At 41.2% G+C, this 144,179-nt stretch overlaps 1 protein-coding gene across 3 annotated transcripts; it reads right to left on the bottom strand.

Annotated features, from left to right (window-relative positions):
• Positions 1–63,041: 63,041 nt before the first annotated feature.
• On the bottom strand, positions 63,042–67,206 carry LOC147447831 (peroxisomal membrane protein 11-5-like). Of its 3 annotated transcripts, none has more exons than XM_086523586.1 (8): positions 67,112–67,206; positions 66,239–66,446; positions 65,480–65,554; positions 65,246–65,320; positions 64,839–64,919; positions 64,708–64,758; positions 63,421–63,579; positions 63,042–63,300 (listed from the first exon to the last, which is right to left on the bottom strand). In XM_086523586.1, the coding sequence occupies exons 2-8, from the start codon at positions 66,428–66,430 to the stop codon at positions 63,259–63,261; spliced, it is 675 nt and encodes a 224-aa protein (XP_086379712.1). In that variant the 5' UTR covers positions 66,431–66,446; positions 67,112–67,206; the 3' UTR covers positions 63,042–63,258. The 3 variants fall into 3 exon arrangements, with proteins under 3 accessions (XP_086379712.1, XP_086379713.1, XP_086379711.1); XM_086523587.1 differs by lacking the exon at positions 67,112–67,206 and adding an exon at positions 66,949–67,092; XM_086523585.1 differs by lacking the exon at positions 67,112–67,206 and adding an exon at positions 66,586–66,874.
• Between the last annotated feature and the right edge of the window lie 76,973 nt (positions 67,207–144,179).

The following is a 144,179-nucleotide window of genomic DNA, read 5'->3' as shown; positions in this document are numbered from 1 at the left end:
TACTACCTGTAGTGGGACGGAGGCCTAAATGAGCCCGAATAAAAAATCTGAGCAGAGTAAGCTCTACGAGCTCACCCAAAATTTTTGTTGACCTTCGAATGCTCGCCAAAGCTCATTGAAATCGAAGAAAATGAGAAGGCATACGTTGGAGCTTCTCACGACTAAGCCTGGGAGGACGCAACCTGCTCTGATACCAATTGTTGGAATTACGGTTGTAGAGAAACGCACACAGCTTGGAGAAGACGAAGGAAGCTCAAGGCACACAATAGAGAGTATATTACTTAGTGTGCAATGGAAAGATAGGTAGCCCTAGAGTGATGGGCGTATATACAATGCACGGGGGGAAAAACCTCCTAAAGAGGGAAAAATGCCCCTGGCAGTATATGGTAATAGCAACGTGGGAAGGCAAAACATCTCTCCTTGAAGATCATCCGAACTTACCTTTGAGATGAGGCTGGGCGTATATACAATGCATGGGGGAAAAAAACCTCCTAAAGAGGGAAAAATGCCCCGACAGTATATGGTAACAGCAACGTGGGAAGACAAAACATCTCTCCTTGAAGATCATCCGAACTTACCTTTGAGATGAGGATATCTCAATTGTTTAAGCTGGGGAGAATGTAAGGTCTCTGCCACCTTCTGAGAGGAGATTCTCATGTAAAGGAACAATATCAAGCCATTTTGGTCATGAATAGAAAGTTTCTAATTTTGGCAGTTTTTCATCTCTGATGAGCTGATGATAAATATATTGATGTAAGCTTTTTAAAAATAATTTTTTTATTTTTTTGTCACTTTTGTCCAAATATAGTAAGTTTTGAGGTGCTTGCACCCACCTTCGTCTTGACTAAGTTTACCCTGACATGAATTTCCATAAAAATAATGGTATGCTCCAAATATTGCTAAATATAGTAGGTGTGTGCATCTCACACCTTAGCTTGTCATCCTCAAGCTCGTCTTTTAATAGCAACTTTTAGAATTTAATTCTTATAACCTCTGCCCACCTAGCACAATTAAATATCCTAATGTTATTAGAATTAATTTATAATCTTAAGGTATATATGTGTATGCATATGCATGTGTATGTATGTCCATGATGACCCATATCCATGGACCCATCTCTTATGGAATATTTGACTATGAGCATGGGGAGATTACATGAGGTGTATCACCCAAAAGGGTGAATTGGGACACCTCTAATGGCTAAGTGGGAGCTTGTGACACCTCTACTCATCCTTTCAGCAAGGAGGGGCAAGCAAGGGAGGTATGGGGCTGATTTGGGCAACAAGGCACCTCCAACTCTCTATATAAAGGGCATTCCCACTCATTTTTACACACACTTGAACACACATTGGAAAAGGAAGCTTTGCTGTTGTGGCAAACAACTTGGTGACTATCATATCAAATCTTTAAGAGATCAAGAACTCCAAAGCACATTTGGGGAGGAAGGCTTAGCGGAGTGAAAGCTAAAGCAGTGCATATGGGTGCACACCTCTTGTGGGTTTGTGCGCAGATTGCAAGTTAGTCACTGCGGGTTTGTACCCAGATTGCAGGAGAATTTAGTTGTATGGGCAACTAAAGACACCGGGAGCAATAAACACTCGTCAAGAGGAGAGAACTCTTGGGGTTTGGAAAGTTTAATGAAGAAGAGTCGTATGTTGTTTTTATTTCAGGAAAGATTTTTTTTGGTGCCGCTTTGATAGTTCTTGAAGGGCTTTTTTAAAAACTTGTGATGGGAACCTTAGAAAGGATTTTTGTGCATGAAAAATCATGTGGTAGTAATTAGAAAACAAGCAAAAAGTGTGAGTGTGGTATGGAAAGTGGGATTGGCTCAGGTTGCCAGTCAAGGATGGGTGGTCTCAAATAGTCGAGAAACTCTCCACTCCCTCTATTAGGAGAAGCAAAAGCAAAGACTCATTGTGCCAAGAGTCGAGAAGTCCCAAATATACGTGCCCCTAAAAGCGATGGGGAAAAAGGTATTTCGATGTTTTCTCTTTTGGAAGGTGAGAATTAGGAACGTTAGATTATTGTGTTAGTTCATTCTTTCCCTGCAAGATAGGGCTAGAAAACCTTTTCAATGGCTTGGAGTCAAGTTACTTGGTGACAACAGATTGTCCATTAGAAATCTTGTCTATCCTGACTATGTTTTTCTCAATCGATTAGGGCCTAACGAACTGTCGGGTACCCTCTAGTTTCCAAAAGGTTATGGTGGTAGAGTGGGGATCTCACATACATTTTGAAGAAACATCTGCAATGGCTGCATTTTCCTCTTCCTCACAAACTTCTTTAGCTTCAATCTTAGGACATTGCGTAATAAGATCGTTATTTGCCTTCTACGGATGACATTTCAGAGTCTTCTTTCCATTGTCACCGGAATTCTCATGCCCATTGATGTTTGAAGAAGCAACAACTGTGGGGCTACTACATGAAGATGCATTGGAGGTGGTAATAGTGGTATGCTTCTTTTGTTTTACAGACAAGTTGTGGCTAGTGCCTATATACAAATCATAGACTATACTAGACAAGAACACATATAATTTTGTCTAGAAGGTTTCCAGATAAGAAATTTGTATTGATAACTTTTTTACTATCTTGTTTTTTTACCTATAAATTTTCTTTAGGTCATAATTTTGCATTGGGTGTGTGCATGACCACCTACCAATGTTGGAAATAGGGTTACAGGGAAACACACATATCTTGGGGAAGATGAAGAAGCTCAAGGCACACAACAAAGAGTAGTATTATTTAGTGTGCAATGGAAAGATATGTTAGCCCTAAAGTGATGGACCACATGTATATGGTAACAAATCCCCCCTGGGAGTGATGCGGTGAAAAAGAGCTGGAACATAAAGTAAAGGGAAGTTGCATGCCTTGAGTGCATGATCAATCCACAAAGGGGAGTAAGTCCAAAGCTTTGCAAATAGCTTTGAACTTCTCACTAGGCAATGAATCTATGAACACATCTGCAAGGTTGTCCAGTGTTGGGGCATAAGCCAAGTTGATCTCTCTTTACGAGATTCTCTCCCTAACATAGTGGTAATACACCTCAATGTGCCATGTGCAACCATGAAAAAATGGGTTCCTTGCAACTTTATGCGCTTTGACTGTCAGTGTAGATGATGTTGGTAGTGTCCTTTCCAACACCCAAATCAGCCATAAGGCGTATGAGTCATACACACTCAATCGTAGCTGTGAAGATTTCTTGGAAGTGGACATAGTAGGTTGCTTCTTGCTCAACCAAGATATGCATGAACTATCAAGGATGACACAAAAACCACTTGTAGACACTCGCGTGTCATAAAAACTAGCCCAATCTGAGTCTAAAAAATCATGTAAATATGGAAGTAATGATTCCACCTTCTTTTGATAAAACAAGCCAAGATGCATTAAAGTGCCACTCAAGTATTGAAAAATCCTCTTGACAGCCTGCCAATGCTTAGACCCTGGGCTATGCATAAATGTGCTGATCTGAGAGTTCAACCTTGTATTACATACATAAATAAGGCATCCAACAACATTTTGGTAAAGAGTGACATCAATAGGATCACCAACATCATGAAGACTCAATCTCAAACGTGTTTTCATGAGAGTAGCAATAGGTTTGCAATCCTCAAGTCCAAACTTACATAGCAATCTCTCTATGTAGCTTGTTTGACACAAGGCAATACCACCATCATGCTGCTTAAGCTGTATGCCAAACTAATGATGCAACAACCCCAAATCTTTCATCTTGAAAGTAGCATTCAAATCAGCCTTAAATTCAACAATATGTGTCTCATTTGGTCTAGTGATCAACACATCATAAACATAAAGAACAACAATGAGAAGTACATCACCCTCATGTTTACATACAAGTAATTTATGCATGTTGGACAATTACAAAGCCTTGTAAAACCAAATGAGTGTCATCTTTCTCATACCAGGCACAAAGAAATTTCTTCAACCCATACATAAATTTCTTACATTTGCACACTTTATCTTCCTGCACTTTAATGACAAAACCGCAAGGCTACGTTACATAAACTTCCTCAAATATACCACCATTCAAGAAAGTAGTAACAATATCTAATTGTTGTACATCCCATGCAATATGAGGCGTCAATGCAATAGAAAATGCAAAGTAGTCATACAACAATGGGGAGCAAAAGTCTCTTTATAATCTATGCCAATTTGTTGTGCATAACCTTTTGCAACAAATTGAGCCTTATAGCAATCAATCTCACCATCCAGCTTACATTTCAACTTCTAAACCGACTTCATACCAATGGCCATTTTTCCAAGAGGCAAATCACATAAAGTCCATGTGTCATTTTCTATAAATCCATCATATTCTAATTTAATGGCAGCCAATCAATTTTTAGAATTCTATGCTTCATCAAAAGACAAGGTTCCTCTACATCACATAAGCTAGAAACAGCCAAAGCATAGCAATCCGAAGCATAAGATGCATGGTGAGAACGTGAACAAGTACGATTGTACAAAGGTGCATCTAATTTACTATATCACGCAAGTATGCACCATCCATATTGACATACCTCTAGCTTGCTCATTCTCAGCCCTTTCCACATCTAGTTCATCAGGCACACATGCATAAACAATAGGCTGATTCGTAGCATTTTTAAAAATCCCCAAAGGTTGTATATTTTCCTCATTGGAATTTACATTTAAGTTTCCACCACTAAAAAGAGGCAACAAACTGTGATAAATGTCCTGTGAGCTTACATTATTATCTCTAGTACATGCCAACAAAGACTGAACAGAATCTTCCACAAACATAACATCAGGTGAAACCAAGATAATATTTTTTTGCGGATGGTATAAACTATAATCTTTTCTTTCAATACTATAACCAACAAAAATGCATTGAACAACCTTATCATCCATTTTTTATGTTGTGTTTGAGGCACCAAAGCATAAGTTAAACAACCAAAAATGCGCATGTGATCAATAGAAGGCTTTCTACCATGCCCTACTTCATATGGAGTCAAAGACTGCAAAGATCTTGTAAAAAACCTATCAAGTATATAAGTAGCACACATGATGGCCTCTAAGCCAAAAAAAATGTGATAAAGCTTGACTCTTGACCATACATTGTGCCATCTATGTAAGCGACCTATTTTTTCTTTCAGTAACATCATTTTGCTGAGGTGTATATGACATTGTACATTGGTGTTTTATCCCACAACTATCCAAACACGCATGAAACTCATGAGACATATACTCCCCCCCCCCCTAAACGGAGGGTGCTCATAGTACATTTTGAGACATTTTCAACCATAGCTAAAATTGCTTGAAGCACATAAAACTTTAGCCTTAGCTTTAAGTGGATACACCCATGAATGCCTAGATTAATCATCAATGAAAATCACAAAGTACAGATAATTGCCTAATGATGGAGTTTGTATAGGTACACAAACATCACTATGAACAAGCTGCAACCTGCATGTAGTCTTTACTGAACCATCCTTTGGAAAACTTCGAACCCGCGTCTTACCCAAAATACAACCTTCACAAACATGCTTCAGAGGTGCTTCAAGAGGTGGCAAAGAAGCAACCATATCATATTTCTGTAAACGCAACAAAAATGCCTTGACGATCGTAAGTGTCTTCACACATGCCACTACCACATGTATATGGTAACAAAAACTGAGGGAAAAAATGCCATGACGGTCCTAAGTCTATTTAGACACATCACTACCACATGTATATGGTAAGAAATTCCCCTTGGGAGTGATGCAGTGAACAAGATCTGGAACATAATGTAAAGGGAAGTGCCATGCCCTAAGTGCATGATAAATCCACAAAGGGGAGTAAGCCCAAATCTTTGCATAAAGATTTGAACTTCTCACTAGGAAATGCCTTCATGAACAAATCTACAAGGTTGTCCACTATTGGCACATAAGCCAAGTTGATCTCTCCTGATGAGAGTTTCTCCTTGACATAGTGATGATGCACCTCAATGTGCTTTGTGAGAGCATGAAAAATTGGATTCCAAGCAACTGCCAATGTGCTTTGACTATTAGTGTAGATGATGTTGAATGTCATAAAATTAATATATAGATTACCCAAATGATTTTCTCATACTAAATTAATCATTTAATGTGGGAGAATAAACGGGAACAAGAGTTAGAATAAAGACATGTGCTTCTAGACCTATCTCAGCAGGGGACCAAAAGGAGATATGGTTTCTCAATACGGGTCCAAAAGGAGAGGTCTACCAAAGAGCAATGTGGAATAAGTGCTTCTAGACTTATTTCAGTAGGGGACCAAGAGGAGAGATGTTTACATCTCAATACGGGTCCAAAATGTTGGGGTGGTAAAGCCCAATGTGCCGCGCCTGAGTGTTGGGCGGCCGGAGACAACCGGGAACTAACATTGAACATTCATTCTACATAAAAGAATAAGGACTCATAACCCTAACACTATTGTGTTTTGGAGTCCACCCAAACTTGTGTCTCCTCTCTTCTTCTCTCTTCTCCATTGCTGCACACGCACACGCACACGCACACGCACACGCACACGCACACGCACACGCACACACACACACACACACACACACACACACACACACACACACACACACACACACACACACACACACACACACACACACACACACACACACACGCTCTCGCATGCGCACTTCAATTGGTATCAGAGCTCAGTGATTGGGAGCACCATTGGAACTCAGTGGGGAGGAAGGCAGAGAAGCAACAAAAACTACAGCACGTTTTTGCAGATCTATTTTGTCCTACAAAAATGTCTTCATTCAAGCTTCAACTTTGCAAAATAAAGTTTTCTCAAAATCTTCACTAATGTAGGTCATGAAGTAGAAGCTGCAGATTTTTATAGATCTGTTTTGACCTGTAAAAACAGCTTATTTCATGTCCATTCCCGCATACCCTACCATTTTTGCGTGGTCTACAATTTTGTAGAAGGAAGTTTCTGCAAATTTTGCACAGTTTGAGAAATATTCAGTTCAGAAAGCAGGCTGGTCTATATCATCGGTTCTTCTGCATACAGGTTTTTGTTGCAAACTCTTTCTGCAATCTCTGTCACATGCATATTTGATGTAAGGTCTTGAGGGTTTGTTAAATTAGACAAACCGCCTCAACGGTTACAGAAAAGGCTTTCTATGGTTGATGTAAGATCTTATGCGGTTTATGTATTGTGATGGAAATATGCAAAGCCTATTGTTGAGGGTTGTGGTAAGATTTTATTGAGTTGGGGGATTCTCAAATGTGGAGATCCTTTCCGTGATACAGGTTTTGGAGCTAGCCCCCGACATCCCGATAGTTTTGGCATTAACATAGGATGTATGTTTATGCACTTAGTGCAGTATTGGTGTGCATCTGCTGACCCGCCATTGTTGGCATTGCTGTCATCTTTATGCGTATGTGTTTGACAGTGTTCAATTGGTCAGAGACACTCTTCTAGAGTTGGAGACATTGATAGTGACATTTCTTTGAGATTCTATCTTGCCGGTTTAGCCACTTTGATCAGCGTTTCAGTCATTGTACACGTTTGTTTTGGGTTCAGAAGTTAGTTTTACAGAGGAGACTCTGCCAAAAATTTTCAGGTTTTCTATCATCTTCTTTAGTGCAGCGGATCGATTACTTTTGTTCCTTGTCGAGTGATGGCTTCATCATTGGAGAACTCTTTGTTCAACATTGAGAAGTTAGATGGCACTAACTTCCCATTTTGGAAGGAAAAAATTTACAATGTCTTAGTACAGAAGAGGCAGATCCGGCCGATAAAGATGAAAGGGATAAAGCCTGAGGATATGGATGAGTATGATTGACAGGAGTTGGATGAGCTTGCCAGGTCCACCGTCATGCTGACTTTGTCAAAGAATGTGTACTTCAATGTGAACATGGAAAAGACTAGTTATGAGCTGTGGAAGAAGTTATGTGACTTGTATGAAAAGCAAAGAGTATCATCATAGGTTTATTGGCTAAAAAAGTTAGTTGATTTGAAGATGGATGAGGGCACACCCATGTGCAACCATCTCAATGAGTTCAACACAATTTTCAGTCAGCTTTTTGTGCAGGGAGTCAATTTTGACAATTCGGTGGAAGAAATGTTCTTGCTAGTTACGTTGCCAGAAATTTGGGATACTTTTTGCACAACCATAAGTAACTCAGAACCTCCTCATGGTTTACCATGTGCTGATGTTGAGGACAGTTTGCTTACTGAAGAGGTTAGCAGGAAGAATCTTGATACTTCTCGTGGTACTAGCAATGCTCTCATTGTTTGTGGTTGATCACAAGAAAAGGGCAAGCAGAATCAGAGAGGAAAATCTCGTAGCAAATCACGTGGCCGAAAAGACATTGAGTGCTATCATTTTCACAAAAAGGGTCATATGAAGAATAACTGTCAAAAGTGGAAACAAGAGAAAGGTGAATACAAGAAGTCGGAAGAAGGCAAGACTCAGAAAAGTAGTATAAAGATTGAAGAGATCAACAATGTTTTTGTTGAAGATCCTGATGGAGACATTTATCTCACATCTGCTATGGATTCAACATTTTTGGTTGCCACTGATGACTATGCTTTACAGGATTGGGTTATTGACTCAGGTGCATCGTTTCATGTGACTCCTCACAGAGAATGGTTCAGTACATATGATAAAGCCCGTAAAGGTCGGTTTCGTCTTGGCAATGATTTTGCTTGCGACATAGTTGGTGTCAACGATGTGCAGCTGAAATTTCAGAATGGTTCTTCATTCATGCTCAAGAATGAGAGACATGTGCCAAAGCTTACCAAAATCTTAATTAGTACAGGACAATTGGATGACGAAGGATATTACTGCACATTTGGAGATAGTTCGTGGAAGATCACCAAAGGTTCTTTAGTGGTAACACATGGTTCAAAGGCTGGGACTTTGTACATGCTACATGTATCCAATGTTAAAAAACATGTAATTTGTGTAACCGAGCAGCCAAGTGTTTCTTTGTGGCATCGCCAGTTAGGACATATGTCTCAAAAGGGAATGAAAATCTTATCTCGTTTTGGTTATGTGCCTGGCTTCAATTTCTTAGACTTTTCAGTTTGTAGCATTGTCTTTATGGTAAACAAACACAGTCACCACACAAAAGAGGAAGCACTCGGAAAAGTGAGCCATTAGATTTAGTGCATAGTAATGTGTGTGGACCTATGCCTAACGTATCCATGGGAGGTTCATTGTACTTTGTTACATTCATTGATGACTTTTCAAGAAAATTGTGGGTATATCCTCTCAGGAAGAAGGATGAAGTTCTTTCAAAATTTCGGAATTTTGTGGCATTAGTGGAGAATCAGTCTGGCAAGAAAGTCAAGTGCTTAAGGTCAAACAATGGTGGTGAGTATCTCACTAAAGCCTTTTAGAATTTTTGTGATTCCAAAGGCATCAAAAGAGAGTTGACTGCTCCATATAACCCTCCATAAAATGGTGTTGCTGAGACGATGAACCGTACCATACAAGAAAAGTTACGTAGCATGTTGTCTAATGTAGAGTTGCCTAATGGATTTTGGGTGGAAGCGTTAGCAGCTGATGTCCATCGTATTTAATAGATCTCCTAACAAGGCTTTGGATGAGAAGGTACCTGAAGAGCTTTGGTCTGGGAATCCACCTTCTTACAAGCATCTTAGAGTCTTTGGCTGTGAAGCGTATTGCCATGTTCCAAAGGAGTTTCGAAGCAAGTTGGCTCCTAAGTCAAAGAAATGCATATTTCTTGGTTATGGCAATCCTGGCGAGATGGGATTTTGGCTATGGGATCGTGAAGCTAAAAGGATAGTTTGCAGTAATTACGTATACTTCAATGAAGAAAAGATGCATAAGAAGCATGTGCATAGAATGGAGGTCAGGAGAGTTATCTTCCAAGAAGATGGAATTGTCCACAATAGGGCTGAAGTCCCTAATGTCAGACAACAAGTACAAAATCCTCCTACAGTACAAGATGTTGTTGAGGGACAACTGGCTCAAGTAGTTATTAGAAGGTCTACAAGAGTTTCAAGGCCTCCTGATATATTTACTCCCTCACTGGACTACATTATGTTGACAGATTGCGGAGAGCCTTCCTGCTATAAGGAAGCCATGTCGATGGAGTGGGAGAAAGCTATGCAATCAGAAATGGACTCATTGCATAAGAATCAAACTTGGAAGTTGGTTCAGTTGCCTAAAGGTAAAAATGAATTACCATGCAAATGGGTGTATAAGCAAAAAATTACACCTCATGATAATAAACCCAAGTACAAGGCACAACTTGTTGCTAAAGGATTTAAGCAGCAAAGCAGGGTATTGACTTTGATGAGACCTTTTCTCCTGTTGTCAAGATGACTACTCTGCGGTGCCAGTGTACTTGCATTGGTTGCTAAAGACGACATGGAACTTGACTAGATGGATGTCAAGACGGCGTTCTTGCATGGTGATCTTCAAGAAGAATTTTATTTGCAGCAGCCAGAAGGTTTTGTTGAGAAGGGCAATTAAGACTTGGTGTGCCAGTTAGGAAAGACTCTTTACGGTCTAAAACAGTCATCAAGGGAGTGGTATCGTAAATTCTACTCGTTCATGCTCTCTCAAGGCTATAAATGTAGCAATATGGACCATTTCCTCTACACTAAGCGAGCTAAAGATGGTAGTTTGCTGATTTTGGTCCTTTATGTGGATGATATGTTAATTGCTGGGAAATGCAGGGATGAGATTTCAGCCTTGAAGTCAAAGTTACACGCAAACTTTGAAATGAAAGACATGGGTGAAGCAAGCCATATCCTTGGCATGCGCATTAAGCGAGATAGATGCAAGAAATTTGTCTATTTGTCTCAATCTGAGTACATTGCTAAAGTGCTCAAGCATTTCAATATGGAGAAGGGGAAGGCATTGATTACTCCATTGCCTCCATATGTGAAACTTTCTAAAAATGATGACCCTAAGTCTGAAGAGAAAAAGGTTGAAATGGCACAAGTGCCTTATTCATATGCAGTTGGGAGTTTGATGTATGCTATGATTGCTACACGTCCTGATATTGCTTTTGTAGTGGGAGTTGTTAGCAGATATATGTAAAATCCAGGCAAGAAAAATTGGGGGGCAATGAAAGGGGTTATGCGATATTTGAATGGTACAAAAGACATGTGCATTTGCTTTGGAAGAAAGGAAGCATGTGTAATGGGTTACATGGATGCAGATTATGTAGGAGACTTGGACAAGAGAAGGTCCACTTCAAACTATATTTTTGAATTCACTGGAGGTGCAGTTTCATGGGGATCTCGTTTGCAAGATTGTGTTACCTTGTCTACTATAGAGGCTGAATATGTTGCAGCTTCAGAAGCTTGCAAGGAAGCTATATGGCTTGGTCGGCTAGTGGGAGACTTGGGAATCGATGTTGAAATGCCTGTGTTACATTGTGATAGCCAAATTTCTATACAATTGGCAAATAATCCAGTGTTTCATGCAAAGACAAAGCATGTGGATATGAAGTATCAATTCATTCGTGAGGCACTTGAGGACAAGCGATTGCAGTTTTCCAAGATTCACACTTGTGAGAATCTTGATGATTTGCTCACAAAGGGCTTACCTTCAGAGAGGTTTGCACATCATCGCACACTCATGGGCATTGGGTAGATCATCATGGTCATTGTCTACCTGTATTGTATGTATATATGTATTGTCACCCCAACTTAAAGGCACATTGTCCTTTAAGTGGGAGGTTGTTGGGGTGGTAAAGCCCAATGTGCCGCGTCTGAGTGTTGGGTAGCGAGAGACTATTGGAAACTAACACTGACCATTCATTCTACATAAAAGAATAAGGACTCATAACCCTAACACTATTGTGTTTTGGAGTCCACCCAAACCTGTGTCTCCTCTCTTCTTCTCTCTTCTCCATTGTTGCACACACACACACACGCGCGCGCGCGCGTGCACGCGCTCTCGCACGCGCACTTCACAAAAGGAGGTAGTCTATCAAAGAACAACGTGCAATCTAATGGAGCTTCAAAGACCTTAGGGTTAGCTTCATTAAAGACCTCCAATAGTTAGTGTTAAAAGTCCTTTGACCTTAGGAAAGCTAGGGCTGAGCTTGAGGTGGGAACCTGACCTAAGCTTGAGGTGCTTCTCGTGCTTGATGGCTAAGGTGCTTGAGGTGCTTGTCGTGCTTGATGACTAAGGTGCTTGAGGTGCTTGTCATGCTTGATGACTAAGGTGCTTGTCATGCTTAATGAGGAAGGTGCTTGAGAAGCTTCCCATGCATGGGGGGTAAGGTGCTTGAGTCAAAAAGAGACGCTACAAAGGAGGGGGAAAGCCACAAAGTTAGGGGAATCTTTGACTTAACCTCCCACTCACCCAAAGGGGCACATGGGACACATGTGAGACTCTTCCTATGCTTAGTCACATGGTGTGCTTGAATGCTAATTGGTTGGGCTAAAGAGGGATCCAATGAGCTTCTAGTTCTATCCAACAAATATCTAGATATTTTCAAGCTCTCTCTCTCTCTAAGGGGTAAGGAGGACACTTGTCCAAATACTACTACCCATGTACTTGAAATGCATGCTGCATGTGATTGGCTAGGGGGAGAGGGGTCCAATGGGCTCGAGGCATGAGAAAAAGGTAGAACTCACCCCAAGCAAGCAAGGGTGTGTTGGGGGGGTATACACCACACACACACACTCATTTTGTTGATGCATTCTCACTTGGTTAAAGTAGAGAAACTCCACCTCCTTCTCCAAGTGAGAGCCTAACACCAACACTCTTGGCTATGGAATGCAAATCCAACCAAGAGCCATGCTTCAATGCTTAAGCTTGCCATCTTCTCCATCTTCATTACTATGCTATTATGTATGCTAGCAAGAAGAGTGATGATAAGTGAGGAACTATTTCTTTCTCCTATGAAATGTTTCTTCTTCCTCTTCCCTACCCTCATTCCCCGTTAGCTCTCTCCACCTTCGAAGATGTTTGAGGTCTTGGGATTGAGGCTTGGGATAGTTAATGCTTTCTACAAAAATTATGTTATGTTTGTGATGCACAAGCTTTTCATCTTCATTACATCACCTAGGTCACAAGGAACACAAGGATTGTATTGTACCAAGTCTCTCTTGATGGGAGAAACTATAATACAAATGCCTATTGGAGGGGGGACTGGCTCCGGTCCTCAACTATTGCCATGTTCTCTAAACTCTCTCTCTTGCAAAAATATTGTTCATGCCAAGTTAACTAAGTACCATGTTTATGTTTCTACCATCAATTAAGTTCACCTGCTATGCTCACAAAGTAATCTCTCAAAAGTGCTTTATCTAATTTCCTAATTCCGCTACTCTCAAAGTACATAGTCCATTTCCATTACATTGGTATCAAAGCATTTGGTTTCTCTTTTCTTGCTTAAGAAGAGGAGAGATCCTTAAGTAGCCTATTAATTGTTGATTTGGTTAATTATATTAGGGTAAGTGGGACTAGGATCTATTATCGATTTTGTTGAGCCCACTATGTGGTATATGGTGCAGACCTTGGGAGCTTTGGTCTTAATAATGGAGTCTTCTTAGACTTGCCTACGGCTTTACCATTATTGAACCATAAGAAGTTCGAAAGGAGCTATCCCTCGGCAACTTTGCTATGCTAGACCCACTACACTACTCTCTATAATTAACCAATTTGAGCCATGGGTGTAAATACTTAAGTGCCTATTTTCAAAGGCTAAGAGGAGTAGCAACTAAGGTTTTGAATTGCCAAAGCATACACTAAGTAAACACATAAGTTAAATTAACATGGTTGACAATAACCAAGAGAGTAGAATGAACATTGATAAGTTTGATTTTGCACATGAAGGTGCTAATGATGATGCCCCCATGTTTGTTAATTATCTTGTTACTAGGTTGCAACAAGCTATGGGCAACCCCCATTTGCAAGCCAAAGTTACTCAACAACTTCGTGCTTATGGGATTTCCTTTCCTCTCCAAGAGGAGAGAGAGCTTAAGAGGCCTCTTGATGAGACCCCCAAAAGAAGACTCTCTCCCATACGAGAGGATGAATCCAAAGAACAAGAAAGTTATGAATCCCTAAGTTCCTCCAAAGATGTGGCTCCACAAAGACGACGGACTAAACGATCGCCAACTTCTTCCAAGAGGAAATGGTTAACCCATACTCCTCCTCATCACTTCAAAAAGGGAAGAGAGGAAACAAAGGAATAAAAGGACAAGAAAGAGGTCAACGTCTTCTCCTTCTTATTCACCTTCCTCATCTTCCGACGAAAGCAATAGTTATTCTCCTAGAGAATACAAGAGGGGAGGACATCGCAAATCTTACCGTGCATAGAGAAGGTCACAAAAGTTACAAGAAGTTCAAAGAGGGAGGAAAGAGTATCTCTTTTCTCACCTATGATGGCACCTTTGGTGCTACCGACAAAGTATTGGCCTTCATCCAACAATTTGATGCGGCCTTTGGAGACGAGGGCTTGAGTCCTCCAAGCTACGCCATGTAGCTATGCACTTCCAAAAATGGGCTCGTCAATGGTGGGCCAGCCTTCATGGCAACGACGAAGCCCCAAAGACATGGAAAACTCTACGAGTTTCCATCATGAAGCGATTCCTTGCAAGCGATGCAAAGGACAAAGTGCTCACCGAATGGTGGATTTTGAGGCTTCTTTCTCATGAGTATATCCACAAATATATGGACAAGTTTTGGGATTTATATCTCAAGGATATTGTCTTTCAAAAGATATACTTTGCCAAGCAAAAGAAACAATTCTGTGTGGGATTACCCAAAGAGATGGCCGAGTATGTCAACTCTCAACGGCCTGGTTCTATCACCGAAGTAATCCACCACACCATGGTTGCTTCACGCATCAATTTCCAACAAGGGGCTAGATGGAATGTCAAGCCCATGGAAAATAAAGACAAAAGTGATGCCAAGAGAAAAACCAATGCCCAAAATTCTTACCAAGGCCATTCCAACAACAATAATAGCAACAACAATAGGTCCAAGGAGAAGGGAGTTTACAAAGGTAAATATAAAGTCTATCCTAAAGAGCTAGAAGCTTTTCATAAGGACCACAATGCTTTAAGTGTGGGGAGCAAAGACATGGCTATCATTCTTGCCCCCCCAAAAAAAAAACCCCTCAATGAGACTCCTAGAGCTTCCACGATCGAAGCTCCAAAAGAGGATGCTCATTGCAAAGGATCACCTCTCTCCTATGCTTGGGGAAAGGTAAGGAAGCATGATGCCTTCATCTTGTTTAACCCTAGATCTTCACCTTGGCTCTACTTAAATTTCCATATCAACGGAGTTGGCCACCAAGTTAAGCATTCAAGCTCATGAGATGGAAGATGTGGTTGTAGCCGATGGAGCCTTCAAGGGGCAAGAAACCGTAGTTACTCCCTTGATTGGAAAATTGAAGCTTCATGTCCAAAGCTATGTGGACAAAGAGGATTTCTTTATCTCCCCTCTCAAACATGAGGATGTTACTTTTCAGGCACCATGGTTTAACCACATGGCTTCCAACATGAAGCTCCTTGAAAGGAGAATCTACTTCACCTATAGGGAAAACGACATGTACATAGATGCTAATGAGTTGAGGAACACCCAATAAAGGGAATCAAGAGGAATTAGAGTTGTCTAATTTCCTAAATGAATTCCAAGATGTTTTCATTGATGACATCCCTAGTGAGCTACCTCCAAAACTAGGGATGATGACCATGCAATTAAGCTCCTACCATGAAGCTCATCGCCTAACAAGCCTCCTTATCAAGTTTGACAAGCTCAACAAGAGGAGATCATGAGGCAAGTGCATGAATTGGTGGAAAAAGGTATGGTGAGGTCTAGCTCCTCTCCATTTTGTTCACTATTGCTTTTAGTGCAAAAGAAAGACGACAAATAGCACATGTGTGCCACCGCGGGTAGAAGACCTATTTGATAAGATACAAGTTTTGTCTTGGCAAATGCTCCAAATGCATTCAAACTCATGATGGACAAAAATCTTTAGGCCATTCAAATTCTCTTGAGGAGTACAAGCGACACCTCTAGGTAATCTTTCAAGTTGTGAGAGAGAATAAGCTTTTCATTAATCAAAAGAAAAGTGAATTTTTCCTATAAGAGATTCAATATTTAGGTCACATTATCTCTAAATATGGCACCCGTATGGATGCAACAAAGTTAGAGGTAATAAAATGATGGCCTAATCCAAGGAATCTACAAGAGGTATGAAGCTTCATAGGTATGTGTGCATACTATAGATGCTTCATATAATTTTTTTTTGTTAAGAGCACGCCCATTACATGACTTAACAAAAAGAACGTTAAGTATTCAAGGACTGCAAAAGTGAAAGAAGCTTTTGAGAAGCTTATCTCCCAACATGTGCTCACACTATTAGATCTCTCAAAGACATTTGAGGTCCAATATGATGCTTGTGGTGATCACCTTGGAGCTATTTTGCTTCAAGAAGGGCATGCCATAGCATATGAGAGTCAAAAGCCTCAACTCTGATAAGTGAGTATTGGGCAATTATGAAAAAGACTTGCTAGCTATTCTATATGTCCTGGACATGTGGAAACGCTATCTCTCGGGGACTCCATTCATCCTACGAATGGATCACAAAGCCTCAAAAACTTCATGACGCAAACCAAGCTCTCCAACAAACAAATGAGGTGGGGAAATTTTCTTTTGCAATTTAAATTTCATATTTCTCACATTGTTGGCAAGCACAATCAAGTGGTTGATGTACTTTCACAATGGCCAAGGGTAAATATGGTGTCTATAGTAACTCACAATGATCTATCTTTTATGATAGAGAGTATGCTACTGACCGATACTTTAAGTATGTAATTATATCCTTTGCAATAGGGAAGAAAAAAGAACCACCATTCACCTTGGATGGTTATCTTCCAAACAGCAATAGGCTATGTGTTACTCACCCATACAATAAGAAAGTCATCTATGAATCCCATGCTTCTCCTTATGCGGGGCAAAGAGGAATTCCATAATCTAATATTCGAGGAGTAGAAATGTATCTATGTTGGTCTACCATGAAAAGTAAACGTACAAGAGTATGTTTCAAAATGCGTGGTATACCAAAAGTTGAAATTTGACTGAGGGAAGCAACTTGGATTGTTTCAGTTGATACGCTTAGCAAGAAAACACACTCTATGTCTGTCAAAAAGACTATTAAGGCACATCAAATGGAAACCCTCTTTAAATATCATATTTTCAAGTACATGGCTTGCCAACATCCATAGTGTCGGACAAAGATCCTAGAATGACTAGAAATTTCTAGAAGGGTCTCTTTGAGAATCTAGCAAGTAGAATAAATTTCTCTTTTGGCCTATCATCCACAAACGGATGACCAAAGTGAAATAACTAACCTAACAATTCTTGATCTACTAAAAGCCTATGTCATGGAACTAGATCAACGTTCTCAATGAGAGAAAAAACTACCTCTTATAGAGTATGCGTACAATGACATTGTACATACTTCTATGGGGAAATCACCTTTCGAAGTTAAAGAGGGAAGATCCAAAAGTACCTTACTACTTAAAGTACATGGGAAGATCTTTGTTACTAATGAATATAGCCGATACTCACAAGAACATTTTCCAAAGATTAAAGAGGTTATATCCATCTCAAAGCAAAGGCAAAAAGGGCTTCTGCACTATTAGCGGGTTGGCGCGACGGACGTTTGCAGCATAGCTCTTTTGTACTAACATAATGTCAATATGCAAGGAAGTGACTCGGGATGGGGCACGGAGACTTAATGAGAGTGTCAATCTCACCAAAGTGAACTCAAGGGCTACTCGTTCTACGACAAAAGCAAATCAACCACTTCCTAATCAGACTATCAGTATGCATTCAATCTCACCACTTAACGTCATCACGTCTTTTTGGTATCCAAACGAATCCAGAATGCCACAAAACTTAAGGAGAGGTATCATAACACTTATGGGCTCAATACTACCAAGTTCTGTCACCATATGGGAAGGTACATAAATCCTGATCCATAACAAAAAATGTGCAAAAAATTGGAACAGAAGTACTTGGAAAGATCTTGCTTAAGCATAGAAACACTTATCCATGGTCAAAACATCAAAAAACAACCATTTTAACCCCCTAATCAATGCATTTAGCTCACAAACAATACATCGTGAACCACAACAGAATTGGAAATGATTACACTTAGATTGTAGAGCAAGAGACAAGGAACACAATGTGCTATTCGGAATAGAATTCTGATTACCAGCTCTGGAGAAAAGAAGATTACAAGTTGTAGTCACAAGAAGCCTCCACAGTGCACGTTTCTTAATTCCTTCAGCTAATGATACTTTTTCCTTCAAAACTAAGGTTTTTGACTTTAAAAGATAGGGGGCTTTCCCATGGCCATCCGGCCTCTTACAAGGGTGTAGTCTCAGAGAAATAAAAGGGTATGGTCTAATCTCATCATGATTACAACTCATCTTAGGCTGAATTACAGGGTTTTTTTTTTTACAATAGAGTGTCCACAGGGTTTGGGTGTGCATATGCATGTATGCACCTGTATCCACCAAACATTCACCCATTCCTATTCATTGCACGTCCTTGTGCAAGCTGTCTCTGCGTGAGTTTACGTTACTGTCTTCTTTCGAGCGTTGCAATGAGATTTCTGAATTTTTGAGCTCTTGCTTCAATCTTGAATTTGGTTGCTAGCTCTCTGAAGGGATTATTGCTGATGGTACTTTGGTAGGCGATGTGACGGGCTGGCAGATCTTTCATCATTGGATTAAATATGGAAGAGTCCACTTCAAAGAAACATGTCCATGAAAGCTTCTTCGAAGGTCTGCATGTAATGAGAGGGCAAAAACATGATTCTTGCATATAATCCCATGATAACATTTCTGCCGAGGATTCCTGTCTCCATATTCCAGTAAATATCCCACGTACCCCTGACAAAAACTTGCCATGGATTCTCTGCTGCTTCAATGTCTTTGAAAGCTGTAATGCACGTGATGAGCATTTTGGCAATCTTTACAAGCATTTGACAAGCGAGATCTAGGATCTCTTTCATCATATTGATTAGTCCTTTTAGATTTTGCACCATGTAATGCTCTGATGGGGGGTTGTTATTAAGAGGTTTTGTGATTATTGGGTAGCTCAGCACTGCCAGTCTTTTGCTTTGTCAACTATAAAAGCTGTCCCATGATCGCCGTCTGTTGATGGGACAGTAAGTGGGGTCGATCTTGAGATGCTGGGGGGCGTTCCTGTAATATGTTTCATGTGTTGGTCGCTAATCGAACCATTTTTTCTGCCAGATTGGTTGATTGTCAAGGATGGCTTCAATCTGAAGGGTCATAATCGGAACCTCTCTATAGTCCCCTCTGTTGTTTGGTTCAAGTTCAAGGAGCATCTTTTGCTTCCATAATCAAACTTCTTGCCGCATTAATGGTAGTGCGATCATCTCATGCCCATGATTTTTTGCTACCTCATCTGGAATGATCATGAGGAGGGCAGCCGATTCCAACACTTTTAGCTCATATTGCATATACGCCTTGTGTGAAGGGTCCTTTACTTCTAAGATCCAGCACTGAATTTCATCTTTTACCGAATCCGAGGTGGATGTCGTGGCTGCATCTGCAGATTCCTTCGTGCCTTTTCCAGTGTTCGTAGTGGGCATCTCTGTTTGATGAGTTTCGAACACTGATTGTTCGAATCCTTCTCCCTGCTCAAATTCCCCTGGGTCCTATTGATACTTTGTTTGATTGGCTTTCTGAGCCGCTACTTCCCCTCTTGCCTCAGCCAACTGCTTCTTTAAGTCGTCGATTTCCTCATCCTTGGCCTGTTGTAGGGCTCTATGACCTGCCGTCATGATCTATCTATCATATTTCTCTTGTTTCAGGGCCTCTTTCAACTCTTTGATTTCCTGGCTCAAGGAAGTAGATCCTGCAGTCATCGTTGAAGAGGAGGTGGTCTCTTGTATGGCGAGGAGCTGAGTTAGAGACCTGCTAACCACTACATACGAGCCTTGTAGCTTCTCATTTTGTTCCTTTTCTCTGGTTATCTCCTCCTCGAGGCGTTGCTGTTCAATCTGCAATGCGGAGTTCACCTCGTTAAATTGTTGCACTTCTTTGTAATAGTATGTTTCATTCTCTCATTCTCTCTGCAACTCTGATTGTGCCTGGACTTGTGCGTTCTTTAGTGCTTCGATTTGTTGCTTTAACTACAAGGATTCTGCTGCTGCTCTAGATGCTTCTTTTTTGTTGTCTTCTAACTCCAGCTCCTTTAGGTTGTAAAGATCTCTTTGACATTGGAACTGCAATTTGATCTGCTCTAAATGATTGTCAATATCAAATGACTTAATTATCTCTGCTCCTTCTTTTATGGCCACTTGTGTGCGTGGCGATCTTGGCCCATGCTGGTCCTTTCGGATCTGATCCGATTGCTCAGCCACCTCAGCTTGCTTTTCCTTTTGTTTCAAATCTTTTAAGGCATCAGAGGTTGTGGCAAGCTTTGTTTGTGACTCTGTTTTTTGATCCATCTGCTTTCCTTCGACCTCTTGCTCCGACCGTCCTGCACTTTCTCCTTTCCCTTTTTCTGACATGTCTGAAAGTGTCTCAGCATCCTTGGGAGAACCAAGGTCTTGACCTTGTTGGTCCTGTGTGTTGTGTTGTTCCTCTCCTTGTGAGTGACTTTCCTCTTTTTTACTCTTACCAGATTCGTCATATGATTCTAGATCATTGACACATGGCTTCTTTGATTCTTCTTGCTGCCTCTACTCCATCTTTTGCTTGAGCTCATTGTAAATGCGCTGCCGCATGGCGCTGGCAATTTCCCATTTTTCTTCAGCTTCCTTCCTCCTTTTTTGCTTGATCCTTTCCAAAGCCTCTATTTGCATGTGTATCAGTGGATCATTCTCGACTTCATCATTTTCTTTCTCATCATCCGCTTCTGCTTCTTGGGTTTGATGTTGATCTTTCTTTTGTTGGCGGAGCTTTTCCCTCAATGCCTGAGCCTCTTCCACTGTGAAGTCGCGGAGCGGAGTGTAGATCGACTCACACACAGACACAGAGATACATAGAGAGCTTACACAGTACGCAGAGAATTGTTTGAAGGGGTTATCTCCCAAAACCTTATTATCCACAAAAGTATAAGTGAGTATATACAAAGAGTTAGTGATAAGTGAGTTAGGCGCGCGGGTGGCCATATCCGTATAAGAGGCCACTTGGGCTTTAATCCCAACAACCTCCCACTTAAAGTCCAATGTGGCACTTTAAGTAACTGTAAATCTATGAACATAAATGTACAAAGATTTACATGGCTACCATCTATCCAATGCCCCATAACTCACGACAATGCACAAAGCCCTCTCCTACAATTCCCTTTGTGAGTAGATCACCAAGATTGTCCTTGGTGTGGATCTTCAGAAGTTGTATCTGCTTGTCTTCAAGTACTTCCCTAATGAAGTGATATTTCACATCAATATTCTTAGTCTTCGAATGGAACACTGGATTCTTTGCCAATTGTATAGCACTTTGACTATCACAATATAACTCTGGCATATCTACTTTGATTTCCAATTCTGCTACCACTCTACCAAGACAAATAGCTTCTTTGCATGCCTCATTTACTGCAACATACTCAGCTTCTGTAATAGACTGCGTAATACAATCTTGTAATCGAGATCACCATGATATGGAACCTCCAACCAATGTAAAGACATAGCTTGATGTAGATCTCCTCTTATCCAAGTCTTCTGCATAATCTGAGTCAGTGTATCCTCTGACACTCAAATCCTGACTACCATAGCATATGCGCATACTCTTTGTATGTTTTAAGTATCTCATGATACCTTTCACTGCCTCCCAATGTTTCTTGTTGGGATTTGACATATATCTGCTAACCACTCCCACTGCAAATGCAATATCCGGACGTGCAGCAATCATTGCATACATCAAACTACCCACTGCAGAAGCATATGGAATCTTATCCATTTCAGCCTGTTCTTCCTCAGACACAGGACAATCTTGTTTGCTAAGTTTCACATATGGTGGCAATGGAACACTCAATGCCTTTCCCTTCTCCATATTGAAACGTTGCAAAACCTTGTCAATATACTCTGTTTGAGATAACCAAATCAACTTCTTTGATCTATCTCTCTCAATGCGCATACCAAGTATATGACTTGCCTCACCCATGTCTTTCATGTCAAACGATTTTGCCATCTTTGACTTCAAAGCTGAAATTTCTTCCAAGTGCTTGCCAGCAATCAACATGTCATCCACATACAAAATAAGGATTAGCCAACTGCCATCCTTAGCCTTATTTGTATATAGACAGTGATCAAACTCACTACGTTTGTAGCCTTGAGAAAGCATAAACTTGTGGAACTTATGGTACCATGCCCTCGGTGATTGTTTTAAGCCATAAAGACTCTTTAACAATTGGCATACCAAATCTTCCTTGCCTTTCTCAACAAACCCTTCTGGCTACTGCATGTAAATTTCCACATCTAAATCACCATGCAAGAACGTTGTCTTGACATCCATTTGGTGCAACACCAAATCTAATATGGCAACCAATGCAAGAAAGCATCTCAATGTAGTCATCTTGACCACCGGAGAGAAGACTTCATCAAAGTCAATGCCTTGTTCTTGCTTAAAGCCCTTGGCAACAAGCCTTGCTTTGTACTTTGGCTGACTATCATGAGCGGTGATCTTATACCTGTAAACCCATTTACAAGGTAGAGCCTTTTTGCCCTGTGGTAATTTAACTAGCTTCCATGTCTGGTTTTTATGCAGAGCTGTCATCTCTGACTACATGGCCAACTGCCATTTTTTCGAGTCAACCACTTGTAATGCTTCCTTGTAACAAGATGGTGTCCTTGTAACAAGATGGTTTTCCGCAATCTGTGAGCATGAAATAATTTAGAGATTGCACATAACGATTAGGTGGTTTGGAGACACGCTCAGAACATCTCACCACAACTGATTCTGCCTCTCTAGCCACTATACTAAGCCTGACCATGCTATCTTGGTGTGCTAGCACTAGGTCCATCTTCCCTGAAGACAACTCTTCTGATCTCCTCTGTCTTCTCTGGCTTAGCATGAAACTTGGCTTCATTGAAATGCACATCATTGCTACAAATAACTTTTCTGGACTCAGGATCCCAAAGCCGGTATCCCATCTTGCCCAATTCTCTGTAGCCAAGAAATATACACTTCTTGCTCTTTAGTTCTAACTTATTCCTGAACTCCTTAGGAATATGGCTATAAGCTTCACAACCAAAGACTCTAAGATGCTTATACGAAGGTGCCTTGCCTGTCCATAGCATCTCAGCCACTTCACTCTTATCCAGAACCCTACTAGGAGACCTATTGATCAAATGGACTGCTGTAGCCACTGCTTCCGCCCAAAATCCATCAGGCAACTCAGCATTTGACAACATGCTTCTGACCTTCTCTTGTATGGTCCTATTCATACGTTCTGCAACCCCATTCTGTGAAGGATTATATGGTGTAGTAAGTTCCCGCTTAATCCCTTTGGCTTCACAAAAGTCTTGAAAAGCTTTGGAAATGAACTCTCCATCGTTGTCAGTTCTCAAGCACTTCAGCTTCTCGCCACTCTTATTCTCCACACGCTGCAAGAATGTCTTAAAGACCTTGAGCACCTCATCCTTGTGCTTCAAGAAATAAACCCATACTTTGCGAGAATAGTCATCTATGAATGCACAAAAGTACGCTGCTCCCCCTAGTGATGAAGTAGGCATTGGTCCGCATAGATCACTGTGTACAAGAGCTAATCGTTCATCCCTACGATTCCTCTTTGATCTGTGCGGTTCCTGTGTTTGCTTACCATAAACACAATGCTCACAAAACTCAAAATCTTGAAATGAAAATCCAGGAAAATAACCATAATGATAAAGTATTTCCATTCCTCTTTTTGACATATGTCCCAACCTACGATGCCACAGTGACACACTTGGCTGCTCAATCACATTAATTACATGGTTTTTAACCTCTGAAACATGTAAAGTGTACAGAGTTCCTGACTTGCTGCCATGTGCCATAGTCATTGAACCTTTGGAGATCTTCCAAGCGTTGTTCCCAAAAACTGTCACATAACCGGCATCATCCAACTTCCCTGTACTGATCAAGCTCTTTTGGATTGTTGGAACATGTCTGACATTCTTGAGCCATAAAGAAGAGCCATTCTGAAACTTCAACTGCACATCTCCCACTCCAAGTATGTCACAAACCTGCTCATTGCCAAGTCTGACATAATCTTTAGTAGTCACATATGATGTAAACCACTCTTTGTGCGGAGAAACATGTAAAGATGCCCCTAAGTGGATAATCCAATCACTCATAGCATGTCCATCCTCTGCAGTCAATAAAACAGAATCAAGATTGCTTGTGAGAAAGATGTCACCAGCTGCTATACCAGAATCACTGTCTGAACCTGATCTTGTGACATTCACCTTTTCAATCTTCACTGAACTCTTCTTTTCATCTTGCTCTTTGTTTTGTCTTTTTCTTGTTTCCACTTCGTACAATCTCTCTTCATGTGACCCTTCTTTCCACAATGGTAACATTCTATGTCATCCTTTGACTTTGAGTCACCAGACTTACTTCGGTTTTGTGCCTCCTTACCCTTCTTCTCTTTAGACTGTTGTCTCCCTCAAACGACCAAAGCACTATTCCCTTTACCTTTGTCAATGTTCTTCCTGTGCACTTCCTCTGTGAGCAAGCTGCCTTCTACATTGGCACTTGCAAGACCTTCTGGCGCAGTAGAATTACTTAACGCTATATGAAAATTATCCCAACTGTCTGGCAAAGTGATTAAGAGAAACATAGCCTTCACTGAATCTGGAAAGACTATCTCCTGTGCTGTTAACTGGCTGAAAATTGTGTGAAATTCATTGAGATGATTTGACATGGCTGTCCCTTCCTTCATCTTCAAATCCACCAATTTCTTGAGCTAGTAAATCTGAGAAGCAGCACTTTGTTTCTCGTACATACCACATAGCTTTTGCCATACGCCATATGCTGTAGCCTCTTCTGCTACGTTGAAGTAAACATTTTCTACTAGTGTTAGCATGATTGTGGAACAAGCTAACTTGTCAAGCTCTTCCCACTCATCTTCAACCATACCTTCTGGTCTCTCCCCTTTGAGCTTCAGTGGCTTTACTTATTTTTCTTGCACCAAAACTTGCCAAATCTGCTTCTTCCAGAATGGAAAGTTTGTGCCATCCAGCTTCTTTATGTTGTAAAGAGTCTCACTTTGAGAAGATGCCATATCTGCCAAACTGTTTACTTCTGGGAAAAATCCGGTAGAGTTTCCCCTGTAAACTGGTCTTTGTACACAATAAACAAGCTGAACACCTCTCCTCAAGGACTGTCAGTATTTTGAAAAATTTTGACAGAGTCTCCCCTGTAAACTGAGCTCTAGAAACCAAAAGATAGCTCAAAAACAACCATAAATAGTTGACCAGTGACAAATCTAAAAATCTCTGTAATATGCTATCTTGTAAGCATACAGTGTCTCCTGTTTGGGCGATCACAGAACCTGTATCTGTCTCAAAACTGAACCCTGAACAATGCCTCAATGGCCTGATGCATAAGATGCAATCCAATGTTTACACAAAGTCATACATCCTATGGGATAAAAGTCGCCGAAGAGGATGCGTGTAGAGGGGAACTCCAGCAACCTAATCCACCTCACACTGTGTAACCGAGCCCCCAGTGCTTGGCTTCAGAAAACCTCACACACGACCCTCTCAGATGGCTCAACAAACTGCCCAGAACTAGCATACATCCTACAATAGACCAATCACTATCCTATGACCGTTACGGCGGTCTGTCTGCTAGCGTGACTCACAACTAGCAGACCCACAATCACAGTACATCAATCTGCAATACATGCCAGTGGTGTCAAGCCGTCGTATGGACACACCTCCCCTGGAACCTGGCAAGCACAAGAAGTAACAATGCAGACTGCAATATATAGATCTGATGATATGTATGTGTACCTGGTCTATAGATGATTCTTTGAAGACTAATGAGTGATGTCTGTCGATGCCGATATTGATGCCGACCACCTCCTGCTTGCCAATCTACTCAAGACAGGTTTCTTTGCGGCGGCTGAAACCTATCTTCTGATGTAGTGCTCATAACGAAATTCTGAGGGCATAAACAACTTCAAAAGGGGGGTAAAACTATAGGTCACCTGTAAAACTCCTGGTCACCTGATGGAAATACTTTCGGAACGCCGAGTGTGAATTTCCAAGCTCTGGATCCAGAATCTGCCTAAAAAGTGCGCGCACGTGCGATTACGCAAAACCGCACTGAACCAAGCTCTGATACCAATTGAAGTCGTGGAGCGGAGCATAGATCGACTCACACACACACACACACACACACACACACACACACACACACACACACACACACACACACACACACACACACACACACACACACACACACACACACACACAGATACACAGAGAGCTTACACAGTACGCAGAGAATCGTTTGAAGGGGTTATCTCCCAAAACCTTTTTATCCACAAAAGTATAAGTGAGTATATACAAAGAGTTAGTGATAAGTGAGTTAGGCGGGCAGCCGGCCATATCCGTATAAGAGGCCACTTGGGCTTTAATCCCAACACATTGTCCTCCTTGCATGAGTAATGGGGATAGCTTCTGCCAAATGTGCAGCCTTTTTCTTCAACCGGGTATATCCCAAGGTGTATGGGCTATCCTACTCCTCCTCCGAAGATTGGTACTTAGGAGGAGTATCTCTTGGGTGGGACCCCTCTTCCTGGCTACTTCGAGCATATGAATCGGTTTTCTCACTGTCAGAATCCCTTAGAGGTGCACTTTTCCTTGTTTATTTGACTCCTGGGTTCGGCCTTGTAGAAGGTCCTGCCACTGGTCTTACAGCGCTTTTGGATCTGTGGATTAGATCTATCTGCGCTTTGGCAGGCGGTAGATTGTCGGTCATTCCCAATGCTTGATAGGCTATCCGTGTGAGCATTGGTCCCCTGTTCATGTAAGCTTTACTTCTTTGACTGCCCTTCAAGTTTGCTTCCACAATTGTGTCAAGTAGATAGTTGCCAAAGTTGCAATTGACCACCCTGCCTTCAGCCAACAAGCCCATCGCCATTACCACTACCATATGCAACAAAGGCTCGGTATATCTAGGCGGCTTTTGCACCTTGAAATGTTGTGATATAAGACGCAATGGTAGTTCCCTTTCTGAGTAGATCAGGTCTTGATATGTCAGCTTGTGGCCTCGTTGCTTCAAAAAGGCTTTATCATTGTCTATTGCCTTCGTTTTTTGCAATAGATTGTGCGTCCCTTGCGGCGGCAGGTGGAGGGCTTCATTGATAATTTCCGTTGTAATTTTTACCTTAACAACTTCCCCATCCTTGTATGTCAGAGTTGCTTCCCCATTGTATTGAATTGAGCTTATGAGCTCATGAGCTCGTCTGAAATCTGTTCCCCAAGGAGGCAATCGTAAGAAGTTGTCGACGAGCTGTAGGCACCTGACCCCTGCTTGCACTTCTGGTTTCTGGTGCAAAGTCCACATTTCCTGTGGAAAGATGGTGGTCTTTACAATTTCTCTGTTTGCTGCTTGAAACCTTTCGATGAAGATGTTTGCCGGAATTGCTTCAAGTACTTGTTCGGTGAGGTGAGCTTTCTCATTTGATCAGATATCGGTTATCTCATAGGGTGCCACATTCCACTCCCTCTGTGCTTTCCTTCGAGGCATCCTGTTGCCAATTTTTGCAAGTGAAATCAAGTTTTAGCCATTGATTAAAATTGTCGGAAAGTGTAAACTTGACCATAAAATGAAAAAATAAGCTTAACTTTGTCAAAAATACTCCAAATTTGACCAAAGTTCACCAGTGCACCTAGGATTACTATAGGCACAAGACTGTAATGTAACAGATGGATTTTGGCAAAAACAAACATGGATCGCGATCCATGTTGGTAAGCATTTGAAAATTCTAACTTTGGGACGTTTCTCCTGGGCATAAGGGGATGCTATTGAGCAATTTCCTCTGGATTTAGGGCTAAAGGTACATGGATCGCGATCCATGTTGGGCAATATATTGGAAATCTGATGATACCATCTCGTAGGGTTCATCTTGATTATGACTTGGTCCAAAAAATTTGGGATTTGGATCAATGGTTTGACACTTGGGCTGAATTTTGGAAATCATGTACAGATTTAGAGATTTTGGCTTTTTGAAGTGGAATTTGGGATTCAAATGGCTTGAAACTCCATGGCTTGGCTTTCTTGATCATACTGAATTAGATGGCATGGGTTTTACTTATATTGGCCAAAAAGGTACATGGATCGCGATCCATGTTGGAAAGAATTTTGGTACAGTTCTTGTGCACATTTGTTCATATAGGTTTTCCTAGTACACTGGTGAAATTTTTTCAACTTTGGGACATGTTTTTTCATAGTTTACCCCATTTTTTAGTTTATGGCCATATTTTTTTCGTTTTGACCAAATCTATTTCTGGCAACCACTTTTGGAGTCATGTTTTGCTTGAGATCTCTCCTTGCTTTAATTTTTGATGATTTAGGTCTGTAGTTCATCGCTTTGCTTGGTTCCTTGGCAATTTCCCCATACATTGAATTCTTTTGAGAAGGCAAACTGAATCCTGCAAGTTTCACTTGTTGGAAGTAAACTTTTGCTTAGTTTTGATCCCATCACCATTATTAGGTTACATTTGCTTGTTCATAGGCTTAGAGGAGAGTGTGAAGTTTCCTAAATTAATTTAGTAGTAATTTTGACCAAAAGACCATTTACAAACTGAAAGTAGCAATCCAGGTGGGTTTGATGATCTTTAGAGCACTTTTTGTGATCATTTTGCAACACCAGTACTATTTGTACATTGTCCAGCTAGTGAGCCTCTTTTATCCTGATTTTTTGCAAAAAGGAACATGAATCGCGATCCATGTTGGGATGATTTTTGAAAAACCAGTCATAGGGGTTTGTTCCTGACCCTTATTGTTGCTCCTGTAGAAGTTTCCATGATTTTAGGGTTTTGGGAACATGGATCGCGATCCATGTTCCAGCACCTTTTTCTACTGATGAACTTTTTCTTGTTTTTGATGGGTTTTGGACTTCCTCATTGGCCCTGTTAGTTTGCCGATTTGTGACCTTATACTGCTTCGATTTGTTGTTTTGGTACTGTTGATGGAGTATGGGTCACACACACATGCTCTTGCAAGGTTAATGATCATACCTGTCAAATCTGATGTAGTGAGATCCACTGAGGTGGTCGCAGCAAGCAAAAGCAACTCCGAAAACTCTATGCTCCTCTCTCTCTCTCTCTCTCTCTCTCTCTCTCTCTCTCTCTCTCTCTCTCTCTCTCTCTCTCTCTGAATGCAAATGAGCTTCTGTTGCCCCTTTCGACTATAAGATCCCAGTCTACCCGGAGCGCCCCATTTATACTTACATTCATTGCTTATATCTTGTTGTTCATATCACCTACGGTTCGAACCCTTCATCATTCTGACACTCGGTTTACAAAGGGCATTCGATATGTAGTTTTGATCCTTCACAAGTTGGCTCAAAATTCATCTTGTGTTGAATTTTCCCATATTTTCCATGTTTGAAGTCCTCGCTTTGACGTTTCGGCGTTTGCTTTCAAAAGTCGATTATGACTTTTCTAGCTCGACTTATCAAATTTTTGTTGATTATCTGTCTTTTTTGCTTTTTTTGTAAAAGAAAATTATTTACAATGATTATTAGTCGGCCAAAAATTAGCCAAAATTAGTGTCACATCCCTTATATACATACTCTTATTCTAGTATTAGATGGTGACGGTATGGCTCATGATTATGCCAACTAAGAGTCTGTCAGGCTCTAAAAAACTTGTGTTTTTTAAAGAAAAGGAAAGGAAAGGAAACAAAAAGAAAATAAAATAAGTAAGATGATAATAATGGTATATACAAATGATAATCTAGCCACATTTTCCCCCTTTCGCGACGAACATGTGTTAGAGTGCGTGGGAATAAAGAGCGTGTCTGTGCATAGCCATATAGTGTGGCTCTATGATGCTGATGGAGGATATGCATGGGAAAACAAAATGTTGTGTAAGAGATAGGTGCTGAAAAATATGTTCAATGGTTGTTGGTAGCGAGGTTCCTTGGAAGCTGCGTGCTCCGAACAATAGTAATTGTAGAAGGCGCGCTCTGTGTTTGACTGTGACCTACAAAAGTGTTGATGTTGCCGGTGGGGTTGGTTTTTGGCATTTTTTGGGTTGCCATCGAAATTGCTTAGGTATGGATCCACTAGAAGAGGCATCGTGAAGGCAAGGTTGTTTTGGTTGCCATACCCATTTGAGTGTGATTGGATGTCGAAGAGAGTGGTCCATTGGGTTAGGCCGTTTGACAACAACGGTGGGAAAATTGTGGTAGTTTAATTTCTGTGTAGGCAATGTAGGTTTACGTGTATTGGTTTGTCATTTAGCTATCCACAATTGCCTTGGCTTGGTTTCCATGATTGATTTATTAACCCATATTTTTGTGACCATGGTGGTGGATGATCGCTGAGCTGCTGCGTGTGGCGATGGTAGAGGTTCCCATTCATGGTCCGTTTGTACGAATGGCATGGCTAAAGATTGGCCCTTTGTTTTCAATGAGTAAAGTGTTGTCCTACCAGTTTGGTGTGGCTTGATAAGTGCGCATCCATGGCACTCCCAAAAAATTGCTTCGTTAAGATGTTGATCTTCGACCACATGAAATTGATGTGGATAAATTGTCCCATCAATGTTGATTGGAAAATTTATGTGGCCTAGACTGTCCATAGTACCTTTGTTTGCGACCTTGAACCCCATAGTGTTGCGCATTAGAGGTTCCTGTGTGATTTTTTTGAAAGTGGAGTAGTTAACCATATTAGCTCCGGCCCCTGTGTCCACTAACGCTCTTTCAATGGTGCCATCGGCAAGTTGTAATTGAATGCATAGATCCATTTCTCCTAACCATGTAGCCACCGTTTGTATGGATGCTATCCGAGCATTCTTAATAGCCACGTCTTGTTTTTCTTTCCTCTGGAAGTTTGCTTGTTCCCTACATTTTAATATTCTGAGTTTGGCTTCATGTTGTGCTTATTCCCAAATATCCCGTGCTTGACGTCTGCACTGAGCTGCTGCATAGAGTGTTGCGAGTTCTTCTGGTGTTAGCAGAAGAAGATATTTCTTTAACCTGCAACCACTCGTCCAATTAGGCATCTCCTCTCCTGCGAATGTTGTAAGTTTGATGGCGCCACTTTGCGATATATCATGGATCACAAAAGGCCCCATTCCTTGCTTTTTGAGTTTTTTGGAGTGCTGTTTTAGGATATACATGAGAACGTAATCCCCTTTTTGGAACTCCTTACCAATCATGTGTTGATCATGGAAAGCTTTCATTTGCTTTTTCTAAGCATATATCCAAGCTATCGCTTTAAGTCTAGTTTCATCTAATTGTTCTAGGGTGTCTAGTCTCTCCGATAGCTCATGGACTGTCCATCCTAATTGTGTTGCCACTCTGAGAGATTTGACTAGGAATTCCAATGGTAGTATCACATTAATCCCGAATACCAGGTTAAAGGGAGTTGTTCCAATGGAAGTTTTAAAAGCTACATGGTAAGCCCATAAGGTGGTGTGTAGCTTTTGATCCCAATCATTTCTTGAGTCACTGACTATCTTGGTGAGCATTGTGCATAGGATTTTTTTGGTACTCTCTGCCTGTTCGTTGGCTTGCGGATGATAGGGTGCTGACTTGTGATGGACTACCATAAACTTGTCAAGGAGGCTCTCAATGACGTCGTTCACAAAGTGTGTTCCTCTATCGCTCACTATTTTGATTGGTAATCCATACCGCGTAAAAACGTTTTCGAAAAGGAACTGAGCTGTAGTCCTTGCATCATTTTTTTGGGTTGCTTTTGCTTCCGCCCATTTCGTCATGTAGTCTATTGCTACGATGATGTATTGTGTGTGTGTCCTGTATCCTGGAGGGATGATGGGACCAATCAAGTCGCTGCCCCATTTGGAAAAAGCACGTATACCCATCATTGGCCTCAGTGGCATTTCATCTCTCCTTTGGGGTGGTTTTGTGTGTTCACATTCATCACATCGTTTGACATATGTTGTTGCATCCATGAACAGGGTTGGCCACCATATGCCTGAGTGTAGCACTAGCTTTGCCGTTTTATCAGCATAGAAGTGTCCCCCGGGTTGTCCTGAGTGTGTTTGATCTAGGATGATGTAATATTCGCTTTCTATAGCACACAGCCGTAATTGTTTGTCCTTTCCCCGCCTATACAGTTGGTTGGCAATGAGCAGATAGTGTTTGGCCTCTTCTTTGACAGTTTTCATTATTGTTTTTGCCCATTCCACTGGAAAGGTTTTGTTTTTTAAGTACTCAACTATGTGAGCACTCTATTTAGGTGCTTGTACTACACAAAACATGGTGGCATGTTCCACTGGGGGCTGTATTATACAACTATCACAGGATTTTACATATTTATGGACACTGTATTCCATGTTTGGCCAGTAGACGCCCAGTCTTTGTAACCGTTGGCCTGTCTTTGTTTCACCAGTGTGGAATCTTGTATTTTGTATATGAGCTTGTTTGAGGTAGTAGGTGGTATCTTCAGGCTGTACACATAGTCTCAGTATCCCATCCTTACCATGTTTGTACAACCATCCTACTAAAAGTTGCAGATTCCATGTTTGATGGTTGTCTTTCTATCTGCAATGAGCCGATTGTGAGTAGAGGAATGACCTCTTTGCTCCATCTCGGCACCATTTCTATGTTAAACAGACATGAATCAGAAAGGTCATCATCAACACCCTCAGGTGCTTCCCCATGAAATAGTCGTGAAAGATGATCTGCTCTTTGGTGTGTGGTCCCCTTTTTTACAACCACCGTGAAGTCAAACTCAAGCAACAGTATAAACCAGCGAACAATTCTTCCAGTGTTTCAAGGTTTGTTTACGAGATACAGCAGTGCTTGATGATCCACGAAGAAGACAAACTTGTTTGCTAGAAGGTAGTGTCTAAATTTCTTGACAGCATAGATCATTCCCAAACCTTCTCTTTCCGTAGTGGTATAATTTCTCTCTACGTTGTTTAGTTGCCAACTAGACTAGCAAATGGGAAAATCCATTTTCTTCTCTCCTGAGTCGGCTAATATGCACCCGATTGCATAGGCTGATGCATCCACATGGACATGAAAGATTTTGCTCCAGTCAAGGGCTTGCAAAATTGGAGCTGAAATTAAATGTTGCTTCAATTTTTGGAAAGCCTGCTCACATTCCTCCGTCCATTCGAACTTAGTTATGAGGGCGTAGAATGGCTTAGCTATTACAACATACATATGTATGAAATGCTTGTAGTATCCGCAATGCCCCATAAATGCTTGCACTTCTTTTATCTTTCTTGGTCTCGGTAGTGCAGCAATTGTCTGCACCTTTTCTTGATAAGTTGAAATGCCATTTTTGGACACAATGTGGCCCAAAATTCTACCGTGTCTTACCTTAAAGATGCATTCTTTTGGGTTTAAGCAAATACGATACGTTCTGCATTTTTCAAAGAAATTTTCCAGATGAGTGATATGGTCACTTCGTCGATGGGAATGAACACAAAGATCATCCATGTAGATCTCGAGAAATTGTCTGAGATATTCTTTGAATGCGTGGTTCATTAGTCTTTGAAATGTGACCAGGGCATTGGTCAAGCCAAAAGGCATTACCCTGTATGCAAATATACCCCAGTCTGTTGCAAAATCTGTCTTATGCTGATCTTCCGCTTTAATCGTCAACTGGTTGTAGCTTGAGAACCCATCCAAGAAACTATAGGCGTCTTTCCCTGCTACCCTCTTAATAACATGATCGGTTATTGGTAGTGGGTAGTTATCCCTGATGGTGACTGCACTTACTTGTTTGAGGTTTACACAGACACACAATTTTCCATTCTTTTTGAGTACCACCACAATCGGGGACACCCACTCGGTGTGCTCAATCTCGTAGATAAACTCAACGTCCTTCAGTTTTTCTATTTCCTCCTTGATTTTCTTTGCAAAAGTTTCGTTGTATGTGTAAGGACGTTGTCTACGTAGTCTGGAATCACTCTTAAGGGGAATCGTGTGCTGACATATCTCAGGATCTATCCCCTTTAGATCTTTCTATGACCATGCAAAGACATCTTTATATTGCTTGAGCGTATCGACTAGAAGTTGCTCTTCCTCTTCAGTAAGGTCTATGGCAATATATGCCGGTTTAGGCTCCTCACCTGGTTTTGCTAAGTTAATGCTTTTCGTGTTTTCAGACCCATCATATGAAATTCCTGGTTCTTTGGGATCTCGTTTGGGCTTTTGCACCACTATCTTCCTATCCTGAATGGTATACTTCTTATAGTGGGAAGGTGCATCGAATTTATCATCATTTGATTCCTTGTCAGTTTTCATTTTTGTTGTCCAAACTTCCTTCAAAGCTCGTTTCAAATCATTGTATTTGACTTTGCGCTCCATCTTGGACAACTTAAATAATTTCTCAGTATTTTTCTCTTTTTTTGGTTTTTGTTTTGATGATGTTTTGGTTGAGTTGGGCTTCATATATCGCTTTGATATCCTGTCCTTGAGGCAGTCGATCGCTTCGACTAATCTCAAGTACTGCATTTTGTCAGTTAATAGAGGTATTGAGTCCTCGTTGTGCTTGTTGTGGTTGTTTCTGTGTTTATCTCGATACCTGTGTTGTCTTCGAGGGTTTTGGTTTGGGAAATCATAGTAGATCACTCGTCGATCCTTCTGTTTGTTGCTCTGACTTGAGCTACTAGACAGCTCATCGTTCACGTTATGCTCTAGAATCTTATCAATCGAGTCTTGAAAATCTTCTTCTTCATTCGTTTGGACAAGGTCTCTTACAGAGATTTTGTCCACTATGCGTCGGCACTCGGCCACCCCTTCCTTGTCAGGTATGTCTTCCTCTGTCTTCGTTCGCATTATCCTCTAGCATCTTATCAGTCGAGTCTTGAAAATCTTCTTCTTCATTTGTTTGGACAAGGTCTCTTACAGAGATTTTGTCCACTATGCGTCGGCACTCGGCCACCCCTCCCTTGTCAGGTACGTCTTCCTTTGTCTTCAGAGTTAGGCGGACACTCATCATCTAGAATGGAATGATATTATACCCTTCCTCATCACAGAATTTGGTGAGGGTCACCTCGTTTACACAAAAATCAAGAGTAGCTAGTATTTGTTGCCATCCAAATGGTTCAAACAACCCTTCTAGAAAAGGCTCTGGTATGTATGTTTCATCTTGTGCAATCCTATCAAGAATGCAGTCTTCCTTTCTTAGACTTCCACAATCCAAAGCTTCTCTTGTCCATTGATGAGCTTTATTCTGGAGCCAAGTCGGTATTCCTCCTTCCTAGTCAGTTGTGGAATGCAAGTCTTCTCATGGGGCTCTTTTTACGTCTCTATAGCTATGATCTGTGACACTAATTTTCGTAGTGATATCCTTGTTCCTGATATAGATATATTCGTAGACCCAATCTTGCACCATTTTGAGCTGACGCATGAATGGTCTGCCCAGTATGATGTCGAAATTGCTGCTCTCATTGAAATTCATAATAGCGAAGGTGTGTTCATATGCAATTCCACAAGAGGTTACTACAATCTACTCCAAGATGCCAATAGGTCTCTCCAGGTACCCATCAGCTAGTTGAAGTTTCATTCTAGTTTTCCTTAGAGCAGGTTTTCCCCATTTTTTCCACATTGCTTTGGTGGCTATGGCAATTCTGGCTCCACTATCCAATATTGCTACCGGTTTTACATCCTTGTACTCTACCGGTAGGGTAGTATTTTCTTCTTCACCTTCACAATAGTCCCCTACCTTGTTTATTGGGATCGGCTCATGTTTAGTTTGCTTCGAGGGTTGTGTCTTTAGCGTGTTTTGAGAAGCCTCGGGTGAATGAATTACAAGCCCTATTTTTTCCAAAATTTTTGCGACCTCGTCCCAAAGATGTGGTCTAATATTCAGTAACTCTGACAGAGTCAGTGTACAACGGATAGGGGATGACATCAACTTGTGAAGAGTTTTAGTAGCCATCATCTTAGGATTAGATTTCCATTGAGATTGAACTAATCTTACCTCAGATCGAGTTTCAGGGTTACCAATAAATGAAGGTAAAGTCTTCAACGACTGTGGTCTACTGTCTTCCGATATCAATGTGCCTGCATCACCATACAATGATCGGATGTCATTTGGGTAGAGCTCATGCTCCAAGTGGATTTCTGGGATAGGAGCTGACACAAGTGTGGCACTTCGATCTTTTCTATTCCTAATATGTTCCCATAGCTCTTGAGGCTATTGTTCTTCTACCTCCGGAATTGGCAGTGATACTTGAAAATGCGTTCCATCTGTTGTATTGGCTACCACCCTCGTATCCAAAGGTGTTTTGTCTACAAGATTAGGTAGGTTATTCTCTTCAATTCCCCTCTCCTCTAACTCTTGAATCTTTGTATTGAGAATGCATTCCATCTGTTGTATTGGCTACCACCCTTGTATCCAAAGGTGTTTCGTGTACAAGATTGGGTAGGTTATTCTCTTCAATTCCCCTCTCCTCTAACTCCGGAATCTTTTCTTGTATAAGTACCCCGGTTTTTGGAGTCGTAGGAACTGATGGTTCCATAAGCACTTGAGTGGCTTGAATGAGCTCTTTGCACATCTTTAGCCTCTCTTTCTCATAACTTGGATGAGGGTATGTTAACCACCTATCCTCTTGGGTTTGGTTAGGCTTTAGCATTGCCTCGTAAGCTTTTAGAATTGAGTCCAATGGTTCGAACACCTTGTCTACTAAGACTGACCCTCCTGATGGCAGTTCCGACGGTTCTTGTATGTTGTTGTTTCCCTTAAGGTCTCTTTCCCTTTGAAGTTGTTCCTCTATTTTCCGCAATTTGGTTTCCAATGCCGTTTTTTTCTTTTCTCTTTTGGCTATTATCTTGTTTCATTTTGCCTTCCAGGATTTTTCATGTAACTTGTTTGACACAAGGCAATACCACCATCACATTGCTTAAACTGTATGCCCAAGTAATGATGCAACAGCCCCAAATCTTTCATCTTCAAAGTAGCATTCAAATCAGCCTTAAATTCAACAATATGTGTTTCATTGGGTCCAGTGATCAGCAAATCATCAACATGAAGAACAATGATGAGAAGTACATCACCCTTACACTTTACATACAAATTGCTTTTTGTTTGATTTTTACGAAAGCCTTGTTTAACCGAATGAGTTTCAGCTTTCTCATACCAAGCACGAGGAGATTGCTTTAACCCATACAAAACTTTCTTACATTTGCACACTTTATCTTCTTGCCCTTTAATGAAAAAACCGTGAGGCTGTGTTATATAAACTTCCTAGAATATACCACCATTCAAGAAAGCAATAACAATACCTAATTGGCGTACATCCCATCCAAAGTGAGCTACCAATGCACATAGAAAATGCACAATAGTCATACAACAAGTGGGAGAAAAACTCTCTTCATAATCATCGAGCCTTAGAGCGATCAATCTCACCAACTAGTTTACGTTTCAACTTGTAAACCAATGGCCTTTTTTCCACAAGGCATGTGTCATTTTATATTAGTCATCATATTCTAATTTCATGGCAGCCATCCAATTTTTAGAATTTTATGCTTTATCTCTACATCACATAAGCTAAAAGCAACCAAAGCATAGCAATCCAATGCATAAGATGCATGGCGAGAACGTGAACGAGTATGACCGCACAAAAATGCATCTAATTTACTATCAGGCAAAGTATGCACCCACCATTTTGACATACCTATAGCTTGCCCATTCTCAGCCCTTTCCACATCTAGTACATCAGGTACACATGCATCAAAAATAGGCTGATCCGTAGCATTTTTAAAAACCCCCATAGGTTGTACATTTTCCTCATTGGAATTTACATTTAAGTTTCCACAAGCTGCAACCTGCATGTAGTCTTTATTGAACCATCCTTTGGAAACTCCAAACCTGCATCTTACCCAAAATACAGTCTTCACAAACATGCTTCACAGGTGATTCAAGAGGTGCCAAAGAAGCAACCATATCAAATTTCTACAAATGTAGCAAACTCACAAAATTCAGATGCTCAAAACGTGCATGCCAAAGTTTTTCATTTGAAACAACTGTGCACGTTTGTCGCACGTGTCAAATCAAGGGACTTGTTGTACACTGTGTGCGAGCCACAAATGGCTACAAGGACACAACCAGACTAATCTAGCAAGCTCAAGAGAGCAAGGGTGTGTCACTCACCACCCTACGCTCGCCTTCGTGGAGGATTCCTCGCCGCGAAGAAGAAGGAGCTATCGTTGTGCCGCGCTCAACCGCCTCGCCGTCGTCGTGCCATCATTGCAATGCTCGATTGCACTCTCTCTCTCTCTCTCTCTCTCTCTCTCTCTCTCTCTCTCTCTCTCTGTCTCACTCACTCTCTCTCTCTCTCTGTCTCACTCACTCTCTCTCTCTCTCTCTCTCGCATACACACACACACAAGGAGATGAAGAAGAAGAAGATGGAGATGGAGCAAGAGCACTCTTCAATTGCACAAATGAGAGTGAATGATTTTTAGGTTTAGTTGACTTTTGTATGAGCTCACCCATTCACACTTGGGCGCCCATGCTTAGCCAACTAACCCTTGAATGTTCCAGTTAGAGTGCACCTCTCATCGGTGACGATCACTCTTACCCTTTTCCTATTGGACCAACAAGCCCGGTACTTGACTCTGCCAAATAAATAATACGGTGTCTGTTGTAGGTGACAAGAATGTGCGTGAGGGTTAACATGACCCCTTCTTGATGTAGATTCTATCCTCGGAAGCTATTGAGTTGAAGCTCGTTCATCGAGGTGGAAGAGAAATTGAGATGAATGTCCTTAGCCTTCTTCAGTCACTGCAAAATCAAACAACATTGGCACGGTAACTTCATTCTCATAAACAATTAAAAAGCATATGCAATTGTAAACAAAAAAATTGATTGGTAAAAAAATTTTAAACCATTTGTCAGCAATAAACATCAAATTGTAAAATAATCAAACGCATAAACAGTTGTAAAGGTCAAAAACTAAACAAGTCTGGGGTGCTAATTTAATGGTTGAAAGACACTAGAGGTCAACTATTAATACCATGGGCAAGCTTCTCAATTTTCTCCGGTCAATTAAGTTGTTTAATCACGAGAGCCAAGTATTTCATGTTTGAGGGCTGACTAGAGGCTATACCTAGAAGACCTTGTAGTAGTTAAGCTACGATAAAAGAAATTTCTCATGAAATCATCACCTGACTTATTTCTTTTTCTTTGACTCCCAAAGTCTTTTCACATTGATTCAATTTTGATGTGTGTGCTTATTTTGTATGCCTTGGGTTTTTTGCTTTTGAAGGAAAAGCGCCCACACTGGGAACCTCTAGAGCTCTAGTACCATAGGTGATACATGTGAGTGAAGTACCAAATCAAGCTGAGATTTCTCTTCCTGCTTATGATTTTACATTGTGGCACTTTGATTTTTTTTGTTTGTTTGTTTTTCGCATTTTAATTTTGTAACTTTGGGGGTCATATAACACTATTACCCTCCTCAGGCTCATCACACTAGTAAGCTCCCTTATAATACTTAAGCTAAAGGTCAATAGGGACTAAGCCCACTATAAAGCCCTAGTACATTGCACATAATGCTGCCTAAATCGGATTAAGAACCTAAGTAACCATTGATTATTAGGAAGGCATTCCCCATGGTTAAGAGAAGATCTCTAACGCCTAGCTTGGTCAAACTAGTTTAGTCAGATTGCTTGATTTTTAAACTTAGACAAGTGATTATGACAGAAAATTACATTGAATTTAATGTTTGATACTAAGCAAATGCGCTGAATATTATGCTACCAATCACAATTAAAGCAGACAAACATGGATGCAAAAAAGATAAGGGGCAATGCTAATGGACAAGAAACACCTTTTTGTGTTGATGATCACGCTTGACTTGAAGGGTGAACGAGAGAAAGATTCCATGAAGTTCTAAATCCTAACAACAACAACACGTTCCTGTACACACTAGGAAACACAAGGAATACCTCTAGGAGGCACATCAGTGGGAAAAAAGAACTTTGCTAATCACTAAACTCTAAAACCAAAACACTCCTATCATACTAATCCTACCTACCCGCCATCACTCGAGTGATGAGGATCAAAGGTGGTTGATGACATAGGTTTCTGTTTCTGTGTACCGGATGTGACATGTGTAGGTCTGGGTCAATGATCTTGACTAGTACTGTGCACACTTGTTTGCTAATTGCTCTTGCTCTTTACTATTTTTTTATTTTTTATTTTTGTGAGTATAAGGCTTTATATATACATCCCCTAAGATTGGAGATTGAGAGGTCAGGGAGGAAGGTTGAGAGAGAAGCAAGTGAATGATGGATATCAGCAAACACTCCCCCCTTTCTTGGGTAGATTATACCTTTTGGAATGATGTCGTCACCTTTTGAAACTGATTGTTCCAAGTTGTTATGGGTGAAGGCTTTAACCAATAGTTTTTGACCGCCCTATGCGTTTCATCTAATTGCAAGGGTGGTAAGGTACTCTCCCATGATTTTATTTGCAACGTTGTTGTAGGTGGTGAACTTACAATGGGAGGTGCAAACTCTTCGTTGTTTGTATGGATATGTACAATGGTAGGTGGAGGTTGCATCGAAGCTTCTATTTTGTATAGGAACTACATGAAGAGCAAGAAGCTTCATTTGACTTCCCTGTTCCAGAGCTAGGTGAAACAAATCGTTCTTTCTTCAGTACCCAAACTAACTCTGGAGGGGGTGTGTAGCATTTTGTGATTTTTTTCCTTTCCACGATCTTCAATTTGTTTTGGAGCTACAAGATTGGGCTCACATGGGTCAGGTGACAAGTAAGAGCACAACTTACGTTTTGGCACCGAGATTTGATCATTTCCTTGATAGTACTGCCTTGGGCTTCCAATAGTTTTTTGGGAATCCAACACAACATTTGTTTACATTTCGTGGGGCGAGGTTGACGTCTCTTACCAGGCTCCTGTCTTTTAGCACTAGCTATGGTCGCTAAAGAAGCTTTAGGGACCCACTTGTATGTTTTCTTTGTTATATTGGGATGAGTCTTGTCAAAATCTATATGCATTGCTTCTAGCATATTTAAGGGTATGAGTGGTAGCATTTCATCCCCCTCAGGTGTTACCCAGGTTGTCCCCCTGTTTCCCCAAGTATCTATGGTTGCTGCTAGTGGACCCAATCCACATTGTCCGACTCATTCATCCCAGGTAGTACATCCATATAAGGAGAATCTTCCCCAATATTAGTGTCCGCTTTATAGGTGTAACAATATTGCAATGGGGCCGAGTGAACTGTGTTGTCAGATCTATGATCAATTATAAACTTGTTTCCTAGAGGATGTGTTCGACCAGTTACAAGATCCACTCGAATGACGGAATCTTGGAACTGCAAGTAGACATGGTTTTTAGACAAGTCATGCACCATTTTTGCTTCCCTCATGAAAGGACGTCCTAAGATCATCTCAAATGCCATAGTGTGTTTGGAGAAATCCATAACATGAAGGTAATTCTTATTTTATGTCCAAAGACCTTGATCTTGAGATCTTCTAGCATCCCAATAGGTTTAACAATAGACCATTGGCCATATTTAGTACTATGTTGTGGTCGCAAGGTGAGGTCTTATCATAGTTTCCCAACAATTTTTAGTCACGATGCTAACCCCAGTGCCACCATCAAGGATTCCCTTCACAATTAATCCCTTGGTAGTGATTGGTATAGTTGCATTTGATTCATCACCCTCAAAGTATTGTCCCAACTTGTTAACGGGTATTTCTACAACAAGGTTCTCATCTAGGTTGGGTTGTGAATCTAAGTGTTTCTCATCTATTGGCATCTCCCTAGCTCCATCCAATAGTGCAAATTGTGGTAGCCCGAACTTCAGTTCTCCATTGAGGAAAGCTTGAAGAGCTAAGAATAGCTCAGGGTCTCCATATAGTTTGGACATGATGGTGGTTCTAAACTCTGAAGCCATGAAATCCATCAATTTGGCAATATTTAACGGCACCTTTTGGGGTTCAGTCCCTTGACATGGGGTGTCATAATAATCAATATCTAATTCTCCTAAATGATTTTCTCATGATAAACTAATCATTTAATATGGGGAAGTGCCAGGGGAGAAAAAGCTAGAATATTGGTTAAGTTAGCAGACCGGCCACAATAGGGATCCAAAGGGGGGGCCATCTGCAAAAGAGCTATGTGCAACAATGGGCTTAAAAGACCTTAAGGTTCAGCCCATTAAGACTTCCAAAATGCTAGTTACAAAATTCAAAGGTTGTGTCTAAAGGTCAACTTTAGGGAAAATTGGATGCTTTGTGTGTGTCCCAAAAGTCTTTGTCAAGCCCTACATAGGAGGGGGCGAGCCCAAGAAGTAGGGGATGAGAGAAAAACATACACGCACACACAAGCTCCCTTTGTACACAAGGGGAAAGAGGGACACAGGTCAGCTCCCTAGCCTAGATGCCCACAAGGTGTACTCAAATCCTATTGGATGGCCTTGGAGGTGGACCAATGAGAATTAGGCTAGAGTAAATCTAGTTTAATTAATTTAAAAACACTTAATAAAAGAAACAATAAGAATTAATCTCTCTAGAAGACTATTGGACAGTCTCCCAAGGGGACCAATGAGCATTCAGCAGCCCAATGGCTTGCCTTCTCACAAAAGGGGAAAGCGGGACACATGTCAGAAGGCTATCACTTATGCTGCTTAATTGTCATTGGCTAAGCCTGGGGAGGTCCAATAGGATTCTAGCATGAGTAATTAGCAAGGGGGGTCGACCAAGAGAGAGAGGGGGCTGATTTTTGCAAGGCATTATTGACACACACACTCACACAATCAATGTGTGGATCAAGAAGAGTCTCTCTCTCCTTCTCAAGCTTTAATGGAAAGCTTATCTTCTACTCCAAGCTTGTGAGAAGGGAGGCCTACACCAACAACTCTTGGCTTTGTGATGAAAATCCAACCAAGATCCAAGCTTCAATGCATGCTCATCTCCTCTACCATGCTAATTACTAAGCTAAGCTATGCTAATATGAGTGATTATGTGAAGAGATGTACATCTTTCTCGTAAGAATACTCCTTCTTCCTCTCAATCTACTCTCATACCCCGCTAGCTCTCACCATCTTCGATATGTGTGTGAGGTCTTTGGTCTGCGACCGTGAGGGAATTGATGTTGTGTTTGATAAGTGTTTTGCTTAGTGCATGAAGTTTCCATCTTCATTGCACTAGCTAGTATTGAAGGAACACAAAGAATTGTATTGTAAAATGTCTCTCTTGATGGGAGAAACCATAATACAAAGCCTTTTGGAGGGGGACCGGCTCCTTGCAAATCCAGTCCTCAACTATTGTCAATTGCTTACCTTCTCTCTCTTTTGAAGTATTGTTCATGCTATCTAACTAGGTGTTATGCTTTTTGTTGCTTTCTCCACCCAAACACTCTTGTTAATCTCATTAGGAATCTATTCTAATGAAATGCTCACTATGTTCATGCTATTTTCTGCTACACACAAGTTACTAGGCCATTAAATGTTACATGGGGAAGATGGGATCTCCATTTCTTCGATAGGGTGAGGTAGTCCCTCTGTAACCATTCTTTCCAACAAGAAGTGAGTACGCCCACTTTTCCATGACTTTAAGTCACTTTCTTCTTGGATGACACTAGGTATGGCTAAGGGTCTATGGACTTGGTGAGTTTGGTTTTGCGTAGGGAATACTGTGTCTGTGATCTTGATCTACCTAGGTGCTGGCTCTAGATCCCTTTGTGTATCTTCTGTTGGGGTATAAAGCCCAATGTGGTCGCCCAGGTAAGTGGGCGGGCCGCCAGGTATGTACACATATTCTTTTGTAAAAACCTAATAAGAACTCACTATGCTCTACACATTACAATAGAGAGAGTTCACCGTATCGTCGTGCTCTTCTTCTCACACTCTCTCTCTCTCTCTCTCGTCGCACTTCCGCTCTTACTCCTTCAACTGGTATCAGAGCTCAGATCGAGGCTCGGGGCAGCACTGCAGGAGGCTAGAGTCATCAACTCAGATTGGAGTGAAATTAGATAGGCGAAGACACGGCCCCAAATCCTGTGGGTAAGCCCGAAGACCTTGGTGTTGTCAGAATTTCATTCTGAGGTCATCTCGGCCATCGTTCGACTTCGACAAAGGTCTGCGCAGGCCATTTTCGACTACGTGGTCTCGGCGGGTGCAGATCCGACTCTGCAAATTTGGGGTTTTCGGCCTACGAATGCAGGTGTTGAGGATATCAACACTCCCAGAGTGTTGATTTGTGGCTGTCTACACATTGAAGGACGGCTCACAGTTCTTGGAGGCGTGTCACATACGACACGGGCGCATCTACACACAGACTGTAGGCGACATCCACTAGTTCATCAGGTAGCTTGTGTTTGCTACTTGATATTCCAGATTTCATCCTGACATTGTAGGTACTTCCACATGGGATGTATTGTCAGAGATGATGTATGTTTGTTGAGGGTTTGCTGGCTGTGAGTCACGCAGCAAACAACCGCCGCAGCGGTTACAGCATATAGTGGGAAATTTGTGGATGTATGACTTTGTGGGAAGTCTATGTACTGTCAGATTTACTGCAGCCTTTGTTGAGGGTCGAGTGAGGTTTTATTGAGCTGGGGGATTCTCGAATGTTGAGATCCTTTTGGTGATACAGGTCTTGGAGCGATCCCTCGAGCACCCTTAGATAGGCAGCTAGGATGTATTGACTGTGAGTTAGAAAGTTGGGATTGTATCTTTGCTTTACTACCGTTGAGGCATTGTTGCAGTCTATGCTTACAGGACAGTGACAGGACAGTCAGAGACAGTGCAGGTGCAGGACAGGTTTACCCACAGCTTACAATGTCAGAGAGACAGTGTTTTTTGAGCTGTTTTTTGGTCTGTTTTTGAGTACACCAGAGCCATTTTACAAAGGAGACTCTGCCGAAATTTATGCAGAATCTGAAGCTTTCTTGGTTCATTTGACAGGTTGATATTGGTTCAGAGGTCAGTTTACAGGGGAAACTTTGCCGAATTTTTCCCAGGAAAGTAAACCATTGTGAAGCGTAGCTATGGCTGGATCATAGGACACTGCTCTTTACAATATCAAGAAGCTGGATGGAACCAATTTCCCATTGTGGAAGCAGAAGATTTGGCACGTGTTGGTACAAAAGAAGCAGAAAAAACCTATAAAGCTCAAGGGGATAAAACCAGAAGATATGGACGAAGATGAATGGCGCGAAATGGATGAATTGGCACTTTCTACCATTATGCTGACTTTGGCAGAAAGCGTTTACTTCAATGTAGCAGACGAGATGTCGGCTTATCAAGCATGGTTAAAGCTGAGTGATCTTTATGAGAAGTAGAGTGCAGCTTCACAGGTATACTGGCTTAAGAAACTTGTTGACTTGAAGATGAAACAAGGGACACCTATGTCCAATCATCTAAATGAACTCAACACAATCTATAGTCAGTTGTCAACTCAAGGTGTCAAGTTTGATGAACCTGTTAGAGCTATGTTCTTGTTGATCACATTACCGGAAAGTTGGGACACTTTTCACACAGCTTTGAGTAATTCTGCACCTCCAGATGGTTTGAACATAGCAGGTGTAGAAGGAAGTCTGCTTACTGAAGAAACCAATAGAAAGACAATGGACAAAGGCAAAGGAACAACCTTAGTTGTCAGGGGAAGGACCAAAGAAAAGTACAAAGGTGGAAAGAGGAATCAGTCTCGTAGCAAGTCCCGCAGTGCTAAAGGCAAGAGTGACATAGAATGCTACCATTGTGGCAAGAAGGGTCACATGAAAAGAGACTGCAGAGAATGGAAAGCAGAAAAAGGCAAAGAGAAAGCTGAAGACCATGGTGAGAAGAACAAGTCCTCAGTGAAGATTCAAGAAATAAATGTGACAAACACTGTTGCAGAGGATGACAGTCTAGTGTCAGGAGACATCTACTTCTTGAAGAATACAATGGACTCAGCTCTTCTTACAACATCTGATGGAAATGCACTGAGTGACTGGATTATAGACTCAGGGGCATCACTTCATGTGTCTCCAAACAAGGAGTGGTTTACCTCTTATGTGACCACTAAAGATCATGTTCGGCTAGGCAATGGGCAGACATGTGAGATCTTAGGTGTTGGAGATGTTCAATTGAAGTTTCAGAATGGCTCTTCTTTCACACTGAAGAATGTGAGACATGTTCCCGCAATTACAAAGAGCTTGATTAGCACAGGTTTACTTGATAATGCTGGCTACGTCACCACTTTTGGACAGAACATGTGGAAGATATCCAAGGGTTCTATGACAGTAGCACATGGAGTAAAGTCTGGAGGACTTTACATGATTTATGTATCAAATGTCCCTAAAAATGTAATCAATGTAACCGAGCAGCCGAACGTTTCTTTGTGGCATAGCCGGTTAGGACATATGTCCAAGAAGGGAATGGAAATCTTGTCTCGTTATGGTTATTTGCCTGGCTTTTCATTTAATGATTTTGAATTTTGTGAACATTGTCTGTATGGTAAGCAAACACAGCAGCCACATAAGCATAGAAGCAGTAGAAGAGATACACAGTTGGCACTTGTTCATAGTGATTTGTGTGGACCTATGCGTAACCTATCTCTAGGGGGAGCTTCTTACTTTATGACATTTATAGATGATTACTCGAGGAAAGTACGGGCTTACTTTCTCAAGCACAAGGATGAAGCGTTTAGTGCTTTCAAAACGTTTGTGACACTTGTGGAGAATCAGAGTGGCAAGAAGCTTAAATGCTTACGCACTGACAATGGTGGAGAGTATGTTTCAAAGGCCTTTCAGGACTTTTGTGAGTCAAAAGGTATAAAACGTGGACTTAGTGCTCCTTACAGTCCTCCTCAAAATGGTGTTGTTGAGAGGATGAATAGGACCATACAAGAGAAGGTTAGAAGTATGTTGTCTAATGCACAGCTGCCTAATGGGTTTTGGGCTGAAGCTTTATCAACAGCTGTTCATCTTGTAAATAGATCTCCTAGCAAGGTTTTTCAGAAGGATTCAGTGCCAGAGATGGTATGGTCAGGCAAAATGCCCTCATACAAGCATCTTAGAGTCTTTGGCTGTGAGGAATATACTCACGTTCCAAAGGAATTTAGGAACAAACTTGATCCAAAGAGTAGAAAGTGCATCTTTCTAGGCTATGGTAATTCTGGTGAGATGGGGTACAGACTTTGGGATCCCGAATCCAGAAAGGTTGTCCGCAGCAATGATGTTCACTTTAATGAATCCAAATATCATTCTAAACCAGAGAGGGTTGAGGAGATTAGAAGAGTTGTCTTCCAAGAAGATGGACCTGCACGTGCAAGACAAAATGTCAGAGCTCAAGAGGAGCAAGGACAGGATAGAGTGGAACCACAGGTTGTGGCTGAGCCTGAGCCACCTATTGTGCATAGATCTGGACGTGTCACGCGACCTCCTGATAGGTTTGTTCCATCTATGAACTATGTCATGTTGACTGATTGCAATGAGCCTTCATGTTACAAGGAAGCAATGCAAATGAAGGACTCCGGGAATTGGCAATTGGCCATGCAGTCAAAGATGACAGCTCTGCATAAAAACAAGACATGGAAGCTAGTTAAATTACCACAGGGCAAAAAGGCTCTACCTTGTAAATGGGTTTACAGTCTCATGATAGTCAGCCAAAGTACAAAGCAAGGCTTGTTGCCAAGGGCTTTAAGCAAGAACAAGGCATTGACTTTGATGAATTCTTCTCTCCGGTGGTCAAGATGACTACATTGAGATGCTTTCTTGCATTGGTTGCTATATTAGATTTGGTGTTGCACCAAATGGATGTCAAGATAGCGTTCTTGCATGGTGATTTAGATGTGGAAATTTACATGCAGCAGCCAGAAGGGTTTGTTGAGAAAGGCAAGGAAGATTGGGTATGCCAGTTGTTAAAGAGTCTTTATGGCTTTAAAAAATCACCGAGGGCATGGTACCATAAATTCCACAAGTTTATGCTTTCTCAAGGCTACAAACGTAGTGAGTTCGATCACTGTCTATATACAAAGAAGGCTAAGGATGGTAGTTGGCTAATCCTTATTTTGTATGTGGATGACATGTTGATTGTTGGCAAACACTTGGAAGAAATTTCAGCTTTGAAGTCAAAGATGGCAAAATCGTTTGACATGAAAGACATGGGTGAGGCAAGTCATATACTTGGTATGCGCATTGAGAGAGACAGATCAAAGAAGTTGATTTGGTTATCTCAAACAGAGTATATTGAGAAGGTTTGCAACGTTTCAATATGGAGAAGGGAAAGGCATTGAGTGTTCCATTGCCACCATATGTGAAACTTAGCAAACAAGATTGTCCTGTGTCTGAGGAGGAAGAACAGGCTGAAATGGATAAGATTCCATATGCTTCTGCAGTGGGTAGTTTGATGTATGCAATGATTGCTACTCGCCCAGACATTGCATTTGCAGTGGGAGTAGTAAGTCGATACATGTCAAACCCAGGCAAGAAACATTTGGAGGCAGTGAAAGGAATATTGAGATACCTGAAAGCTACAAAGAGTATGTGTATATGCTATGGGAGTCAGGAGCTAAGTGTAAAGGGTTTTACAGAATCAGATTATGCAGGTGACTTAGACAACCGAAGGTCTACGTCAGGGTATGTCTTTACATTGGCTGGTGGAGCAGTATCATGGCGTTCTAGATTACAAGATTATGTTACTCAGTCTACTACAGAGGCTGAATATGTTGCAGCATCAGAGGCATGCAAAGAATCAATTTGGCTTAATCGACTAGTAACAGATTTGGGAATCAAAGAAGAGATGCCTGTGTTATATTGTGATAGTCAAAGTGCTATACAATTGGCTCGCAATCCAGTTTATCACTCAAAGACAAAGCATGTGGATGTGAAGTATCATTTCATCAGGGAAATGCTCGAGGATAAGCAACTTCAGCTTGTCAAAGTTCACACCACAAAAAATCCTGCTGATCTACTTACAAAAGGACTTCCCTCAGAGAGCTTTGCGCATTTTCGCAAGCAGTTAGGTGTAGGGTAGTACATCACTTCTCTACATCTCTTGTATATTAGCTTGTATAGTAGCTTCTCTCATGCTTAAAGTACCACATTGGACTTTAAGTGGGAGGTTGTTGGGGTATAAAGCCCAATGTGGTCGCCCAGGTAAGTGGGCGGGCCGCCAGGTATGTACACATATTCTTTTGTAAAAACCTAATAAGAACTCACTATGCTCTACGCATTACAGTAGAGAGAGTTCACCATATCATCGTGCTCTTCTTCTTGCACTCTCTCTCGCGTCGCACTTTCGCTCTTACTCCTTCATCTTCTATCAAACTCGTTAATTACTTGACTTGCCCGATCTGCTATGTAGGGTTTGGATAAGTTCGTATCTTTTTCTTGGATCTTGGCCATTGTACTCATGACAATCTTCGTTGTTGGTTTCATTCCTAGTGGTTGTTTTAGTCTCCATGGTTTCACCTGAATCAAAATCCTCTTCAGCGTCGTTCATATATATGGGGTCGTCACCAGTCCCTATGTTGGTCTTTGAACTAGGGTCTGACTTTGCTACTTTTTGCGATCTCTTCCTTCGTGTTTTCTTCTTCTTTTGAGATTGGGCAATTGACGTCGTGTCTCTTTCTTCAAGAATATAATTTTGTTTTTGGAGCATCGATCGCGTGAGTACGTTTACTGGTACCATAGGTGTACTTTGTGATGGATCCTCGGTAACCTCAATCAAGTTTAATGGCATGATCTTCAATGCATTTGGATTATTTGGACATTGGGCAATCAAATGATCTATGCCACATCAATTACACATGAGTATCGGCATCGTAGATGTGCTTGCTTGATTGGTTTGCATTAGTGTGGCGTTCTTTTGTAGCCTAATAGAACACTCGGCCACACGATGTGGACCTCCACACTCATAGCATTGAAGAGGTGGTCTCTTAGCAGTGTAATTGATATTTTGGCCTCTTGCAGCAAGAGCAGCTACTTGATAGACAGGTTTGACTTGTCCCTAATTGTCCTCCATGTAGTATTGTGGACTTTCTTCAAGCGCATCAATCCCATAGGCAATATTAGGGTCTATATCTTCCTTGCAGCCTTCCAAACAAGCAACAAATGACTCACAACCCACTTGATTCACAGAAGTGATTCTCGGATGTGGTGGTTGTGGTCCTAGCACTGGAGGCGGTAAGGGTGTTGTTTGAACAACATTTTGGGCCCTAGGGACCATGTGTTGTGATGTTTGTTTAAGAGGTGCGGCCGGCATCAATGCAGGCACTCAAGGTGTGTTTGTCCATGCTAAGGTTGGTCTATTGGCCATCGCACGCTTAAATACTATGAAATCCTTAACTTGATGACCATACCTCCCATAGGATTGCAATTCCCATTGAATTTCACTCTAAAAGTAGGGCATTCACTCGTACTATGCGGTCCATAGCATACTAAGCACCATTGTTGCTTTCTTCTTGGATACATATGATTGTTTTGCCGAGCACGATTGTCTCTAAGACTCTCTTGAATGGCCTTGGTGAGATATGCTAAAGTTATCTCAGATATCTTTGGCTCCTTAGCAATAGGCTTTAGGGTCATTGGATGATGCCCCGATGCTTGCAATCTAGTAGATTTAGGCTCAACATACACTCTTTCTCCTTGAATCATTAAATTATCCTCCAATTGGATCGCATTGATGGTGACTGCTTCCCAAGTGGTTATACCTCTAATGACTAGGCCATTGTAGATATCCTCATGTCGTAATCACCTAATGAATCTATCAAGAAATTGATTATTATTGAAGCGCTCCTTTGGATTACAACGAGAATTAAAATGCTTCAAGCAACTAATAAAGTCTCTCACGGACTCTCCTTCCTCTGGTTGGGCTTTCAGGAGCTGAGAGGCTACATCCCAAAGCACTCCCTCTTGTATGTATTCTTTCAAGAACAGTCTCCTAAGAGTAGGGTAAATTGTTTTTTCTTCGACCCTTAGGGTTCTATACCAATCCCCAGTCTTTTCACTTAAGGTTAGGCTTAAAGGATTACTCTTATGCAGGTCATTGTGTTCTCCTAGAGAATCACATATTTGTTCAAACACTTCGATATGCTTTCTCACATCCCCGTCTCGACTAATTTTTTTTGTGAGCTTGGCTATTTGTACTGCCTTACTTCTAGGCTCTCTATCCGACGTGTTACACATATTCTCAACAATAGATCGATCGATAGCTTGAGCAAAGGTTGCTAGGTCACCTAAGTGAGCAGGCACCGTGGGTGAAGGCGCTCTAGAGACTACATGTGGACTAGGTATTGGCATTGGGTTTGGCGCATAGGAAGCCCTTGGGTTCCAAGTTTGGTACGGTGTTGTGCCATGTGGTGGCCTAAAGTTCATATGTGTGGCCTTAGGCATAGCAAGCGTCGGATGTGACATGCTAATGCTAGCTGGTATGGTCCCATGGAAATAAGAGCTTGGGTGTTGTGGTTGTGGATCATAGTTTGTTGAAACAATGGGAGGGGTAGGGGCTACATGAGTACGAGGACCTATAGGTGTATACGACTGGTACACACTTGTAGGAACTGTTGCAAGCATTGAGCTACCATGTAGTGGTGCTTTACTAACAAATGAGGTCCATGGCGTGTTTCTTGGCATGCCCATCATTGGGGTAGTCATGGTAGCCATGGTTTCATCAAGTGAAAGATGAGATAGACTTGGAAAAGTAAAGCTATCACTTGTGGGCTCAGATTGCACTGAGAACCCTGGCAAAACAACATATGGAGGATCCATCGGACTTACCGAGGGAGTCTCCATTTGCGATAAGGTGGGTGGTTTAGCCTTCCCTGTATCCAAGAATTTCATGAGACCTGTTGAAGGCATGTGGATCCCCTTGTTCTGTCTCTCTAGCTCAATAACCCTATGGATGATCTCACAAACTCTTTGTTGTTGATCCTCCACACTAGTAGCACCCGTTGTGGATTATAGGACATCTAACCAACCCACGTGATAGGTGTGACCTGTTAATAGGTCGGTTAGAGTTTCCGTTTGTAGTTCGTACTCCCAGTTCTCATTTAGGAACGCTCCATCTAGGATTGAGGTGCTAGGGGTGTCTTTTGAACTAGATGCAATGTGGCTCTCTATGGGTTGACCCTTAGTGGTCGCTAATTCAGGAGCACTCCATTGCTCTCCTAGCAAAGATATTGACATAGGGGCTTTCGCTTTTAACTCTCTTTGTTGCTCTGCCTTACGTAAGCTCTCAATTTCCTTTTCCTAGCCGCAATGATATACCGCTCAACTTCTTGTACTTCGGCAAGGCTTCTACCATCAGGTAATATAACCTCGAAGGGGAATAGCTCTGAAGAATCAAGGGTTGCATTGAATGGAGTATTCACGTACACACTCTCTAAGGGCATAGGGTCTACGTTGGTGATGAATGGAGAATTTACTTCCCCACCCCCCTCATTTACATCGTTAGCTCCATGTTCGGAGTGAGTGGCTCTACTAAAGGTTTCCTTCAAGCGGCTAAGCACGCTTGGTCCAGATCGTGGGCCCATGTCATGCATGTCTTGGCTTGAGCTATCAGGATTAGGCATTGGGTAACCCTCCATGATGTTGTAGTCAGAGGAAGAGTCACTAGACGCTATATGCAGGTCCTGAGTGGTACTACCTTGGGTTCCCGCCGAGGGCCTGGAACCTAAAGTAGGTGGGTTTTGAGAACTCCCGTAAGTCAAAATGCTCGCTAGTTGCTCGGTCTCTAGCACACGACCAGAGCACAGATGCATGTGCCTTTGGCACCCTAAAAACGTCGGCGTATAAGGTTAACTGCTTGATTTTTTAGGCATTTTGCACCCTGTTTTCACTTGATTTTTGATGTTTTTAATATTTTTTAATGGTTGGTTTTTATATTAAAGTGTGTGATATCTTGAAATGAGCATATCACTCAGGGGATCATGGTGTGCTTTACAGCACAGCGTTCGGTTACCCGAAGCTCCGTTGGTCCTCAAAAGCGTCGATTTTTACTTGGGCATGAGGCTAAAATAAGTAATTCTAAAGGGCGACTGAGGCATGAGCCTGAGCGTGGGCTTGGGGAATATTCTCGATCCCGATCCTACCTTTAATTTTTTTTAATTTTTTTGGATAAGATCACCGCGACCGCGTTGCGCGCGTGAGCACACATACACACCTAACCTACCTACTTACAACTAATAGAGCTACTGTTACACACTAACACAGTACTACAAAAACTCATTAACTAAATAGATCTACTACCTTAATTCTAACACCTTATCATAGAGAAAACACAGTACCTTTCAACACCTTATTAATAAAAATAATACACTCCAACAAAACAAACACCTTCTCAACACACACATCTTTCTTCTCTATCTTTCCAACATTTGAAATTGCACCACAAAGCAGCATAGAGTTCTACTCGAGCTTGGTGTAGGGCATTTCCCCGGCAGTGGTGCCAAAAATGTACGCGTCTGTCGTACGTGTCAATGCAAGGGACTTGTCGTACACTGTGTGCGAGCCACAAATGGCTACAAAGCACACAACCAAACTAATCTAGCAAGCTCAAGAGAGCAAGGGTGTGTCACTCACCGCCCTACACTCGCCTTCGTGGAGGATTCCTCGCCGTGAAGAAGAAGGAGCTACCATCGTGCCACGCTAAACCGCCTCGCCGCCGCCGCCTTGCCGTTGTTGCAATGCTTGATCCCACTCTCTCTCTCTCTCTCTCTCTCTCTCTCTCTCTCTCTCTCTCTCTCTCTCTCTCTCTCTCTCTCTCTCTCTCTCTCACGCATACAACACTCTTCAATTGCACAAATAAGAGAATGAATGATTTTTAGGTTTAGTTGACTTTCATATGAGCTCGCCCATTGACACTTGGGCGCCCATGCTTGGCCAACTAACCCTTCAATGTTCCAGTTAGAGTGCGGCTCTCATCGGCAATCACTCTTACTCTTTTCCTATTGGACCGACAAGCCTTGTACCTAACTCTACCAAATAAATAATACAGCATCTGTCTCACAGGTGACAGGAATGTGCGTGAGGGTTAACAACAACCTTTGAATCAATAACTACATTTGCAAAATTCTTCCCACACTTGTCATACAAAGTGATCTTATACAACCCACGGCATAAAATTCCAGATGAATTTCATCACCAAAACTAAGATCATGAATTGTACATCTGTGGTCCACAAATTTCACAACAAGTGCAGATACAAAAAAAAAAGTTTCTTCTTTAGCGCAGGCACATAAAGTGCATAAACAAGTGTGGTAGAACCTCCATTTGCAGCAATCAGCACAATCTTTCCAATTCCCTTGACCGGATAAGAGGCATTGTTGGCACAAGTGACTGTATTCCCATGAGGGACATCCTTTGAGAGAGTTAAGCAAATCACGATGAGAGGTAATGTGCTTTGTAGCACCACTATCAAAGTATCACACATGAGAATCTATAGCAGCTGACATACATGCATAATGGATAGAAGAATCATAAGTGCACTCTGCACTAAATTTCCACTCTGCATCTACATCAGCATCACAATCTCATTTTATAGAAGACTCTACAATAGCTGTACTTGCAGTGGAACCAACCTCTTTCTTCTTGACCTCCTTTGTCTTCAATTTAAGACACTGCTTAATCAAGTGATCATTAGCCTTGCAATAATGGAAACACATCTAATTTTTCCCCTTTTCACCAGAATTTCCATACGAAGCGTTGCCAGTAGAACCATTAGGAACAGGTGATCTTCCACTCGCGGAAGAACCATGAGAACTGGTTACATTGGTGTTACCACCTTTTCTTTGAGCAGCAATAAAAGCATGTTCAATTGCATGTTGTTTATTCTTGTTTTTCTTGAAAGTGACTCCTGCAATAGCAATGTACATAATGCATCAAATTTGACAACATCAAGATTTCCTTGGTTCATAAGTTTCCAAGCACTAGCAAAAGTCTGATAGGAATCTGGCAATGCATCAAGAACAACCTGCACAAGAAAACTGTCTGAATGACTTCACCTGCAAAAATGAGTTTCTCATTAATATCCTTGATACCAACAAGGAAAGTATCCATTTCGTTTTCCTCATGCATAATCTTCGATTCCAACTCTTTAGGCAGCAATGCAATTTTAGCCTCATTGCGATTTGCATATAGACCAATTAGAATATCCCAAGCCTGTTTAGCTGATTTAGTTGAGCGAATCTGAGGAGTAATAGTGCGCTTCACAAATAATTCAATCAATGCATGAGCTTGTGTATCTCTAGCATCCCAACAAGCTTGCTTGGCCGTAGGCAAAAAAGCTCTAGCAGCAACAACCCTACCACCAAAACGTGCAACATCCTCAACATTGTCTGTATCCACAGAACCAAGACATACATCAATGCCATGCACAACATTCCAAACGCCCTTTGACACAAGAACGTGTTGCATCATGTAAGCCCACATTGGTTAATTGTCTCTATCCAATTTATCCTCAGCAGAGCAAACATCTTGCACACATCTGTGTTGTTGTCAACTATGGCGAGTGCTTGATGTAAAAACTACCTAAAAAGAAGAGAGACAAAGCAATACCAACACGTGTTATGTAGCACAACCCATAGAAGACTGTAAGGGACCTATTATGCAAAAAACGACATTAACAAAAACTCTACACAAAAGGACGAAATTGCATGTGTAGTACTGCATGTAGTGGAAACGGAGGCTGAAATGAGCTCGAATCAAAATTCTTAGCAGACCTAGCTCTACAAGCCTTCCCAAAGTATTTGTCGACCTGTTGACGCTCACTAAAGCTCACCGAAATTTATGAAGTGAGCAGGTGTGTGCTGGTGATGCTGGCGACTGAGCCCGAGAGGACACAACCTACTTTGATACTAATTGTTGGAAATAGGGTTGCAAGGAAACACATATAGCTTGGAGAAGATGAAGAAGCTCAAGGCACACAAAAGAGAGTAGTATTACTTAGTGTGCAATGGAAAGATAAGTTAGCCCTAGAGTGCTGGGTGTAGATACAATGCATAGGGGAAAAAACCTTCTAGTGAGGGAAAAAATGGCCGATGGTCCTAAGTGTGTTCACACATATCACTACCACATGTACATATGGTAACAACCACTAGTAGCAATTATGTAGCTCACAGATATTTGAAAACAGTTTTTTTATATAAATCTTGTTGTACTCATTGTGATTAGTTAGCAATTGGTAATTACACAAAACAGACAATTGTGAACGCATTGGAAAGTCCTTATTGTCAACCGATCTCACTAAAAAGCACTTTTTGTATAAACACTAATGATGCTACAAGTTGTCGCAACATTGTGACTCTGATGAAGAATTGGATGTAACTTCCTTGTTCGTTGTTCCAAAAGCCATTTTGCACATCGATCATGCACATGCAAAGCAACTTAATTTGATTTATTAATATTTCTTGTCTACTTGTGGCATTTTATTTGAATCTCTTCCTTAAAATATCCCATAATCATTCGATAGTTTCAGTGTTTATTTGGTGGATACGATTAGAAGGAATGTGCTCATGCCAAAAAAAGGAAACCTTAGCTGCTCAATTATGTTGGATCCCTTGTAGAATATGGTTGTAGCCTGCTAAAAGGCCTTTAGGTCGAGTGGGGCGAATCTGACGAGATGCCTTCGGAGATAAAGAGAAAACAATAGTGAGAGAAAAATATCTCGCAACGTGGCAGCGCAGTGGGAATTGGCAGAGGTGCGAACACCTGTCATGGTGGGACCTGGTACTGGCTTTTATGTTTTGAGTCTCTGCTGGGCATTTTTTACAGAGTCGCTGGCTGGTTTTTTTTATCTGCGGTGGTCCCGAGAAAACTGGAGACACGCTTCTTGTAAGTCCAAATACTGTTTGGCTTTTGTTCTCGTTATTTGTGCGTGCTTTCTAGATGTTCCCTGTGTCGTGGCAGGATAAAGAGTGCCAAGATAAAGACAACATAAACTGTTTATTATGTTGGGAGTGGTTGTTTCTATCTGTGCATAATGGTCCGGCTAAAGTCCGAAGCTCGTGCTATAGCAAACAGCCAGCCATCTAATGTTCCAAAGAAATGGAAGTCTGTTGATGTGGACCGTGGTAAGGGCACACTGTCAAAGGCAAGTAGCAAAGTAATGGAGGTTAGCATTACTATTTCGATAGGGGGTTGGGATATAGATGTAGGTTTGCTGCACAAGATGCAACGGTTTCTTCAAAATGAAAGTTTGGCAGGGCTATGTGCGGTTGAGAGGGGAGGAGCACTTTTCCACTTGCACTTGCAAATGGTCGTCAGGCTATGGGCAACATCGCTTATTGCTGTCAATAGAAAAGTCAAAGCATATTTGGGATGGGATAAGTGTTTGCCTGCCGGTGGGATGGTGTTGTGTCGTGGATTGAAACAACGAAAGATGCACACCTTTGAAGGCATGATAGGGTACTACCTGAAGGAAATCAATGAGCCACATTTCCGAAAAGCGATGCATAATGTTAGTGTCGACGATGTGAACAGAGGCATAGAGTTATATAGTCTATATGGTGCTGATGAGGTGAAGAACAAAGTTTGCCTAACACCAGGGAACATTTTCGATAGGGCAATGATGTTTTGGAAGTATAGGTTGCGTCACCCTGCAGGTCATGATTTTTTGTCGACGCTACATCAGATGATCAAGAGTGGCAAATATTACCCATCTTCATCATGGATAACTCCACACCAAGGCCGAGGCATGGAGCTGGGTAAAATGAAGGCACTTTGGAGATGCATGATTCATCCGACGACTACTTCTTACCAAGACATCGTTAACATTTTTGTCAACTATGAAACATATAGACAACACATCCTCAGTCAAACTGGTTTTTGTCTCACTGGAAAGATAGGGAAAGGTAAGACGATGACATTCTTGACATAATAGTGAGGAACCAAAACTTTTTTTGATCGCAAGTATGTCTAGCAGCCCGACTGTTCGTGTTGTTGATGACGCTGAGATGGATGTATACGTCAAAGATTCACAAGTAGGCAACGAATACATTCCACTTGTTCATGAAATTGGCTTCACAAAGGTTGCTCAATCCGATGATTCTGGTTGTTTATGTTCTCTTGTCTATCTGTTTTTTGTTGTAAGAAGCAATGCAATGCTAATATCTTGATGTTTGTAGAGACACAATGGATGACCAAGAGCATGATCAGTTGTGCTGGCATCAGAGGACACACAACCAGATGACTCGTTTACACAAGTTGAAGATGCACGAGTCGATAGGATTGAGGATGTTTTGGTGCACATTTTGAAGGAGTTCCTCGGTGACCAAACAACAGCTCAGCCGTCACTATGTTCGCAACTCCTTGAAGCAATCCATGGCATTAATAACACAGTCGAGAATTATAATGTAAATGTTGCTGACATACAGGTTACGAAACTCGAAGAACAAATTTTGTCACTGAGGAGGGAGGTCACAATATTGAAAGGACAATTGAATCGTTTGAATGCCATAGCGTGCAGGCTTTCGAATGTACTGACTAGGATTAGTATGTAACAAATACGTCAATATTCTGGTGCTTGTATTTAGAACCATGTATATACTACACTTTTTGTGTTGTTCGTCTTGTACTACTGTAAGTAATTAATCAATCAAGTCTCTTTAAGATATGGCTTGGTCATTCTCTTGCTTTGCACTGTCTTGTAATCACAAGCAAGTCTTTCAATGACTTTTTTGGACTCCAGTAACACAATCATCAATGCTCTGTATTCCATGAGCACTGTGTACTTTACTGTATCAGATTTTTGTGATCTGTGTATCAGTGTCTATTTTCGTCAACCTGATTGGCCGTCTGTGTGCGCCTCACCTGCCTTGCAGCCATGCGCGACTGAGACAGCCAAAAGTTGTGCCCACGTGCTGCAACTTTCTTCAATTCAATCAATTTTATTTCTCTTCTTTACTTTTGCCGTTAGGGTGGAAATCTATCAAGACTAAGATTTTTGACACTTTTCTATCAACCAAAGCTTGGTCCTAGCTTCTCAATCCTAATTGGCCATGCCACCTCATAAAGTAGAGACATCATAGAACCAAATCTCTAGTGTCACCATGTCATCTCACCGACTATGCCACCTTGTATGATTTCCCCATGACATGCCACATCATCCACCACCTCATGTGCCACCTTGTATACAAATCATCAACAATTGCCATGTCATATGCCACTTTGTATGGGTTTCCACTTAATAGGCCACCTCATCTATCACTCTATGTGTCAACTTTCAAGCTCCTTGATCCAATCCACCATGTCATCCTCCAGCCTCATCCACCAGAATGCATTCCATGTCACCACTTTGACAACTCATCATCCCACTTGGCAAGTAAAATCTTTGTAATGCCACATCGACATGCCACCTATGCATGTCCACATTACCCCTCTACATGGCTAGTCACCTCATACATACATGTCTACACCAATTTTAAATGTCGCCATAGAAATACATACAGAAAAATGAAATGAAAATAAAACTTAAGTAGTACTCTTTAATTCTTGCATCAAATATATATAAAAAGATCAAACTCTCAAAAAAGTGTTCTTTGCTATAACAAGGGATTAAATTTTTTTAATTATTACATCACCATTTCTAAAATAAAATGCACTCATAAAACATTGCATGGATTTTTTAATGAAAAAATTCTTAATATTTTGGGTGCAATGGGATCGCAAGACAAACACAAATGTCAATTGGTAGCCAATGTGAATAGCTGCTTAAATGCACTCTTTTCTATGGCATGAGAAAATGAGCACTATGCCAAGACTCGGGACTAAATACTATGCAGTAGTGAATGAAGTCTAGGTGGTGGATCAAGGGCGCTAAAATGGGGCACATTTCTCGTGAAGCTTTGACATTGTGTGATTTGTCCATGCTTATTTTCTTTGTCTGAGTTTAACACACAACCCTCCCCCTCCCCCGCCCTCCCCCCCTCGCCTCGTTGATAAGGTACACGGGGTCGATTCGAGGGATCAACGACCCAAGTGCATCCGACCGTTGATCCCTACTAGCTGAAATAAAAAATTTAAGCGCCTTCCAGCGCGCTCTCTGCTCGAGCCCACGACCTCCTCCCACAGATGCCTACGCTAACCCGCCTATCACGTATCTGTGCCAGCCTTACGAGCCCTGCGCGTAATAAATCGTGCCCCCTCTGGTCGCATGGATCAGATGGCCTAAGGCCGCTCGCCCTACCCAGAGGTTTCCCTGCCGTAGATCCCTTGAGTGACACCCCGTGCCACTTATAAATGAGCCCCCCCCCCCCCCCAAGGGCGGGTCTCGCTACACGGGGGAGGAGTAAGGGGATCAACACCTGGCAGTCGATCTGCAAGACGGGAGCCATCTAAGATGTCAGATCTCCACAGTAGGTTGGAAGAGGGGTTATGTGCATGGCATCGCTTCCTCTTGGGGTTTGGCGTTCACTACACATCCGCGACGCGAAGGGACCCTATATTGTTTTGGTTAAGCTAATCTGATCAACGACGGATCCAACCTCCGCCGCCGTTCCCTTCACTTTTGGTCGAGGCAAGGTGGGGTTTTCTCCTATTGAAGTTTACTTTATTGCAAAATGGACTGGTAGTAAGTACATGGAATACCACACAGGGACGTGGTCAGAGCAGTGGCTAAGCATGAGGTTGTGAGTTCAAAACCTGGCTGTAAGGGGGATGGTCAACCCACAAGTATTTATGCGTACTCGCAATAGGAAAGCATGGAGATAGTGTTGAATAATGTATAAGCTTAGAGCTATGTAAGGATAATTATTGGATAATGTAGAAGCTTGGAGCTATGTAAGGATAATTATTGGATAATGATAGGAGTTGAGAGTAGGGTAATGTTGCCTAGAGCTATGTAAGGATAATTATTGGATGTAAAATGCAACAAAAGAAGATCACAACAAGAGAAGCAATATAAACGCTAGATTCAAGGGATGAATGTCCAAGAATTCAAGCTATGGACAAAGGAATTGAGGCATAGCCTAGAGATGCAATTGCAATGTCTTGGACATTTAATGGCAAGCTTAAACGGCAACGAATCAATTTCTCCAAAATTGCATTGAGCCTTCTTTGCAACTTGAGAAGGAAAGTTCAAAAATTATACAAAATCAAGGCATGTTGTGTTTTTCAAAGGGGATTGGCAGAGTCTAAAGACAACCATTAATTAGCATGCCTTTTACAATTTGTAAGGAATTGGTACTGAGGAAGGAAACAAGTATGAGCATGCCATAATTGAAGGAGTTGTATACTTCTAAGACGGATGCAAAATTGTTATATCAAATCCAATTAGCATGCCTTTTACAATTTGTAAGGAACTGGTACTGCGGATGGAAACAAGTATGAGCATGCCATAAGAGACACCGAAGGATTTGTATACTTCTAAGATGGATGCAGAATATTATATCAAATCCAATTAGCATGCCTTTTCCAATCTGTAAGGAATTGGTACTACAGATGGAAACAAGTATGAGCATGCCACAAGAGACACTGAAGGATTTGTATACTTCTAAGACGGATGTGGAATTATATATCAAAACCAAAAATTAAAGAGGAGAATGCGGACTCAAAACATAAGTTGTTGCAAAGGAGTTTAGAGGTGGATAAGACGTACTTAGCCCAAAAGGGAATGGTCATGCTGGACAGGAACTGTAGAATGACCAGAAATTTGGCCACTATTAGTGGAACAAAAGAATCAAGAGACAAAGAAAGAAAATCAAGTGTAGAGCAACAATAATGAAATGTCATATGAAATGCCAAGTGTCAATGTGCCTTTACTTGTGCATGATCGAAGAATGGTTTTAACCACTAACCCTATAGTAACGTTAGTTGAAGCAGGAAGGCAAGAGTGCAACTTTTCCAAGTTTCCACTTTGAAATGGTAAGAGAAAAGATTCAAAGTATGCTGAAAATAGGGTCCTCGCTTCTAGATTCATAGCTTTAGTATATATACCACCTTATCCTAAAGCCACCAGACTGTGCCAAGTGTTATACATAAAGTAGTGCTTTGTCAAGGGCAAACTCTTAATGTCAATTGAAAGGTCCTACATTTGATGTATCCGAAGGGGTGTCTTTTGATAGTAGTTGAAACTGTTTTGATTGCCTACAAAAGGTAAAGCACTATAAGCATTTGGTGTGCCATCTACATACATGTTTGCTGGCATCCATGCACCATCCTTGTCAACTAGGTCATCAACATTTTAACTATTCAAAAGTAGGCTTCATTGTTGGTTTGGAAGTATACCCATTTGAAAGCTTCCATTCCATTCATATCTTGTGCACCAAGAGTTTCAATTGAGGTCCAAGACCCTTTTTTGCACCACAAATCTCATTGACAGACCATCATGCTCACTACACCAAAGTACGACGAAATATGGTTGGTGCGGTGAGTTTCAAATTGTGCTATGCCTGGTAGATTGTGCAATGTTAAGGTTGTTGCCCTCAATGTTGGATGCATGATTAGACTACCTAGCAATAAATGTTTTGGATATCTAAATAGAGGTACATTAGAATGTAATCATGAGATGACACTCAAGTTAAACGGAAGCGGAACTGGTGTACAATAACGAATCTGATTGTTTACATGCTCTAGTTGATTGATTTGGTGTATGTGATGGATTCCTAAACAAGAATAACATCTATGTCGTGGAGATGATGTTCAACAAAAGCTTGATAAGATCGGGAAGCATGATCCTCACACACTACAGTCGAAGTATATATCACATTTAACCTCCCCACCCCCATATCCAAGACCTTGTGAGTTTCTCACCTTGCTTTTGGTAGCTATCATAATAACAGTAACTACAATCAAATCTACTCACTTGCTTAAGACTCTGGAATAGTTCTTAAGTGACCTATGTATGAACACTATTAGAAAAACTAAACAACCTTTCTTGGCCACTTTATGACAAGCAATGTGTGTGTGTGTGTGTGTGTGTGTGTGTGTGTGTGTGTGTGTGTGTGTGTGTGAGAGAGAGAGAGAGAGAGAGAGAGAGAGAGAGAGAGAGAGAGCATCATCCCACAAACCAGCAACAAATTATGTAAGGCTTTACATGTACTTTCTGCACCACCAGGTGCAATGTAATCCTTAGGAACTTGAGGCCCCTTTCATTACAAGAACTTGAGCTACCATAGTAACAGCAATTAGGGGCTACCATAGAAGCAACAATTAGGTTAGGACCATTTCCCAGAAAGTTGAAAGATTCGAAACATTTGTCTGGTATATTCCTCCAATTAAAGCATCTTGGATTTTGTTGATGATGTTTCCTTGAACACCTGACCCAAAAACAAAAGTAGCAATTTGATGTTTGCATTTTTCCCTCCCTTGCGACAACGCAAGATCATGAAAGAGCTCTCTCTCTCTCTCTCTCTCTCTCTCTCTCTCTCTCTTTTTACCTCATAGCACGCAATCAACGATGTCACAGTCCCACAAGCGCCGGTTATTCTAGGGGTCACACTTTTAGGAGCTAACTGTAAGAGCCCAATAGTCACCACAACATCCAATGAAGACTTTATGAACCCCAAAAAATGAGCATATGGGTGTTCCTTTTCCTCCTGCACATATAGAAAAGCTTATTAAAGACCAAAGTACCTGTTGCACATTGTCTCTACCCTACCTTTCAATCGACACAGTAGTTGAATTTTTACATATTTACAAATCTCCGTTTTGTTTGCATACATTGTGTGTCATATGAATGTTTGTATCTGTGTTTTTTTTGTGTGTGTGTGTGTGTGAGTGTGTGTGTGTGTGTGTGAGAGAGAGAGAGAGAGAGATGCATTGATGCACAATTGATGAACAGATAGCCTGAGTACGAGCTCTATCTCAAGTCCCCTTGCCATGCACGTGCGAAAGGAAAAACAAGGTTTCACTCGGCTCTAGCAAATACAAGGTTTGAACCAGGTAACCCTCGTCTATAATCAATGATCTTTTCGCCCCATATATGGCCAAAACTACAAGAGTTTGGATATTTTGGGCTAATATTTTGACAAGCAATTTTTGCAAAATAGCAGAATGATCTTAAAGACGGCGAAGATTCGCCAAAAAGACACTATATAGTGTCATTTTTGTTGAAAACTTTATCTTCTAATGGATAAGATATAGCAGCTAATCTCGGGGCTTGCCTTTTCCTAACCGAAGAAAATAAGGGGCACACTTTAAATTTTTAGGTCAAAATTTGAAGCATTTGCCAGTATTAAAACTGAAACTTGTAAGAGTCCGTCGGTTTTCTTGAAGGCAAGCCCGGAATCTAGCCAGGATTTTGCAATTTTAGCTGGTTAAACAAGTGAAAGAATCACGGTGGCTTTCTAAAATAATTAGAATGTGATAAAGTCATTAGGTTGAGTTTAAGTAGAATAAGTGTTCAAGAAAGGATTGCCTCAGCTTAGCCTTGATCCAATTGAAAATGGAGACTACCTAGTTGAAAACCATGGTAAAGGGAAGAAAAACTGGTGAAATATGTGAGAAAATAGTTCAAAAATCTTGCAAATTTTAAATTTATGCTAGTATTTCCGGTTCGTTTCTTTGTGGGAAGGAAACTCAGTCGACGGCCGCCTAATAAAAGAGACTTTCTTGAATATTGCTTGCACAAAAACTTCTGTAAGGGATCACAAAATTCGCATTGAAGTAGTAATGGCAGCATCATCAGTTGAGATCTACTCGAGCATTAAAATACCATTCCATACCTGGTTCCCCTCTTTGGACTCCCGTGTTTTCTTCAGCACTATATGACCAAACTGCAAGTATAAAGAACATTCATCACCCACTTGCCAAGAGACAATCACAAACATGAATGCACTGATCAAAATGCAATTACCTCAGCTAATGAGCTGCAAGCATAGGATCCCAGCAGAAAGTACAAAGAGATGTTCGATACAAAGTCTGTGTGTCGCTTGTTCTGCACCCCAAAAACTTCCATCATGAATGAACAAGAGAAAAGCGCACACAGTGATCTTGCTTAGCAATTAATCATATTCTGCCCTAAAATGGTTGGCACTAATTCTGCCCGAAGGTTATGTCCGCAACAAACGCTCACCAAAAATCACCTCAATCGGAGAACATGAGCCAAAAGATTGCAGAGGGAGCTGCCCTGGATGTCAAAGCCCAAGTGCACAATCGCATGTGCTATGTTTGTGCATGGTTTTTTTATTTTTGTTGAAGGGGCAAGGGTTATTTTTTGTGGAAAAAAAGAGAGCAGGGGACCGGTACGAAAAGGGAAATTACCTTGTAGATACCTGCCCTTCCCGCCCATACCAAATTATCCAATGCAAGAAAGGTAGCCATCAGAGAGTGCTTAGACTATGGAATCAAAGCACACCACATAAACATTCACAAGGTCAGTGTCAGGAGTTAAACATTGCAGATAAAATTGATGTATAACAAACAAAAAGAAAATTTTCTCAGGTAGAAAAACACTATTTGCAAAGCTCAACAGAGTCCGACCATGTTCATTCTTACCTTGCTCAGAAGAACAAATGGCAGCTTTTCAGTTTTGATGGATGGAGATCCTAGAGCTTTCAGCTCGTTTACAGACTGCCAACATAATAGTATCATCATTGTAAGATTACAACCAAAAGCTAAGGCTCGTGAGGCCAAAAATTTAAATTTTGTACTACGTATTGTACAAACAAGCAATCAAAAGGCCCATGTGTACACTTTTCTGGTCTCCAATAGACGTAACGTGTACATTTTATATAGAAGAGACAGAAGATCATAACTAGACTATCGGAACCTGCCGTCCACACTTTCTAAGACCCCTGAAACCAAAAGATGGAAATGCTTGAAGCCCTTCTGGTCTTACACTTACAAATAGTAGTGCATGTACAGGAGAAGGATAAAAGTAAACTGCCCAACCCACCCTCCCCTCCACTCATTCTTGCTATTCACGAATGTTAACTACCCCCAACAAAACTACAATTTCAATGCCCTTTTCATGGCCCGCGGGAGAAGGAGACAGGCCCCAATCCACCTCTTAATGAGAGGGCAAGCCCTGTCCTGACAGACTTCCCAATACAATCAAAGTCAAAAACATGAATAACAAATGTGGAAAATGACATATGTGCAAAGACTCCTCAATCTTGAGCTCAAAAAATTACAAACTAAGCAATCAAAATCAACAGGAAACAAGCTGAGGTTGAAAGACAAAATGTCCTCCTGAACGTGACCGCTTCCACCCACCAAAGAAAAGGAAAACCATGTATTACATAGGGAGCCAACCTTTAGAAGACGGAAGACCTTCCGAGCTAATCCAGTTGACGAATCAACCTGATTAGCCACCCCCTCTGCTCCACCACTAACAAATTTGGAGCCATATTGGATGGCTCTGCAGATTTTATCTCTAGCCTCTGCTTGATCGAGGTAATCCGCTAAAACGGACAATTGCCGCAATGTCAACTCAAGTGATTCCATCAATGTGACCTCACTCCTGCAAAACAAAGTCCACTTTAATTCGAGCTGCAGGGAAATGCATCAATCTCTCCATACAACAACCAAAAACTCTGTCCTTTGGGTAAGACATTCATTACAAGTGCATCTATACTAATCTTTCTTGTGCATTCAGTGACCTTCTGGAATTTTCTGAGCGGTTACTTTCGGATGTTCCAGGTGTAGTCATGGCACTTTTGACAGTAACAGGAGAGAGGGCGACCAAAAGAACAGGAGAGAGGGCGATCAAAAGAACAAAAATGAAAGCTCTATCTTCAGCAAAGTGTGGCCCTTCTCTCTATAAGAAAGCACAGCGAATGGAGGTTTAAGCAGAGTTACTGCTTTGTAAAGTCTCGTAGATACTTGTCATGGGATGGCTTGCACAATTACACAGAATCAAAATGCTAAAACCGTTCGAGTACGACACGAATGCGCTTGGAAATCCATTTTTCTTCGCATGAAAGCAGGCAGAGTGAGAAAATAATCACAGAGAAAGAGGAAACCTAAAATGCAGGCGATGCCTAGCACTTGAACCGAAGGGAAGGAAGGCCTCCCCCAGAAACCTTTCTTGTAAGGTCTGCGTGGCTTGAGATGATGGGAAAGAATTGCACAAAGAGAAAGAGACGCTCAAAGGCGTGCGAGAGGGAGAAAGGGTACGCTACTAACGTGAGAGAGAAGCACCATCGCTCCAGCGCAGCTCAGCAGCTCCTGCTCCATCATCACTTGTGTTCTTTTTGCTCGAGGCAATTACGTATAATTATTACTGGTAGTTCATTTAGTTAAAAGATCCAACACTTTCCTAACCTTTAGGGGGCCAGCGAACCTTTAGGGGGCCGTCGGCCCGGTGGGGGGGGGTCGGTACATAACCTGTTGCCCTTGGCACACTGTTCGGGAAAAATGTGTCTCAGCGTAATATCGAGCCGTTTTCAATTTCCAAAGGCCGGCTGAGCGCAAGGGGAAAGGAGAAATTCCGCCCAAAATAGAGAAAATTAGTGTAAAAACCTAAAAAAGTAACCTAATTTTCTAAATTTTCCTCTTGGCAAATTCAAGGAAAGGCATTTTGTATGTTTAGGACAATGATTTTTCCGAACACTGCCTTGGCAACAAAAGAACACTATCTCTCTTGCAAGACCCAGTTGCTTTTAGAGTTGGAGTCGCACCTTAGGTTAGTATGGATCACACATGTGTATAGCCTGCAATTTTTGCACTATAGTAGTAGTTTTCGCTTTTAAATTTATCTCTTCCACATCTAAAAATGTAAAAGAGCTTATATGTGAATAGTAAATTGCTCCAACCTCCCACTCACTACTTCCCAATGGGCTAATAAGGGCTACATGCAGCCAGAATGCCATCAACTTGTGACAGCTTTGCATGGCCTAGTTTAAGGTTGACAATTAGTCCCCCAAATTATGCACAACCCTTGTGTTGGGTCCGTTTCCTATTGTGACCTTCCTATGTATGAGGTGCAACGTCACTAATTGGTATAATCGCCAAGCCCCAAGCTCCTACCTATCACCGTTCTTTCATTGCATGTATAGTATCAATCTAATAGAATCTAATACTATGATAGCCCATACCTTGTAATCGGCCTTAGTGCCATCTTCCCGTGTCATTTGGTGGTGTGCATTGTTATTTTGCAGGCAGCTTTGATCTCAATATCACTGTGAACCTACCCCTCATATTCATCTTCCACATTGCACCCATGATATGTTGCGAGCAGCCCATCCTCTGAATCTAGTGCAAGGTGTTTCATGTTGTTGGTATGATGGTATGTTTCATTCGCGAAACATGACATAACATGCATATATAGATGAGAGAGAGAGGAGGGGAGAAGGAGAGAGCGTCGTTGCCCTTGAATTAGTGCCCCCGAGATTCAACTTCCACATTGCACCCATGATATGCTGCGAGCAAATCATTATTTGAATAAAGTAGGGTGTTTCATGATGTTCGTATGTTAATATGTTTCATTCGCCAAACATGGCACAAAATAAATGAGAGGAGAGAGGAAGAAAGAGAGAGAGCAAGTAGGCGTCATTGAATTGGTGGCCATATCAGCTTCATCACAACAATGTATATTACAACATACAGGCTACAAAAGTGAGAGAAAACAACTACCTTCTTTTGGATTTGGCAACAGAAATTAGGTGATTGGCCTAAAGAGAGAGAGAGAGACTGGGGAGAAATTACTTGACAATTGCAGTATTGTTGATTCACTTGATCATGAACCTCATCTAGCCTCTTCCAATGGTTTGTACGACATTTAAAATGTAATGTAAATGGCCTTTAACTTTGAGAGTAGCGAAATTAGGAAACTTAGAGAAAGCATTTTTGTGAGATTACTTTGTGAGCATAGAGGTGAACTTAATTGATGGTCGCAACATAAACATTGTAATGGAATTGGCCTATTAACTTGAGAGTAGCGGAAATTAATGAAAATAATTTCAAGGAATTACTTTGTGAGCATAGCGGGTGAACATATTCGAAGATAACAACATAAACATAGCAATTAGTTAACTTGGCATGAACAATACTTTTGCAAGAGAAAGAATTTAGAGAACATGACAATAGTTGAGGACCGGATTTATGTGGAGCCGGTCCCCCCTCCAATAGGCATTTGTATTATGATTTCTCCCATTAAGAGAGACTTGTTACAATACAATCTTTGTGTTCCTTGTAACCTAGGTGATGCAATGAAGATAGAAAGCTTCATGCATCACAAGCATAACATAAACTTTGAAGAAAGCTCTAACCATCCCAAGACCTCAAACACCTTCGAAGGTGGAGAGAGCTAGCAGGGAATGAGGGTAGGGAAGAGGAAGAAGAAGCATTTCATAGGAGAAAGAATTAGTTCCTCACCTCTTCTTACTAGCATACATAATAGCATAGTAATGAAGATGGAGAAGATGACAAGCTTAAGCATTGAAGCATGGCTCTTGGTTGGATTTGGACTCCATAGCCAAAAGTGTTGGTGTAGGCTCTCAACCTCTACTTGCTTGGAGAAGAAGAGGGAGCTCTTGCACTTTTCACAATGCATAATGAGAGTGTGTGTGGGAGAGTATACCCCCTAAGCAACCCCTTAGCTTGCTTTGGTCGACCCCCCCTTGTAGCTCATGCTTGAAGCTCATTGGACCCCTCCAGGCCTAGCCAATCAAAAATAGGAGGCATTACAAGCAACAAGGGTAGCCTTGGGACAAGTGTCCCCCTTTCCCCTTTGAGAAATAGGACTTGATAAATGCAAAGACAATTTATTAAATCTCCTAAATTATCATTGGAACCCTTGGGTGGCCAACCAATAGACTTCAGGCATACCATGAGGGCAACATGAGGAGGAACTTGACAAGTGTCCCTTATGCTTTCTTTGTACCAAGCATGCCTTGTGTGAGTGTGTGGGTGTTCTCTCTCATCCTCCCTCATGCAGGGCTCGCCCCCTCCTTGTAGGGATTGGATCTTTGACTTTTGACACCTCAAGCCCCTCAAGCTTAGGCCCAGTTCTCACTACAAGCTTGGCCCTTAAGCACTTTAAGCTTGTCCTGGGTTCTCACCTCAAGTACAGCCCTAGCATCTCAAGCATGTCAAGCACCTCAAGCATCTCAATCATCAAGCACCTCAAACACCTTAAGCTTGGGCAGGGTTCCCACTACAAGGTCAACCCTAGCTTACCTAAGGTCAAAGGACTTTTACACTAACTATTGGAGGTCTTCAATGAAGCTAACCCTAAAGTCTTATGCTCCATTGGTTAGCCTTGCTCTTAATAGACCATCTCTCATTTGGGCCCCTTTACCATTGGTCCCGTGTTGAGATAGATCTATAAGCACATGTCTATATTTTAACCCTTGTTCCCATTTATTCTCCCACATTATATGATCAGTTTAATATGAGAAAATCATTTAGGTTGGTTAGATATTAGATTTTATGACATTACCTCTCTCCTGAAATCATAGTCGTCCTCGACTATGAGGTAGAAGAGATAAAGCCTTAGTCATTAGTCAATCTTACTTAGCGGAGGTAGAGGATCCCTTTTTACCCCAAAACATCTTTCCAAGATGGACAACTAATCCATTTGGTGCTTGGGAGACATAGCTGCCGCAAGCATGTCTGTTCTTTAGTCCATTCTATTCTCCCAAAGTAGAGTGACAAATTCTACTTGGTGTTTGAGAGACGTCGTCATCACAAACATGATTCTAAGCATGCATACGATTTAAATTTGTGCACAATTAAAAAGAGAACTAGTTTTATAAGACAAAAACATGGGTCTTTTAAAAGAAATTTGTACGTTTGCTTACTCTAATGTAGCATTGTAAGCATTGACAAGGTTCATACTATCCGATTAAGCTGTATTCCTTGCATCCATCTAGCATCTTCAAAAGGATAATTTTTGAACTTAATAAGATACCGTCGGATAATCTTACCATGTCGTAGTACCTTGTCTTCATGCCGAAGGATAGCTTCGGGTTGACGTACCTCTTCTTGGTCTTCAACTTCGGGAGGGTCTTCGATAATTGGTTCACTTGGTGGCTCTCCTTTGTAGGGCTTAAGTAGGCTCACATGAAAGGCATTGTGTATGAGCCAATGGTTGGGCAACTTGAGTTAGTAAGCCGTCTCATTTTGATGGGCTTCAATATTTGGAAAGGACCATAATATCTTTTTGCTAGCTTAGCATAATACTTTTGATGGCCCGTAGGATTTTTGCCACATCCCCCCTTATGTAGGGCTCACCCCCTCCTTGTAGGGATTGGAACTTTGACTTTTGACACCTCAAGCCCCTCAAGTTTAGGCCCAATTCCCACTACAAGCTTGGCCCTTAAGCACTTTAAAGCTTGGCCTGGGTTCTCACCTCAAGTACAGCCCTAGCATCTCAAGCATGTCAAGCACCTCAAGCATCTCAATCATCAAGCACCTCAAGCATCTCAAGCACCTCAGTCATCAAGCACCTCAAGCACCTTAAGCTTGGGCAGGGTTCCCACCTCAAGCACCTCAAGCTTGGGTCGGGTTCCCACTACAAGCTTAGCTTTAGCTTACCTAATGTTAAAGGAATTTTACACTAACTATTGGAGGACTTCAATGAAGTTAACCCTAAAGTCTTATGCTCCATTGGTTAGCCTTGCTCTTTGATAGACCATCTCTCATTTGGGCCCCTTTACCATTGGCCCCGTGTTGAGATAGATCTATAAGCACATGTCTATATCTTAACCCTTGTTCTCGTTTATTCTCCCACATTAAATGATCAGTTTAATATGAGAAAATCATTTGGGTTGCTTAGATATTAGATTTTATGACAAACATAGTACTGAATTAACTTTTTCATGAACAATACTTTTGCAAAAGCGAGAATTTAGAAAACATGACAATAGTTGAGGACCGGATTTATGTGGAGCCGGTCCCCCCTCCAATATGCATTTTTATTATAGATTCTCCCATTAAGAGAGACTTGGTACAATACAATCTTTGTGTTCCTTGTGACCTAGGTGATGCAATGAAGATGGAAAGCTTCATGCATCATGAGCATAACATAAACTTTGTCAAAAGAATTAAGTATCCCAAGGGGAAGAAACATTCCATAGGAGAAATAATTAGTTCCTAACTTATCATCACTCTTCTTGCTAGCATACATAATAACATAGTAATGAATATGGAGAATATGGTAAGCTTAAGCATTGAAGCATGGCTCTTGGTTGGATTTTCATTCCATAGCCAAGAGTGTTGGTGTAGGCTCTCAACTTCTCTACAAGCTTGGAGAAGGAGATGGACCTCTTGCTTTTTGCACTTCACACCATGAGAGTGTGTATGAGTGTGAGTGTGAGTGTGAGTGTGTGGGAGAGTATACCCCCCAAGCTAGCCCCCTTCTTGCTTTGGTGAACCCCCCCTTGTAGCTCAAGCTTGAAGCTCATTGGACCCCTACAAGACTGACCAATCACATGCTGGATACACTATAAGCAACAAGGGTAGTATTGGGACAAGTGTCCCCCTTTCCCCTTTGAGTGAGAGGACTTAATAAATGCAAAAAATTTAATTAAATCTACTACTATAGCATTGGACCCTTTGGGAGTGTTGATAGGTGGGCTATGGTGGATGATGATCTGCAAAACTCATGGCAAGCAAGCTTGGTGCAGAACGAGAGAGAGAGAGAGAGAGAGAGAGAGAGAGAGAGAGAGAGAGAGAGAGAGAGAATTTGATACAACAAGCAATAAAAAAACACACGCTACATATTGATTGATAGTTTGTAAAATAACTTTACATATAAAGCAATGCTTCTTTCCATGCAAACTCAAAGGTAACTAAAGGTTTTATCTGCATGATGTAAGAGGTATTCCCAACGGGCTTGGAAACCTAACTGGAAACCTAACAATCTTCCCCAAGCCCGAACTAGACAGACCCTCTCATGATACCTCAAGTTTTTAGTGTACTCGTCAACCGTGAGTTTTAGGTTCTCTCACAACCAAGGATTTTTGGTGTATCCATAACCTGGTGCAATGATAATAACCCCCCTTGAATAGATCGGGTGTAGGTCAAAAATTAGCTACCAAAAATGGAGTTTTTGGTTCACTTCCAAACCTTGGGTTTAAGGTGTACCCAGTAACCTCATGAGAAGCGAGAACAAAATGGGACTTGAGAACAAAAAACTCATAATTTGGAAGGTCTTATCACTCATGTGTGGCAATGTCTAGAGCCCGTAAAATTTATTTTGACTAAATACATGAAAAGAGTTTAACTAAAGAACGTCATTGTCAACGGAATATATTGCAGGTTCGGTGTCTCTCCCTTAGTTATATGAATTTGATTTTTACCCTTTTGAAAGCATCTGTTTGACGGATGATTTGTTTTACCGTAGTGAACACAAGGATTCTTCTTGAAATAGTCTTTTGTCTGATGATTGTTGCACCCACAAATGGCACAAGATCTGGTTCCACCGAATGGTTGAGATGAGGCTGAGGTAGCAGCACAATTAGTGATTGCATAGGCACTGGAAGTATCAAAAGAATTAATGGGGAATACTGCATTTGAGACTGTATATGCACTGGGAAAAATAGTAGAATTGGTACTAGGTACCCTTCGTTCTTCTTCCTGCAGTGAATTGATGATACCATCCAAGGAGGGCAGTGGATCTTTCTCCTTTAAAACAGTAACAATCTGATGAAATTTGTCAGGCAAACTTTTTAACAAAACGGCTATGAGATCTTCTTCTGGTACTGGGGCTTCAACATAAACAAGTTGAGTTTTAATACTCTTCAGCCGGTTAACTAAAGATGTAATATTCTCATCAACATGCATAGTAAGAGAATACAACTCCATCTTTAGACTCATCATTGAATATTTAGCTTTAGCACCAAAACCCCTCTCTAGTTGTATCCAGGCAGCGCTAACAGATTACATGTCATCCAGATAATGAATAAAATCATCTTCGAGAGATGTCAGAATTATACCTAATGCTTGCTCCTCCTTGCGTTGTTGCTTGGCAAATAATGCTCTGGCAATTGCAGCGGATGTACCTGATTCATCGGTTGATATCGGTTTGACGACGTTCCACAAATTTTTCCACATCAGATATCCTTTTACTTTAATTTGCCAGGTTTGGAAGCCGGATCCATTAAATTTATCCACCTTTGATGTCGTGATAAATTGGCAAAAGAGTTTGATATTGAAGGCCACTATCGAATGCAATTGGATTGTCCACACCATCGGTAGTAAAAAAAAATGCGAGTCGTTTTAAAGGTATCGATTGATTTAACGTCGTTCAAATTAAGGCTTGTAAACTCTCAGTAAAAGCTTGCCAGTATGCCGCCAATCTGGAAGTGGGGCTTGAAAGACAGCTTCCAAGATCATTTGCTAATCAACCATGAGTATTGACGAGCATCGAGGGTGTGAATACTCAGTTGCTTAGGGGCTCAAGACCAAAGTTGGGTGGTCACTTGTATTCAGTGTAAACTATTCAACAAAAAGTGACAAGCACTTTTAGTTGCAGAGATGGCGCAAGACCAATAGGACGCCGCCGAGTGATGCTCAAGGCGGGATGTAGCGGGTGTATTAGCAGACTCGCCAGTGTCAAAAAGCACTCAGCATGCCAACGTGACCATATTGATGGTGTTTGTGCTGGGTGTGCTGTAGGTCGACGAACCAGCTTTCCCTTCTGCAGACAGCGGTTTCTGTGCATCGAGTTGAGCCAAGGCCAACACCTTGCTCTGATACCAGTGGTTGATAGGTGGGCTATGGTGGATGATGATCTGCAGGACTCATGGCGAGCAAGCTTGGTGCAGAACTAGAGAGAGAGAGAGAGAGAGAGAGAGAGAGAGAGAGAGAGAGAGAGAGAGAGAGAGAGAGAGAGAGAATTCGATACAACAGCAATAAAAAAACCACATGCTACATATTGATTGATAGTTTGTAAAAATAACTTTACATATAAAGCAATGATTCGTGCCATGCAAACTCAAAGGTAATTGAAGGTTTTATTTGCATGTTGTAAGAGATATTCCCATGGGCTTGGAAACCTAACAGGGAGATCCACCAATAGTCTTTAGGCACACCATGAGGGCAACATGAGGAGGAGCTTGACAAGTGTACTTTTTGCTTTCTTTGTACCAAGATTTCCTTGTGTGAGGGTGTGTGTGTTCTCTCTCTAACCCCCTCTTGTAGGGCTCATCCCCTCCTTGTAGGGATCTTTTTAACTTTGTGGAACATCTCACCTTCAAGCACCTTAGTCATCAAGCATGACAAAGCACCTCAAGCTTGGGTAGTGTTCCCACAAGCACCTCAAGCTCCCTAACGGCAAGCACCTCAAGCTTGGGTAGTGTTCCCACAAGCACCTCAAGCTCACTAACGGCAAGCACCTCAAGCACCTTAGTCTCATCAAGCATGACAAGCACCTCAAGCTTGGGCCAGGTTCGCACGTCAAGCGCAGTCCTAGCTTACCTAAGGTCAAAGGACTTTTAACACTAACCTTTGGAGGTCTTTAATGAAGCTAACCCTAAGGTCTTTAAGATCCATTAGCATTGCTCTTTGATAGACCATCTCCAATTTGGACACATTACCTTTGGTCTCGTGTTGAGATGCATCTAAAGCCATACCTATATTCTAACCCTTGTTCCCGTTTATTCTCCCACATTAAATAATCAATTTAATATGAGAAAATCATTTGGGTTGGTTAGATATTAGATTTAATGACATTATCTCTCTCTTGAAATCATAGTCATCCTCGACTATAGGTAGAAGAGATAAAGCCTTAGTCGTTTAGTCAATCTTTCTTAGCGGGTAGAGGATCCCTTTTTATCCTATGACATCTTTCCAAGATGGATGACTAATCCATTTGGTGCTTGGGAGACATAGATGCCAAAAGCATGTCTACTCTTTAGTCCATTTCATCCTCCCAAGGTAGAATGACAAATTCTACTTGGTGTTTGAGAGACAATGTCATCACAATCATGATTCTAAGCATGCATACTATTTAAATTTGTGCACAATAAAAAGCAAATTAGTCTTATAAGACAAAAACATTGGTCATTTAAAATAAATTTGTACATTTTCTTACTCTAATGTAACATTGTAAGCATTGACAAGGTTCATACTATCCTTAAGTTGTATTCCTTGCATCCATATAGCATCTTCAAAAGGATAATTTTTGGACTTAATAAGATACCTTCAGATAATCTTACCATGTCGTAGTACCTTGTCTTCATGCCGAAGGATACCTTCGGGTTGTAGCACCTCTTCTTGGTCTTTGATTTTGGGAGGGTCTTCAATAATTGGTTCACTTGGTGACTCTCCTTTGTAGGGCTTAAGTAGGCTCACATGAAAGGCATTGTGTATGAGCCAATGGTTGGGCAGCTTGAGTTGATAAGCCATCTCATTGATTGGCTTCAAGATTTGAAAAGGACCATGGTATCTTTTTGCTAGTTTATCATAATACTTTTGATGGCCCGTAGGATTTTTGCCCGTTGTTTGCCTCAATGAGCCTTAGGAAATTTAAGTAAGACCCAATCATTTTCTTTGAACGTTAAGGCCCTTCTATGCTTGTCATCAGCAGGAGCTTTTTGTCTTTTTTGAGAGATGGATATAGTCTCTTTAATCTTTTGAAAGGATTCTTGTAGGTCACGGCTATACTCATCAGCAGCAAAGATCTTCCCATGTACTTCAAGTAGCAAGGGACTTTTAAGTCTTCCCTCTATGATTTCAGAAGGCACTTTCCCATAGAAGTGTGTACAATATTATTGTACACATACTCTACAAGAGGTAAATACTTTTCCCATTGTGAGCATTGATCTACTTCTGTAACATAAGTCTTTAGTAGATCGGGTATCGTAAGATTGGCTATCTCACTTTGGCCATCCGTTTGTGTTGGAATTAGGGTTGCAGAGAAACACACATAGCTTGGAGAAGATGAAGGAAGCTCAAGGCACACAATAGAGAGTGTATTACTTAGTGTGCAATGGAAAGATAGATAGCCCTAGAGTGATGGGCGTATATAAAATGCACGAGGGAAAAAACCTCCTAAAGAGGGATAAAATGCCCTGGCGGTCCTAATGTGTTCACACACATCACTACCACATGTATACGGTAACAAATCCCCCCTTGAGTGATGCGGTGAATGAGAGCCTGGCACATGAGTAAAGGGAAGTGCCATGCCCTGAGGACACGATCAGTCCACAAAGGGGAGTAAGCCCAAAGCTTTGCGTAAAGCTTCAAGCTTCTCACGAAACAATGCCTTTGTGAAAAGATCTGCAAGGTTGTCATGTGTTGGCACATAAGCCAAGCTGATCTCTCCTGCTGAGAGCCTCTCCCTGACATTAGTGGTAATGCACCTCAATGTGCTTTGTGCGAGCATGAAAAACTGGGTTCCTCGCAACTGCCAATGCGCTCTGACTGTGAGTGTAAATAGTGTTGGCAGTGTCCATTCCAACACCCAAATCAACCATAAGGCGTCTGAGCCATACACACTCAATCGTAGCTGTGAAGACTACCCTGTACTCAGCCTCACAACTAGATGTGGCCACAGTAGGTTGCTTCTTGCTCAACCATGATATACATGAACTGCCAAGAATGAAATAAAAACCACTTGTGGACACTCTCGTGTCAAAACAACCAACGCAATCCGAGTCCAAAAAAGCATGTAATTCTGGCGGCAATGATCCCCCCTTGGGATAAAACAAGCCAAGATGTAAAGTGCCACTAAGGTAGCAGAAAATCCTCTTGACAGCGTGCCAATGCTTAGACCCTGGGCTATGCATAAATCTGCTGACCTGTGAGACTGCAAACTGAATCCGGCCTCGTATTGCATACATAAATGAGGCAACCAACAGCAATTTGGTAAAGAGTGACATCAGCAGGATCACAAGCATCATGTAGACCCAACTTCAAACTTGTTTCCATGGGAGTGGCAATAGGTTTGCAATTCTCAAGTCCAAACCTATGTAACTTTTCTGACACAAGGCAATACCACCATCACACTGCTTAAAATGTATGCCCAAGTAATGATGCAACAACCCCAAATCTTTCATCTTGAAAGTAGAATTTGAATACGCCTTAAATTTAACAATATGTCTCTCATTTGGTCCAGTGTGATCAACAAATCATCCACATAGAGACAACAATGAGAAGTACATCACCCTCACGCTATACATACAATGTGCTTTCTATTGAACTGTTACAAAAGCCTCAATTGACCAAATGAGTGTCAGCTTTCTCATACCAAGCACAAGGAGATTGCTTTAACCCATACAAAGCCTTCTTACATCTGCACACTTTGTCCTCTTGTCCTTTCTTTACAAAATCGGGAGGCTGCGTTACATAAACTTCCTCAAATATGTGTCACCATTCAAGAAAGCAGTAACAATGTCTGATTGATGTACATCCCAACCAAAATGAGATGCCAATGCATATAGAAAATTCACAGTGGTCATACGACAAGTGGGAGCAAAAGTCTCTTCATAATCTATGCGTTTTTGGTGTGCATAACCCTTTCCAACAAGTCGAGCCTTATGGCGATCGATCTCACCATCCGGCTTGCATTTCAACTTGTAAACCCACTTCATACCAATGGCCTTTTTGCCAAGAGGAAAATCACATAAAGTCCATGTGTCATTTTCTATAAGTGCATTATATTCTGATTGCATGGCAGCCATCCAATTTTTTGAATCCCGTGCTTCATCAAAAGACAGAGGTTCCTCAACATCATGTAAGCTAGACACAGCCAAAGCATAACAATCTGATGCATAAGATGCATGGTGAGAGCCTAAACGAGGATGACTAGACAAAGGTGCATCCAATTTACTGTTACACAATGTATGCACCAGCCATTTTGGCATACCTCTAGCCTGCTCATTTTCAGCCCTTTCCTCATCAAGTACATCATGTACATCTGCATCAGTAATAGGCTGATCTATAACATTTTCTGAAACCCCCATAGGCTGTACATTTTCCTCATTGGAATTTACATTCATATTTCCACCACTGAAAAGAGGCAACAAAGTGTCATAAATGTCCTGTGAGCTTATATTATTGTCTCTAGTACATGAGAGCAAGGGCTGAACAGAATCTTCCACAAACACTACATCGTGTGAGACCAGAATACACTTTGTTTGCGGATGATACAACCTATAGCCTTTGCTTTCAGCAGTATAGCCAACAAAAATACATTTGACAGCCTTATCATCCAATTTTCTGCATTGAATTTGTGGCACCAAAGCATATGCCAAACAGCCAAAAACACGCATGTGCTCAATAGAAGGCCTTCTATCATGCCATGCTTAATATGGAGTAATAGGCTGCAAAGCTTTCGTAGGACACCTGTTTAGTACATAAGTGGCACACATGATGACCTCAAGCCAAAAAGAATGCAGCAAAGCTTGACTTTTGACCATACATCGTGCCATTTCCGTAAGTGACTTGTTTTTCCTCTCAGCAACACCATTTTGCTGAGGTGTATAAGGCACTGTACATTGGTGTTTTATCCCACGACTAGCCATAAATGCATTAAACTCATGAGACATATACTCCCCCCCTCGATCGGAACGGAGGATGCCCATAGTACATTTCGAGACATTTTCAGCCATAGCCAGAAATTGTTTGAAGCACATAAAAACTTCGGACTTTGCTTTAAGCGGAAATACCCATGCATGCCTTGAGTAATCATCTGAAAGTCACTAAGTAAAGCTGCAACCTGCATGTGGCCCTAACTGAACGATCCTTTGGAAACTTCGAACGCTGCGTCTTACCCAAAATACAGCCTTCACATACATGTTTGATAGGTGTTTCAAGAGGTGACAAAGAAGCAACCATATCAGATTTCTGTAAATGCAGTAAACTGGAAAAATTCAGATGACCAAAACGTGCATGCCATAGTTTTTCATTTGAAATAGCCCTTAAATCTGCAACTACATTTGCAAAATTTTGTCCACACTTGTCATACAAAGTGAGCTGATAGAGCCCACGACACAAAAGGCCAGATGCAACAATTTCATCACCAAAATAGAGATCATGAATTGTACATCTGTCATCCACAAATTTGACTACAAGTCCAAGTCTAGCAAGTGCAGATACAGACAAAAGATTCTTCTTGATCCTAGGTACATAAAGCGCATCAACAAGTGTGAAAGAATTTCCATTTGCAGCAATAAGCACAATCTTTCCAACTCCCTGAACTGGATAAGAGGAATTGTTGGCACAAGTGACTGAATTCCCATGAGGGACAGACTCAAGAGAGGTGAACAATTCACTATGTGAGGTAATGTTCTTTGTAGCAACACTGTCAAAATACCACACATGTGAATCTGCAGCAACTAACATGCATGCATCATGGACAGCAGGATTGTAAGTGCACTCTGCCCTAAAAGCCCATTCTGCATCAACATCAGCATGACATTCTCCTTTCAGAGAAGACTCAACAATGGCTGCATTTGTAGTGGAACCAGCATTTGCAGTGGAACCACCCTCTTTCTTTTTAGCCTCTTTGGCCTTCAACTTAGGACACTACTTGATCAAGTGATCATTAGCTTTACAATAATGGGAACGCATCTTCTTTTTGCCCTTATCACCAGAATTTCCAGGCGAATTGCTGCCAGTAGAAGCATTAGGAACAGAATTTTTTCCACTCGTAGTAGAACCATAAGAAGTGGATGCATTGTTGTTACCACCGTTTCTTTGAGAAGCAACAAAAGCCTGTTCAACTGCACGCTGCCTTGTCCTATTTTTTCTAGACAGTGACTCTTGCAACAGCAATGTGCATAATGCATCAAACTTGACAACTTCAGGATTTCCTTGGGTCATAAGTCTCCAAGTACTAGCAAAAGTCTGGTAAGAATCTGGTAAGGCATCAAGAATAGTCTGAACAAGGAAATTTTTCGAAATGACTTCACCGCAGAAATAAGTTGCTTATTGATATCCTTGACACCAGCAAGGAAAGTGTCCATATCATCTTCCTCAAGCATAATCTTTGACTCCAGCTCTTTACGCAACAAAGCAATTTTAGCCTCATTGCGGCTTGCATAAAGACCAGTTAAAATATCCCAAGCCTGTTTTGCAGATTTTGCTAAACGAATGTGAGAAACAATGGTGCGCTTCACAGACAACACAATCAGTGCATGAGCCTGCACATCCTTTACATCCCAACGAGATTGTTCTGTCGTAGGCAAAACAACTCTAATAGCAGCAATCCTTGTAGCAAGACCTGCCACATACCCAACATTGCCCACATCCTCAGAACCAGAACATACATCAATGTGCTGCACAATATGTCAGACGCCCTTTGACACAAGAATATGTTGCATTAGGTAAACCCATATAGGATAATTGTCCCCATCCAATCTGTCCTCAGCAACAAACATCTTGAACACATTTGTGTTGTTGTCAGCCATGGTAAATGTTGCACCTGATGTGAAAACTGCCCAAAAAAAGGAGAAACAAAGTAGGAACAACACGTGCTATATAGTACAAACCGTAGAAGACTATAAGGCACATATTATGCAGAAAGCGGCACTGACAAAAATTCTGCACAAAATGACAAAATAGCCTGTGTAGTACTGCCTGTAGTGGAAACGGAGGCCGAAATAAGACCGAATCAGAAATCTGAGCAGAATGAGCTCTACGAGCACACCCAAAATATTTATCGACCTGCAACGCTCACCAAAGCTCACTGAAATCGGAGAAAGTGAGTAGGTGTGTGCTGGAGCTGCTGGCGACTAAGCCGGGAGGACATACCCTGCTCTGATACCAATTGTTGGAATTAGGGTTGCAGAGAAATGCACACAGCTTGGAGAAGATGAAGGAAGCTCAAGGCACACAATAGAGAGTGTATTACTTAGTGTGCAATGGAAATATAGATATCCCTAGAGTGATGGGCGTATATACAATGCACAAGGGGTAAAATCTCCTAAAGAGGGAAAAAGTGCTCCAGTGGTCCTAATGTGTTGACACACATCACTACCACATGTATATGGTAACAGTTTGTGGGTGATAGGCCAAAGAGAAATTCAATCTTGTTTCTAGATTTTCAAAGAGACCTTTCCAAAAATTACTGGTCATTCTGGGATCTCTATTTGACACGATGGATGTTGGTAATCCATGATGTTTGAAAATCTGTGATATGAAGAGAGTTTCCATTTGGTGTGCTTTAATAGTCTTTTTGACAGGAATAAAGTGTGCTTGCTAAACCTGTCGACTATTGTCCATATACCCGTATTCCCATGGATAGACTTGGGTAATCCAAAGATTAAATCCATGGATATACTCTCCCATGGTGAATTTGGGAATGGCAATGGCTAGAGTAATCCAGGTTGCTTCCCTCTATCATGGTCTTTTGGCATGCTCCACATTTTGAAACATATTCTTGTATGTCCACTTTCATGGTAGGTCAATAGAAATACGTTTCTACTCTGTGAAGAGTAGGTCTACTGCCTCAATGCGCCGCATAGGGAGGAGCTTGGGATTCATACATAACTTTCTCTCACAAAGGAAATAGGTAACACATAGCCTATTGCCGTTAAGAAGATAACCATCCTGCAAGGTGAATGGTTCCTCTTTCTTCAGCAAAGCAAGGACTGACATTATGTCTCTAAAGTCAGGGTCAGCAGCATACTCATCTATCATAGAGGATAGATAATTGTGAGTAGCTATAGACACCGCATTAACTTTTGGTCGTCCTGAAAGTGCATCGGCCACTTGGTTGTGCTTACCAGCAATGTGAGCAATATGAAGATTAAATTACAGAAGAAAATTTGCCCACCTCATTTGTTTGTTGGAAAGCTTGGTTTGTGTCATGAAATACTTGAGACTTTGGTGGTCGGTTTGTAGAATAAATGGAGTCCCCAATAAATAGTGCTTCCATGTGTCTAGGGCCCGCCGTCTAGGGTATGTAGAACAACTAAAGTCTCTTTCTCGTAAATGTCTAAGACCCGTTCATCCGTATTGTGCCTTTGGCTCTCATATGCAAATGGCATGCCCTTCTTGAAGCAAGACTGCTCAAGGCAATCCCCACAAGCATCACATTGGACCTCAAATGGCTTTGAGAGATCCGAAAGTATGAGGACTGGTTAGGAGGTAAGCTTCTCTTTGAGCTTGTCAAAAGCATTTTGCTCCTTAGCAGTCCATGAATACTTAACGTTCTTCTTTGTTAAGTCATGTAATGGTCGTGCTATTTGAGAAACTTTTTCTATGAAGCGTCTATAGTATGCACACACACCAATAAATCTTCTTAGCTCATGTAGATTACTTGGATTAGGCCATGTTTTTATTACCTGTAACTTTGATGGATCCATACGGATACCATCTTGAGAGATAATATGACCTAAGTATTAAATCTCTTGAAGGAAAAATTTGCTTTTCTTTTGATTGTGAGAAAAAGCTTGTTCTCCCTCAATGCTTGAAAAATCACTTGGAGATTTTTCTTGTGTTCTTCCAAGGACTTGGAGTAGATGATAATATCATCAAAGAACACTCCAGTGAATTTGCGGTAGGGTCTAAAGATTTTCTCCTTTAGACGATTGAACGTGACTGGTGCATTGGTCAAGCCAAAAGGCATGACTAGATATTCATAAAGACCAAACATTGTACGAAACACGGTCTTTAGGATATCTTCATCCACTATCCTTATTTGATGATAGCGACTTTTAAGGTCAATCCTATTGAAGTAGGTAGAGCCTTGTAGCTTATCAAACAGATCTTCTACCCGAGGCACGAAAAATCTTTTTTTGATAGTGATGTGGTTTAGTGCTCGATAGTCCACACACATATGGTATGTACCATCTTTCTTTTGCACTAAAAGGATTGGAGAACAAAAGGGAGAGGAGCTAGGAATCACCATCCCTTTGTATACCAATTCTTTTACTTTCCTCATGATCTCCTCTTGTTGAGCTTGGGAAACTCAATAAGGAGGCTTGTTAGGCGGTGAGCTTCCTAGTAGGATCTCAAATCGATGGTCATCATACCCTCGTTTTTTGGAGGTAAGTCCATAGGGATATCATCGATGAACACATCTTGGAATCCTTTTAGAAAATTAGACAAGTCTAACTCTTCTTGATTCCTACCATTTACATTTGATGAAACATTAGGATTCTTTGACAAAAATCATGTACACAAAAACTGAGCTCTTCATTGATTTATCAAAAGTAGGAGGATTTACAAGTGGTATAGTATGACTAGAATCACTAGCATCTATATACTTGCTCTTTCCCTAGTAGGTGAAGTAGATTCTCCTTTCAAGGAACTTCATGTTGGCAGCCATGCGGTTGAACCATGGTGCCCCCTAGGATAGCATCCTTATGTTGGAGAGGAGAGATGAAAAAGTCTTCTTTGTTGACATAGATTTGGACATGAAGCCTCAACTTCCCAATCAAGGGAGTAACGGAGGCTTGCTGTCCCTTGAAAGCAGTGTTGGCCCTTACAACATCTCCCATCTTGAAAGCTTGAATGCCCAACTTGGTGGCCAACTCTGTTGATATGGATTTGTGACTAGAGCCAGTGTCAAACAAGATGACGGCATCATGCTCCCTTACCTTTTCCTAAGCATAGGAGAGAGGTGATCCTTTGCAATGAGCATCCTCTTTTGGAGCTTCTATGGTGGAAGCTCTAGGAGTCTCATTGCGAGCATTTCTCTTGGGGCAAGAACGATAGCCAAGTCCTTGCTTCCCACACTTAAAACATTTATGGTCCTTACCAAAAGCTTCAAGCTCTTCAGGAGAGAGTTTGTTTTTATCTTCGTAAACTCCCTTCTCCTTGGACCGATTGTTGTTGTTATTGTTGTTGGAATTACCTTGGGAAGAATTTTGGGCATTGGTTTTCCGCTTTGCGTCATTTTTGTCTTTGTTTTCCATGGGCTTGACATTCCATCTAGCCCCTTTTTGGAAAATGATGCATGAAGCAACCATGGTGTGGTGGATTACTTCAATGATAGAACCGAGCCATTGAGAGTTGATGTACTCGGCTATCTCTTCAGGTAATCCCACACAGAATTGCTTCTTTTGCGCAACAAAGTCTATCTTTTGGAAGACAATATCCTTGAGATGTAAGTCCCAAAACTTGTCTACATATTTGTGGATAGACTCATGAGAGAGAAGCTTCAAACTGCACCATTTGGTGAGCACTTTGTCCTTTGCATCGCTTACAAGGAATTGTTTCATGATAGAAACTCATAGATTTTTCTATGTCTTTGGGGCTTTGCCATTGCCACAAAGGCTATCCCACATTGACGAGCCGATTTTTGGAAGTGCATAGCTACATGACGTAGCTTGGAGGACTCCATGAAGCCCTTGTCTCCAAAGGCCACATCAAATTGCTGGATGAAGGCCAATACTTTGTCAGTAGCACCAAACGTGCCATCATAGGTGAGAAAAGAGTTACTCTTTCCTCCCTCCCTCTTTGAACTTCTTGAGCTTTTGTGACCTTCACCATGCAAGCAGGGTAAGATTTGCGATGTCCTCCCCTCTTGTATCCTCTAGGAGAATAGCCATAACTTCCATTGGAAGAGGAAAAAGGTGAAGAAGAAGGAGAAGAGGGTGACCTCTTTCTTGCCCTTTTCTTCCTTTGTTTCCTCTCTTCCCTTTCGGAGTGACAAGGAGAAGGATTGTGGGTTAAACGTTTCCTCTTGGGAGGAGTTGGCGATCATATAGACCGCCATCTTGGTGGAGCCACATTTTCAGAGAGGAACTTAAAGTTTCATTACTTTCTTGCTCTTTGGATTCCTCCTCTTATGGGAGAGAGTCTTCTTTTGAGGGTCTCTTGAAGAGGCCTCCTAAGCTCTCTCTCCTCTTAGAGAAGAAGGGTAATCCCATAAGTGCGAAGTTGTTGAGTAACTTTAGCTGGCCCATAGCTTATTGCAACCTAGTAACAAGATAATCGACAAACATGGGGGCATCATCATTAGCACCTTCATGTGCAAAATCAAAGTTATCAATGTTCATTCTACTCTCTTGGTTATTGTTGTCAACCATGCTAATTATAATTTTGTGTTTACTTAGTGTATTCTTTGGCAATTCAAAACCTTAGTTGCTACTCTTCTCAGCCTTTGAAAATCAACACTTAAGTTTCTACACCCACAGCTCCAATTGGTTAATCATGTAAGTTAAAAAAAAGTTTGTAAGATGGACATGAATAACAACTAGTATAGTCCATTGATACCTGTAAAACACATCCAAGGCTAACATATTTGTTGTTTTGTTTGGATGGATGCAGGTAAGGACTCTATCTTATCTTGGAAAGGTCTTTTTTGCCTTTAGCAAGTTGTCCAACACAGAGTACACATACACTTACTACAAGGGAAGTTCTACTATTATTGGTATACTGGAATGAGGCGACATTCTTACAAAACATTGTACAAAGATAATTCTAAGGCTGAGTTGTTTTTGTACTTATCAATTCCTTTATTCTAAAGCCAACTGTCCTTTGAATGTAAAAAGTTCAATTATGTCTTATTATTTATGATAAAACAGCTACACACACACACACTCACCCGCCTTGACTACGTTTTTTGATCGCCAAGCTTCAACTATCAAGTATCAAATTCACTCTCACATAACTGTAGTAATTTGTGAACATAAAGTGATAAGTGGCTTTTCATAGCGGCGCATCAAGAGACTGTCCTCAGAGTCAAGTATCAAATTTACGCTCATATAATTGAAGTCATATGTAGACATAAGGTGATGTGTGGCTTTTGCAGAGCAACACATCAAGAGATCATCCTCAGAGTTAATGAAACTTCCGATCAATTTATAGTTTCTTGGCTAGGATCTGGAGTCTAGACAATATCAATCAGAACGCTACTGCATGAGAAAGGGAGGGGGTGTGGTACGCATGTCTAACCTCACCATCCTATCTTATTGCAGTATTAGCAAGAACCACGATCAATTTGTCAAACCATGGGACGAAGCTGACTCGACTAGTGCATAGAGGCTACAAGAGGCTGGCAATATCTCAGAAAACAACCAACAACTTGCATCTAACTCAAGCTACACTCAAGTGACTGAAATCACCAAAAGCCAATCGCTCATCGACAAGCAAATCACATCCGTTACAGCATCAAATGACATCCAAACATAATGAAACTTCTAGGAAAAGTTTATAAGACCTAAGCACACATGCCTATGGCCTCAAATCCCACTTTAGGTCAAGTTCCAAAATCACGATTATTAACAGCAGTGGGTTTTTGATCTAGTCATTTTCGACCCAGAATGCATCTAAATGCTTAGAAATGATGCCCCAATATCCCCCCTATGCTTATTTTTTGTTTTAAAAGTGTAAATTCCTAGTTATGATGAAATTAGGCCGCGGGTGCGGCGACGCCAAAAGCTACGAAATACTGTGAATGGCTTACGTCAATGTGTAGAGCTCTTACATGCGGTTGCAATGCAACAAACGCATTCGCAATGTGACACCCGGAGAGGGAGTAGGAAGCACGAGAAGGAGAGAAGTAAGCGCCGTTAGCTCACGCTGTGTATTTCTTATCCAAAAACTTATAAAAAATTTACAAAAATTGGCTTTTATACCTTAGCCAAGGTTTTTGAGTGGTCAAAACTAATAATCTGGAGTTCTACCAAAGCTGGGAATTGACTGGCTGATACAATCTGGAAGCTTGTAGCCCTGGCTCATTAATTACAAAGTTTTACTAAGAAAATAAGAGTTACAATGTTCCCGATTTATCAAAATAATAATTGTTTTACAAGGAGAACTCTGAAAAATGGTGTCCGCGTTAGCTTGCTGCTAACATTTCCCCCCTCCTCGCCTGTGTCATCCCTTGACACAACTTTATGAGCTGAAGTAGTCTTCGGGTTGACGGCGGGCAAGGCGATCTTTAAGGGCTTCCAGTGCCTTTTGGTATCTAATTCTTCGTTCTTTGTCAGGCACTTATAAAAATTTCATGGTGACTTGATTCTTCAGTTTCACCGCGGAGTAGCCTACAAATCTGGATGTGAGGTTGCTTATCACCGGCGCAAATATCTTCGTTCGCCAGGTGAAGAATCAAGTGTAGATTGCTTCTTCAAAGGCTAGCATATTATGCGAGGGTAGGAATATGCATCTGGCGTAGAATCCGTAAAGGATTTCTTCTGAAGGTTTCCCACTCAGATCGTAACATAGGCCTTTGTTCCCTTCCAAGAATGAGAGCCATGGGGCTCCTGTCTGCTCAGGCTCATTGAAAACTTGTATGCATGTGAGTAGCATCCTGCAGATTTTATATAGCATTGCATAGGAGAGATCTGGCAGACTCTTGAAGAATGACATGGCACCCGTTAGGGTTTTCACCATGTATTCCTCCGTCGCTTGGCCTCTCTCTAGAGCTGGCATCCTGGGGAAGTTGATCCAAGTTGGCCTCTTCTTTTGCAGTGCTTCATGCGCTTGCCATGTCCTTACTCTGGGTACAGGACAGAATGTTGGATCTTTTTGTAAGGCTGCAGGTGCTCTTGTGAACAGAATCAGGTATCTCTGATTCTTGTTCAACCAGCTTAACCTCCACTTCGGGTGGTCTTTATCTGCGCCATCTTCTTGCATATCCTTGTACAACCTTTCTTTTACCTGTAAAAGTTCTACCTTGATGAGAGGGTACGACAAGGATAGTTGGTGCCATTGAGCGTTGATTTGATTGGGAGTGAGTTGAGTGACGTTGACAGAGTGTAAAACTCTCAACTCCCAATCCATAGCGGCCTTCCACTGCTCATCCACCTCTAAGGTGATTTTCTCCTTCAGTGCGTCTTCTTCAGCTTTTGACAGCTGGACCATTTGCACTGTATCTTCATCTGTGATGTGGACCTGAAAGTCTTCATCAGCACTCAGCTATGTTGTGGACTGCGTCTCAAATTCAGCAAACGAGACCGAGGGAATGTCTATTTGGGGTGGCTTTGAAGTGCCTGCCTCTTCCTGTGTGTCTGGCTTTCCATCTCCGATGAGTTGATTTATCCGTTTGAGTTCTGCTATCTCCTTTAGGAGCTCCTCCTCTCTTTGATCCCGCATCGGTGCCAGGTCTCTGCGTTGTGGCTGTTCAAGCTTTAATCCCAGTTCTAAATCCTTGTTTTTCTTTTCAACTGCCTTGTACACTTCATCAGTTCCCTTGATCGAGGCCACGGCTGGATTTTCTCTGATTTGCCACAAGAAAATGGCATGATCATTGATTCTCTGTTCGAAATCTTACAGTGAAGCATTGACAACATCTAGCTGCACTTGAATTTTTCGAGCTGATAGAGAGGTTGTAAGAAGTTCATTCGTGACTTCTGTTAGCTGCTTGTCTTTTACCTTGCAAGCATCAGATAATTTAGTGAGGAGCTCACCTAACTCCTCCATTTCCTTTTGTTGTTTGTCCCTGGCTATCTGATGATGTTCCGCTTCTGTATTTAGCTCTTGTACTTGCCTTTGGATATCAGTGATGATAATCATCCTGTCTTTGAGCTCTCCTTGAAGAGCATCGATGACCATTTCTAGTTCCTTGGCCTTTGTGCTACGGTTTAAGGTTGCTGAGAGGACTTTCTCTGTCATGTCTTGCATCTACCTTGCATACTTGTTTACTTGTAAAATAACTTCGTCATTGGACTGTCACTCCTCCTGTCTTGCTAGTTGGGATGTGCTTGCAGTCTCATGTGTTGCTTCTTGCTATGTTGTAGGTGCTGGTGGTTCTGTAGAGGTAGATGGTTCTTCTTCTCCTTGGCCATCCTAAGGCTTTGATGCCTCGGAAGTTTCTGGCTGAGTGGAAGTAGATGGTGTGGTCTCAACCCTTATCGTCTCTTCAGGTGCTGGCCTTTCTGCCTTCTCTGGCTTGGGCTCCGTCTCATGTGTAGTGGTATGCCCTTTTTCTGTACTTCCTTATCAGTTTCTTTTGCCGTCTTTTGAGTTTCTTCTGTTGCCTGCTCCGGTTCTGGCTCGGCTTCTTTTTCCTCATGTCCTTAGGTGTGGTCAGCTTTTTGTGTAGCTTCTTTTCGTTGGTGAATTCAGAATCTTTTTCTTTTTTAGTCTCTGCTTCTTCATTAGTACCTTGGCTTGGTGGTGATGGTGGTGGACTAGGCATGGGATGGTCCTGTTGTTTTGACGGCGGTGAGGTGGGTCGGGTAGATGCCTAGCTTTGCTCTTGAGTAGTCATTTCCTCAGCTTTCCTTGTCGCTTCTTCTGCCTCTTTCAACTTTAGGGATTCGGCCTCTTGATACATTCTTTCTAAATAATTTTTTGGATCATCTACCTCTTTTCTTGTATGATGCTTTGTTCAAGGTCCTTTCAGTCCTGTGGGTACCCACTTTTTTGGGTCCTTTCCTTGTGCTTTCCTACTACGCTGGTAAGCTTGTTTTTCTCTTTCGAAACGTGCTTGTTTTTGAGCTGGCTCCTCTTGGTGGGCAGACACAGCTTTCCTCTTCATCTCTTCCCTCCGAGCTCTCTTTTCTTCGTTGTCAGAGCTCTCGCTGCCGTGCCGCTCTGGTGAGCTATCATCTGAGTCATCACCTGATTTAAAATATCTTTTACCTGATCTTGTAACTCTTGGAGAGGGTTGTGCTGCCAAGATCCATGTATTCTGATCAGGGACAGGTGGTAGGTTATCAGCTATGCCGATGGTATGATAGGCTATTCTCATCAACACTTCTGGTGCACCCGAGTATGTTATTTTACCCTCCTTCTTGGTGCCCTTCAAGGTTGTCAAGACATACTGCGTGTGGTCCATAGACTGCCTTGTTGTTGATTTAAGAACCTGAGTAAAGGTGGTGGCCACGGCATGATTTGGTGTCGTGTACCTTGGTGGCCTTTTTCCCAGAAAATGAAAGTGTTGATGGTATAGACGGGCTGGCTCTTCCACCTGTTTGTGGATAAGATCGGCGAATGTGGCCGCGGTTGTTTCCCTGGTAAATGTGCCCGTGGTTTTCATGTCTCTTGCCCTCATGGTCATTCCTTCAGTGGGCAGTCTGAGTGCCTCTGCCACTATTTCTTTTGTGATTACGACTTGACCTTGTTCCCTTGGGCATCTGATATCTAGGCGGTTCCGTCTTCTTTGATTGTGGACAGAAGCTCGTAAGCTTTCTGAAAGTCCACTCCGCAAGGCTCTTGTTCGCGTAGAAATGCATGAGCCCCAACCTACAGTTAGGCTCTTTGGTTTCTGGCTTTGCAGCTACATCATAGACCTCTTAGGTAGGAGTTTCAACTCCACCTGATGCCCTTCTTCACTCTTGAATCTGCCAATGAAGACTGTGGTGTGGTGTTCTTCCAGCTGTTCTTTAGAAAGATAGGATGCTTTTGCCGCCTTGACTGACTCAGGGTCCAGTTGATACCCAGGCAGTTCTTGTAGTTTCTCTTTTTGGTTTAGCTTCTTCTTGGCCTTCTCCGTGGCTTACATGGCTCTTGTTCATGTTAAGTATGGAGCCTGATTTACCCTTGTAATTTTCTGTGGTAAAAGCGCACATTTGTAAGGCCCCCATTATGAGGAGAAGCCATCGTGCGTGAAGGAAAATCACTCACCGGAAAACAAAATTTTCACGGACAAGAATCAGGGGCAACTTTCAGAATCGTCAGAATATTCTTTTTCGCCGGAATATTATGGCCGGACGGCGGCCGGAAAGTGGTCGGAAAACAACCGGTCGGTTGGCCGGTGGCCGGTAGTCAATGGCCGATAGCCGGTGGTCGGAAGTCAATGGTCGGTGGCCGGTGGTCGGAAGTCAATGGCCGGTGGCCGGTGGCCGAATTCAAAAGCGGACTTGTCTTCTCAAGGGCGGCCACACATGGGCGGATTGGAGGGTCCGATTTGGACTTATTCGCACAAGGGCGGCTACACATGGTTGTCTCTCATAAGAGAGGGCAGCCCTTTTGGCCTATAAAAGGAGGCCATTTCTACACACATTTCATAGTGTGAAGTTGATGCAACAAGGTGAGTGTGAGGTGGTGAGAGTGAAGCAAGGCGGGAGCTCCATTAAGGGTATATTCCCTTTGTAAACTACTTCTTGTTTTGAAGTACTAAAGCCATTGAGTGGCTGCTTTCCCATGGACGTAGCCCACATCGTGTGTACTCTCTCTCTACTCTATAATCTCATGTATATAAATCTGTCTCTCTCCATTAAGTAATCTACTCAATTATCTATTTAGCTACGTCTTATTTCCTAACAACTGGTATCAGAGCAAGGTTTGCTCGTAGCTAAATTATCTCAAGGAAAGGATTCCTTGAATTGAGTGGGAGTTATGGCGGAGGAAGGGAAGCTCAAGATTGAGAAGTTCAACGGCAAAAACTACCAACATTGGAAGATGCAGATTGAAGACTATCTCTACCAGAAGGACCTCTATTTGCCACTAAGCGGTCTTGCGAAGAAGCCCGCAACAATGGCAGATGAAGCATGGATTGTCCTTGATCGAAAGTCACTGGGAACAATCCGATTAAGCTTGGCGTCAACGGTGGCCTTCAATGTTTCGGAGATGAAGACCACGGAGGACTTGATGAAGTCACTTGACGACTTCTACGAGAAACCATCGGCATCCAATAAGGTATTTCTTATGAAGCGCTTGTTCAATCTAAAGATGGCAGGGAATGGTTCAGTTGCAGAACACCTAAATGAATTTAACACAAACATAAGTCAACTTCGATCAGTGAAAATCAATTTCGATGACGAAGTGCGAGCTCTCCTTATACTATCATCTCTACCGGATAGTTGGGACAGCCTTGTGATGGCTGTAAGTAATTCTATCTCTGGCACAAATACTCTTAAGTTTGATGATGTTGTGGGTGTTCTCCTAAGCGAGGAAATGCAAAGGAGAAGCACAGGAGAATCATCAAGTGCTGCACTATCAGTGGAAACAAGAGGAAGGCTTAAGGAGAGGTTCAAAAACCAAAAGGGTCGGTACTGTTAGCACGCAACCTTCAGCTTGTGCAGCAACTACAGAAGTTGACAGTGCGGTGTGGCACTACCGACTTGGGCATATGAGTGCCAAAGGAATGCAAATCCTTCAAACAAAGAAGCTTCTACCAGGTTTGAAAGAAGTGGACTTAGAGTTCTGTGAAAATTGTGTTTATGGTAAACAAAAGAGGGTAAAATTTCAAAAATCAAGAAATGAAAGAAAAAATAAAAAACTTGAGTTGGTTCATTCTGATGTTTGGGGTCCTGCAAGTACACCATCACTTGGTGGCTCATTGTACTATGTAACATTCATAGACGATGCGACTAGAAAAACATGGGTTTATGTCATGAAGAATAAATCCGATGTATTTTCCATATTTCAAAGGTGGAAAGCCTTTGTGGAGAATGAAACAGGTACCAAGGTTAAATGCCTCAGATCCGACAATGGAGGCGAATATTGAAGCCAAGCTTTTGAAAGCTTTTGTGCTAGCAATGGCATTCAGAGGCAAAAGACAACCCCAAGGACACCTCAACAAAATGGGATTTCGGAAAGGATGAATAGGACAATCATGGAACAAGCATGAAGCATGCAGCTACATGCAGGCCTACCGCTTGAGCTTTGGGCGGAAGCTGTAAGTACGTCTGTGTACTTAATCAATCGGTCACCCTCAACGACATTGGATGGGGGAGTTCCAGAAGAGGCATGGACAGGTAAACCGGTAAATTATGCATTTCTCAAAGTGTTTGGGTGTGAGGCTTTCATGCACATAGATAGAAGCCTAAGATCAAAGCTAGATGCAAAGTCGAAAAAGTGTTTCTTCATTGGCTATGGAGAAGGAGACTTTGGGTATCGCCTATGGAATCCTGAAGATGGTAAAATCTTAAGGAGTAGGGATGTAATTTTTAACGAAAAAAATATGTACAAAGATTACTTGGAAAGAAAACAAACAAAAGAAACAGGTGATGAGTACATGGAGCTTGAGGACGGTGAAGACTCAAGGACTGCAACCGGTGACAATGTGCAACAACATCAACCAAATGAGGAGCCTCAACCTATTCCCCGAAGATCTACAAGAGCAATTAGACCTCTAGAAAGGTTTGTTCCTTCCTTCAACCATCTCTTGATCTCAGATTCTAGAGAGCCGGAATCATACGAAGAAGCTATGCAACATGAATCCAAAGAACAATGGACGAAGAGCATGCAAGTGGAGATGGACTCACTACATCGCAACCAAACATGGGAGTTGGTTGAGTTGCCTAAAGGTAAGCGGGCACTTCAAAACAAATGGGTGTACAAGCTGAAGGAAGAAGAAGGTGGGAAGAAAAGGTACAAGTCTAGGCTTGTGGTAAAAGGTTTTTCTCAAAAGAAAGGTATTGACTTCAATGAAATATTTTCTCCTGTTGTAAAAATGAACTCAATTAGGCTTGTCTTAAGCCTTGTGGCTGCTCATGATCTAAATCTCGAGCAAATGGATGTAAATACGGCATTCCCTCACGGTGACTTAGAGGAGGAAATCTACATGCTTCAACCAAAGGGGTATGAAGTAAAAGGTAAGGAGAAAATGGTTTGCAGATTAAAGAAGAGCTTGTATGGTTTAAAGCAAGCATCGAGACAATGGTACTTGAAGTTTGATCGATGGATGTTGGATCATGGATTCACAAGATGCAACTCGGATCACTGCGTCTACACGAAGAATTTAGGAGATGGGAAATTCATCATCCTAATGTTGTATGTTGATGACATGTTGATTGCAAGTGCTAACATGCAGGACATCAAAGACCTAAAAGAGGAGCTGTCCAAATCTTTTTCAATGAAAGATTTAGGTGCTGCAAAGAGGATACTTGGTATGAAAATATCAAGGGACAGGACGAAGAAGACAATAAAGCTATCTCAAGAAGATTACATCAAGAAGGTACTAGAAAGGTTTGCAATGCAAAATGCAAAACCAGTTTCTACACCTTTGGCTGGTCATTTTAAACTAACGAAGGATATGTGTCCAAAGACACAAGAGGAGATAGCCTATATGTCTAAAGTTCCATATGCTGCAGCGGTAGGTTCTCTAATGTATGCTATGGTCTGGACAAAGCTAGACATTGCACATGCAGTGGGAGTTGTGAGTAGGTTCATGGACAACCCAGGTAAAGAGCATTGGCAAGCTATGAAGTGGATACGTAGGTATCTAAAAGGGACAACAACAAATGCTTTGTATTTTGGAGGAACTGATATTTTTCTAGAAGGGTATGCTGATGCAGATATGGTAGGTGACAAAGATACTCGAAGGAGCACTACTGGCTATGTGTTCATGGTTGAAGGCACAGCAGTAAGCTGGGCTTCAAAGCTGCAGAAAGTGGTTTCACTTTCTACCACTGAAGCAGAGTATGTAGCAATGACGGAGGTAAGCAAAGAAATTATGTGGCTTCACAGATTCTTAGAAGAGCTTGGATTCAAACAAGGCAATTGTGTCTTGTACAGTGATAGCCAAAGCACTATCCATCTTGCGAAGAACTCAGCCTTTCATTCAAGGACAAAGCACATTGAGGTGAGATATCACTTCATACGCACTCTTTTGGAAGAGGGACAACTAAAGCTAGGAAAGGTGCATACAAGTGAAAATCCTGCAGACATGTTTACAAAGCTGGTCAACAAGGAGAAGTTGAGCTTTTGCTCATCTTCAATCGACATTCAAGGATAAGAAGCCAGAATGGAAAGCAGTCACAGGTTTGGTTTGGAGATCAGTCTCCAAGTGGGAGATTGTTAAGTATGGAGCCTGATTTACCCTTGTAATTTTCTATGGTAAAAGCGCACATTTGTAAGGCCCCCATTATGAGGAGAAGCCATCGTGCGTGAAGGAAAATCACTCACCGGAAACCAAAATTTTCACGGACAAGAATCAGGGGCAACTTTAAAGGCCTCGGGGGCGGAGGCCCCCGAGACTTTTTTTTCGTCGGAATATTCTTTTTCGCCGGAATATTATGGCCGGACGGCGGCCGCAAAGTGGTCGGAAAACAACTGGTCGGTTGGCCGGTGGTCGGTAGTCAATGGCCGATAGCCGGTGGTCGGAAGTCAATGGCCAGTGGCCGGTGGCCGAATTCAAAAGCGGACTTGTCTTCTCAAGGGCGGCTACACATGGGCTGATTGGAGGGTCCGATTTGGACTTATTCGCACAAGGGCGGCTACACATGGCTGTCTCTCATAAGAGAGGGCAGCCCTTTTGGCCTATAAAAGGAGGCCATTTCTACACACATTTCATAGTGTGAAGTTGATGCAACAAGGTGAGTGTGAGGTGGTGAGAGTGAAGCAAAGCGGGAGCTCCATTAAGGGTATAATCCCTTTGTAAACTACTTCTTGTTTTGAAGTACTAAAGCCATTGAGTGGCTAATTTCCCGTGGACGTAGCCCACATTGGGTGAACCACGTATATCGTGTGTACTCTCTCTCTCTCTCTCTCTCTACTCTATAATCTCATGTATATAAATCTGTCTCTCTCCATTAAGTAATCTACTCAATTATCTATTTAGCTACGTCTTATTTCCTAACAGTTCAGCGAATAGAGTGCAAAGTTAGCAGATTTGTCGGATTTTTCTCTAGAATGTCCCTTTAGACTGAAATGCTGATAATTTGGTCCAAATTGCTTCAAATCAATTTTTGAACAAGCAAAGATGCATAAAATCATGCAAGGAACAAAATTGTATGGTCAAAACAAATTTTTTTAGCCAAAGTAAATAATCGCGATTATTTACAGTTGAGGAAAATTTTCAACTTTTTGCAAACTTGGCTTTATAGGCTTGAAGTATATGCGAAATTCATGCTCTGAGTGAAATATGGGCTCATTTGGATGCACAGGTTGAAAATGGTACCAGATTTTGGCTTTAGGTCTCTGAAACAGTAGATATAAAGGAAATCTGAGATTTTGAACTCCAAATTGATTCAAAGTTGGCTAGTGGGCTTATCACCACATGTACTTTGGATGTATGATGGCCAAATATCAAAATTTCTAAATTTTGACCAAAAAGTAAATAATCGCGATTATTAACTTTCTTTGCAAAATTGACATTTTTTTGGTACAAATTGGTTCTAAGCATGATATAGACCTTGGGTATGAGATATGAGGTGATTTGGATCAAAAAAAGTTGTCCATAACCCAAAATTTGGCTTGCAAAGACTTCTTTGTGTTTTTTGGCAATTTTACAAGTAATGGGTGGTCATTTTGCCTCATACTTGATTTTTGTCATGTAATAGGTGTATACACATGATAGGTGAGGTGATTTGACAATTTCCAAGCAAAAATGATGCAAAAGTAAATAATCGCGATTATTAACTTCAGTGACAAAAACTTTGTAAAACTCACAAATTTTGACCTAGACATGTTTCATACACCTAATACAAGCCCTAAATTGAATTTGGTCAAGTTTGATCATGCCGGCATCACTTTGTGCTATGTCGACTCTGAAATCACCGTTTTTTGTGATTACTGTGTCTTTTGGGTTGGTCGGTCAACTTTGAGGCTTTGGACTTGTCTGTAACATAGTTGTGAAGCTACCTGCCCAATTCTGGCTCGTTTGGAGTAAGTTTGGCCTCGTATATCGAATTTGATGCTTTGTAACCTTCAAGCCGTTTTCTGATTTTCGAGGGCCTTGCTTGATGGATTTCACTAAACCAATCATATACATTATATATGGACCTCATTAGCAAGACATCTGTGGAGTCAGGTCAGAATTCTAGCATTTGCCAAAACCTAACTTTTCTACTGGGGACCCCCTTGACCCCAGCCATTGACCCCAGCCAAGGGGGTCCCCTGATGGTATAGAAAGGTTATATTATGTTAGGGCATGCTATGGTTCAAATCCCATCCGATTTGGTAAAGCTGGCAGGCCGCTATGGTCAGTTTTAGGTCATAGGTCTTCGTGCACTGCTCGGTTTTTAGGGTTTTTTCTAAGGCTTTAGACTAGCTACCGGCCGTACAAAATGGATCATTATCGAGTAAAGAACTTACCCCTCATGTCTTATGTGAGACGGCGCTGAAAAAGGTCAACTGTGGGCTCCAGAAATGTCGCGCAAAAGAGGTCGAAATCTCTCTCTGCAAAGGCTCCAAGTGGAAATGAAGTGGTTTTAGCCTACAATGGATATGTATACCTGGACTTCCCGAACCAAATTTCCCCAGATTCCCCTTTTAGTCCTACTAGGCCGTGAAATCTATGTTAGACTCAAAAATTTCTCTGATCGGATTCTTGTAGCTCATTCTGCAAGAATTTTGCAAAAGTAGGTATGACCGCCTAATTTAGGCTTCCCGCTTCCATCTTCTAATTTCATCAAAAAATTTTGTGCTTGTCCGGCTAATCCTTCTGATCACCATCGTGTCTTTAATTTTTCCATCTGAGCTTTCTTGCTATTTATTATTAATTTTGACCTGTTTATTTGAAAAAATCAAAGAAAATAACAAAATTCTCTAAAAAATTAAAGTCAAAATCCAATAATTAAGAAAATCACTTGAAAAACACAGTTTTATTGTTTTTTGTTGGATTTCTCCATTTTTAAGCCTCCTTATCAACAAAAATGATGAAAAATACCCAAAAAAGGACTATTTTTTATGATTTTCTGATAGTGTATACACTATTTACACTCATCGGGAAGTAATTATCAATGAATTTTTCCTTGTTGATGAATTATAAGGGCATTATTAGGTAATTTTGCAAAAAATCACACGTTAATATGGAACTTTTTCCTCCCTCTTCAAACATTGCCCTTAATTACTTAGTACTTAGTGCCCTTCACTTAATGCCCTTCCACCCCTCCTAGATGGCGTACTCCGGGACAACTGCGTGCATGGGTTGAACAATTGTGTCTATGCATAGCCATGATTGGCTCTACCATGATATGGAGATCAATGCAATTCAAACCAATATGCTGTGCAAGAGCTGGGTCTTGAATAATTAACTCAAGGGTTTCCGATGTCTAGGTTTGCTGTTGATGTCTTCCAAAGAGCAACCCTTGTAGCTTTTGTGCTCTCTGTTTGATTGTACAATCAGGGTGTTTTAGCACGCTGATTGCTTGAGCTGTTGATAGCACATTAGACTGTTGTCGAGCTTTTTCTCGCCATTGGTAGCTCGGTCGGCTTGGTGCTGCATGGTGTGTTGGAGTCTGTTGAGACTTAACTTGCCACAATTTGATTAGTTTCGTGGTTTGTAGAGAAGAGTGCTCCTTTTTCTTCCAAACCCGTTTCATGTTAGGCTCCTTGCTCCGAGATACTCAATTCTGTGTTCAAATCCATGGAACCTTCTTTTGTTTCTTCGGTGAAGTTTTAGGCACCCATATCTGAATTGGTTTATCCTTAAGCTGTGCTTTTGGTACCCAAATCTTCCTGACTCCTTGCATGCTACTTGTAGCATTTGATTGTCGAGGGGATGGAGAAGATTGGCTTCGTGGATTGGTCTGCTGATTGCTTCTTTTCCATTCCTCCTTGCTTGGTGCAATTGGGACAATGAGTTGCCCTCCTTTAGGTGATAGCTTTAGCTGATTCATATCCCAATCTGGTATTGCTTTGTATGTACGCATCCAGGGAATTCCAAGAATCATCGTCTCATTCATGTGTTCATCTGGCAAGCATACTAACTGATGCGGACATGAACATCCATGTACTACCACATTCAAGTTGACTACTCCCAATGTTGGAGTTGGATTATTGTTGCATCCTTTGATTGTCACTATTCATGCTATCAATGCTTGACTTGTTGCCTTCTTGTATGTGGAATAACTGACTGCATTCACTCTAGCTCCTATGTTTACCAAAGCATTGGTGCTATGATTGTTGAGATGTACTTTGATGCGCAGATTCATTCCATCTAACAAGTCGTCATCTGTTGAAACTGCGTGTTTCGGTAATTCCCATTGTCGATCATCTAGTTCCAAAGTGTTGATGGGAATCGGTATGTGTTGATTCTTGAGAGCAGCTTTACGCTTGAGTACCCAAAGTCTAGCTTCCTCTTGGGCTTCATCAATAACCTGTTGTCGCTTCATCTTCCTTTGTTCTCTCTAACAATTCATTGGTTAGTGACAAGTTGTATTTCTTTAAACGACATCCACTAATCCAATTAGCCATTGGTTCACCATCTAGGGTGGACAATTTTACAGCTCCACTTGGAGATACATCTTCAATGATAAATGGTCCGTTTTCCTTTTTCTTAAACTTTGGAATGTGCTGCTTAAGGGAATAGACTAAAAGTAAGTCCCCTTTTTTGAAGATTTTTGTGATTAAGTGGGAATCAAAAAACTGTTTTTGTTTTCACTTTTGTGCATAGATATGAGCTACAACAGTTAGCCTTTGCTCGTCTAGCTTTTCCAAATCTTCAAGTATTTCTGACCATTCATGTCTAGTTCACTCAAGATTCTGTGCTACCCTTAATGTTGGAAATAGAAATTCTATTGGTAGTATGGCATCAAGACCATAAACAAGGTTAAAGGGTGTAGCATTTAGAGCTGTTTTGGATGAAACTCGATAAGCCCATAGAGCAGCATGGAGATTCATTTCCCAGTCTGTCCTTCCTGAACTAACCACTTTGGACAGTACCGAGCTAAGAATTTTATTTGTATGCTCAGCTTGTCCGTTTGCTTGTGGGTGATAGGGAGCTGATTTGTTATGGATGACCATAAAATCATTAAGCAAATACTCTATTACCTCATTGAGAAAATGAGTTCCCCGATCACTGACAATCTCTATTGGTAGTCCATATCTCGTGAATACATACTCATATAAGAATGTAGTAGTGGTTCTAGCATCATTCTTCTGAGTCGCTTTAGCCTCTGCCCACTTGGTCAAATAGTCCGTAGCTACAATGATATATTGAGCTTGGGTTCTATAAGCAAGTGGCTGTATCGGTCCCACAAAATCTATATCCCATTTTGCGAAGGCTCTAGCCCCCATCATTGGTCTTAAGGGCATGCTGTCTACTCGTGTTGTCATTTTTGCTCGTTGACAAGCATCACACCTTCGAACATATTCTTTGGCATTTGCAAAAAGTGTTGGCCACCATATGCCTGCCATCAAGATTTCTCTTGTGGTGGTCTCACTAGAAAAGTGACCTCCAGCTAATCCAGCATGTGCTTGTTCTATAATCAAAATATACTCGTTTCATTTGCACAAAGATGCAAATGTTGATCTTTACCTCTCCGATACAATTGCTTCCCAATAAGAGCATAGTCTCTTACTTCAGTTTCAATTGCTCTTTGACGGAGTTTACTCATATCCTCAGGAAATGTTCGGCTTGATAAGTAAGTAACCATATAATTACTCCACTTTGGAACAGGTGACATTTGAAACAATGTTACATGAGGAATGGGTGGTTGTTTTTGACATTTAGGGCAATCTTTTACAAAATATCTAACATCTCTCCTCATAGTCGGCCAAAATACTCCAAGTCTTAAGATTCGTTGCATAGTTTGGTCTTCGGAAAAGTGAAGTCCTACTATGGTAACATGTGCTAAACTTGGGTATTGTTCCTTTTCTTCAGGGTCAATTCATAAAAGAAATATCCCGTCTCAATTTCTTTTACATAGCCTTCCAGCTAGTAATTGATACATAGCCAATTGCTCGATTAAATCAATTGTGATAGAAAGTAGTATTTGTGAATCCACTTGAGCTATTGTCATCAATGACACAATGTTTCCGACCATCTAGGTATCATTTCCACGGAGAACAAATAGGCATTTGGTAGATCATTGTCTACCCCTTTAGGTGATTCCCCTGAAACAATCTTGACAAATGATCTACTCGTTGATGTGTAGTGCCTTTTTTTACAACCACAGTGAAATCAAATTCGACAAGAATGATGAACCATCTCACTATTCTCTCTGTGTTGCATGGCTTGTTGACCAAATATAAAAAAGCTTGGTGGTCCACAAAGAACACAAACTTGTTGGCTAATAGGTAATGTCTATACTTTTTAACGACATAGATCATTCCTAGTCCTTCTCTTTTGGTAGTGGTGTAATTCTTTCCTGCCATGTTCAATTGTTTGCTAGCATAAGAAATAGGAAAGTTAATTTTTCCATCTCCTGGTTGGGCTAGTATACAACCAATAGCAAAGTTTGAAGCATCTACATGTACGTGGAATACCTTATCCCAATCCGGTGCTTTCAATATTGGAGCTGAGGTGAGAGCTTACTTAAGATTCATGAAGGATCCTTCACATGCCTTGGTCCATTCAAAGTGCGTAATCAAGCTATACATGGGTTTTGCAATTATAGCGTACATGTAGATGAACCATTGGTAATATACACAATGTCCCATGAAGGCTTGTACTCCCTTGACTGTTGTTGGTCTAGGCAAATCAGCAATGACATGAATCTTCTCAATATCGGTAGCTATGCCATTTTTAGACACGATATGTCCAAGAATTTTTCCTTGTCTTCCCATGAACGTGAACTTTTCAGTTTAAGAAAATCCTGTAAAGCCTACATTTCTCGAATACCTTTTTGAGGTGTTCAAAATGATCAGCCCAGATTGGCAAATGTACGCATAGATCATCCATGTATACTTCTAAGAATTTTCGAAGATACTCTTTGAAAGCATGGCTCATTAATCTCTGAAATGTGGCTGGAGCATTAGTTAACCCAAACGGCATAACCCGATAGGAACATATATCCCATTCTGTTGCAAAAGCAGTTTTATGCTGATCTTTTGGGTCAACCAAAAGTTGATTGTATTCCAAAAATCCATCTAAGAAGCTGTGAGCTTCTTTTCCTGCCACTAGTTCTAAAACATGCTCAGTTTACCGAAAGAGGAAATTTCTCTCTAATGGTGGATGCATTCACTTTTTTGAGATTAATACACACTCGTAATTTCCCATTCTTCTTAGGCACTACCACAATTGAAGACACCCAATCTGTGTGTTCAATTTCGTAAATGAATTCAGCTTCCTTTAGTTTTTCAATCTCTTCTTTGATCTTCCTGGCAAATGTTTCATTATAAGTGTATGGTCTCTGTCTACTTGGTTTCACATCATCTCTCATGGGTATAGTATGTTGACAGATTTCTGGAGCAACACCCTTGAAATCCTTGTAAGACCAAGCGAAGATATCTCGGTATTCCTTTAACAAGCTTAGCAAAATCTTTTCTTCTTCTTCAGTTAGATCATTTGCAATGTGCGCAGGTCTAGGTTCTTCTCATGGTTCAGCCAAGTCTACCTTTTTAGCGTTTTGAGGTCCTTCATAAGACTCACCTTGTTTCCGTAGTTCCCTAACAGGTTGTGCAATTATGATTTTCCGATCTCAGAGAGTATACTTTTTGTAATGGGATGGAACATGCATTACATCCTTACCATCCTCTTCCGTGGTTTCCATTTCGGTTGTGTATATCTCCTTTAGATCTTTTTTCAACTCTTGATATTTCTTTTTCCGCTCGACTCTGGTCATGAGTGGTTTTTTATCCTTAGATTTTTCTTGAGTACCCTTCCTTGCTTTTCTCAATGTCTGAGACATTTCTGAGTTTCTATTTGAAGAATATCTGTCAGTTATTTTGTCCTTGACACAATCATTATCATCTATTTGCATCAGGAATTTTGTTTTACTGGAGACTGATGGCATAGGTCGTTTTTTTACAATATTGGTGTCTCTCTTTCGTATATACCATTTTTGTCGTTTTGATTTCTGGTTTGGAAAGTCAAAAAACTTTTCCTCCCTTCCCTTTAAGAGTAACTGAGCTCTCGTATGCTCTTTTTCTGACCCCGAATCTTCTGAGGTAGCTGAGTGTTCATCTAACTCATCAGTTGCATTGTAATAGAGGTCAGAAAAGACTTGTTGATCTTTCATCAAGTCCTTGGTTTTCTCATCTTTGTTTTCAATGTTGAGGGCTGACATCATTTGGATGGGAATTATGTCGTAGCCATCCTCATTGCAAAATTGAGTAGGTATACACGTATTCACACATACATCCATTGTTGCTAAAATTTGAGTCCACTCGAATGGTTTGAATAAATGCTCTTGGAAGGGCTTAGGTATGTGTAGGCTTCGTCTGTACAGTCCCTTTTTAGGATACATTCCTCTCGTCTTAAGCTTCCATTTTCTGAAGCTCCGCACATCCAAATAGGAGTGTCTTTGTTTAACCAGGATGGGAATTTAGTTTCAACCAAAGAGACTGAATCAAACTCTTGGATGGGTGTTTCAAGACATCTCTATAAGTGTGGTCTTTTAGATTAACTCTTGTTATAAATCCCACCTGCTTCAAGTATAGATAATTGTTTCCCAAATCTTGGATAAGCTGTACCTGTCGCATGAAAGGTCTCACTGATATGATTTCATAGTTGAGTTTTTTTCCCAAAGTCTACTATGCAAAAGTGTGTTGATATTCAATTCCACAGGAGTTGACTATCACTTTTTCAAGTAGCCCTAGTGGTCTTTCAATGTGTCCGTCAGTCAACTGCAATTTCATTCGCGTTTTTCTAATGGCTGGCTGTCCCTAGGATTCCCATATTGTTTTAGTGGCTATGGCTATGCCAACTCCACTATCCAATATTTCCATGGTCATTATATTTCACTGGGAGGGTAGTGTTTCCTTCTTCCCCTTCATAATATTCTCCGACCTTGTTCATAGGAACCGATCGAATCTCTTTGTTTTCTATTTCATTTTTCAATTTTCCAAATTCTTAGAGATTAACCCCGGTATCCCCACCTTCTCTAGGGTTTTCTGTAAATCATTCCATAAGTATGGCATGAGTTTCAACAGTTCTCCCAAAGTAAGAGTGCATTGGATGGGTGTAGACATGATAGAATGAATGATGTCTACTTCTAGGGTCTGTTTGGCTCTTTTTACTTGAGTGGTCTTGCACACGATGAATTCATCTTCGTTATCTCCCAAGTAAGAATGTAATGTTTTTAATGTCAATGGTTTAGATATTCCTGAAGCTTCCGATCCACAATCCCCATATAAGGATTGTAAATCCATGTTCATATCAGATGGTTGGTTATCCAACCAGACTTCCTCTATAGGAGCTGACTTTAAATTTAGGCTCCCATCATTGATCTCTCTTACCTTTCCCATAAGTGTCCTGGCTAGTCTTCCTCTACGAATGGGATTCCGTCTCTGGCACTATAAGCTCTGGTTCATTTGTTTCAAGGTGGGGTTCTGCCACCACATCGGATTTCACTTTCGTTTCTTCTACCGCAAGCTCTTCAGGTTTTACAATACTTTCAAGCTTGGGTTTTTGTTTATCTAGCATTTCTTGCATGATTCTTACCAAGTTTTGATAAGCTTCCAGCTTCGCTGCTTTCATGTCTGGAGATGGATAGTTTTTCCATTTGTTTTCCATGTTTTGGCATGCTTTAAGTCCTGCTTGGTAGGCTTCCAAGGTAGCATTAATAGGCTCAAAAATTTTATCAACCAGAATGGATTCTTCACATTTCATGGTTGTTTCCTTGAATTCACTGCCAGTTTCTTTCAGCTTGTCTTGGGCTAGCATTTTTGCTTTCTCTTCGTTTTTACCCCGTTGTTTTGGTTTTCTCATCTCATATCTTTTGCTTCTACTCCTTTTGATTCTTTGAGAAGAAACTTTCGTGTTCTCCAAATCATCAAAGGAGTTGTGTTTCTTTTTCTTCGCCTGGGATCTAGTGATTTCCTTGATTGGAACAATCGGTTCGCTCTCTGATGAGCTACTAGGCATCACCTGGACTATGTTTACAACAGTTTTTCCCTTGTTCAAAGGATTCTTAGGGCAATCTTCCGGAAAGTGTCCTCCCTTTTTGCAACATTGTATGCAATAGGCTTCAATTGGTTTGAGGTTTTTGTCAGGCTCTGGACATTCGTTCTTCCAATGGTCATCAACACCACAGTTATGACAGTTTCCTTTTCTGGGCTTCATCATGGGTCTTCCCATGGGAGGTCTGACACCTTGATTAGCTACATAATGCATTGGTGCGAGCTCTGGTGGAGCATAAGTCATGGTTGCTTCCATTGGTAGTGGATGTGGACTATACCAATCTTCTTCTACCATTACATAGACTAGGCTCTGCATAGGGTGTAAAAGGCACTAATGCTTGTTCCTCTATGACTCCTTCCAAGTGCATGTACTTTACAGGCACTACATTATGTCCTGGATATGGAGGTTGTTGTCCCAACATAGGTTGAGGTCTTTCCATACCCATTGGTGGTCTTTGAGCTTGGGCCATATTAGGCTGATATCTGCTCATGGGTTGTCCCTAGGGCCTCATGGGCACGTACTGAACATTCCCATCATACTTCGGTCTGAAGTAGCACTCGTGGGTTTCGTGGTTGGTCCATTTACCCTCGATTGCACACCATTTTTGTGGCCTAATTGGTTGTCCCTGTGGAGGTATCCCTTGTCCTGGTCCTCTCATAGGTGCTTTTTGCATCATGTCGTTCATCCTTTTTAGCATATCTTCTATGGCTGAGAGTGGTGCCGCAACAATTGTTCCCACTTGTGCTGGTTTTGTGGATGTCGTCTTCTCGCTTTTGTTATCCTTAGGAACATCCTCTTCATTGAAGATCTCACAATTGTCTCCTAGGTCAATAGCATCAAACACACATGCTTCTAGGGTCCTCTCATAGGTGCTTTTTGCATATTGTTCATAATGTCGTTCATCCTTTTTAGCATATCTTCTATGGCTGAGAGTGGTGCCGCAACAATTGTTCCCACTTGTGTTGGTTTTGTGGATGTCGTCTTCTCGCTTTGGTTATCCTTAGGGACATCCTCTTCATTGAAGATATCACAATTGTCTCCTACGTCAATAGCATCAGACACACATGCTTCTAGGGTTGTATGCTTTTTACTATAGAGTATAGCATGAAGTTTGTAATGCAATTGGCCTATTTAGTTTGAGAGTAGCGAAAATTAATGAGAGTACTTTTGAGAAATGACTTTGTGAGCATAGCGGGTGAACATAATTGAATATAGCAACATAATCATACCAATTAGTTAACTTGGCATGAACAATACTTTTGCAAGAGAGAGAATTTAGAGAACATGACAATAGTTGAGGACCGGATTTATGTGGAGCCGGTTCCCCCTCCAATAGGCATTTGTATTATGATTTCTCCCATTAAGAGGGCTAACAGTGATAATGATGATGATCACATTAGTTATGGGAGGAGTGCGAGTAATGTTGGCCGCTTCAACACCGGGACGTATGTCAGTAGGAAAAGAAAATCTGAATAAATCATACAAAGATATGAAAAACAAAGATGCATCTAGAGGAAGGTGCATCTTCTTGTGCATCATAATTGGACGTCTAGCTGGAAGAACAAAAAACTCAGAGTGTGACATAGGAAAGATCATAGAGTCAGCAATTCGGTGGGTTCAATAGTGCATGAGTTTTTCAATAAAGAAAGTAAGTAACCAAAATCATTTGCAATGGTAGTAGACTTCCAAAGGTCTCAAAGCCTCAACACTTCATTACTACCACCATAGTTGAGTTCTCCTCTAGTTTAGAGTCAATTTTATATGAGATTTTGGAGATTCTATGCATATATCACTTCAAGAACTATGCCTTATGTACCGGGCCTCCACAATACGTGTATGTGTGTGTGTGATGTGTGAAAAAGAAGAAGAAGAGGATTTTCAACATCGTAGGAGCCTGCAGAGCACGAACATGAAGTGGTGAGCTAGCTTTTTTTACATGCAGTTAAATTCCCAGTTTGCATGGCTACAATCATATATGTAAGGCTCTTATATATGCTTTCAGCCATCAGCAAGCGTAACATGTAATATGGTTTGAGCTATCAGCAAGGGTAACATGTAATATGGTGCAGAAAGAAAAGTGGGAAGTCAAGGAGCTTCCATTGCACATATATGCATCTTCTCTTTTGAGTTATTGCACATAGGAAACTAGTGCCACTTCTAATGTTCCGCTTTGAAGGTTGTGGCATGCAGATACAATATTCTCAAAGGCTTGATACAACACGCTCGATACATCAACACAGATTTCAAAACCGTTTTTATCTTTTCAGTTATGGTTTTTATCAATTGTCATTTGTTGCTTATTTTTTAAAACAAATACTTGTACGGGTTATAGACACTGCCACACAGATAACTTGTAAGACCTCCCAATTTTTGTCAGTTCTCGGCCTGTTTTTAGCGCTTCTCATGAGGTTACTGGGTACACCTTAAACCCAAGGTTTGGCAGTGAACCAAAAACTCCATTTATTGGTAGGTAATGTTTTACCTACACCCTATCTGTTCAAGGGGGGGTTACTGACCTAGCACCAGGTTATGGATACACCAAAATTCTTTGGTTGTGAGAAAACCTAAAACTCACGATTGACAAGTACACCAAAAACTCAAGGTATCATGAGTTGCTTGTCCAGTTCGGGCTTGAGGGGGGGATTGTTGGGTTTCCAAGCCCATGGGAATTACCCCTTAAAGCATGTAGTTAAATTCCCAGTTTGCATGGGTAAGTTTTCATGGCTATATCTATATATGTAAGGCTCTTTTTTGAATCAATACAAAAATACAATCATAGCATGTAGTTTTCTCTTGCTGTGTCGACCTGCTCTTTCTTTTCTCTCTTGCTTCCTCTCTCGTTCTGTTGCACCACCTTTCTTGCCATGGCACCTCACCGGCAGCATCCCCCATAGCTGCAGCCTATCAATGAAGGACCTCATCTGGCCTCTTCCAATGGTTTTTAAAACATTTAAAAACTCTTCTTCTACTTCCATTTCTTTATTTTCTCTCTCTCTCTCTCTCTCTCTCTCTCTCTCTCTCTCTCTCTCTCTCTCTCTCTCTCTCTCTCTCTCTCTCTCTCTCTCTCTCTCTCTCTCTCTCTCTCTCTCTCTCTCTCTCTCTCAGACACACACGCACACACCTTGGCTACCTTTTTTGGATCGAATTCAAGCTTTCAACTATCAAGTATCAAATTCATTCTCACATAACTGCAGTAATCTATAGACATAAGGTGATGTGTGGCTTTTGCAGAGTGGTGCATCAAGAGACCGTCCTCGGAGTCATTTTTTTCTTTGTTTTCCATGGGCTTGACATTACGTCTAGCCCCTTGATGGAAATTGATGCATGAAGAAACCATGGTGTGATGGATTACTTCGCTAATAGTACCAGGCCGTTGAGAGTTGATGTATTCGGCCATTTCTTCAGGTAATCCCTCACAGAATTGCTACCTTTGCTCGGCAAAGTCTATCTTTTGAAAGACAGTAGCCTTGAGATGAAAATCCCAAAACTTGTCTACATATTTGTGGATAGACTCATGGGAGAGGAACTTCAAGCTGCGCCATTTGGTAAGCACTTTGTCCTTTGCATCGTTTGCAAGGAATTGCTTCATGATGGAAACTCGTAGAGTTTTCCATGTCTTTGGGGCTTCACCATTTCCACGAAGGCTAGCCCACCATTGACGAGCTGATTTTTGGAAGTGCATAGCTATATGGCGTAACTTGGAGGACTCTGTGAAGCCCTCATCTCCAAAGGCCGCATCAAATTGCTAGATGAAGTCCAACACTTTGTTGGTAGCACCGAAGGTGCCATCATAGGTGAGAAAAGAGATACTCTTTCCTCCCTCCTTGAACTTCTTTAGCTTTGTGACCTTCGCCATGCAAGAAATGATTTGCTATGTCCTCCCCTTGTGTATTGTCTAGGAGAATAGCCATAACTTTCGTCGAAAGAGGAGGAAGGTGAAGAAGAAGGAGAAGAGGGTGACCTCTTCCTAGCCCTTTTCTTCGTTTGTTTCCTCTCTTGCCTTTCAGAGTGATGAGGAGAAGGACTATGTGTTGATGTTTTCCTCTTGGGAGGAGTGGGCGATCGTCTAGACCGCCGTCTTCGTGGAGCCACATCTTCAGAGGAACTTAAACTTTCATTGCTTTCTTGCTCTTTGGATTCCACCTCTCGAATGGGAGAGAGTCTTCTTTTGGGGGTCTCTTCAAGAGGCCTCCTAAGCTCTCTCTCCTCTTGGAGAGGAAGGGAAATTCCATCAGCACGAAGTCGTTGAGTAACTTCGGCTTGCAAAGCAGGGTTGCCCATAGCTTGCTGCAACGTAGTGACGAGATAATTCACAAACATGGGAGCATCATCATTAGCACCTTCATGTGCAAAATCAAAGCTATCAATGTTCATTCTACTCTCTTGATTATTGTCAGCCATGTTAACAAAATTTATGAATGTACTTAGTGTATGCTTTGGCAATTCAAAACCTTAGTTTCCACTCCTCTTAGCCTTTGAAAATCGGCTCTTAAGTATCTACACCCACGGCTCTAAGTGGTTAATTATAGAGAGTAGGGGAGTAGGTCTAACATAGCAGAGTTTCCAAGGGCTAGCTCCTTTTGGACTTCTTATGGCACAATAATGGTAAAGCCGTAGGCAAGTCTAAAAAGACTCCATTATTAAGTCCAAAGCTTCCGAGGTGTGCACCATCCCCCACATAGTGGGCTCAACAAAACCGATAATAGATCCCAGTTCCACTTACCCTAATATAATTAACAACATCAACCATTTATAGGCTACTTAAGGACCTCTCTTCTTAAGCAAGAAAAGAGAAACCAAATGCTCTGATACCAATGTAATGCAATTGGCCTATTTAGTTTGAGAGTAGCGAAAATTAATGAGAGTACTTTTGAGAAATGACTTTGTGAGCATAGCGGGTGAACATAATTGAATATAGAAACATAATCATAGCAATTAGTTAACTTGGCATGAACAATACTTTTCCAAGAGAGAGAATTTAGAGAACATGACAATAGTTGAGGACCGGATTTATGTGGAGCCGGTCCCCCCTCCAATAGGCATTTGTATTATGATTTCTCCCATTAAGAGAGACTTGTTACAATACAATCTTTGTGTTCCTTGTGACCTAGGTGATGCAATGAAGATGGAAAGCTTCATGCATCACAAACATAACATAAAGTTGGAGAAAGTTTTAACTATCCCAAGACCTCAAACATCTTCGAAGGTGGAGAGAGCTAGCAGGGAATGAGGGTAGGGAAGAGGAACAAGAAACATTTCGTAGGAGAAAGAGCTAGTTCCTCACTTATCATAACTCTTGTTGCTAGCATACATAATAGCATAGTAATGAAGAAGAAGGATATGGCAAGCCTAAGCATTGAAGCATGGCTCTTGGTTGGATTTGCACTCCATATCCAAGAGTTTTGGTGTAGGCTCTCAACCTCTACTTGCTTGGAGAAGGAGAGGGAGCTCTTCCACTTTGCATAGAACACAATGAGAGTGTTTGTGAGTGTGTATACCCCCTAAGAAACCCCCTAGCTTGCTTGGGTAGACCCCCCCTTGTAGCTCATGCTTGAAGCTCATTGGACCCCTCCAGGCCTAGCCAATCACAAGCAGGAGGCATTACAAGCAGCAAGGGTAGCTTTGAGACAAGTGTCCCCCTTTCCCCTTTGAGAGAGAGGGCTAGATAAATGCTAAATCAATTTATTAAATCTCCTAAACTATTATTGGACCCCTTGGGTGGCCAACCAATAGGCTTCAGGCACACCATGAGGGCAACATGAGGAGGAACTTGACAAGTGTCCCTCTTGCTTTCTTTGTACCATGCATGCCTTGTGTGAGTGTGTGGGTGTTCTCTCTCATCCCCCCTCATGTAGGGCTCGCCCCCTCCTTGTAGGGATTGAATATTTGACTTTTTCACACCTCAAGTCCCTCATACATAGGCCCGCTTCTCACCACAAGCTTGGTCGTTAAGCACTTTAAGCTTGGGCTAGGTTCTCACCTTAAGTGCAACCCTAGCATCTCAAGCATGTCAAGCACCTCAAGCATCTCAATAATGAAGCACCTCAAGCACCTCAATCATCAATCACCTTAGTCATCAAGCATGACAAGCACCTCGAGCTGGGTTGGGTTCCCGCGCCTCAAGGTCAGCCCTAGCTTACCTAAGCTCAAAGGACTTTTACACACATTATTGGAGGTCTTCAATGAAGCTAACCCTAATGTCTTATGCTCCATTGGTTAGCCTTGCTCTTTGATAGACCATCTCTCATTTGGGCCCCTTTACTATTTGCCCCATGTTGAGATAGATCTATAAGCACATGTCTATATCTTAACCCTTGTTCCTGTTTATTATCCCACATTAAGTGATCAGTTTAATATAAGAGAATCATTTGGGTTGGTTAGATATTAGATATTAGATTTTATGACAAAGTTCTTTGTTTAGGAGTCCCTCCAGAAATAGGGATACAAGTTGTTCTTCTGCAGGTATCTCCATCTCTGGGCATCTGGCAATGTATTGTTTCATTCGAGTTGCACAATCCCTAACAGACTCACCATGTTTCTATTTAAAGCTATAAATTTGAGCTACCATATTATGTTTAATCCCTGTTTTGGAACAAGCAGCTACAAATCCTTGAGCTAATGTGTTCAAGTGCATGATTGACCTTGGTGGAATGTTTTGGAACCATGTCAAAGCTTTTCCTTCTAATGTCATTCCAAACCCCTCGAATTGAGTATGGAAATCGAATATACGCTATGCTCTCAGCACTTGCTTAAAGCTTGCTAAGTGGTCATATGGATCCCCTGATCCACTGTATTTTCTGATCCATTTTCGAAAACCAGCTGGTCTGACACGTCTATTTGGTTCAACTCCAAATCTTTTGGGAGTTGGTCCCGTTCCGAGTCCTTCAAACTAGTCTGTTGGAAATAGTGACTCATGTAGCCCTGGACTGGCCTTAGTGTCACCCGCTTTTCTACGTGATGAGGTGGTTTCTGGTTTCTTCACATTACTCTCAGATGATCTCTCGCGTTGTTCCTCTCTTGGAGTTGTTTCTGGTCCTTTCTCCAAGATCCAATCCCTTATGGAATACCCCTGGTATTTGGTTTGTTCTACCTCCTCAGGAGTCATCATAGCGAAGTTGTTGTTATAACAATCCCAAAACAAGTAAGTTGATAGATCTACAGATCCCTTATCTTTGATCTTGAAGATATAGATAATCTTCATGGCCGTTAATTGTCCTGGTCTGGCATGAGAAGTCCACAAAAGATCTTTTATGTTTCTATCTTCCCAACAATAGACTCTGATCCTAGGATTATCCGTTTTAAGCCGTTTTAAAGGCTTCAAATCTACTTGATCGTATCCTTCGAATTCTAAAGTTGGTGGTCCTTTCTTTTGCTGACATATCTGGGATTATGGTGTTTACTTCTAACCCCCATTTGTCTACCACATCAGGATTTTTGACTTGTACATATTGAGTTCCGTTTTGATCCATGTACATTTTTCCTTGTTTGTTTGCCCTAACCTCTTCTTCGAACTCAATACCATGGTCATCAATGCGAATAGCATACTCCTCGTTAGGATCCAAGTAAACTTGGGCTCCATGATGGTTAGTCTTGTAAAACGAGAGTATATGCTTATAGCACATTGTCGTTCCGGTTTTCGAGTGAGTCGAGTAAGAAGACATTTCGGATGTTGAATCCGAAAAGGTGTCTGAGACTTCTTCAGGAATTGTGTGCAAGGAATTGCCTTGATTCACGCTTTCTTCAGTGGATACTCTACTGGTGGTTTCTCTGAATAGGCCTGGATTTCCTAGTACACGACCAGATCTAAGGTTCATATAGACTTATGAAGCCCTGGATAGAGTACTCACCTCGGATTGACTTGTCGTCAATTTCCACTCGATTCAATTGGAACTTTCTGCCCAACCACCATTGATTCCCCGTCTGCAACCTGATTCCTGTACAAAATCAATCAAATTAGCTATTTTTCTATAAGGACATTAGAGCTCTTGAGAACTCTTGTGATTGGTCTCTGTGTATCACTTCAAATCGTGCTATGGAAGTCAAAATTTGACTTCAAATTCAGCTTTAGCAAAATCAAAGGTCTAATCTGCAACTTGTAAGCTGAGTGTATATGTACCAATTCTGATCCGATTGAACCCAAAATTGTCATGTGGCTTTATATTATGCTGGTCTAACACTGTATAAGCCCAAAAGTCAAAATTAAAGTCTCTGGATAGCAGAAGTAAATAATTGTGATTATTTAATTTTGTCATGTTTTTGTACTTTTTGGATTGGTTTGGCAAGTATACAACTTGTTAAAGCTCTTGGTCAAGTTTCAATAAGTTTGGACAAAATTTGATCAAGTTTACCAATTGTTCCGTGTCCGCAGACTTTGATTTTGAGAATCTGGCTTAAGTCTCACTTTTGTGGTCCAAAATTGATTTGTGGGGTCTACTTGATGTGCTTGACCTTGTGGTAAACTCAAATTTGCAAAATCATCAAGTTTTGAAGCAGATGTAAATAATCGCGATTATTTACTCCTGACAAATTTTTGCCCCAACTTTGATGCAGATTTGTTAAGCACCTTAAGTTAAGGTCACTAGACAAGTTGTATCAAGTTTGGACAATTTTTGGTCAAATGGTCATCAATTATCGGTCCGCAGACTAACTTTGCAATTTTAGTCACAATTTTCAATCCAGTTATTCAAATCTTATCAAATTTGGTTTGTGGGCTTACTACAACATGGTAAAGCTAGTGGTATGCCAACTTGGTCAAAAAAGTTCAAAAACAGGGCAGATATAAATAATCGCGATTATTTACATTTGACAATTTTTTGTAATTTTTTGGTCACATGAGCATATACACATGTTTATCACATCAATATAAGCCTATGGATCAATTTTCAACAAGTTTGGATAATTTTTTTCCCAATTTACAAGCAAGATTCAAAAAGTCAGTACAAACTTTAGTTTTTACCCAGTTTTTTGCCAGTTTAGTGATCCAAATCTTTTGGGCCTTTACAAAAGTTGTGAACCTTGGCCAATTTAGAGTAGAAAGTTAATAATCATTATTATTAACTTGAGGCTTGAAATGAACACTTTTTTGCAATTTTCTCAAAGACAATCTTTTTTATGATGTTTTTTAAGCCTAAAAATCAAGTCAAAACTTAATTTGGCCTAAAATGTCAAGAAAAAGTAAATAATCTGAGTTTTGGTCAACTTCTTGAAATTTTTACCTCAATGTGTCTTTGAGATTACCCACTAGTCCGGACAACTCTTAGGCTTACTCTCCAGTTGGATTGAGTGGATTCGAGTCTTTTCAAGCTATTCCTAGCCGTAGACCTGAAATTTTGCAACTTCCAATAACAACTCACACTTGATTTTTTTTCAGAGAGAGCAATGTTATGAAATCCACTTTGAATCCTACTTACCCTACTCCTACTTTCTCATGCAATGGGGTTGTGGAAAGTGTCCACAACCCCATTGCATGAGAAACTAGGTTTGTGGAAAATGTTTGTGGAAAGGAGTGTCCACAAACACTCGTTTCCTTGTGTTATTTTATGTTTTTCAGAGTCTTGATCTTAAGACTTGTCTCGTCTCGCCAAGCAAATCACATCCGTCACAGCATTAAATGACATCCAAATGTAACGAAAATTCTAGGACAAGTTTATAAGACCTAAGCACACATGCCTATGACCTCAAATCCCGCTTTAGGTCAAGTTCCAAAATCGTGATTATTAACAGCATTGGGTTTTTGGCCTAGTCGTTTTCGACCCAAAACCCAATACCCAATACCCCGCCTATGCTTAGTTTTTTATTTAAAAGTGCAAATTCCCAGTTATAATGAAATTAGGCTACGGGTCCGTGACGCCAAAAGCTACAAAATACTGTGAATGGCTTACGTCAATGCGTAGAGCTCTGACGTGCGGTTGTAATGCAACAAACGCATTCACAATGTGACAACTGGAGAGGGAATAGGAAGCGCGAGAAGGAGAGAAGTGAGTGCCGTTAGCTCACGCTGTGTATTTCTTATCCAAAAACTTATAAAATTTGTCTTTTATACCTTAGCCAAGGTTTTTGAGTGGTCAAAACTAATAATTTGAAGTTCTACCAAAGCTAGGAATTGACTGGCTGATACAATCTAGAAGCTTGTAGCCCCGGCTCATTAATTACAAAGTTTACTAAGAAAATAGAAGTTACAATATTCCCAATTTATCAAAATGATAATTGTTTTACAAGGAGAACTCCAAAAAATGGTGTCCGCGTTAGCTTGCTTCTAACAGGGGGGAGATTGGGGGAAACAAAATAGGGGTGTCCATTGCCCCACTTTTTGGTCGATTGCCTTGCTCGAGCAGTACTGTGTACATGACATATTGATAATTTATAGACCCAGAATCATCAACTCTACCAGTTTTTGGCTAACACTGATAATGATGATGATCACATTAGTTATGGGAGGAGTGCGAGTAATGTTGGCTGCTTCAACACCAAGATGTATGTCAGTAGGAAAAGAAAATCTGAATAAATCATACAAAGATATGAAAAACAAAGATGCATCTGGAGGAAGGTGCATCTTCTTGTGCATCATAATTGGACGTCTAGCTGGAAGAACAAAAAACTCAGAGTGTGACATAGGAAAGATCATAGAGTCAGCAATTCGGTGGGTTCAATAGTGCATGAGTTTTTCAATAAAGGAATTAAGTAATCAAAATCATTTGCAATGCTAGCAGACTTCCAAAGGTCTCAAAGCCTCAACACTTCATTACTACCACCATAGTTGAGTTCTCCTCTAGTTTAGAGTCAATTTTATATGAGATTTTGGAGATTCTGTGCATATATCACTTCAAGAACTATGCCTTATGTACCGGGCCTCCACAATACGTGTATGTGTGTGTGTGATGTGTGAAAAAGAAGAAGAAGAGGATTTTCAACATCGTAGGAGCCTGCAGAGCACGAGCATGAAGTGGTGAGCTAGCTTTTCTTACATGCAGTTAAATTCCCAGTTTGCATGGCTACAATCATATATGTAAGGCTCTTATTTGAATCAATACACGTAAAAATACAATCATAGTGTGTAGTTTTCTCTTACTGTGTCGACCTACTCTCTCTTTTCTCTCTCGATTCCTCTCTCGTTTTGTTGCACCACCTTTCTCGCCATGGCACTTCACCGGAAACATCCCCCATAGCTGCAGCCTATCATTTGGTATCAGAGCCTAGACGGGCCACCAAAGCAAGGAGGAGCTCTTGGCGCAAGCTTGGGAAGCATCTCAAAACATATGCAAACCAAGGCACTTGGGAGTTGAAACTGCATATCAAAACGCAGCCGGTGCATGAGACAACGAGAATAAGCCCGCAACTGCTCAACCATACCCACAACCAGTGCACATGGCTTGAGAGTCGGGGTTGATATGCTCGCGCTGCTTCAGAACGACTGTCTGTAGAATCATACTGAAACATTGGCCCAGGTGGTCTTCTAGGCAAGCAAAGTTTCCCTGCACGCGTTCAGAAATGCTGCTGAGAGAGCTTGACGACGGTGCACCATGGAGCTCATTAGTGACCAGCATATCAAAACACTCGCTAAATTCTGAAGGTCACATAGCGACGCAGAGTCTCCTTCTCCTCGTTCTTTGAGCTAAAATAAATTTTACCATTTTTTTTTTGCATTTCACACTTATTTTAATATCCACCTTATTTGAGCCTTGGCCACACAAGTTCGACGCTCGATTCATCTTGGTAATAATGGCCCATGTTTGTATCAATCTAAAGGCCAAGTATTTGTGTTGTGCTGCCATAGTAATTGGCACTGCAGCAAAGGCTCCATGTTGCTCTAAGGAATTCCTATTGGATGTGAACTTTCCACCATTGCTTCCTTCTTAGGGATTATGTAAGAACACAGTGATGAATCAGAGTGCTGGTTCAAACCAAACAAGCTATATATGCTTTGAGCCATCAGCAAGGGTAACATGTAATATGGTGCAGAAAGAAAAGTGGGAAGTCAAGGAGCTTCCATTGCACATATATGCATCTTCTCTTTTGAGTTATTGCACATATGAAACTAGTGCCACTTCTAATGTTTCTCTTTGAAGGTTGTCGCATGCAGATACAATCTTCTCAAAGGCTTGATACAACACGCTCGATACATCAACACAGATTTCAAAACCGTTTTTATCTTTTCAGTTATGGTTTTTATCAATTGTCATTTGTTGCTTATTTTTTAAAACAAATACTTGTACGGGTTATAGACACTGCCACACAGATAACTGGTAACACCTCCCAATTTTTGTCAGTTCTCAGCCTGTTTTTAGCGCTTCTCATGAGGTTACTGGGTACACCTTAAACCCAAGGTTTGGCAGTGAACCAAAAACTCCATTTATTGGTAGGTAATGTTTTACCTACACCCTATCTGTTCAAGGGGGGGTTACTGACCTAGCACTAGGTTATGGATACACCAAAATTCTTTGGTTGTGAGAAAACCTAAAACTCACGGTTGACAAGTACACCAAAAACTCAAGGTATCATGAGTTGCTTGTCCAGTTCGGGCTTGAGGGGGGGATTGTTGGGTTTCCAAGCCCGTGGGAATTACCCCTTAAAGCATGCAGTTAAATTCCCAGTTTGCATGGGTAAGTTTTCATGGCTATAGCTATATATGTAAGGCTCTTTTTTGAATCAATACAAAAATACAATCATAGCATGTAGTTTTCTCTTGCTGTGTCGACCTGCTCTTTCTTTTCTCTCTTGCTTCCTCTCTCGTTCTGTTGCACCACCTTTCTTGCCATGGCACCTCACCGGCAGCATCCCCCATAGCTGCAGCCTATCAATGAAGGACCTCATCTGGCCTCTTCCAATGGTTTTTAAAACATTTAAAAACTCTTCTTCTACTTCCATTTCTTTATTTTCTCTCTCTCTCTCTCTCTCTCTCTCTCTCTCTCTCTCTCTCTCTCTCTCTCTCTCTCTCTCTCTCTCTCTCTCTCTCTCTCTCTCTCTCTCTCTCTCAGGCACACACACACACCTTGGCTACCTTTTTTGGATCGTATTCAAGCTTTCAACTATCAAGTATCAAATTCATTCTCACATAACTGCAGTAATCTATAGACATAAGGTGATGTGTGGCTTTTGCAGAGTGGTGCATCAAGAGACCGTCCTCGGAGTCAAGTATCTAATTCATGCTCATATAATTGAAGTCATATGTAGACATAAGGTAATGTGTGGCTTTTGCAGAGTAGCACATCAAGAGATCTTCCTCAGAGTTAATGACACTGCCAGTAAATTTATAGTTTCTCAGCCAACACCCGGAGTCTAGACAATATCAATCAAAACGCTACTACATGAGCAAGGGGGGGGATTGGGGGAAACAAAAAAGGGGTGGCCATTGCCCTGCTTTTTGGTCGATGTCCTTGCTTGAGCGATACAATGTACACGGCATATTAATAATTTCAAGACCCAAAATGTAACATTTAATTGCCTAGTAACTTGTGTGTAGCAGAAAATAGCATAGACATAGTGAGCGTTTCATTAGAATAGATTCCTAATGAGCATAGCAAGAGTGCTTGGATGGAGAGAGCAACAAAAATCATAACACCTAGTTAGATAGGCATGAACAATACTTCAAAAGAGAGAGAGAGAGAGAGAGAGAGAGAGAGAGAGAGAGAGAGAGAGAGAGATTAAGCTATTGACAACAGTTGAGGACTGGATTTACATGGAGTCGGTCCCCCCTCCAAAAGGCTTTGTATCATAGACAAAAAGTTTGTTCATTTTAAACATTGTACATTTGCTTACTCTAAGGAAGCATTGTAAGCATTGACAAGGTTTAGGTTATCCTTTAATTGTATGCCTTGCATCCATCTAGCATCTTCAAAAGGATAATTCTTAAACTTAATAAGATATCGTCGGATATTCTTACCGCCTCTTAATACCTTGTCTTCATGTCGGAGAATGTACTCCGGCTGCAGCACCTCTTCTTGGTCCTCGATCTCCGATGGGTCTTCAATTAGTTGGTTCTTGAGGTGGCTCTCCTTTGTAAGGCTTTAGTAGGCTCACATGAAAAGAATTGTGTGTGAGCCAATGGCTGGGCAACTTGCGTCGATAGGCCATCTAATTGATTGGCCTAAAAATCTGGAAGGGACCATTGTACCTTTTTGCTAACTTAGCATAGTACTTTTGGTGTCCCATAGGATTCTTGCCCGTGGTGTGCCTTAATCGAGCCTTGGGAAATTTAAGCAAGACCCAATCACTTTCTTTAAAGGCTTGGGCTCTTCTGTGCTTATTAGCAACAGCCTTTTGCCTTTGTTGTGAGATAGAGATAGCATCCTTAATCTTTTGGAAAGATTCTTGTAGGTCTCGGCTATACTCATCTGCAGCGAAGATCTTCCCGTGTACCTTAAGCAACAGGTGACTTTTGGATCTTCCTTTAATTACCTCGAAAGGTGCTTTTCTTGTGGAAGTATGTACAATGTTATTGTAGGCATACTCCACCAAGGGTAAGTACTTCTCCCATTGGGACCTTTGATCTACTTCCGTTACATAGTCTTTTAGTAGATCAAGAATTGTTAGGCTAGCTATTTCACTTTGGCCATCCGTTTGGGGCTGATAGGCCAAAGAGAAATTTAGCCTTGTCCCTAAATTCTCAAAGAAGACCCTTCCAAAAATTACTGGTCATTATAGGATCTCTATCCGACACTATGGACATTGGCAAGCCATGGTACTTGAAGATTTGTGAAATGAAGAGGTTGCCATTTGATGGGCTTTGATAGTCTTTTTGAGAGGAATAAAATGAGTTTGTTTGCTGAACCTGTCTACTATCGTCCATATTCTTGTATTCCCATGGATAGACTTAAGCAATCCAAAGATAAAATCCATGGATATACTATCCCATGGTGAATTAGGGATTGGCAAAGGTTGAAGCAATCAAGGTTGCTTCCCTCTATCAAACTTTGTCTTTTGGCATACCCCACATTTAGAAACATACCCTTGTATGTTTGCTTTCATGGTAGGCCAATAGAAATATGTTTCAATCCCTTTTAGGGTAGACTGAATCCCTCTATGCCCCGCATAAGGAGAAGCATGAGATTCATACATTACTTTCTCACATAGTGAGTTAGTAACGCATAGTCTATTGCCATAGAGAAGATAACCATCTTGTAAAGTGAATGGTTCCTCTTTCTTCCCTAATGCAAGGTCTGAAATCACCTCTCTAAAATTGGAATCAATAGCATACTCATCTATCATAGAATACAGATCATTGTGAGTTGCTATGGAAACCGCATTCACTCTCGACCATCTTGAGAGTGCATCGGCTACTTGATTATGCTTTCCAACAATGTGAGCAATATGAAAATGAAATTGCGAAAGGAAATTTTCCCACCTCATTTGTTTGTCGGAGAGCTTGGTCTGCGTCATGAAGTACTTAAGGCTTTGGTGATCTGTCCGCAGAATGAAAGGAGTCCCCAATAAATAGTGCTTCCATGAGTCTAAAGCATGTAGAACTGTGAGGAGTTCCTTTTCATATATGCCTAGAGCTTGCTCAATAGGGTCAAGCCTTTGACTTTCATAGGCTATGGCATGCCCTTGTTGGAGAAAAACAGCTCCAAGGCAATCACCACAAGAGTCACATTGGACCTCAAATGGATTTGAGAGATCTGGCAGTGTAAGCACAGGTTGAGAGATAAGCTTTTCAAAAGCATTGTTCTCCTTGGCAGACCATGTATACCTAACATTTTTCTTTGTTAGGTCATGTAATGGTCCTGCGATTTGTGAGAACTTTTCTATGAAGCATCTATAGTATGCACACACACCTATAAAGCTTCTTAGTTCATGAAGATTCCTTGGTTAAGTCCATCCTTTTATTACCTCTAGTTTTGATGGATCCATTTGGATGCGATCTTGAGAGATAATGTGACCTAAATACTGAACTAATGTAAGAAAAACTCACTTTTCTTTCGATTAACATAAACTTTATTCTCTCCTAAGACTTGAAATATTACCTAGAGGTGTTGCTTGTGTTCATCTAATGAATTAGAGTAGATGATGATATCATTGGAACACTCCAGTGAAGGTTCGGTGAGGCCTAAATAGCTTCTCCATCAAGCGGTTGAATGTGGTTGGTGCATTGGTCAAGCCAAAAGGCATGACAATGTATTTGTAAAGACCAAACGTAGTGCAAAATGCGGTTTTTACAACATCTTGATCAACTATCCTTATTTTATGGTAGCCACTTTTTAGGTCAATCCTATTGAAGTAGGTGGACCCTTGTAGCTTATCAAATAGGTTTTCTACCCATGGAACGGGAAACCTATTTTTGATGTGATCCTATTTAGTGCTCTATAGTTGACACACATACGATATGTGCCGTCTTTCTTTTGCACTAATAACACAGGTGAGCAAAATGGACATGAGCTAGGCCTAACCATGCCATTCTCAACTAACTCATGCACTTGCCGCATAATCTCCTCTTGTTGAGCTTGAGAGACTCTATAAGGAGGTTTATTAGGTGGTGAACTTCCTGGAAGAAGTTCAATTGCATGGTCATCGTTGCCTCGTTTAGGAGGTAGTTCACAAGGGATGTCTCAATAAAAACATTTGAAACCCCTTGAGAAAATTGGATAACTCTAATTCCTTGTGATTGTTTATATTTTCTTTTGCTAAAGCATTAGGTTCATTTTGAGAATCTGTAAAAATAATCATGTACACGAAAATAGAGCTCTTTATTGACTTATTGAAAGCTTGCGTATGTACAATGGGTATGGTGTTACCCAACTCCTTAGCATCTATGTACATACCTTTTTCCTTGTACTTAAAGTAGATTTTCCTTTTCAGGGAATTTAACATTGGCAGCCATGTGATCAAACCATGGTGCCGCTAGGATTACATCCTCGTGCTTGAGAGGAGAGATAAAGAAGTCCTCTTTGTCCCAGATTTGGACATGGAGCCTCAATTTCCAAATTAAGGGAGTGACTGAAGCTTCTTGTCCCTTGAAAGCACCATTGGCGTGGGTAGGACATCTCCCATCTCATAGGCTTGGATGCCTAGCTTGGTGGCCAACTTTGTGGAGAAATTGTGAGTAGAATCAGGATCAAAGAGAATAAAAGCATCATGTTCTCTTACCTTTCCCCAAGCATGGCATAGAGGAGATCCTTTGTGGTGAGCTTCCTCTTCTTGGATTTCAACCAAGGTAGCTCTAGGAGGCTCATGGCGGGTGTTCTTTTTGGGACAAGCGCGGTACGCATGCCCTTGCTCGCCGCATTTAAAACAACGGTTATCCTTGCAATAACGCTCAAGCTCTTCAGGAGAGAGTTTGTTTTTGCCTTTGTAAACTCCCTTCTCCTTAGATTTGTGGTTATTGGAATTGCCCTTAGGAGACTTTTGGACATTGTCCTTCCCCTTAGGCTCATTAGAACCCCTGTTTTCCATGGGCTTAGGATTTCTCTTAGAACCTGTTTGGAAATTGATTCGTGAAGCCACCATAGTATGGTGTATGACCGCAGATATGGTGCGTGGCCTTTGGGAGTTAACATACTCCACCATTTCTTCAGTTAAGTCCGCACAAAATTGTTGTTTTTACTCGCCAAAATCCATCTTTTTGAAGACAGTGGCTTTGAGATGTAAATCCAGAAACTTGTCTACATATTTGTGAATGGATTCGTAGGGAGAGAGCTTCAAGCTTCACCATTCGGTGAGTACTTTGTCTTTGGCATCGGTGGCCAAAAACTACAAGCATAGGGGCATCATTAGTAGCCTGCTCATTAGCAAAATTAAAACTGTCAAACATTAATTTCACTCTCTTTACTATTGTCAGCCATTCTAACAGCTTTTAGGTGTACTTTGGCACTTCAAGCCCTAGTTGCTACTCCTCTTTACCCCTTTAGAAAAAGAACTCAAGCTACTGTACCCGTGGCTCAAATACCATTAATTGCAAGGAGTAGAAGAGAGGGTCATTCAACACCAAAACAATACCGGCTCTTGTCAAGCTTCTAATGGCTCAATAGTGGTTAAGCTGTAGGCAACCCCCGTAGGACTCCACTATTAAGACCATAGCTCTCGATGGTGATGCCCCGTTATCTGCACAAAGGCAGGCGCACCGCAAGGCTGAAAAATCCCTATTCTACTTACTCAATTGCAATTAATAATACCAACCATTTATAGCTAGCTTGAGGATCTCCCTTCTTGAGCAAGAAAAGAGAAACCTTGTGCTTTGATACCAATGTAACATTTAATGGCCTAGTAACTTGTGTGTAGCGGAAAATAGCATAGACATAGTGAGCATTTCATTAGAATAGATTCCTAATGAGCATAGCAAGAGTACCTGGATGGAGAGAGCAACAAAAAGCATAACACCTAGTTAGATAGGCATGAATAATACTTCAAAAGAGAGAGAGATTAAGCTATTGAAAACAGTTGAAGACCGGATTTACATGGAGCCGGTCCCCCCTCCAAAAGGCTTTGTATTATAGGTTTCCCTCATCAAGGGAGACATTTTACAATACAATTCTTCGTGTTCCTTCAATGAGTAGCTAGTGCAATGAAGATGGAAGCTTCAAGCACTATCAAACACTTTAAAACACAATATTAATTCCCTCACGGCCTCATACCCGAGACCTCACACACCTTCAAAGATGGTGAGAGCTAGCGGGGTATGAGAGAAGATTGAGACGAAGGAGTAGTCTTACAAGAAATATGTACATCTCCTCACATAATCACTCATATTAGCATAGCATAGCTTAGTAATTAGCATGGTAGAAGAGATGAGCATGCATTGAAGCTTGGCTCTTGGTTGGATTTGCATCACAAAGCCAAGAGTTGTTGGTGTAGGCCTCCCTTCTCACAAGCTTGGAGTAGGTGATAAGATTTCCATTAAATCTTGAGAAGGAGAGAGAGAATCTTCTTGCTTCACACATGAGCTAGTGTGAGTGTGTGTGGAATAATGCCTTTAGAAATTCAGCCCCTCTCTCTCTTGGTCGACCCCTCTTCCATTTTACTCATGCAGGCATCCTATTGGCCCATGCCAGGCTTAGCCAATGAATATTGAGAGGCATAAGTGATAGCCCCCTGACATGTGTCCCCCTTTCCCCTTTTGTGAGAGATTTAGGTAATTAATTAATGCAACTAAACTCTCATTGGACACCTTTGTCTCCTGGCCAATAGGAATCAAGCAAGCCATTGGGCTACTGAATGCTCATTGGACCCCTTGGGAGATTGTCCAATAGTCTTGTAGAGAGAATAATTCTTATTGGTTCTTTTATTAAGTGTTTTTAAATTAATTTAACTATATTTACACTAGCCTAACTCTGATTGGTTCACCTCCATGGCCATCCAATAGGATTTGAGTGCACCTTGTGGGCATCTGGCCTAGCGAGCTGACATGTGTCTCTCATTCCCTTTGTGTAAAGGAAGCTTGTGAGTGTGTGTGTATGCATTTCTTTCTCATCCCCTACTTACAGGGCTTGCCCCCTCCTATGTAGGAGCCTTGAAGACTTTTTTGGCATACTCACAAGCATCCAATTTTACTAAGCTTGAGGTATTAGACACAACCTTTGAATTTTGGAACCTTAGCATTTTGGAAGTCTTAATGGGCTGAACCTCAGGGTATTTAAAGCCCATTGTTGCACATTGATCTTTTGCAGATGGCCCCTCCTTTGGATCCCTATTTTCCCTCCTTTGAATCCCTACTGTGGCTGGTCTGCCAGCATAACCAATATTCTAGCTTTTTCTCCCCTAGCACTTCCCCATATTAAATGATCAGTTTAACATGAGAAAATCATTTAGGAGAGTTAGATATTAGTTATTATGACACACAATGATCAACTCTACCAATTTCTGGCTAACAATGATAATGATGATGATCACATTAGTTATGGGAGGAGTGCGAGTAATGTTGGCTACTTCAACACCCAGACGTATGTCAATAGGAAAAGAAAATATGGACAAAGCATAGAGAGATGTGAAAAAGAAAGACGCATCTGGAGGAAGGTGCATCTTCTTGTGCATCATAATTGGACGTCTAGTTGGAAGAACAACAAACTTAGGGTGTGACATAGGAAAGAGCATAGAGTCGGCAATTCAGTGGGTTCAAGATGCAACTTGAGATAATCAGTATCCCTATTATGAGTTTTTCAATAAAGGAAGTGAGTCGCCAAAATCATTTTCAATGTCAACATACCTCCAAAAGGTCTCAAAGCCTCAACGCTTCATTACTACCACCACAGTCGAGTTCTCCTCCAGTTTAGAGTCAATATTATATGAGGTTTTGTGAATATCTCACTTCAAGAACTATGCCTAATGTACCAGGCCTTCACAATATGTGTGTGTGTGTGTGTGTGTGTGTGTGTGTGTGTGTGTGTGTGTGTGTGTGTGATGTGTGAAGAAGAAGAAGAAGAAGAAAAGGAGGAGGATTTTCAGTGGGTTCAAGATGCAACTTGAGATAATCAGTATCCCTATTATGAGTTTTTCAATAAAGGAAGTGAGTCGCCAAAATCATTTTCAATGTCAACAGACCTCCAAAAGGTCTCAAAGCCTCAACGCTTCATTACTACCACCACAGTCGAGTTCTCCTCCAGTTTAGAGTCAATATTATATGAGGTTTTGTGAATATCTCACTTCAAGAACTATGCCTAATGTACCAGGCCTGCACAATATGTGTATGTGTGTGTGTGTGTGTGTGTGTGTGTGTGTGTGTGTGTGTGTGTGTGTGTGTGTGTGTGTGTGTGTGTGTGTGTGTGTGTGTGTGTGTGTGTGTGTGTGTGTGTGTGTGATGTGTGAAGAAGAAGAAGAAGAAAAGGAGGAGGATTTTCAACATCATAGGAGCTTGTAGAGCACAGGCATGAAGTGGACACAGACACACATCAAGTATAGAGAGAGAGAGGGAGAGAGAGAGAGAACCTTGCTTAATGCAGCCTCCTCTTGGCTTCCTCGTGCACATTTCTATCAAAATCTTCTGATCTACAGGAACGCTCAAGTCGAGGATGACAGTTGGCATTGTAATCATTTTTTAAAAAAATTATAACTAAAAGTTTGAATGTTTGGTTCCATCTCTATCACCCACGTGGCACTTTTTGCAAACTCTTTTCTCCATTATAATAGTTAGATGTTCTGAAAGCATTTGAAGAGAGAGGGGGATTTAATCCTTAATGCGTTAATAGGTAGATGTTCTCAAAGCATTTGGAGAGCGAAGGGGATTTAATCCTTAATGCTTTAATAGTGATAATCTTGAAATGATGCCCCAATAAATTCAAAGGAGAGTGAGAATGGGGGGAGGCAAGGTATGTAAAGAGCATGCTTTCGGCTTCCGAGTTTGAGTTTATCTCTCTCTCTCTCCCTCCTACTTTGTTGTCATAAAATCTAATATCTAGCTAACCCAAATGATTTTCTCATATTAAACTGATCATTTATTGTGGGAGATTAAAAAGGGAACAAGAGTTAGAGTAGAGACATGTGCTTCTAGACCTATCTCAGCACGGGACCAAAAGGAGAGATGGTTGCATCTCAATAGAGGTCCAAAAGGAGAGTGTCTACCAAAGAGCAATGTGTAATAAGTACTTCTAGGCTTATCTCGATAGGGGACCAGGAGGAGAGATGGTTACATCTCAATATGGGTCCAAAAGGAGATTGTCTACCAAAGAGCAATGTGTAATAAGTGCTTCTAGACTTATCTCCACAGGGGACCAAGAGGAGAGATGGTTACATCTCAATAGGGGTCCAAAAGGAGGCAATCTATCAAAGAGCAACATGCAGCTAGTGGGGCTTTAAGACCTTAGGGTTAGCTTCATTAAAGACCTCCAAAGGTTAGTGTTAAAATTCCTTAGACCTTAGGAAAGCTAGGTTTGTGCTTGAGGTGGGAGCCTGGCCCAAGCTTGAGGTTCTTGTCATGTGTGGGACGGGTGTCTAACCTCACTCCTATCTTATTGTAGGCATAGCGAGAACCACGAATATAATTGTCAATCCATGGGATGAAGTTCACTCGACTAGTGCATAGAGGCTACAAGAGGTTGTCAATCTCTTCGAAAAAAATAAACAAGCCGCATCTATCTCAAGCTACACTCAAATGACAGAAATCACCAAAAGCTAATCGCTAATCGGCAAACAAATCACAACCGTTACAGCATCAAACGACATCCAAACGTTACAAAACTTCTATGACATGTTTATAAGACCTAAGCACCCATGCTTATGGTCTCAAATCTCACTTTAGGTCGTTTTTGACCCAAAATGCATCTAAATGCTTTAGCAATGATGCCCCAATACCCCGCCTATACTTAGTTTATGATTTTAAAGCTTAAATTCCTACTTATGGTGAAATTAGGCCACAAGTCGACGACACCAAAAGCTACAAAATCCCATGAAATGCTTACATCAATGCGTAGAGCTCTTACCTACGGTTGCAATGCAACAGAAGACATTGCAATGTGAAAAACGGGGAGGGAGTAGGAAGAGCGAGAAGGAGAGAAGTGAGCGGCGTTAGCTCATGCTGTATTTCTATTATCCAAAACTTCTAAAATACTTACAAAATTGGCTTTTATACCTTAGCCAAGGTTTTTGTGGTCAAAACTAATAATCTGGGAGCTCTAACTAAAGACAAGTTGATACAATCTAGAAGCTTGTAGCCCCGGCTCATCAATCAACTGTTTATCTGGAAAGTAGGAGTTACAACATTCCCAATTCATCAAAATAATAAGTGTTTTTACAATAAGAGCTACGAAAAATGTTATCCTAGTTAGCTTGTTGCTAACATTCCCCCCCTCCTCGACTGTGTCATCCCTTGACACAGCTTCATGGACTGAAGTAGTCTTCGGGTTGACGGCTGGCGAGGTAGTCTTTAAGCGCATGTAATGCTTTCTCATATTTGAGTCTACTTTCTTCGTCAGAAACTTGCAAGAACTACAGGGTGACTCTGGTTTTAAGCTCAATGACTGAATAGCCAACAAATCTAGATGTAAGGTTACTTATCACTGGCCCAAATATCCTTGTTCGCCAAGTGAAGAAACCTGTATAGAATGCTTCCTCAAATGCCAACATATTGCTAGAGGGCAAAAACATGCAGTAGGTGTAGAAGCCATAAAGGAATTCTTTTGAAGGCTGGTCACTTAAGTCATAATAGAGACCCTTATTGCCTTCAAGGAAAGACATCCATGGCACTCCGGCTTGCTCAGGCTCATGAAAAGCTTGAATGCATGTGAGCAGCATTCTGCAAATCTTATACAACATGGCACATGAGAGGTCACGGAGGCTCTTCAAGAAAGTCATGGTGCCCATTAGGGTTTTCACCATGTATTCCTTTGTTGCTGGTCCTTGCTCTGGAGCTGGTAGACATGGATAGTTCAGCCATGTCGGCCTCTTCTTTTTTAGTGCTTCATATGCTTGCCATGTCCTTACCCTTGGTACAAGACAGAATGTTGGGTCATCCTGGAGGGCTGCAGTTGCTCTTGTGAACAAAATTAGATATCTTGAATTCTTGTTCAACCAGCTCTTTCTCCACTGGGGGTGGATATCCTCTGAGCCTTATGCCTGCATATCTTTGTATAATATTTCCTTTACCTGTAATAGTTCCGCTTTGATCAAGGGGTATGGTAGTGATTGCTGATGCTACTATGCATTGATTTGGTTGGGAGTGAGTTGAGTTACATTAATTGAGTGGAGAAATCTCAACTCCCAATCCATTGCTGCTTTCCATTCTACATCTATTTCCTGGGAAATCTGCTCTTTGAGTGCATCTTTCTCAGCTTTAGAAAGCTGACCATGGACACTTGCTCAGCTTCAGTGAGTGGTACCTAAAAATCCGACTCTCCTTCTAGCCCTTCTGACGGCTGTGTTTCCATCTCAGCAAATGAGACTGAGAGTTGCCAACAGCTGGTTTCTCAGAGGGTTCTGCTTCATCTTGAGTCTCTGGTTGCCCCTCTCTCAACAGCTGATTAACTCTTTTTAATTCGGGTATCTCTTTGAGCAGTTGCTCTTCTCTTTGGACGCGCATCAAGGCAAGGTCTCGTCTTTGTGATTGCTCTAGCTTCAGCTCTAGCTTGAGATCCTTGTTTCTCTTTTCCAAATTCTTATAGACTTCATCTATACCTTTGATTGAAGCGACAACAGAATTTTCTCTTATCTGTCTCAAAAGGGCTGCTTGATCATTGATCCTTTGCTCTTAGTATTGTAGAGAAGCATTTGCTACATCGAGCTGCACTTGGATCTTTTGTACTGACAGAGTAGTGGTTAGAAGTTCATTTGTTACGTCTATCAGCTGTTGATCTTTGGTCTTGCAGGCATTGGATAACTTAGTTAGAAGCTCTCCCAGCACTTCCATTTCTTTCTGCTGCTTCTCTTTTGCAACCTGGTGTTGTTCTTCTTCATCCTTCAGCTCTTTAATTTGTCTTTGTAGATCTGAAATTACGTTCATCCTGTCATGTAGCTCTCCTTGTAGAGCATCAATGACTAGCTCCAGTTCCCTAGCCTTAGCACTGCGGCTAAGTGCTGCTCCTCGCATTTTTTATGTCATCAGCTGCATCTGCTTGGCATATTCATTGACCTGCATGATGAATTTGTCATTTGTTTCCCAACCTTCAGGCTCTACCTAAGTCTATCTAGAGGTTTCAACTGTTTTAGGTTGTGGCTCTTTGGGTGTTGTTGCTTCTACTTGTGATTGTGGCGGGGGTTCTTCTCCTTGAGGCGTTGCGGTTGCCTCGACTGCTTTTGCATCTTGAGGCTTAGTAGATGCCTCAGTTGTTTTTGGTTGGGTGGTCGTAGCAGGTTCTGCCTCAGTTTGTTTTATTGCTTTTGGCTGTTCAAAAATTGCTGCTACCTGTTGTTTAGGCTCTTTTTCCTTAGCTTCCTCGCCCTCATTGGGTTTAGCTATTGGTGAAGGGCTCGGGCCTGAGATTGGGTGGTCTCCTTGCTCTGTAGCGGGTGAAGTGGGTTTTGGAGACACATCCCCCTGGTTGTGATGTGACTCACCCTGTTCAGTAGCCTCTGCCTGTCTTTGTTGTTCGGTTGCTTCCTCTTTTGCTTTCCTTTCAGCTTCTTGCAGCTTCAAGGCTTCTGCTTCTTCATACATGCATTCAAGAAAATCCATGGGATCCTCTGTCCCTTTCCTTGCAGGTTTTGGTTTTGGGTCCCCTTATATCTCTTGGAACCCATCTTTGAGGGTCCTCACTTGTAGCTTGGCGGCTTCTTTCATAAGTCTTCTTTTCTCTTTCAAACCTCGCCTTCTTTTGTTGAGGTTCTTCTTGGTGTGCAGCTACTACCTTCTTCTTAATTTCTTCAATTCTTTCTCTATACTCTCTTTGATGAACGTGTGGTTCTTAGAGAAGGTTGAGCGGATACAATCAATGTTTTCTAATCTGGGGCTGGCAGCAAATTATCGGCCATGCCAATAGCATGATATGATATTCTCGTCAGCACTTCAGGGACACCCAGATATGTGATATTGCCTTCTTTTTTTGTGCCTTTCAACGTTGCGAGCACATACTGCGCATGATCATTTGGCTGCGTGGTTGTCGACTTCAATACTTGGGTGAAGGTGATCACAACCACATGGTTTGGGGTGGTATACCATGGCTGTCTCTTTGATAAGAAATGGAAGTGTTGATGGTATAGGTGAGCTGGTTCTTCCACTTGACTTTGGATGAGGTCGGAAAAAGTGGTAGCAACAATCTCTTTGGTGAATGTAGTTAAATTTCCCCTGTTGATGATTTTGTAAGGACATTATTAGGTAATTTTGCCAAAAATCACACGTTAACATTAAACGTTTTCCTCCCTCTTCAAATATTGCCCTTAATTACTTAGTTCCCTTCCACCCCTCCTAGATGGCGTACTCTAGGATGACTGTGTGCATGGGTTAAACAATCGTGTCTATGCATAGCCCTGGTTGGCTCTACCAGGCTTTGAAGATCAATGCAATTCAAACCATTATGATGTGCAAGAGTTGGGTCTTGAGTAATTAACTCAAGGGTTTTTGAGGTCGAGGTTTTCTGTTGTTGTATCCCAAAGAGCAAATCTTGTAGCTTGTGCGCTCTTTGCTTGATTGTACCATCAGGATGCTTTGGCACACTGATTTCCTGAGCTGTTGATATCAATAATGGTGGTTGTCAAGCTTTTACTCGCCATTGGTATCTTGGTTTGTCTTGGTCAGAATGTTGTGGTTGAGTCTTTGAGACTTAACTCTCCATTACTTTATCAGTTTTACAGTTTGCGGAGAAGATAAGTGCTCCTTTTTTTTCCAAATCATTTTGTTTTAGGCTCCCTGCTCGAAGATGCTCCTCTTTTTGTTTTGAACCTTGGAACCATCTTTGGTACAGTAGATGATGTTTTGGGCACCCAAATTTGAATCGGTTAGTCCTTTAGCTGTGCTTTTGGTACCCAAATTTGTCTGACTCATTGCATGTTACTTGTAGCATTTTATTGTCTATAGGATGGAGAAGATTGATTGCTTTGTGTTTTGCTCTGTTGGTAACCTCCTTTCCATTCCTCTTTGCTTGGTGCAATTGGAACAATGAGTTGTCCACCTTTTGGTGATAGCTTGAGCTAATTGGTGTCACAATCTGGTACTGCCTTGTACATCTGCATCCATGAGATTCCAAGAATCATTGTTTCATTCATGTGTTTGTCTGGTAAGTATACAAACTGATGAGGGCATTAACATCCATGTACTATCACATTCAAGTTGACTACTCCCATTGTCGGTGTTGGATTCTTGTTGCATCCTTTAATAGTCGATATTCCCAAAGTCAACTTGTACATGGAATAAATGACTGCATTTATGCAAGCTCCTATATCGACCAATGCATTGGTGCTATGGTTTTTCACATGTGCTTTGATGCGAAGGTCCATTCCATCTAACCATTCATCATCTATTGATAGAGCATCTTTCCGTAATTCCCATAGTCGGTCATCTAGTTGTAAGTGTTGATGGGAATAGGTATTTGTTGATTTTTGAGAGCAGCTTTTCTTTTTAGTACACAAAGCTAAGCTTCCTCTTGGGCTTCATCAATGACTTGCTATCATTTTACCTTTCTTTGCTTATTCTCCAACAAAAATCATATACGCAGAAGTAGAGCTTTTCATGGACTTATCAAAAGCAAGCATATTTACCAGGGACATGGTGTTCCCTGACTCATTAGCATCTATGTAAATTCTCTTTTCCCTATAGGTAAAGTAGATTCTCCTCTCAGGGAACTTCATGTTGGAAGCCATGCGGTTCAACCATGGTACCCCAATGATAACATCCTCATGTTGGAGACAAGAGATGAAGAAATCTTGTTTGTCACCATAGCCTTGGACATGAGACCTCAATTCCCCAATCAAGGGAGTAACTGTGGCTTCTTGCCCCTTGAAGGCTCCATCGGCTACAACCACATCTCCCGTCTCATGACTTGAATGCCTAGCTTGGTGGCCAATTCCATTGATATGGAATTTTGAGTAGATCCAAGGTCAAACAAGATGAAGGCATCATGATCCCTTACCTTTCCCCAAGCATAGGGTAGAGGTGATCCTTTGCAATGAGCATCCTCTTTTAGAGCTTCGATCATGGAAGATCTAGGAGTTTCATTGCGGGTATTTCTTTTGGGGCAAGAACGGTAGCCATGTCCTTGCTCCCCACACTTAAAGCATTTGTGGTCCTTACGAAAATATTCTAGCTCTTTAGGAGAGAGTTTATATTTACCTTTGCAAACTCCTTCTCCTTGGACCGATTGTTGTTGGAATTTCCTTGGGAAGAGTTTTGGGCATTGTTTTTTCCCTTTGCTTCATTTCGGTCCCTAGTTTTCGTGGGCATAAAATTCCTTTTAGCCCCTTGTTGAAAATTGATTTGTGAAATGACCATAGTATGGTGAATCAATTCAATGATAGTCTTAGGCCTTGAGAGTTGACATACTTAGCCATATCTTTAGGTAGTATCACACAAAATTATTACTTTTTCTCGGTGAAGCCTATCTTTTGAAAGACAGTAGCCTTGAGATGTAAATCCCAAAATTTGTCCACATTTTTGTGGATAGACTCGTTGGAGAGCAGCTTTAAACTTTTCCATTTGGTAAGCACTTTATCCTTTGCATCACTTGCAAGGACTTGCTTCATGATGGAAACTCATTGATTTTTCCATGTCTTTGGGGCTTTGTCGTTGCCACGAAGGCTAGCCCACCATTGACGAGCTGATTTTTGAAGTGCATAACTACATGGTGTAGCTTTGAGGACTCCATGAAGCCCTCATCTCCAAAGGCCGCATCAAATTGTTGGATGAAGGCCAATAAAGTAGCACCAAAGGTGCCATCATAGGTGAGAAAAGAGATACTCTTTCCTCCCTCTTTGAAATTCTTGAGCATTTGTGACCTTCACCATGCATGGCAAGATTTGCGATGTCCTTCCCTCTTGTATTCTCTAGGAGAATAGCCATAGCTTTCATCGGAAGAGGAGGAAGGTGAAGAATTATAAGAAGAGGGTGACCTCTTTCTTGCCCTTTTCTTCCTTTGTTTTTTCTCTTCCCTTTTGGAGTGATGAGGAGAAGGACTATGGGTTGACCGTTTCCTCTTTGAGGAGTTGGTGATCATCTAGACCGTCGTCTTCATGGAGCCACATCTTCTAAGGAACTTAGGGATTCATTTCTTTCTCGTCCTTGCTCTCTTATGGAAGAGAGCCTTCTTTTGAGATTCTCATCAAGAGGCCTCCTAAGAGCTCTCTCCTCTTGGAGAGGAAGGAAAATCCCATACGCAGGAAGTTGTTGAGTAACTTTGGCTTCCAAAGCAAGGTTGCCCATAGCTTGTTGCAACTTAGTAGCAAGATAATTAACAAACATGGGGGAATCATCATTATCACCTTCATGTGCAAAACCAAAGTTGTCAATGTTCATTCTACTCTCTTGGTTATTGTCAGCCATGTTAAGCAAAATTTGTGTGTTTACTTATTAGTGTATTCTTTGGCAATTCAAAAAATTAGTTGCTACTCTTCTTAGACTTTGAAAATCAATACTTAAGCATCTACACCCACGGCTCAAATTGGTTAATTATAGAGAGTAGTGGAGTGGGTATAACATAGCAGAGTTGCCGAGGGATAGCTCCTTTCGGACTTCTTATGACTCAAGCCGTAGGCAAGTCTAAAAAGACTCCATTATTAAGACCAAATCTCCCAAGGTGTGCACCATATCCCACATAGTGGGCTCAACAAAACCAATAATAGATCCTAGTCTCACTTACCATAATATAATTAACAAAATCAACCATTAATAGGCTACTTAGGACCTCTCTTCTTAAGAAATAAAAGAGAAACCAAATGCTCTGATACCAATGTAATGGAAATGGCCTATGAACTTTGAGAGTAGCAGAATTAGGAAATTAGATTAAGCACTTTTGTGAGATTACTTTGTGAGCATAGCGGGTGAACTTAATTGATGGTATCAATTTTTGCATAAACATGGTACTTAGTTAACTTGGCATGAATAATACTTTTGCAAGAGACAGAGTTTAGAGAACATGACAACAATTGAGGATCGGATTCATACGGAGTCGGTTCCCCCTCCAATAGGCATTTGTATTATAGTTTCTCCCATCAAGAGAGACTTGGTACAATACAATATTTGTGTTCCTTGTGACCTAGGTGATTCAATAAATATGAAAAGCTTCATGCATCACAAGCATAACATAACCTTTTTAGAAAGCATTAACTATCCCAAGCCTCAGTCCCAAGGCCTCCAACACCTTCGAAGGTGGAGAGAGCTAGCAGGGAATGAGGGTAGGGAAGAGGAAGAAGAAACATTCCATAGGAGAAATAAATAGTTCCTCACTTATCATCACTCTTCTTGCTAGCATACACAATAGCATAGTAATGAAGATGGAGAAGATGGAAAGCTTAAGCAGTGAATAATGGCTCTTGGTTGGATTTGCATTCCATAGCCAAGAGTGTTGACGTAGGAACTCAACTTCTCAACAAGCTTGGAGAAGGAGATGGAGTTCCTCTACCTTCACCAAGTGAGAATGTCCCAAAAAACTGAGTGAGTGAGAGGTGTATACCCCCCCTTGCTTGCTTTGAGCAAGTCCCTCCCCCCCCTTCCCCCCCCCCCCCCCCCCCCCCCCCCTTTTTCTCAAGCTTCAAGCTTATTGGACCCCTCTCCCCCTAGCCAATCACATGCACCATGCATTTCAAGTACATGGGTAGTCTTTGGACAAGTGTCCTCCTTACCCTTTTGAGAGAGAGAGCCTAAAAATATCTAAATATTTGTTGAATGGAACTAGAAGCTCATTGGACCCCTCTTTAGCCCAGCCAACAACATTCAAGCACACCATGTGGCTAAGCATAGGGAGAGTCTGGCATGTGTCCATGTGCCCCTTGAGAAAAGGGGATGTCCTTTGGGTGAGTGGGAGGTTAGCTGAAAGATTCCCCTAACTTTGGGGATTTCCCCCTCCTTTGTATCTCTTTTTGACTCAAGCACCTTAACCCCCATGCATTTGAAGCTTCTCAAGCACCTTCCTCATCAAGCATGACAAGCACCTTACATAGCGAGAACCACGAACATAATTGTCAATCCATGGGACGAAGCTAACAAGAGGGTGTCATTCTCTTGGAAAACAATAGACAACTCGCATCTAACACAAGCTACACTCAAATGACCTAAGTCATCAAAAGCTAGTCACTAAAATCGGCAAACAAAACATGATCGTTACATCATCAAATGACATCCAAATGTTACGGAACTTTTAGGACAAGTAAATAAGACCTAAGCACGCATGCTTATGGTCTCAAAACCCACTTTTGATGAAGTGAAAAAAATGCGATTATTAACAGTAGTGAGTTTTTAACCCCGAATGCATCTAAATGCTTAGCAATGATGCCCCAATACCCCGTCTATGCTTACTTTGTGATTTCCTAGCTTAAATTCTTACTTATGATGAAATTAGGTCGTGGGTTGGTCATGCCAAAAGCTATTTTTTACCATGATATGTTTACGTCAATGCGTAGAGCTCTTACCTGTGGTGGTTGCAACGCAAAAGACGGCACTGCAATGTGACAACCGACAAGGGAGTAGGAAGTATGAGAAGGAGAGAAGTGAGCACCGTTAGCTCACACTGTGTATTTATTATCCAAAAACGTAACAATAACTTACAAATATTGGCTTTTATACCTTAGCCAAGGTTTCTTTGGTCAAAAACTAATCATCTAGGAGCTCTAACTAAGGATAAATTGATATAATCGGAAGCTTATAGCACCGACTCATCGATTACAATATCCACTTGGAAAATAGCAGTTACAATATTCTCAATTTATCAAAAGAATAAGTGTTTTTACAATAAAATCTCTCGAAAAATGTTACATGGGTTAGGTTGCTGCTAATATGCGCATTGCAAATGCATGCATTCTGGGTATGTGTAATCAGTCAGTAGTGCATGCCAAGTGAAAAACCTTTGGTACAGATTTAAAACACAACGTGAACTCGAATAGAAAGATTGTGTCACACTTGAAACAATATAGGATTCAAGAGACGTAGATTTCCTCACTCAAATTGTTGGCCCTTGAATAGGGTCCCTTGGCAATATTTATTTATCTTAATAATAAACAAGTTTTTGCACAATCATTGAGTGAGACCTCTACATAATTTTTTTTACAAAAGCACTCTGGCCACGTACATATAGCATTTGAGGACCAAATTCAACTTAAAAATCGTTTCTATCTAACAACAAGTGATAGAAGCCGCAACTTCATGAACAATTCACATAAGGAGATTGCAGTAAGAGCTTGGTAGAAAAATTGCCACATCACTATGGCCATGTAGCTGCCACAAAATTGAGTTAGTGCAAGTCATGTTTGGTGTTGTCATTCCCATCACAATTCATAGGATATTCCATATAGTTCACCAAGTTAACATTCTTTCAATACCCTCCCTTGCTGACAATCTAGGAAAAATTCTACTTCAAGACAAAGACATCATTTATCTATCATACCCATCCCAAAGTAATGTAACTAGCATTAGACTATTTTTTCTACAAGATGCGATCATCTCATGGACCTTTCACCTTTTCCCCAATCTAGTACATACATAAGGGGATACATGTGACAAAATTCATGGTTTAAGTTTGATGCCTACTTTGGTGAAAGAGTTGTTCGCCTCTTCAAGAGAGGCCTCTTCTTTGCTACAAGTTCTTCTTCCATGTCTTTCTCTATCAAGTTTGCATGTATCCTCTTATTGATGTTGCAGCCTTTCTCAGAGTGTCCTAGCTTATCACAAGATGAATGACAAAGTGGTCCATTGAGGTACAATGTGGTGTGCATGGCCACTTTATTTTCCATATGGTCAAAAATATAACTTAGGCAAGATGAATGACAAAGTGGTCCATTTGAGGTAAAATGCAGTGTGTGATGGCCATTTTATTTTCTACAGGATTAAAAATATGACTTTTGCTCATGCAAATGTTGGAAATGTGGCTACAAGAATTCACATGAAGATGGAGAAGCTAAAAAACACACAACATAGGAAGTAATATTTTTGAATGTGCCAATATAGTGATAAGACTTGCCCTAGAGTGATGGGTATATATACAATCCAAGGGGAAAAAAACCTCCTAAAGTGGGAAAAAGTGGCTCGATAATCCAAAGTGTGTTCACTCACATCACTACCATAATAAGGTAACAAATCTCCCTAAGAGTGATGTTGTGAACATGAGGTGACAGTCATGTATAGGGATATACCATAGCCTATATAATCAATTCACAAAGGGGAGTAAGCCCAAAGCATTGCAAAAATCTTTGAGCAAGGCAAAGACTTTGTGGAAAGATCAACATGGATGTCATGTGTAAGCACATAAGCCATGCTAACTTCTCCTCCATATAGTCATGTTTTAGTCTTCAAAGGCAATCAAAATCTCGTATGTGAATCTATAGGATGAGAAAACCACAAACACGCAAGAATTCTCCAATGAGAAAAAACAGAGCAGACATCAATCACCTATTTTTTACTTTCTCCTCCTCCTCCTCCTCCTCTCTCTCTCTCTCTCTCTCTCTCTCTCTCTCTCTCTCTCTCTCTCTCTCTCTCTCTCAGACACACACACATAGAAATTTTCCTTGGAAAAATACACCTTGATTAAACATTAATTATTTACAAATCTCCCTCTTTTCTATCTCTCTCGTGTACACTCATATACAAGCACACAAATACCCCCGAATCATTACACACACACTCTCTTTCAAACATCATAGTCTATGTCGAGTAGCAAGTTTAGCCACCAACCAGACAATGGTAGACCCGAATCATTCAGAAGAAGCAAATTTTAAGGGTTTTCAATCCAAAATAATCCAATTCAACTTTTCCACAATAAATCTCCCTCTTTTCTGTCTCTCTCATGTACACTCATACACATGCACACTCATATACAAGCATAAAAATACACCCCAGTCATTACACACACACATTCTTTCAAACATCACAATATATGTTGAGAAACAAGCTTAATCATCAACCATACAATGGTACACCCGAATCATTCACAACAAGTAAATTTTAAGGGTTTCCAATCCAAAATAATCAAATCCAACGTTGCCATGATAAATCAATGGATGAACAACATTGAAAGACTACTAAAATTTACCCATATAAACTAACATTGAAAGGCTTGAAAGTAAACATCTTAAAACAAAAACTGCAAAAAGATAGATATGGAGTGAAACAAAACAATACAATAGTCTCATATGGGTTCACGAGCATATTGCTCTAACACTAGCTTACAATGAAAAACTAGTTGTCGTCGTCGCTAGTGTCATCGTTGTTGTCATTGTTATTGTCATTGTCATCGTCCTCATTGTTGGCTCCATTGGCTTGTCCTTGCAAAGCAATGTATGTCATCCACACTTCTATCGAAGCCTCCACGTGTCTCTCGAAGGCTGCACACACTTGTGGGGTGCGATATCCATGTTCCCCCCAAAGCATGATTGCATTGTGGGCAAAAACGGCAAGAATACATTGCATTAGGGGACGACACTAATGCCAACGCTACATTTGCAATGTGTCAATAGATCTGCCCACACAAGTTGCACCTCTCCAAGCTGCTCATCAAAATCCAATTTATCGGTGTGAGAGAGGGACCCGACCAAATGACGAATCACTCAGAGGCTACTGCAATGCATAAGACCATGTGTAAGAACATTGAACGTGTGTCCAACGACTTCAAAATAGAAATTAAATACTAAAGCATCATAAACTCATTGAAGACTAAATTTTGGATCCATTAGGGTCTTCCATAGATGCTCTACGTTAGCGAGTACTGCACGATGAACGGGAACTAGTCTAACAAACACAATTTTTGCCATTTTGGTGGCCGAGTGTGCCAAAACTATTTCACAGCCAAAATTTGATCAATTTTTGGGGACCAGTTTCATTTAAACATTATGCATTGACTTATAGCTTTGTTTTATACCTAGTGGAGAGGAAGCAAGTGGTTTGGAAGGCCTCACTAAAATCGCGTGGCTGCCCTTGCTTTGCCCAGTAGTGATGGATATGGTACACATCGAACCCTAGATCTCGAACCACAAGATGGACTCGACCTTTGTGATTTCAAATGTCACTCGGAGTCATCCTACTTAGAATTTGAACCACCACCTTGCTATTCATTCCTTTCAATCTGCTGCTCTTCTGGAAACTCCTCAAATTCTTCAATGACTACTCATCCTCTCTCTTATCACATGATGGTTCTGCAATTGCAATTGTTGGGTTTGGATGTCCCTTGGCCATGCTAGGAGAAATAGCATTGAGAGGATAATTGATGATGACACTTTTGCTTTTTCCCTTTCCCCTAACCTTCTTGTGTAATGTTGCAAGTCGAAACAATAGTGAGAACACTATACAAAACCAAATACCATGTTAGTTTCATAAGGAGAAGACAACTTACCGTGTATGCTTCGACTTCATTTTTGGGGAATTCACCAGCCACATAGTCCAAGAACCATGGAGCAATCTCTTGATGTATCTTTACCATGGAGTTTGTCTATCCAATCAGTGAAAAATCCTACTCTCTTCTCTTTGAGACTCCACCCGCGCATCGTTGGGATGCTCGAGGTACAGACTACGCAACCTTTCTTGAGGGCACCCAACCACCATCTACAAATTACAATTATGACTCCATTAAACAAAACACACAATATGAATCATATACCCCAATAAAACTTTATATTTGAATACCTGTATAGTAGGTGTCACACAATACATGCAAAGTGTGGTTGCTCCTATTCGTTGTGTGTGACTTGTATGGTACTCTTTCACTGCACAAAAGGCTTGCCAAAGTGCTCTTGTCAAAAAGCCTACGTTACCTCTTCAAGAGAGAGGCCATAATCACATGCAGCATGTGTGTGCAGTTTCTTCACCGTGAAGTTCTCGGCCTCCATCTCCTCCACCAAGGTCAATACACCCCTGTAATTTAAGTATTAGCAACGCTGCACTAATAAATATGATCTCGTACTCTAATGTTACTACACCCACCTTTCCAACTGCTACTAGTAAACGTGCATTCTCTGCCACTATGAGAATGGCTTCTTCTGAGTTGGAATAGATGCCTTCATCCATTGAAACATCATCCTTGGCCAATATGTCAATCAAATGTCATTTCCTACAATGTTTCATTGGATACCATGTTAGATAATCATATTAAAAAACAAATGCATTCAAAAGCAAATAATACTTACTCCACAAGACTAATGCGTGCGTGTGCAACCTCGGACACTCTGAAGGGGGTCATTTTGCAACCCTTCTCTCCCCAACCCACAAATGAAATGCATTTTCAAAAGAATACCATGCCATTTTTGGGATTGGGGATGACTACTATCTCCAATTCCTTTTCTCATCAAATTTATGATGATGATGTTGGCTACGTTATAAATATAGAGGCAATGGAGTGAAAGCGGATCCCCCCCCCAACCACCACACACACACACACACACACACACACACACACACACACACACACACACACACACACACACACACACACATACACACCCTTATTCAACTTTTTTTGCTTAATGTGTATGCCAAGAATATAGTTTGCTTCACCCAAATCTTTCATGTCAAAGTTCTTGTGTAACTTTGACTTCAATGTATCTACCTCTTCCTAGCGATGAGAAGATCATCCACATATAGGATTAAGATCTAAACCAAATACCTCCTTTTGTAGCTTTATTTGTGTATAGGCAATGATTAATTTCACTTTACTTATACCCTTGAGACTTCATAAAAGCTTCAAACATATGATACCAATCATGTGGTGCCCGCTTGAAACAAAAAAGGCTTCTCTTAAGCTTGCACCGGATTCTCTTTGTTTCTTTCAAAAAACCCTCTAGTTGTTTCATGCTATTGTACTCATCATGAAGATCACCATCATATAAGAACATTGTCTAAACATCTAGTTGGACCAACTCCATATCCACATTAGCAACCAAAGCAATTAATGCTCACAAGATAGTCATTTCAAGACTAGTTAGAAAACCTCATCAATTTGGTTGAAACCTTTGGCAACCAAGCCAGCCTTCTACTTTGGCTTCTTATCATTGGGTGTGATCTTCAACTTGTAGACCCATTTACATAACACAAAAAAATTTCCTTTTTAAAGAAGTTACCAAGTCCCATGTCTTATTCTTCTTCAAATAATCCATTCAAATTTCTTAATACTCTCGCTTAAGCTTGTCATATCATAATACAACCTCATCACAATAGGAGGGCCCATCACAATCCACTAACATACTTTAAGCTAGGCTTTGCATGTATTGGCATTTATTTATGGATCATTGATTAATATTTCATGAATGGTTGACAAGTGAAAAGAAATCTCTATTGTCTGATTGCATCTCATGCACATGGATAAATCTCTATTATTAATGATATAATCATCTCTATCTATAAACTCTCTCTCTCTCTCTCTCTCTCTCTCTCTCTCTCTCTCTCTCTCTCTCTCTCTCTCTGTGTGTGTGTGTGTGTGTGTGTGTGTGTGTGTGTGTGTGTGTGTGTGTGTGTGGAGTTGAAATGTGGGGTGGGAGCATCTCAAAGTCTACTTGGAAAGAGTTTGAGTATGTCCTAAAGCGTTTTCTTACAAAATTTATCCATGTTAAGACTCAAACACCATATATGTTCCTACTTCTTGAATCAGGATCTGTTCCAATTGAGGTTATGGGCATGGAAAGGGTTATGGAGTACATGATAAAGATTAATAAAATTCCCTCACATCAACTCCCGAAAATTTCATGAGAAGAAAGAAAAAAAGTTCAAAACACACATAAAAAGAAAGATCTTGAGCACGGGGTGGATGTTGACATAAAAAAGTGGTTTAGGAAATGGGATGCATTACTCTTGCTACATGATTCCTCAATAGACTCCCAAGTGAATGAAGCTTTTCTACAATGCCAATGTATTACGGCTTGGGAGGAATCCGATGGGTCTCACTTCATACATTACACAACCCATATTGCCCCCAACTACAAAACCATCTCCTTCGCTGAAAGAGGAACTTGTACTCACCCTTACCTGCTTGAGCCTATCCCCTTGTCAACAATACACACTATGGTAGCCATTCAGCTTAGCTCCTACCCCCTTCGATGCAAGACATGGCATTGGGGCAATGGAGAAGAGTCAAATTGAGTGTGCATATTATTCTCACTACAAGTTCGAGAGTCTAAGTACCACACTACTAGAGTGTTCAGGCTTTGGTCATATCCGAACTTGCTTCCCTCACATTTTTAACCATGATTTATACCTACACACCTTCCTCTTCAAGCCACAGTGTGGGCTCTCCTTTGGTACTCTCATCACCACAACTTTGAAAAGAATCAGTCATCAGCCATACACATACTACATCAAATGTAACTTTGATCACATAGGTCATATTTGGCCTCCGAGGATGATAATAAAATCTATTTGTGTGTGTGTGTGTGTGTGTGTGTGTGTGTGTGTGTGTGTGTGTGTGTGTGTGTGTGTGTGTGTGTGTGTGTGTGTGTGTGTGTGTGTGTGTGGAGTTGAAGTGTGGGGTGGGAGCATTTCAAAGTCTACTTGGAAAGAGTTTGAGAATGTCCAAACGCATTTTCTTACAAAATTTCTCCAAGTCAAGACACAAACACCATATATGCTCCTAATTTTTGATTCGGGATCTCTTCCAATTGAGGTTATGGTCATGGAAGGGGTTGTGGAGTACATGATAAAGATGCATCAAAACCCCTCACATTGACTTTCTACAATTGCATAGGAAGAAATCAAAAAAGTTCAAAAGATGCAAAAAAACAAGATCTTCAGCATAGGATGGATGCAAGACATAAAGAAGTGGTTTGGGAGATGGGGTGCATTACACTTGTTACATGATGCCTTAATAGACTCCCAAGTGAATGAAGCTTTTCTACAATGCCAATGTATTACGGCTCACAAGGATTTTGATGGGTCACCCTTCATACACTACACCACCCATATTGCCCCCAACTACAAAACCATCTTCTTTGCTAAAAGAGGAAACCGTACCCACCCTTACATGTTGTCATGTAGCTCTGCTTCCATGATGGGAAAAATATCAGAAGGATGCACATTGTGCTTGTTTGAAGTCTACATGATTGTTGACCAGTGGTCAGGGCTTGATAACAAGCTAATTTTATGCTAAATGTATGCCAGATGTGGCTTTATAGGGCCAAAAGTTTTGATTAATGCTAAAAAGAGAGTATGCTTGAAGTGATCACAGATGAGATTTACATACTAGAATTGTAGTACTTGAGGTGTCTAGGCCTATCTTTACGGTTCGTCGATTGGAGTTATGAAGAGGAGTTTGCAGATCTGTACTGTATTGGGCAGCTATAGATGAAGGGTCAGGGGTGAAGTAAGTGCATGGAAGTGCTCATCTT

The sequence above is a fragment of the Adiantum capillus-veneris genome, chromosome 11 (assembly GCF_014529385.1).
Source record: "Adiantum capillus-veneris isolate H3 chromosome 11, ASM1452938v2, whole genome shotgun sequence".
Classification (NCBI taxonomy): Eukaryota; Viridiplantae; Streptophyta; class Polypodiopsida; order Polypodiales; family Pteridaceae; genus Adiantum; species Adiantum capillus-veneris.
This window is presented reverse-complemented; position numbering and strand designations above follow the sequence as displayed.

Excerpts from the sequence above, each read along its gene's own strand:
- LOC147447831 (XM_086523585.1), bottom strand. The coding sequence starts at position 66,635 with ATGACTACACCTGGAACATCCGAAAGTAACCGCTCAGAAAATTCCAGA. Across the intron at positions 65,555-66,238 it reads AGGTCTTCCGTCTTCTAAAG|TCTGTAAACGAGCTGAAAGC; the intron begins GTTGGCTCCCTA and ends TTATGTTGGCAG. Across the intron at positions 65,321-65,479 it reads CATTTGTTCTTCTGAGCAAG|TCTAAGCACTCTCTGATGGC; the intron begins GTAAGAATGAAC and ends TTGATTCCATAG.